At 35.2% G+C, this 144,179-nt stretch overlaps 2 protein-coding genes across 6 annotated transcripts in view; one reads left to right on the top strand and one right to left on the bottom strand.

The window, feature by feature from the left end:
• The window catches only part of LOC138715126 (uncharacterized), a 175,434-nt gene extending 109,356 nt beyond the window's left edge, over positions 1 to 66,078 (top strand). For all 3 annotated transcript variants that reach the window (XM_069847664.1, XM_069847666.1, XM_069847665.1), the window contains one exon: positions 59,777 to 66,078. In XM_069847664.1, the coding sequence (XP_069703765.1) occupies positions 59,777 to 59,969 (193 nt within the window). In that variant the 3' untranslated portion in view covers positions 59,970 to 66,078. The remainder of the gene's footprint in view (positions 1 to 59,776) is intronic.
• A 6,011-nt stretch (positions 66,079 to 72,089) lies between these two features.
• On the bottom strand, positions 72,090 to 142,279 carry rogdi (rogdi atypical leucine zipper). Of its 3 annotated transcripts, none has more exons than XM_069847661.1 (7): positions 142,208 to 142,279; positions 97,678 to 97,749; positions 96,255 to 96,386; positions 86,886 to 87,043; positions 84,792 to 84,912; positions 84,468 to 84,677; positions 72,090 to 73,262 (listed from the first exon to the last, which is right to left on the bottom strand). In XM_069847661.1, the coding sequence occupies exons 1-7, from the start codon at positions 142,262 to 142,264 to the stop codon at positions 73,194 to 73,196; spliced, it is 819 nt and encodes a 272-aa protein (XP_069703762.1). In that variant the 5' UTR covers positions 142,265 to 142,279; the 3' UTR covers positions 72,090 to 73,193. The 3 variants fall into 3 exon arrangements, with proteins under 3 accessions (XP_069703762.1, XP_069703761.1, XP_069703763.1); XM_069847660.1 differs by lacking the exon at positions 142,208 to 142,279 and adding an exon at positions 106,878 to 107,066; XM_069847662.1 differs by lacking the exon at positions 142,208 to 142,279 and adding an exon at positions 97,991 to 98,134.
• Between the last annotated feature and the right edge of the window lie 1,900 nt (positions 142,280 to 144,179).

Here is a 144,179-nt window from a genome sequence, read left to right as displayed (position 1 = left end):
AAAGAACAAAAATGGCGAACGATACTACCTACCTAGACTTTATAGAGCCTTGACTTCCTAAGACGTAAGCAAAGAGGAGGAGTCACACCGGGAATAACAGCGTCGCGACTATAGTTTATATCCTTATCCGTTGCATTACCTGTGTTCGGCGTTCTATATACCCAATGTGTCTTCAACTGAAGTCTTTAGGTAGCTGAAATACAGAGCCTATAATTATATTATCATTTTTTACGAACCGTAGTTGTATCACTGTGTTTACAAACGAGGTTCCCTCCGTGTATGAACTCCAGAAGAGTCGCAGCTCAGGCGATGGCAGTTATTGTATAGCATGCGTGTACAATTTAGCCTTACAAATTCTCTTATCTAGATAAGATCGTGTGATAACGCTGATGAGGAAATTGTACCTTCCTGACCAATTGGCTAAATTTGTCGTGAGCCGTGAGAAAGGACGAACGTTGCGTGACTGCCGACTGTTGTACCTCGCCTTGCAAAGTAATACGTGGAAGCAGCAACCCACAGGAATGCACTGCGGTCAGATCTGACTATGAGAGAGAAGCATTGTTAGACAGAAATGAATGAACACTTGAGTGGGAGTGTAGAAGAGATCATAGCCCGTCAGTTTCTGCGTATCATGAATGGACAGCAAGAAAGAAGCTGCTGGACATTGGAACCTGCCCATTTTTTCTGCTCCAGTCAGTCTGGTATATACTTAGTCACTGGAAAAGAACCAGTTTTATCAGCCTCCAGCTAAATCGAGTCGTTTCAGAAGATGGGCTTGTCTCAGGAAAGGAGGGTGTGTGATTAACAGCGATTTGCTATTGGTCAGAAATAGTGTGGCGTGATTTCAAGTGCTACGTCACATTGCACACGGCGACGTCGGTATCATAAAGCCAAAATTGAGGTCATTCCGTCTGCAGTTACGAGAAAACAGTGTTTACTTAGCTTTGCGTGCAGAAGCACGATTAAGTGACAATAAAATTCTTACGCGGTATTCATCTTTGAAGGATTGAAGACTTTGGAGTACTAGTTCGTTCTTTCTCTTGAGACGATGTTGAATCAACATCAGAACTCCAGCAATTATAAATGAAGAGTACACGAGAAAAATAATCATAGTCAAAATGATCATAAGGGCGATGCCATCATCTAATTCAGTGTATTACCACAGTCTAGTATATACAGTCACGAAGTTTGAGTTGTGAGGATGCTAGAAACAATAGAATTTGCTGGTACTATTTCGCATTGTCTGTAATGAGGCGATATTAGCGATCCTAGTGCTTAGCAACTATCTATGGATGCATATTTACTACGTATTGAGCTTCGTGAATATATACGTGGTATTACTGCAAACTTCAGTGTTTTTCTTATCAAAACTGGTAAAGGAGAATTATCACCATGGATATAGCCATCCTTTCCTACTTTGTCTTTAGGAACAGCAATAAATTTTGCAGTAATATACTGGATTAGAAGATAACATCATCCTTAAGAGTATTGTGACTGATTGCTTTTTCCCTGTACTCTTCAAATGTAAATACTGTAATATAACATTCCGATATTTACCATCATAATTATTCTTCTTATTATCATAAAGCTATAAATTAAACAATGAATGAAAAAGATATACTTAATATAAAAAAAAACAGAAAAAAAGAAAGAAAAACATATACTTAATATAAAAAAAACAGAAAAAAAAAGAAAGTAATATATTTCAAAGTAATCAAATTATTTCAAGCAAATATCTTTACAGATCTTCATAAGATAAAAAGAAATGAGAAATGTCTCAATTCTAGTGGAGAATATGTAGAAAAATAGCGCAACCATTGCTGTATTATTTTTATTTTAATAGGTTATTTTACGATGCTTTATCAATATCTTAGGTTATTTAGCGTCTGAATGAGATGAAGGTGATAATCCGGTGAAATGAGTCCGGGGTCCAGCACCTAAAGTTACCCAGCATTTGCTCATATTGAGTTGAGGGAAAACCTCGGAAAAACCTCAACCAGGTAACTTGCCCCGACCGGGAATCGAACCCGGACCACCTGATTTCGCGGCCAGACGCGCTAACCGTTACTCCACAGGTGTGGACCCATTGCTGTATCTGTTCCAATAAATCTTTCCATGAAATTGTGTTTTCTTTCTGTAAATAGCTCTAGGGAAAATTACTTTCTGGACGGCCTCGTAATTGCGGTCGAGTGGCCAAAATTTGTATAACTTTTTTATCTGTCCCCATGAGAATGTTTGTTGTTAGAGGCTGATTAAACCTCAGAGTTAAGGCTGGTTCACAATAAAACGGGAACGGAAACGACAAGAACGAGAACGAAAATGTTAAAATAAATGTATTTAAATGCGAGCATTCACAATAGTTAATTGTGAATATTCACATTTAAATACATTTATTTTAACAATATTTCCGTTCTCTTTCTCGTTGTCGTTTCCGTTCCCGGTTTATTGTGGACCAGCCTTTACAGTGTGGTCAGAAGGATTAGATTAATGAACATCATTTACCATATCAGGAATCGAATCTGCGACTTTCCGGCTTGCAGCATAGATTCTTAACCGCGTGCTTGGAGGGAACATACTCACTGAGAATTTAATCGATTTTTAAAATCCGCCACCCTCAGCCGAGTATGAACCTACGTACTTATTGTAAGAGCAAGTCCACGGAAGACGACACTAGCCCACAGCTGTGGAGTAACGGTTAACACGTCTGACCGTGAAACGAGTGGGCCCGGATTCAAATCCCGGTTGGGACAAGTTACCTGGTTGTGGTTTTTTTCGAGGTTTTCCCTCAACCCATTAAGGACAAATGCTGGGTAACTTTCGGCGCTGGACCCTGAACTCATTTCGCTGGCATTATCACCTTCATCTCACTCAGACGCTATATAACCACAGCAGTTGAAAAAGTGTCGTAAAATAACCAATTAAAGACACGATTGGTAGGAAGAAGAAGTAGGCCACTAATCTTGAAGCTTTTAAAAAATAAATTTATAAAATTATTCATGATATTTAATATTAACAAAAGTGTGTATTGTTTACCCCTTATTTCTTTCGACTATATTCATGTTTTTATTAAATATCACTGGCTTTTGTCTGATTTGTCAATTTATATTAAATGTGTTTTTCTCTCTCGTTTTCTCTTTCTTCTTTTTTTCTGCTCTTATGTGTTATTTATTGGTTTGAATTAGGCTGTTACTTACTGTATTTAGTAAACTGTCCTTGTAAATTTTGTTATATTATTGGCTAAGACCACACCGTACACGAGCCTGACTCTTACGGTAGTGACTAGAAACATTTTTGTTTTATAATTTTAATTTGTACTCACCAGCTAGCTAGCTAGTTAAATAAATCTTCTAGATTGTCCCCCTCCACAGCAACTCCAGGAACTCTAAATTATACTGAGGCAATTTTAAATAAATAATAAACGACAGTATGTGAAAATGTTTGAACTCTCGTATGGCAATAATTTTAAATAATTTTCGTTACTCGTTAATTTATAAAGTGTTATTTATTATTGAATTTTGCGGAAACACAGTTCTTGCAAAACGATATTATAGAGATTTTCAGTATTTTCAATCTTCCGTGTTTCCCCATTCGACTATATCTCGATATTGGAAAGTTCGAGCCCGTGCAGTGGGAGCCTGGCGGGAGGGCATCATATTATGACGCATGTATGGATTCTCCACCACCAAGTCTAGAGCATTTATATCTCTTGCAATGAGCAATGGTGTGTGTCGGAAGTCTCGGAACATCAACGTTGTCGTTCGTCCCAGTTCATGCGTTCCGACTGAGGATTGAGAAGGGGCTCTCACAGAGAAGGCGTATTTTTTGTTACAAATAGTCGAATAAGTTATCATCACAGCTGTCAGTGCAGTCTCTGTTGCGGGCTGCATTTTCTCTTATTTCAAAGAAATTTTCATCATATTTAATGTTTCTGGACAACATAAAATTCTTATACTTGTTAGATAAAATATGTACACCGATATACTGTAGGCCTACTCACTGACGCACACGGGAGGCCAAGAATAAAACCATCATGCTTTCTTGATCTTGACACTAAAAAGATCTGATGTAGTCAACACTGCCTTCCGGCAGAGTTTTACCTTCGGAAAGATATGGCACTCAATTATATAGAAGGTTGAGTGGACCTCGCAGCCTTTCTGGAAGTTACAGTAAGAACTAAAAAGATAAATCTCTTCACCTGGGTTTGAACCCGGGTTAGTCTAGTATGTAGTCTACCGAATTTCTCCAACTTTATTGATTTAAGTGAAAGTTCCTTTAACGAACATGTCTTATTAATGCAGAATTAAAAATTACCCGTTAATGTTCTTATGGGAAAACAACTCTTTAATAGTGAGCATTCCAAATAACGAATGCGGACATCTAAATGCCAGTGCTAAGAGTTTCAAAATTTCTCAATGTTCAAACACTCCATTCTCTATATTTCACAATTTCCTCATCCTGCTTAATAATTGCTATAATGTATAACATTATTCAAAAGTCACAAAATGTCTGGAAGTCTCGTAATATTGTTAGAAAGTAGCTTTATAGAAAAAATAAAATTACAGTTTTGTTCATAAAAGAATGGGCTTTCTTTTCACAGAAATGTCTGTTTTAGTTATTTCACTATTGTTGCTATGGCAACTGAAATAAACACGAATTAAAAACTATTCTTGAGTCAGTTAATATGTTTTTAATTCGTATCAGAACGGAATGGTTTTGCCTCTATAAATACGAATTTTCCTTATTCAGGGTTGCTGTAACTTTAATAAAGAATGTTCCAGCGCACTGAGATGATTCAGAGCTGTAAATGAATTGAGGCATGGGACCTGCAATTTGTCGTCATTTTGGAGGTTTGTAAAAAAATTAGAGAAACCAGTTTCGTGGTAGAAAAAAACGTTATGAAAAACCAAAGTTCGTGGAAAACGATGTGAGTGCTGCGAGGTTTTATAAAGAGTCCAGGAAATTAGTCAAAATTCAGAGCACTGAACATGGAGTGTGAATCAAGTTTCGAGAGTTGCGCCTAGAAATTGATTTATGTATCTGAATAAACCCCATTATTTAATTAACAAAACTTCATTATGTTTCTATAAACTTACTTCTTAACAAAGTTAGAGGACTTTCAAATCTTTCGTGACTTGAATAATACTATACAATTATTTATAATTTATGGAGTAGAAATATATATCTAAAACCATTAATTCAAATAACATCGAAGAGATAAATAATATCTCTATATTTTAAGAATGAAGCAAATATATATATATATATATATATATATATATATGTTACTTTTTTATTTCGACCATTCAGTCATGTTGGAAAACGGCAGCATTAGACAGAAGCTATTGTGGAAAAAAAATTGGGAAGGCCATACCCCGAAAACTGGCCAAAGCGTTATATGAAGAAGGAAAACCATATTCAAGATAAAATTTGCCAGTCCGTTCTCTGATATTATGTAACAAGCTATGTAATTCTTATTTAGGCCTACAAAAATACTTCTCGGAATAAATAGAACCATTCATGCCATAAGACCCACGTTCGTGGGACTATGGACTTCTAAGGAATAAATGGATGGATGTGTGAATGTAGGGGCGTACGCAGGGGAATTGTTACCGGGTTTGAATCCCCTTAACTTTTTGAAAAATCACAAATTTAGATTTGAGTATTTTTTTATCCATAATCGTTTTCCCTGCTCTAATTTTTCACTGTCAGAGTAACAAAATCTACATCGACATAAGGCATAGGCCTAGTTCTCCTACCCCTCCTTCAATACAATCCTGTCCTTCGTCCTGCGGCACGTTGGAATTATAACAATGATATCTTTATTATAGAGTGACCTACCTTCTAGTACCGACCTTGTAATAAAATGAAGTTTACACAATATTAAATTTAACTTGTGAAACATATTGAAAATATTGTTTTGACAGTTCTGCAGTGCACATTTTAAATATTGTGAATTGTCGATTTTAAACTCATTATAAGAGCGGTATTCATCCATTCGTTAGAGTTCTGACTTTATTGTGAAACATTCGTTTAACGTTTTGTGCATTTGACAGTTTATATTTTTAATATAATTTTTAATATAAACTTCACATTTTTATTCTGGATTATTTAATAAGTCTTCGACCGCAAAGCTTAATTTTACAGTTTTTTTTAGCAAAAAGTCGCGTAGTGATTCTCGCGAGGATAGTGAAAATTTCACATTGACAAATATGTTTCTTCGCAGCCGCAGCGTGACGATATTGTCGCGAACATTCTTTCCGGAACTAGTTTCACATTCCCATGTGAAAATTTAGCTAATAATAATAATAATAATAATAATAATAATAATAATAATAATAATAATAATAATAATAATAATACGCCAAATTTAAAATACCGATAATATAAATTGTGAACAGTTTTAATAATGACCCCCTTGACAAAATTCTGTGTACGCTACTGGGTGAATGAATAAGTCAATGAATAGATGGATACATACAACGGTGAATGGATGGATGGATGGATGGATGCATGGATGGATAGGTGAATGAGTGAATGGATGCATGGATAAATGAATGAATGAATGAATGAATGAATGAATGAATGAATGGATGGATGAATGAGTGAATGAATGAATGGGTGCATGGATAGGTGAATGAATGAATTAAATAGTGTAAATATGAATTTTTATCAAGTAAGACATGATCACATGAATAGAACACATTACATTTCCCCCATTTTTTCAATAACATATATTTCTCCATATCCCATAATTCTTATTTACGAAAAATATCCGCTATTTGGATTTTTCACTAGAAAAGGATTGGAATGTGTTTTATTCTTAACAACCACCGCAAATTCCTCACATGTCCTATCAGTAGAATAAGACAATTACGCTCAACATGAAGGTGTCACTTAAATATCCTTTCCTTGTTGTTAAGTGATCCTATATTTCAAAAGCATTCACTCCACTCATTAAGCAACATCGCGCTCGGAATGTTAAACAAAGGTCCCGTTTGTACCACGTGTGGCCGTCAATAAGGTGGGCTCCCTCCATCATTAGCATGCTTTGGTCTTGTAATTTAATCACTGAACTGGGCTGTTTAACTCCAATTAACGCCTCTCGGCAGAGATATGATCTTTACATCTCATCACATGCGCATACGTTTACGCTCTTCACTTATTCAAATCGAGGGGCCAGTGGGTCCAGTCGTCGTCTTCAACTTGTTTACGGAATGTCTTATCTAAAAATAACTAATGGCGTGAAACCTGCCTTTAAATTAGGCAATATTTGGAAACAGTAGACATATATATGTAAGCAAGTTTACATCTCATTACACCAGGCATGAATACGCTAACATCAGCGCCGACTCTAGGGATTTCCTAGGGTTATTTGCGCCATGAAACGTTCGTGAGTAGCCCGATTCCCTCCCATATGCAGAACACATCACAAATGCTAACCACACCTACAGAGACATCAACACAGACATGGAAATTCTACACATCCAACCAAAAAGCCAGAAACTAAACACATTAGAACAATGCGAAATATACAGACACACAAAAACACAACCAAATGAAATTCTCAACTCAATTTCAGAACACACACACTCTTTGACTCCACATTACACTAAACCAGCGGTGGCGAAAATGTAATCGTGCGCCGAGCCACTGTGTAACCTGCAACGCGCATAGTACCTATGGAGGAAGACGGACACCCGAAGGGGAAGTGAAGCAACTGTCTGACTTATTAACGGATTTTTCATTTTCCTTACGTCAAGCACTTAAATATAATTTTATACAGTACAAGGCTACAAACTATGTTTAGTTCGTGTAACGAAGAAAGAAATGAACAATAAATGAACAATATCACAACCTAAAATTAACTGTCTTCAGAATGTCTCTGCGAAAAAGTTTCAAAATCAGGAATTATGTCACTTACTGCCAGTCGTAGTTGATCACGAAGGTATTTGTCTGTCAGTCGTGACCTAAATTTGGTTTTTACTATTTTAATTGTTGAAAATAATTTTTCACAAACGTAAGTTGTAGCGAACATGGCTTCAACAGAGCAAGCGAAAGAACGAAGCTTCGGATATTTATTTTTTGGTAAAGATTTGAAAGTTCAACATTTGTCAAGTCCTTACATCTAGCTTTCATTTGACATCACATAGTAAATCAGTGAGTTCAAATTGAAGAGCTAACCGCATTATTCGTACATCAGCTGAAAAAGGGTCGACGTACAGAGATGATGATGATGATGATGATGATGACGATGATGATGATGATAACAACAACAATAACACTTAACCTTTTAATGTTTCATCAGTAACATGTAGTTAGTATAATGCCGTTTTATGTTATACAACCGTTTTCCTCATAATACTTCTGAACAAATCATACATTTAATATTCTCATCATATTGACAGCAAAAAAATGCGTCCTCCCATCCTACTTGGAACTTTCGTACATGGTTTCGAGAGAGACATATATGCCACTCGCAGGTCAGAGACAAATACAAATGGAACAGAGTTTGACTCCAGTGAGTGAGAGGGTGGGGGTTGGCGGAGGTTAGAAGCAAGCACAGCTATCACTGCGAGCCACAATGTCTCGCGAGTCACGTTATCGCCACGGCTGCACTAAACAAATACACTCCCACAGGAAACAAAACAAAAGATGCCAAGACCAGCAACAACCAGTTCTGAAGAAGGCCAACAACAGGCCGAAACATGTTAACCAAGTACGGTAAAATTTATCACGAGCAAGACATATAATACATATTCCGACAATGTTATGATTTTACACTAACGCACACAGAACTGCTTGCGAGTAATGGACTGATTCTTAAAATTAACTTCTACCAGTGTACTGTGTACCGCGTCTATTAAGAATTTTAGAGTCTCATATGCATTTTATTGACATATTTTCCGTTTGTAATGAATCTAATTCAGTGAATTGAAACAGGCTTATAGTTTTATGGTTATACAACCCGTAACATGTGTAAGGTCGACTTAACTGCACTGATCCATTAAGTTCTATTGCAGCGTGGTTTTTAGTCGTAATTTTACGACACCCAAATACAGACCATTAACAAACACATCACGTGTGATGGATGTGCAGAAGCCGAGTTTCTTCACAAGGATCCCTGCCGCTAAATTAGATACAAGGTGTCCAACTTCTCCTTCCCTCCCCCACCCCGCGGCCCCGAGCGCTTCTAACTAGCTTCAGCAAACACTGCCGTAAGTCTCCGGGAAATTATTGATGTAATAATAAGCTAAAGCCAGTACACATAGGTATTGTAATAAGAACGACACCCTCAGCGGAGAGTCAGTTCTCTTGCCTCCATTATTAATGCCCCAGAGTCGGAACATCGAGACAATGGAATCCTTCCTGGCTAATTGAGCCTCCCTCTGCCCCTCCCCCCACAACCCCATAGTCAACAATTAGATTTACGATTCGTTCTCCACAGAGACGGGCCAGTCTGGGGTGGAACAGAGAAATGTAAGGCCGCAGATGATTGTAAGGGGATATAATAAACGATACAGCTAGGGCTCACTCCGAGCTTTCAAAAGCTTTTGAATTGATACTTGTCATTCTTCAATATCACCACCTACACAGAGGGAACGGGGCGGTTTCGCTTCGGCTCAATGTCCAACTATTCTAATTGATTTCAGTCACTACTTTTGTGTAAGAAACTGAACTTATAGGATGTCGAACAGTATTTAATTAAGTAGAACGTTCTATTTTACATAAGTAATTCAGAGATTTCAAGAAGGCATATGACTCGGTTAAGAGAGAAGCTTTATATAATATTCTTATTGAATTTGGTATTCCCAAAAAACTAGTTCGAGTAATTAAAATGTGTCTTAGTGAAACTTACAGCAGAGTTCATATAGGCCAGTTTCTATCTGATGCTTTTCCAATTCACTGCGGGCTAAAGCAAGGAGATGCACTATCACCTTTACTTTTTAACTTCGTTCTAGAATATGCCATTAGGAAAGTCCAGGATAACAGACAGGGTTTGGAATTGAACGGGTTACATCAGCTTCTTGTCTATGCGGATGACGTGAATATGTTAGGAGAAAATCCACAAACGATTAGGGAAAACACGGAAATTTTACTTGAAGCAAGTAAAGCGATAGGTTTGGAAGTAAATCCCGAAAAGACAAAGTATATGATTATGTCTCGTGACCAGAATATTGTATGAAATGGAAATATAAAAATTGGAGATTTATCTTCGAAGAGGTGAAAAAATTCAAATATCTTGGAGCACCAGTAACAAATATAAATGACACTCGGGAGGAAATTAAATGCAGAATAAATATGGGAAATGCCTGTTATTATTCGGTTGAGAAGCTTTTGTCATCTAGCCTGCTGTCAAAAAAATCTGAAAGTTAGAATTTATAAAACAGTTACATGACCGGTTGTTCTGTATGGTTGTGAAACTTGTCTCTCACTTTGAGAGAGGAACAGAGATTAAGGGTGTTTGAGAATAAGGTTCTTAGGAAAATATTTACTGCTAAAAGGGATGAAGGTACAGGAAAATGGAGGACGTTACACAAGGCAGAACTGCACGCATTTTATTCTTCATCTGACATAATTAGGAACATTGAATCCAGATGTTTGAGATGGGCAGGGCATGTAACACGCATGGGCGAATCAGAAATGCATATAGAGTGTTAGTTGGGAGGCCGGAGGGAATAAGACTTTTGGGGAGGCCGAGACGTAGATGGGACGATAATATTAAAATGGATTTGAGGGAGGTGGGATATGATGGTAGGGACTGGATTAATCTTGCTCAGGATAGGGACAGATGGCGTGCATATGTGAGGGCGGCAATGAACCTCCGGGTTCCTTAAAAGCCATAAGTAAGTAAGTAAGTAAGTAAGTAAGTAAGTAAGTAAGTAAGTAAGTAAGTAAGTAAGAACGTTCTATTTACATCACGCAACAATATGCAGGGCTTTTCAAAAGTAACACATACTTTCAATTAAAATTGATTATATTTAGAAAGGAATGTTTTTATGTAATCAAAATATCTTTGCGACTGTTGTGTGAGTTATGACATGATTGAGAATATTTTAAATTACACTATATAGTCTTTTTTAATTATATTTAATAGGTAATATCACAAAAATCCTCATCTTGTCAATAATTCGAGAGGGCGCAACGCGAGTGAATTATTCAAAGAGATGAAAAGTCCTGTGATTTAAATAAGACTATTTCGCGAATAATAATAATAATAAATAAATAAATAATAAAAAGAAAATAATTATATTTTACTATAAAATGCGTTATTTAAGTTGCAGACTTAATGTATTTCATCGGCCAACATGGCCTTGGCCTCCTGCAATTTGAAATTCATGGGTAAATATTTGCTAATATTTTTAAAATTATGTTTGGTGAACCAGCAAAATTGAACATATATCCTATTTGAAGTTACATTTTATTTTGAACTGGGTATTTTCATTTAATGAATTATCGACAAAATAAGAAGACTATTTCGTAAATATATTAATAAAATTTATGACAAAAAGAATATTGTTTCAAGTTTCTCAATGTATTACGGTTATTATTACAGAATAAATATTTAAATTATCTCATTATTGCTATTATTACAATTATTATTATTGAATTGGTGAGAGCGAGATGGTATTTCGTGAGATGAGACCGAGGATTCGCAATGGATGCCTAATTTATTTATTTACACGATTCTAGTCATTTTTGCTGTAATGTGTATTGTTAAGTAAAACCGATTTTACCTCGATGACGTCATAACTTGCACAACAATAGTCGTAAATATTTTGTTTCCGTAAAATAGTCCTTTGTAAATACGAGGTTTCTCTTGTCTGAATTTTTTTTGTCAAAAATCTTCCCATTGAGTTTCAATTACAATTATGCGTTACTTCTGAAAACCCTGTATAGGGACTTTCCATCACTGTGAGACAGACTTCTAAGATGTATGGGGCGAGATAAGATCCAGAACCCATATCCAATAACGTCTCTCTTAAGAGTTATATAAGATATTATATTTTGTCATTACAGTGCCGTGTAGATAGGCAACCTCTCTTGCCTGTATGTATAACAGACATTATGCAAACACTGCAAAGAATCTTCTGGAAAAAAAAATTGTTTGTACAGAGACTGTGACAGTCAACATTTCGACACTATAGTACATCATCTTCCTATAAATGTTAGTGCGTACATTCCATGTTTCTAAAATAAACCATTAGTGTATGGCAAAACTGTACAAGATCCTATCTTAAAATAATTAAATTAATAAATAAACTGACAAGTAAACTAAATATCAGCTCTCTTGTGTTTCAATTTACTATGCATCCCAAAATAGTACATGAAGGTCAGAAGGAATGCTTAATTACTGCAATTTGTAATGGCAGCTACATGACATAACTTTCAAGTGCGGTGTTACCGGACGTTAGTTCTGGATTGGTTCTATTGAGCCCCTTTACCAATATCTGAGAAATATTGATACGATAATGAAAAATACTGTACAAGTATATGAAGGGATTAATATAGAAATGTTCGATATTTTAGCAAAATAATAAATGTCTGCCACTGTGGCATTATGAATAACGTATGCGCTTTCCACCTAAACGGTTCGTGATTCGATTCCTGGTATTGGGGGGGGGTGGAGATTTATCTTTCGTATGTTTACGGGATTGGGTGGTTGTCTCTTGTCGTTCGCTGATATTTCTACTGTGGCCCAGTGCCATGCCAAGCCAAGGAGACCCACACTCTGATGTCTAGCATTGGTCAAAGGATATATTTTTCCCTATAGCTTAGAATAGAAAAAGGAGCCCTCAGATTTCCACTTTTTTCGCTCTCTATCCAACAATCTTCAAGAGAATTCCTTTGGTAACGAAGATGATTTACAAACTTAGTTTGACGACTTCTTTAACTCAGATCAGCAAATTTCTTCAGACGCGGAATCGAAAAACTACCCCAGCGTTGACAGAAAGTAATATATAATATAGAAGAATATATTACTGATTAATTTATTTCTTCTATTCATCTCAAATGAAAACTTTTGCCATAGCGAAAAAACGGTACGAACTTTCGCTTCAACCCAATATATAATATCCAAAAATAATGAAAGAATGTTGTAACATTCATAACCCTGCAAAAACGAATGTTTTGATGAACATGTACCCGACTGTCCAGCACATAAGTGGTCTAATATCTCTTAGTGATGAAAAACAAGTGGTTCTGCTTTTTATTGTGAGAGGCGAAACTGCAACTTTCATTAATTGATAACTGCAAACAAAATGACTTGATTTCACCTGCGCAGATCATGTTTATCAAGGAGTAAGGTCTGAATCATCTGTGGAAGAAAGTAACTTCAGAGAGTCATAATTGAACAAGAACTTGTTTTCCAGTATCAGAATATTTGCTCTTCTTCATGCATATATTCCCTTTTTTATTGGTTTTTGAAAAGTTTTATGGGCAATTTTCATTCATTAGCTCAAATGTTTTCAAACTTTCTGAATTCAGTCTCCCTGGATTTCTACATAAATTCCCTCTGCCTTAAAAAATTTCACAACGAAACGTAATTTTTCACATTTATATGCGCGTATTTTTAAGGGAATTCTTTATAATAATTTACCAAAAAATGTTTAAAAATGTATATATCTTTAAAACAAGTAAACTAGTAAACACTAAGGGAAAAATTAATTTAAATTATGAATACATGAATTAGAAGCTACTAGCGCGTAGTTGGGTATCATGGAGAATGATTATAATTCAGCAAAAAATACTTAATATGGTATTCTTCAACGAAGGCCGCAACGCCCTGAGGAGGGGCGCCACCAATGCGAGCATTAACTACCCGGTACTCACCTGGACAATAAAACTGTATTAAGATGAATTATCATAATCTTACTGATAGGTCCTTCAAATTTAAAACACCTTTATACAGGGTAAACCGTAAGTAATGACATTAATTTCAGGAGGGTTATTCTTTGACATATTTAAAAAAAAGTTTCAGAGTGGTCCTCTCAAAATCAATACATTTAAGGAAAGGTTGAGAAGATTAGACTGGAAATGTAATTGTAGGTGCAGTGTAATTATCTAAGTTGTGTCATGTAATTAATTAAGTTGATATGTAATTAATTAAGATGATATGTAATTTAGTTATGTAAATAAATTAAGGTGATATGTAATTAATTAAGATGATATGTAAATAAGTTGATTTGTAACTAATTAAGGTGATATGTAATTACTTAAATTGGTAATAGTTGGGTGAAATAGAAGTACTTATAAGTTAGGTTTACTTTTGCTCACTGTTAGGCGTTATTATAGAATAGTTTTTATTGCATCTATTTATTTATAGTTAGAAATAAATTTAGGTTTATTTTCTTTTTTTTTCTTTTATTGCTGTAATTATTGTATAATTGTAATGGTATTATTGTATATTATATAGCCTATCATTGCCACCGGATGCATACCAATTGTAGTGTTAATACATACATACATACATACATACATACATACATACATACATACATACATACATACATACATACATACATACATACATACATACGTACGTACATACATACTTTTGCTCGTTTTTACTTACTTTTCGAGATAAAAATTGTTTTATATGAAACATTTTATAGTATATTTTGGGAAAGTCGTTAATTTAATTCCCAATATAGCCTACTAAATCAATTTAAGACAGCAGTGTATTGCGACAATAAATGATTGAAAAAATTTAGTTTTATCCTTTAAATATGCAGAAATTTGATCTGAACAAATGTAACTTTTCCTTCCACAAAGAAATTTTACATTGTAACATTTACCCACTCTTTACATACTGGCTTCGCCATTGACGCTACCATATTCTTTTGAAATCTAACGATCTACTTTGTTGTTTGCTTGAGATAGCTGGGCAACTCACTTGGTACAGCAACAGGCTACGATTTGGATTGTCGTGGGTTCTAGCGGGATTTTTCTCGTTGTGAGTCTTCCAGAAGGTCCCGGGTGCCCCTCAGCCTTCTGGAAAACTGAGTAACATGTTTTTGCGGGAGTTAAAAGACGGTCGGAGCGTACTACTAGCCATGTCACCTCATTCTAGCGCCGAGATAATGAAAGCATGAAGCTCTATATACATGCTCCCGTATGCCTTCATTATGTCTAGCGTATAAAGCGTAAAATTTTACCAACCCCTAGTTTTCCTTTGCTTGTAGTCTGATCTTAGCTTACATTTATTGTGTTGCTCTTACATAATAATTTTTATAAACATTACAATGCCCTTTAAACGTATATAGACTCATGTTTTATTTTTGTTAGGACTTTAATATAATACCTTATATATCTATATTATTATTCCCTCTATTTGGTCCTAGGTATTCACTTAAGAGCCAACCTTTTATATTCACGTCATTAATAACTAAGAATTCTTGCCTCTCTTACTTACACGGCACACGCTCACGAGGAGACTTGATGTCTGGACAGCATCAACACACGTCGTGAGCCCTGCATTCCTCGGGTTGTTTCATGATCAGGACAGAGATTAATATTCTTTCTTCATTTGTTTCGAAGGACTTTGAATATCAATAGTTAATAGTCAGTAGAGAGATCTTTCTGATTAACTGTCCAGTGTCATTTTATCTTCAAAGACTGACAAATTTTTCAGTCATGTCAAATACTGAATGCACTAATTCATTCTTCACTGCAATACAACTGATGGTCCCCTAAAGAACTTCAATCTTATCTTAGGAATGTTAATTATTGTAATGAATTTGTTATTCTAGTTAAGTTAGTCTCGTGGTTAGCCTATACAGATCAGTGCTTAATGGTGTTTAAACAGATGCATCACGCAATAAACAAGATAAATTTAACTTCTCCCCTTTTCCGGAGTTTCGCTCGGGCGCGGGTTCGATTCCCGCTTGGGCTGATTACCTGGTTGAGTTTTTTTTTCCGTTCCGCAACCGTAAGGCGAATGCCGAATAATCCCTAGTGAATTCTCGCCTCATCTCGTCAAATACCATCTCACTATCATCAATTCCATCAACGCTAAATAACCTAGTAGTTGATACAGCTTCGTTAAATAATCAACAAAAAACTTATTTTGTCATAATGATTAACTTTCTGAAATTTTTAATATGAATATTTATCTATCCAGTGGGATACATCTTCTTTCGTCGGTATATCAAGAAGTGAGAAGTGGCCAACACACTTAAAGGGGTTAGGTACAGCTCATAGCAGTACAATTTTTGGAAATATTCTACAATTGTTTTCACCATGACTGTATCTTGTACAATAATGAAAATTGGTATGTGTAAAATACTGACCTTCTGCTATATTAAAAAAGTGTTTTTACGATTAAAAAAAATATTTATATATATATATATACATATAAATATATATATATTTTTTTTATTCAAAATGTTGGCAGTTCACTGTGCAGTGATGAACCTTTTCCCTCGTAACTCATAAACTTTTTAACTTTTTCACGTTCTCTCTCTTTTATTTTATTGCTGAAACTCATTTTACAATATCATGCTCTTTCAACTACATTTCTTAATAAATAATATTTTTTTCTATTTTGTGTTAGAAGAAAATACTGATATTTAACCATTTTTAATTAGTTTATTTTTTATCAGACAATCTATCAAACGTAGAGAAGTGATCTTGCATCATGTTGCAGATATGACATGCATAAATACATACAAAAAATTTCATCACATAATGTTGGATAGTTTTTTAGTTATATGGGAAACGCTTCATCACCGCACAGTGAACTGAATTTTGAAAAAAAAAAATAATAATAATTTTTTAATCGTAAAAATATTTTTTCATGTAGCAGGAGAACAATGTTTTACATAGCCTATACTAATTTTCATTATTGTGCAAGATACAGTAATGGAGGAAAAAAATGTTGAATATTTCCAAAATTTTACTGCTGTAAGCTGTACCTAACCCCTTAAACTCGACTACAATTAGAATCATCTGCGGTGCTGGGATTTTCGTATTCTGCGACAACTCTAGTTGCACGGAACCTATAAATTCCACTCGAATTAGAAAATCAATCCTCCACCAGAGCTTAAAAAACGCCGTGTTACCTTGTGTCGCGAAATTAGACGTTTTAATAACACAATGGCCTGCGAGGTCGTGACGGCGGCAACCTATCATTAGCATCCCCGCGTCCAGCCCAGCCGGAGGGAGGGTTCCTTCAGTTAATAGTAGTCTCGTAAACTGCCAGTTCGTCACTGCCACTGGGATAGTCGGCACCTGATTTCAAAAGGTTTCAACGTGATGGTAACCTGGCATTATGAACCAATTACCGACCTCTTGTCGGTCTTGGTAGGGAACAAGCAATTCTCCCCAATCGGCCTTATGCGACAATAACTCATCAAATCTTTCTTTCAGACCTCTACATCCGCAATGTTGCTCTTTTCTCCGAAATGTCCCCCACTATAATAGCTTGACAACTCACAAATGGAGCTTTGTTAAGATGGGAAAGTCGTGTTGTTGAAACGGGGACACAAAATTCTGACACATGAGATCCCATGCATTTATGCAAAAGGTAACGTGAATGAATTTACTGTCTTACAGAGAAGATATCATCACTATTATCAATTAAGGATTATTTTCCGGTCGCAAATGCTAGTGTTTCAATCACAGCTGAGGATGTATTATTATTATTATTATTATTATTATTATTATTATTATTATTATCATCATCATCATCATCATAATCATCGTTATTATTACTATTAGTATTCATTCATTCATTTAGTGTCCTGCCCAAGGGCAGCTCTTTCACTGCAAACCTATCTTTCTCCAGTCTTTCCTATTTTCTGCCTTCCTCTTTGTTTCCTCATATGATCCATATTATCTTAATGTCGTCTATCATCTGATATCTTCTTCTTCTACCCCGAAATCTTCTCCCGTTCACCATTCCTTCCAGTGCATCCTTCAGCAGGCAGTTTCTTCTCAGTCAGTGACCCAACCAATTCCTTTTTCTCTTCCTGATCAGTTTCAGCATCATTCTTTCTTCACCCACTCTTTCCAACACAGCATCATTTCGTATTGTCTGTCCACTTCACACGTTCCATTCTTCTCCATATCCACATTTCGAATGCTTCTCTTCACTTCGTCGTAATGTCCATGTTTCTGTCCCATACAGTGCCACACTCCATACAAAGCACTTCACTAGACTCTTCCTTAGTTCTTTTTCCAGAGGTTCGCAGAAGATGCACCTTTCTCTATTAAAAGCTTCCTTGGCCATTGCTTCCTGGCAGCAACTCATGTTACTGCTTATAGTAGTCTACACCCCAAGTACTTGAAGCTGTCCACTTGTTCTACTGTCTCATTTAGAATTCGCAAGTTTATCTTCTGTATTTTTGATGAAATAATAATATATATATATATAATATATATATATATATATATTCTGTATTTTTTCTTCCTATGACCATGCTCTTTGTTTTATTATTATTATTATTATTATTATTATTATTATTATTATTATTATTATTATTATTTAGCAATCCCCCATTGTTATCTGCTCTTCGGACCCTTAGAAGGCCGCGGTCCCCCGCTTGAGACTCACGCTATATTTTGTTGAAAATAATCACGTTTTCCCTGTCATTATATGACTATTTCTTCTTGATACAGAACATAATTTTATCAGTATGAAAAGAAAGGAGAAGCGTGTAATTTCCGAAGATCATAGATTTTTTCACCGAAATATACTGTGAGATATAACCATAGGGAATCCCTACTTCTGTCACCAACGCCTGAGTCATCAAGTGACACTCGTCAGTCAGTGAGCAATGCTAAAGAATACTCCAAAATAGTTCACGTCATGGCTTCAGATACGCTCCAGCTCAGCGTCAGTGGCCTGAATAAATACAACAGTTACTACTATACTCCCGCATTTTTCCAGAAGTGAATCACGGTTGCTACTTGGTGAATGCGTGGACGCAGCAAGGTATATTTAGAGCCAGACGTGTTTGTTGAGTTGGTGAAACAGCAATGCTTTACGGGCTATTATCTCTGCTTGGATTCCAAACATATAATTTAGACCAGCACAGAGATGTATTCTAGAAATAGCGAGCGAGACTCGTACACTGAGGCTACGCTCGGGCGCGGGTTCGACTACCACTTAAGAGGAGATGATGGTGAAATTTCTAATTTCTTTGTTACTTGTTTAATCTTCCAATTTTTTTTGTACGTCACAGTTAAGTAAGTGAAAGTTTAATTCCACTGCCAGAAGTGTTTGAAAATTAAACGGGGGCCAAATTTAACAAAAAACATCTTCGCATAGGTATTTAATAAAATTTATATAAGTTAGTCAGTTTTTAAGATATTCACAGAATTCTTTCAGTATTTTAACTCACAAAAAACGAATGTACAAATAATTGTTTAGATTCGATTTTTAATATTTCATCTGGGTACAATAATTCAAGCTTATGAACATGATTAATTACTATTTTATGTTCAATGATTTGCACACTTACCTACATAAAATATCAAAATTAAAATCTAGACAAAAGTTGACTTATATTCTGCTAAAGATGTGTTCAAAATTTCATGAAGTTCCATTTAGTGGTCCCAGAGTTATATAAATTTTTGTAAGTACCGTGTCAGGAAATCAAACTTGCGGAAAATCAACAAACGACAGAGTGTCATTTAAAATCCCAGTGTGCAGGCCATTTAAAAATGGCCACTAATGGCCTCCAATCATGCACGATGGCCAGTAAAATAATATATATAGTGTTCTACACATATCAAAGAAAAGTTTCAGGTAATGTGTTATTATTTAATTCAACTTTTTTTTTGTCAAATTTCACCATCCTCTCCTCTTAAACTTTGTGACTTTTAAACTTTACTTTTTCTGAGGTTTTTCCAACTGTAGGGCGAAAGTAAAAATAATCATATGGTGAATATTAAGTAATTTATGATGATTCTCTTGACTCATCTCGCCAAAATAGCCTATCATATTTCTACTACCAGTATTAATAGATCGTAATACTACTTAGAATATAAGATGACTCAAATAGTAAGTTACACTGTAGAATCGAAGGGAAATGACTTGGGTGACATTCGTGAATCCGATGTTGACAAGAGAGCCATTCTATGTCAGTCATGACAGTGCCAGGTCCCATCTCCAGTCGAGAACCTGATAAATTCCAAGACCTGGAGCCCAAAGCTCTTCATTCTATATATATACACAACAGATGAAATGAGGGAAGATGTAAAGTGATAGTGGAATGAAAGAGGAATACTTGAGTAACTTGGATACTCCGAACAAAAGCCTGTGCAACGTCTGCTTTGTTCACAAATTTCATCATGACCAGCAGGGGTTTGAACCAGAACCTTCTGGACAGAGCGCTAAACAACATAAGCGGTGCAAATTATTATCGCTCAGATTTTTTTTATAAACGGGGCAATGAATCAAAGTGAAATTTTAATGGCAAGCAGAGTAATTATCTCATGCCTCCATGTTAATTATTATATCAGTGCACTCCATTTAAACTGGATACCCAGCTTTGAAGTCGTCAGCCCTGTGAAATTGCAGTAAACTTATTTCTCCTGTATATAAATGTTATATTTTATTGAAATATTTACAGTAGAACGAGCCTGGCATGATTTCCAAGCAAGTGGAATAGTAGAAGAGAAGATTGGAGAGGAGGGAGGAAGAGGTCCGTAGTCCATTTCTTTTAGGTCTCGTCCCGACATTTGTCTTATTACCCAAGAGAAACCACGGAAAACCTTGAACAGGATGAGTTGTCATGCTCACGACAAGTCAATTGGCTTCATTGGAAACAAGGTGTAATTAGGAGTGGGTTTTACTTTATTCATAATTCATAATAAATCGTGTACATTATAGTTCATGAAACATATAACACCATTATCGCTCAGAGATCCACATTTGTTTTCGCACACACATGCATTTACATTTATAAGTAGGGACCGGATTTTTATGTAATATCAAGGTGTGAAATATGTACATATTTATGTAAGAAAAATAAGCTGAACATGTACCAAAATATGTAAAATCATGAAAATATTTAATATCAATATCTGGCAGGTATAGGATAGGTAAGACTCTCCAATTGTGATTTCATGGAGCACCCGACTTTTTTTACCGCACATTTGACACATTACTATTTTTCCATTTGTAGTGAAAGCTTCGTCCATCGCAATCCATGATTTTATTTTTGTCGTTAGGGTTGAAGATACAGAGGCTATTTTAGTTAGTTAAAAGCTGTATATAAACTCACTTGCACTTTATACTGTAAGTGCTAGAACTAGAGAACTGAGTGAAATAAATGACACAACAGTACTGCAAGCACTGTTTCGCTTTACTGGATTAGGAGAAAATAAGAGGAGATGTGGTATACATGCATTTTAGCTGCTTCCTGTAAGAAACAAAGTACCTACTAAAACCTCAAACTATAGGCATTTACAAACTGTTGTTTGAAAAGTGACATTCCTATCTCATTCAGAAGGGTAGGATTATTCCAGCTGAGAACAATACTTTCTAATTGCTCGGAAAACCCTATTTCTGTATAGATCTACTAAATTAAAGTAAAGAGGTCAAGCAATAACCTGAAAAGATATTTATTTTAATCTTTCAACATCTTTCCAGTTTGTTCCTTTACTCCAGCTTCTTTTCAAAAGTCGGCTACTTTATTGCGGCTCATGTCAGACTTGACATGGGTTTTCCCTGGAAGGATTAGGAAGAGGGTGGGTAAGGTTGCAAATTGCATGGGAAAGACTTGTTAAGACATGTGCAGAACAATTATAGTTCGAGGTAAATCATGTCGTCCTCGTCCCACTCCATCGCATGAAGGCAACGCTACTTTCTGAGTGATTTTTACAATACAAGATAGTTGAATGAGAAAGGTTGCCTTTTGTTCACTCATATTTACAGTGGGCGGTATGGGGTAGTGCCTCTATTACTTCCTGGAACTAAAGACGTCATGTTTCGTCACTAAATATAGCCTTTGTTAGTTAGGTAAAAAGGCTTTCTAAATCTGTGTATTTCAAGTTGTAAACTTCCCCAGCAGAAGTTTTTTTTTTTTTTTTTTTTTTTTTTCCTTTTAGAGAAGTAAAAATGAATAAAAACCCCTAAATATGTAGATTTATGTAATACCAAGCCATAATATGTAATGTGGGGTAAATATGTGAAAATATGTAGTATCAAATTTTAATATATTAATGGTAATTACAAGATTCGTAGAGATTTGTTATTTATATACGATTAGGCTGAAAGGAATATAATATATAATTACATAAAAATCCGGTCCCTATTTATTATTATATCAGTGCACTCCATTTAAACCGAGTACCCAGCTTTGAAGTCGTCAGCCCTGTGAAATTTCAGTAAATTTATTTCCTCTTTATACAAATTTTAGATTTTATTGAAATATTTACAGTAATTTATTAATGGAGTAGAAAGAGCTTGGCATAATTGCCAAGCAAGTGGGAATAGTAGAAGAGAAGAGTGGAGACGAAGAAGGAAGAGATCCTTGGCCCATTTCTTTTAGGTCTCATCCCGACATTTGTCTTATTACCCAAGGGAAACCACGGAAAATCTTAAGCAGGATGAGTTGTCATACTCACAAGTCAATTGGCTTCATTGGAAACAAGGTGTAATTAGGAAGTAGGCCTCACTTTATTCATAATTTATAATAAATCGTGTATATTACAGTTCATAAAACATACAACAGCATTATCGCTCAGAGATCCACATTTGTTTTCGCACACACATGCATTTACATTTATAAGCATCAACATGTAAACATCTGCTGACTTGGTTTAAAATTCCGTCAAGTCCCTCACCGTGTTGAGTGAGGCCGATTGTGGGTCAGTAGAGCTTGGACACTTCCCTCTGCCGAGTACAAAGAATCGGGTTGTTATCCCTTTATAATGAAGATAGGAAAGCGCTGGCCTAACGCGTACAACACGAAAAAAATTATCAGTTCTAAAGAAGCCGCCCCGTCTCGTCTCATGTACACGCCAGGTGAGTTACGGCCGTTCGACTGCAGACTATTGTGGGGTTGAGAAAATATTTTCTCTGGGGAAGTAGATTCACTTCCCGAAGTCAGAGGAGGAACTGTAAACCCGGGCGGAGTGATGAATGCATTTAAGAATGAAGGCAATATTTCAGAGGTGCATTCCTCGTGTTCTTTTCACCGCCAACAGTGTATCCCTTCTCGACCTGCAGTTTACCTGCGTTTCAAGAATGTACACATTACCTGGACCCCATAACGAATTCTCGAACGTCGCGCTCGTAAAATTTCACGGAAAGGAAATAAAATAAACCTCTCCTCTTGGCTGCCGTTTTTAAAAGAGTAGCAGGAGCAGGACAAAGACGTGGGGACGTGTCCCTAGGTGTGGACGGTGTAGCAGGGTGTAAGTGTTGAAAACAACTGGTTATTAATGTCCCTGAAGTTTTAGTTTAATTTATTAACACAACTAAATTCATGACCCTTTCAGAATGAAAACTGTATCAGATGATACAAGAAGTTAGTCTGTTAATTATTCAGGCTGCACTATTCCACTTCATGGACCCAAAGATGCGGAATTAAAAGTAAATACATGTCCAAAATTTTACAGGAACGTCTTCAGTGGCTTAAGGGTATATGTACGTGAACGACCACAAATATTATCAGAAAATGCAGGCTCTAAATTTCTAAAATTTTCATAATTGGACAAAAATTGCAAGGTACTACAACAAGACTTATTAGAACTTAAATATCTGATAAAAGTATAAAAAAAAGGTTACTAATAATATTTTTCAAACCAGTTTTATCAAAGTATGAAAAAAAAATCTGCAGTTACATCATTTGGTAACCATAACATTGTTATGGTCTCTCTGACATTTTAAATATTTTTCCTGCATATAATAAACACTTATTTCTGAAAAGTAGACTACTCTCGGACAAGTAGAGTTGTTTATTTTAATACAATTAATTTTTATTTGTCCTACATAAAATATATTAAAATTTACATAATGTTTTGTGACCTAATTTTTCTATTTTTAAAGATATGGGCAATATTGTAGTCTACCTTTTGCATAAATGCATGTTAAATCAGTGTACAAAATTTCAGAATTCTATCTCTAATGGTTGTGGAGTTATGAAATAATATGTGTAAAATTTTCAAATTTAGGAAAATGTAATTTAAAGTAAAAAGTGAATTTTAAAAAATATTAGTAACATTTTTTTAAACTTTTATCAGATATTTAAGTCCTAATAAGTCTTGTTGTGGTACCTTGTAATTTTTGTCCAATTGTGAGTTAATTTCCTTATAAAATTTTAGAAATTTAGAGCGTGCATTTTCTGATAATATTTGTAGTCGTTAATGTTCACCCTGCTAGTCGTTGGATTTGAGGTTCTCAGGTTCAAAACCAGCCAATATATATGAAGTTTAAAGGAAAACAAAATTCTTGGCATGGCGCACGGCTTCCTTCGGGAGGGAAATAATGAAGATCCCATGTCGTAGAATTACAATGTATTATTCTTACAGCTAGACAAATAAAGTCAAATTAATACAGTGTTCACATTTAAATATACATTGTTGTTTAATCAACTGTCCGAAGACAGGTCTCGACCTCATAAGTGACACCAACAAGATATCACTCATAAGGCAACTAGGCCAGGAGATAATGACATAGGGTGGCCAGTTCCTTTCCCTCTCCATTGCATACGTCAGTGACTAGATACATATTACATTAATCAGACTTCAGATGCAGACAAACAATTGTTCTTCCTCTGACATACCATCAAGTGAGATGTACTGCCTGATAATAGATGTACATATCAGCCGGAACCTCAATCAGAGGTTAAGTATATATTAATCATTGAAATTATAAAATTTCATATACAACAGTTGTCTGAAACATACAGTTAAAATACAGTCAAATCTTCAATAATTTCTGTACGTATTGCGAGGCAAATGCCTCCTCATCTTCAGTAGCAATAAATTTATAAACTGTAATAGAATTATCTAATATTACTATATTTAAAATAAATTTATGGAAATATTAAGTGACAAAATATATATTTGATTGGTATAAAATAATGAATTAATTAAAATGTGATTCAAATCACAATATTATCGCTGATTAGCAGGAAATTTTTTATTTATGACAAACGATTGGATTGCAAATTTAACTTTGGCTAGTCAACAAGATTGTATCTTCTTCTTTTCATAGTCTTAGACTTTTTATTCAATAATATGAATTTTATAAATTTTACAATTTTGTTTAATATGCTGTATTTCCGTCTTATTTACAATTAATTTATTTTTTATTAATTACAACATAAACATAAGCAATTTTCTACCAATTAGTGATAAAATCGTGAGTTAAATTAAATTTTAATTACGCTTATCGATTATTATATACCAATAAAATATCATTGTCATGTAAAATTTGTATAAGTTAATTTCAAATTTAGTAATAATAAGATAATTCTATTACAGTGTATAATTGCTACTGAAGATGAGGCGGAAATTGCCTCGAAATATGTATAGCAACTTAAGTTTTTAACTGTATTTTAACTGAATGTGTTCAGGCAATTGTTGTAGACCTATATGAAATTCTATAATTTTAATGATTAATGTAGAATTTCTGAAGTCTGATTAGTGTAATATATAGCTAATCGGCGAGGTATGCAATGGAGGGGGAAAGAAACTGGCCACCTTACCCCAATATCTCCTGGCCTAGTTGCCTCATGAGTGGTACCAGGACACTGAATGACCTATGCATTTGAAAGCGTCGTTTAATGAAATACTACCACCACTACCATTACTACTACCACCACCACCACTATAAATAGGACCATACTGAAGATCTCCTATCCCATAAAGATCTGGAAATCTCAGCGTATTTGATAGATTATCTTTATGACAGCTAACAATATAGTATATGTGAAATTAATACAGTACATGATAACCAAAAAAAAAATAATAATAATAATAATAATAATAATAATAATAATAATAATAATAATAATAATAATAATAATAATAATAATAAAGACGTAGTCGCGCAATCGGTAGAATTTAAAAATACCCTGTCAACTTTTTTTAAGTTTTCCCAACTGAAAGACGATTATCAGATAACCCCATGGCGAGCCCCGCGGCCTCATCTTTTCAAAGTACCATCTTGCTTTCACCAATTGCATTGACGCTAGGTAACCGTTCATTTGATGCAGCATCGTTAAATAACCGATATGAAAGCACAAATTGTTATCAAATTATCTAACTTCAGTTGTCTTTCGAAATTACCGGATATAATTATCCGTTTTCTCAAGAAAAAGCATTGAAACATATTGCACCTCCCTTACTATATAAACAAATGAAAATTTGAGCTCTTGTAATGCACCCTCTCGACGTCGTCGTGTCGGGTCGGATCGGATCGGGCGTTTCATCTCCGACTCCGCAAGTCGCGGAGAGAACAACAGCTCTGCTCCTCGCACAATCAGCCGCCCTATTCATCATTTCCTTACGCGACTGTCGACCGGGGAGGATGAGGGATTTGACTCCTCCACAACGGCAGCAGCCCCGCACCTACAATGGGATCGCTCGAGTGTGAAGATACTTCTCAATCAGATAATAATTGCTCGTGTCTCTGTGTCGGCTAGGTTTTATACAAGCTGTATGTTCAGTACTTCTGTCTTCTTCCACCTCCTCCTCGCTCTTGTTCTCCCAACCACAATCCAACCTCCATCCTCACATCCCCTCACACACTTAGATGGCCGTTCGCAGTCAGAAATGGGTTCGCTGTGTCAATCCGATGGAAGAGAATGCACGCCTAGGGATGGATTTTGTTTTTGTTACACCGTCTGATTTATTCCCTCTGCAACAGTACTTAGTTCATTATAGCTCAAAAGTTTTGTCTCGAATGTATTATGCACACTAAAAGCATTAACTTACAGTAATTCATTCAGTCGCTATTCCTGAGATACTTTACATGTTAATAAACCATAAAACTTGATTGAATTTGCAGCAACAGTATGAGGTTTTCCAAAAGTAAAAGGCAACTCTAATTGCTCATATTCTCTACGCAATCTTAAATTTTTACCTAATGACTGGACATCAGAAACAGGGTATTATATTCCAAAATATCAAGGAAGGTTCATCCTCTAGTCTTGACACTGAATTGCTAGCCATTGATGCTGCTCTTCAGTGTGTTACTCAAATTTCTGAGAAATCTATTTGCATACTTACCGACTCCAAGGGGGCTATATATAATATAATAAAATACGCATATAGAATTATTCCAATTCAGAAACAACTAAGTAAACTAAGAAAACTTCAAAAGGAAATAACATTTCAATGGATTCCTAGTCATTGTGGTATACCTGGAAACGAGAAAGTCGATAATATTGCAAAACAGGCAACATACATTCACTTCTCCTTCTCTTCGAAATCTTGAACACATCTATTCCTGCGTACCTGTCGTCTCGCTTCACTTACCTTTCTTCCCACCACAATCTGAACACACGCTCTCGCCATGAAACAATACTAACAATACCATCCCATCGCACCTCCTCATACTCATCCTCTTTCACAATAGCCCTGCCAAGACTCTGGAATTCGCTACCTGCTAGCATCAGGGACTGTCGAAATAAAACTCAATTCAAACGCAAACTTACTAGGCACCTGGTCAGTAATTGAGACTCGTTCAGACATGGTTTCTTGTAAATAGTTCTCTTAATCAATCACAAAATATTTCAATATCCGGTAATTTCATCACTATAGAATTTTGTTAGTCTAAGTTTAATTTGTAATTCATTAAATACAAAAATATTCTTTGTTCTTAACTTCTATGATAAAATGTCTAGCTTTCATTAATCAGATAATCTTGTCGTACTTTAATTTTTATTGTAATTGTAATTGTAAATTTAATATTAATTGTAATTTTACTTTTCATATTATAGTTGTAATCCCCTGGTAGAGGAGCAGAGAAGGCCTGACGGCCTTATCTCTACCAGGTTAAATAAATAAATACTAAATACTAAATATATGCAACCAAGACCTCTTCAAGTGATATCTCTATCCAGTACTTTTGCTTCAGTAAAGTCTCATTTTATAAACCTATGGATCAACAATTGGCTCTCTTCTGACAAAGGAACAATTTTACAGTCCGTATAAAAGAAACCAAATGGCATGGAAATGTACAAAAACTTGCCCAGACATGTTCAAATATTTTTAACAAGAGCCAGAACAGGTCACATTGTCACACAATTGTACCTACACCGATTTCACCTTTCTGATACTCCTGCTTGTCTGTGATGTAATAATCATGATGAAGATCTGGAACACATTCTTCTATACTGTACATCCACAAACCACAAAAGAAGTAAATTAAAATCATCAGTACCAGTTGCAGAAGGCACAGCTCTGTTGTATATATTGACTACATCCCAACTCTGGTTACTAGCAACAGGCATCTATAATGAACACCGATCAAAATATCCCTCATTTCTCATGAAAAACAAGAACTGAAAAGACTACAGTGGACTATAGTGGACTTTATGTTGTCAGCAAACAGCTCCATACATTAAAAAGATTGATTGATTTATTGATTAAATTTTTTACACAAGAAATGGGGTTTTTTGCATCATCATCCATTGCCATAACCTCATTGCAGATGTATGTGTTCATAATTTTATTCTCGAGTCCTTGTTCTGGAATATCTGCCCTAGTGTCTGCGATGGAGTCCTTCAACTCATCAATTGTCGTAGGTTTGTTAAAAATACTCGTATAAGTAAAACAGACTCTCTTCTGTCAGTTATTTCTCAGCGGTGAACCTAGATGAATAGTGGACTCCTTTTTATAACAGTCCAGACTAACAGAGGGTAGATGTGTCTTGTGTTAAAATTGTGAATATTTTGATTAGTAATAAATGTGTCTTGATGATTGGATCGTGTGTTCCCACGAAATCTTTGCCATTTTCAAATTAACTTTTACTGTAATATGGGTAGACACTAGATACACACTCACTCTACTGTACTATAGGGCCTCTTATTGCTTTTTCCATACAAAAAAACACCAACATGTTAACCGGAGGTGGTTCTTTCTCACACTGTCCCTGTCAATCTTCTGTCGGCAGTCATGAGGCTTGGGTGTTGTTATTCATTGTGAAAACGCTTACTGCTTGCTTCCTACAGCGATACCTAGAAACTGAATTAAAAGGAAAGGGTATTTTAAGACAACAGGCCTACATGCGGTCAGAAGGCACTGTCTGTTGAAGACATACTGTCTTATCATCACTGTGACTTGACATTTTATAGGGCTCATGCTCAAAGCTTTCCTCCTACAGTAACACGAAAATAGACGCTCATTATCTTAACAGAAACAGACTTATGTTCATTGACTAAAGCAGTGGTTCCCAACCTGTGGTTCGCGGACTCCCCGAAATTGGTTTGAAAAAGGTCCTTGGAACCAAGGTCTATTTTCAAACGGTATTTTAATTAACAAGCAAACATTCTGATGGGGGCAGATAAAAAAGTTATTTTTTTTCTGCCACCAAGTGAATATTGTCAAAACAAATGCTTATACAAATTTTGGCCACTCGACTGCAATTACAGTGCCGTCCAGAAAGTGATTTTCCCTGGGGTTGTTTACAGAAAAAACACAATTGCATGGAAAGATTTACTGAAACAGATACAGCAATTCTTGCGCTATTTTTCAACATATCTCCCACTGGAATTGACACATTTGTCATACCATGGGATCAATCTTTGTATCCTTGTGTCGTAGAAGTCAACCGTCTGAGATCGGAACCAGTGTTTGACAGCCGTCTGCACCTCTCTGTCGATCCCATGATACGACAAATTCCGTTGGGGAATATGTTGAAAAATAGTCCTACAATTGCTTGCTGTGTCCATTCCAATAAAGTTTTCCAATGAAATTGTGTTTTCTTTCTGTTAACGGCCCCTGGCGAACTTATTTTTAAGGTCCTCGTAATTGCGATCGAGAGGCCAAAATTTGTATAAACACTTCTTTTGACATTATTAACTTGGTCAAAGAAGAAAATTTAACTTTTTTATCTGCCCCGATCAGAATGTTTGCTTGTAAGCTTACTGCAGCTCACTGGTTGAGTGATCAGCTCTTTAGCCTGTCACCAGGCGGTCCGGTTTGAGTCGAGGTCAGGCCTGGAATTTTTCATTAAAAAATTCATTGTGATGCTTGTTTGCAAACAAGGTCGCAGTTGGGGTTTTTCTCGAGGTTCTCCCGTTTTCCCACATTAGACATCTACATAATTCAGTCAACATTTCGTCACCATTCCATAGTATTCCCCGAACGCCGGTTGGCGACGCACGGAGGGGGCTGGCCTAGAGACGAGAGGGGTTGCCTGCTTGAAACCTGGGTTCGCAGCGAACCTTAGTGAAGTCAACTGGTGTGGGTTTGGGAATGCGCCTATCTTGAGGGTTAGCGCAATAGATCGTGAAAGGCCGCAGTGCTGGGTCATAGTGCCTCATCCCGAAATTCCATTCCATTCCTCAATCAATGACAGTTTGTTGGTACTAATGCTCTGCAATGTTTGAACATGAGAGAGGCAACCAAGACATTACAAATTTCGTCTTATTTCATATGAAAAACTAATCGCAAGATCTGTGCTAGAATCCTTAAGCGGTTAAAACATGAAGGGGTGGAAGTAGAGGACAGCGAATATTTTTATCAAACACGACAGGCCTCTTCCTGCACAGCGAACATAGGCGAATATCGAACTTCACCATACTCGACAAATCTGAACCGGACATAGCTCCTGTAATGCACGACGCTAGTTGGTACATCCCACGTTTTTTTTAACGTTTTATTAAAGAAAAATAAAACAAATAAGGGCTATACTACACGAACGTTAAAAACGTTGCGTTGACAACGTTCTTTTATAGGAACTTGGTTTTTTGGTGATATGATAGCTTGTATAATTGCATGACTATACTACACAAGCGTTAAAAATGCTGCGTTTGGTTGCGTTGCTTCGACGTTGGGAAATTTCAACGCAGAGGTCTGCGTTGGCAACGCCATCTTTTGCAAACGTATTCATACTACATGTGCGTCACCAACGCAACGTCAACAACAGAGTGGATATTATGAAGCAAATGCAGTTTTTACTACCTACTCTTGGTGAGAATGAAAGCATTTCGAATATACCTCCACCTAAACAAGAAGACATACCGGATGGTATTATTTCTCAGGCTACTTCGGGTCATGAGAGTAATGTTTTATTTTAGTAGGTTATTTTACGACGCTTTATCAACAGCTTAGGTTATTTAGCGTCTGAATGAGATGAAGGTGATAATGCCGGTGAAATGAGTCCGGGGTCCAACACCGAAAGTTACCCAGCATTTGCTCATATGGGGTTGAGGGAAAACCCCGGAAAAATCCTCAACCAGGTAACTTGCCCCGACCGGGAATGGAACCCGGGCCACCTGGTTGAGAGAATAATGTAAACGATAACCAAACAAAATAGGGACAATCTCTTCGCTCGACAGGGACAGGAAGAAAAAAAAATCGGAAAATATTCTAGTAACTGCAACAAGGGATATTACAAATATATTATTAGAGAGAGTGGCCATACAAAGACAAGACAGAGAGAATGACAAGGATGGAAACAAAGCTTTCCTATTATCATTTGTCAAAATCATGGACAATTTACCTCCAGAGCTTGCAATTGAAGCCCGTTTCAAAGTTTCTGAAGTGTTCGGAAACCTGCTTTTTGAGCAACGGGCAACATAAAAAATGTCCCAATTGTCAGATATGTCGCCGTTGAGTGTTACTGCCGATGGTTCAAATGATTCTGAATTCATTGTTAATTTCAGTCAGTACTGATTTCTGCAGCTTGTAATGTTATTAATTTTCAACATATTACGCATAAAATAAAAATATAATCATTTTCTACAGCTTCTAATGTTCTTAATTTTCAACATATTATGCATAAAATAAAAATATAGTCATTACAAATTAAGGCAAATTTTATTACTTACCTCAATGTTACAACCAGCTTTTCGACAGAATGAACTGATTTCCTCATTACAGTCTCAGATTTCCTAATTTTATGAGAAATTAAATTCAAAAGATCATCAAAACTTTTTATTGACATTCTGTAATAGAGGAAAAACCTGTCGGAATACTGTCGGTGATTTTCAAATGCAGTACTGTATAAAACTTTCCTGTCGAAAGTCTCTTAATGTTTGCGGGATAAATTCACCATGTCCTTTTCCTCTTTTTTTGAGACAGGCGTATAAATTGAACACATCCATTGCAGTTCTGAAACCAAACACAGCGTCCCTAATGCAACATGTAGTTTATACATTTTTCATGCGTTACCAACGCCTGTCAAAGCAACTACGCAACGTGTAGTTTATACATTTTTCACACGTTACCAACGCCTGTCAACGCAACGTTTTTAGCGTTCGTGTAGTATAGCCCTAACGACTAACACGCACTATAAGCTGTAAGCTACTCGAAGAGACGAGCTGCAACTAAACATCTGATCGCAAGCACGTCCACACCAGCATGTTTGTGAGTTCAATGGAGCGTTTTCTGTATACATAAAAAACATGGGCATTGAAGATGTTTGCACACAGCTTTAAACAATTTTAATACAGTTTTATACATTTGGATACGTTTGAGGAGATTTTTATGTAGCTAAAGATGGACTAGGTCTAAGAGGCGTCATACCTTTACAAAATTAGCGCTGGTTCGAGTCTTTATGAGGAAATAAATTCTCTCATGAAGTCTCGACCAGTATAAGGGGCCAGTGCTCACCCAGAATCGTGAAGAATTTTAGAACCTACAGCGAATAAGTTTCGTAAGCCAGTTATAACGTCTGGAAAGAAATTATCTACAGCAATCTCAGACCTCGAGTGACATTCATTAGGACTATTTCGTGAATAAAATAAAAATATAAATAATATATCCCAAAATTCGTTCACAAAATGTTAATAATTGCATATTTATGAATACTTAACCTATTCAGACATTGTGAAGTCGAACTAGATGAATAACGATTACTGCAACAAAGAAATTGAATGTTATTCAGTAATGCCAATTGAGAAAAGCGAAATGCAGGTTTAAAAATGATAACTACATGTACTGCGCTTTTCTCTTGTTATTATAAGAAATACGTTTTCATTACCTGCTGAAATCATAATTTAATTTAAACATTTTATAGTATAATTACAAATAACCTGATTAACACACTAATTAAATGAACAATTGTTATGAAGGAGTGTCATTTTCTTTAGATACAATGGACATGGAATTATAAGATGAAAATGTAGATGTGGAAGTACGATTTCGCAATAATAAAGTGCGAATGGTTTTATGCTCATCGATTTACGTGGAAACAGTTGTGACACTGACTAAACAAAAGAACGATCATGGGATAAATTGATAGTGATAAATCGAGCTGCAGAAATTATCGCGATGTATGACTGTGATTGGTTGGAATTCAAAATTTCATTACACTTCTTTGGCCGAAAATGGAATGACGTCATATAAAAAAATTATAATGCTAACAACACGTTACTTCCGTACCGGTTGGATGATCTTTCATCTCGGGTAGTAGTAGGCCTTGGTCATCCAGGGGCTGTTACGCAATGGATTTATTTTTTTTATATTGTTTTATGTATGTCTCACATCAAGAGTTTCACCATGTTAGTTTAGTACATTCGGACGAACAAAAAGTCCAGATACGGACTTGAACGATGCCCTTTCAGAAGTTGCAGGCGTCATTAGTAGTGACTGTATACAGACCTCAAATATTTGGTGTAAGAAAGAAACGATTAATTTAAAAGAAGCTTGATCTATTTATTGTCTTCCGAGCCGTAAAGAGAGGTTTCACATACAGAACATCAAGGTGTTTAGAGTGTGTTTTTCTCCATAAGCGTGAAAGCAAAGTAAAAGAAAATAAAACAAAACTCGAAATAATAGCCTAGAAGTAGAGTAGCCAGTCCGTCCACTGCTGTACTGTGTGTCAAGTTAAGTTGCGTGTAAATGAGCCCGAAGCGGTCTGCTCTCAGCAAAAACATCAAAACAAGATCGTTCAAAATTAGAGTGCAGCTGTTCTGAGTTCACGAGTATATTATTTTGATGATTTTTGTAGTGCAAATTGTCGTTTCATTTATCAAAGCATAGGTTTGAGATTTGGATCGAGTAAATATTTCTTCTTGTACTATAACATATTAAATTAAATTCAATGTCAATGCTATGAGAATTGCGTGATGTTCTGCTGCCAACTTTTATTTATGTTTTCCTTCTAAGGCGCTATCGTGATGACAAAAGCATATTTGAGTGTGTACAGTATATTATATCCTATTCGTAATAAGAATTTTTTCAGAAAAGTATAAAGAAATTAAATAATATTCTAAGTTTCATAAATTTGTTTTTAAGTGTTTCTTGCTTCGAAAAATATATTAAACCGTGCAGCTATTGTTTAGAAGATTGTATACTTCTTAAATTGGTTATTTAACGACGCCGTATCAGATGTTCGGTTTCGGTACCTAACGTCGGTGAATTAGTGACAGTGATATGGTATTGGGAGAGATGAGTCTCAGAGGGTTTTCCATGGGAATACCTGACATTTGCTTTACATTTGGAGAAAACCTCGAAAGACATCAAACCGGGCAATCAGCCCAAACGGGAGTGGAACTAATTTCAAAGTGAATCACGAACACAGCTCACTATTTCTAACCAGGCCAGCTGTTGGAAGGTTATATGATTCGGTATGAAGGCCAATACTCTTAAATAGTTTTGTCTCTTCTTTTTAATTCCATTTTATTGAAGCTTTGCATTGGACGCAACCTGTCCCGATTTCATTTATGCTTTGTGACCTCGCAGTTGATACAGTGGCGTTAAAACAGAATAAAATTATAAAGAAGATTATTACACAACACTTTCCTGTATTTTGGGATGCTCTCTTATAAAAATAAATAGAAATTCATCCAGCCATAATTTTATAGATTTGTCACTTAGTATTTTGAAACAATGTTTGCCCTAGTGTTATCGTGGGCAGAAAGCACAGAATATTGGAATTCGAAATGTTTTATCTCCAAATTTCATTTCTTGAAGCAATGTAGTGGTGCAGCAGATCGGCTTATAATCAACAGAACTTTTATTTTACAGAAAGGAATAATAAGAACCATTTTCAAAATTAAACCGCGCGACTCCTGTAAACCTTTGTTCAAAGAACATAGAATTTTGACAGTTCCCTCCATAATTCAATCAGTCATTTTAGAAAGGGGTTTATTCCACTTTTTATAAACTCGTTTAAAAAGCGCTATTGTTTTAACCACAATTGAATACACCTTTCTGTTAAGAAATGACATTATTCCATGGAGTTTTAAATTTAAATTATGGTTTATTTAACGACGCTCGCAACTGCAGAGGTTATATCAGCGCCGACGGTGTGCCGGAATTTTGTCCCGCAGGAGTTCTTTTATATGCCAGTAAATCTACTGACATGAGCCTGTCGCATTTAAACACACTTAAATGCCATCGACCTCGGCCGGGATCGATTATTCCATGGATTCATTAAGATGTACAGAAGCTACACAATTTTCACAGTACATTTGAAAAGGCTCCATTCCTGAAATAAGTCCATTTTTATGGAGATCTGATAGCTGTTGTGATTTCGGAATAAAATTCTTTCTAAAATGACTGATTCAATTATTCTCAGGTGTGCCCAGTATATAACTACAAAAATTTATTCAAGTGAAATTCTGACTATCATTCATATGATACTTGAAATAAAAATGCCATTATTCTCTCCAAGTACATTATGCAACTTTTTAACCATCTCTTCTTCACTTGTGTTCCATTATTTTTAATTCGCCACCAGAAATCAAAATTTTCTTTTCGGAATTTATTAAAACATTACCTAGTTAATAACTGCTTTTATAAGGTGCACAAGTACTACAGTATGACTAAATATTGCTATTCCTGGCCCAATACATTTTTGTTATTGGTATTGAGTTGACATACGTTTCCTTCATACTCGCACTGATTTATTAATTCATAATTTTATATGTAATGTCTAGTACCAAACTCCATTCCTCATTAACAATATGTACAATCCTTCATTGAGTTAACTATTATATTGCAACGAACTTTCATTTTTCTTAATATTATTATTCAACTTTTACTTCACGTACGTCAGTTAGGAAAAAACTTTTATAGAGGATGAGTAAAAAGTATGTAACAATGCTTGTAACTTTCTTATTTTTAATTTTATGAAGAAACTACTTATACAAAAGTTGTAAGGTATCAAAGAAGGAATATTTTGAACATGTACTTATTTCCCCATTTTTGGATTCTTCAGGTCTCAGTACGTACAAAATCATTTTTTTGCCATTTATAAACTATTTTTTTAATTACCTCTTTTGATGACAGTGTATATGTATTGAATAAAGGGAAATTTTAACGCTTCAGTACACCAATTTGAGGAGACTTTGGATTAAACAATTGCAGACTAAAGCTTATAGAAACAAGTGAATAAAGCTAATAAAACAATTTAATAACAATATTAATATTATTTAAATTTATAATTTAAAAAAGACACTTTGTAGGATATGCACTATTGAAATTTAACTGCAATAGTAATGCAATACATGGATTTTAGAGCAAAAAAAAAAAAAACATTAAAACCAAAATTAGCATTGTTGTGTTGTATCATATGTTGATTTCAGTTTACAAAAGATTCTCAAAATGGCCCCCATTTACTACCAAACAATGCATAAATCTGTCTTTGAAATTGTTTGATGTTTAACTATTGTTGTTCAATTGTTTTTATTAGCTTTATTCACTTGTTTCTATTAGCTTTTGTCTGAAATTGTTTAATCCTAAACGTCCTCAAATTGGTGTATTGAAGCATTAAAATTTCCTTTTATTCAGTACATATACATTATAATCAAAAGAAGTAATTTTTACAAAACAATAGTTTATAAATGGAAAAAAAATATGATTTTGTATGTACAGTAAGTATTGAGACCTGAAGAAGTAAAAAATGAGGAAATAAATATAGTACATAGTGTCATTTAAAAAAACAACAGACTCATTGGCACATTCTTTATAAATGAAAAGTATAGTACTTGAGAACACGTATAGTAGTGGCAAAAAACCTTGTAGCTGATTTCAGAGCCTTCTTCACTCCAGAGCACGATAGACTGGTAACTAAGACTTACGTCGTTCGAATCCTGCCTGAGAATGAAACTTTTTTGTTCCTTATTTAAATTTATTCCCAATACTTTTCGATTCCAGCGATATTTTACTATTTAATTAACTTATTATTCCCAGAACATGAATTTTACCAGCTATCGAAAAGTATTGGGAATAAATTTGAATAAGGAACAAAAAAAGTTTCCTTCCCAGACAGGATTGGAACCACTAAAGGCTCTGAAATCAGCTGCAAGGGTCGGTCCGGTTTTTTTTTTTTTTTTTGCCACTACTGTACAATATATTCCTTCTTTGATACCCTACAACTTTTGTATAAATAGTTTCTTCATAAAATTAGTAATAAGCAATGTTCCAAACTTTTTATTCACCCCGTATGTATTTTAATATTTCATGTAATTCTTTATTTCAAAACCATTGTTAATTTAAGGATCCTATTAATGGGTAGGTTATTTCAATATTTCTGTTTTAATGTCCACACACTATACCTGTGTGATGGAAAATAAATTACCGATAGGTCCTATTAAATTAAGATTTGAAACAATTTATAATGTAATTGCAATGGCGCTTATATTGTGACTCTTGCGTAATAACCCGTGTCGAAATCTGAAAAAAGATATTACAGCCTAATAATCAATCTAAAGACATTCCTAAAGGCTCCACAGCCTTAAGGCGAGCAATACTTTCACTTGACATTGCAGGTCCTCTGCCTGCAGCCAAGATTTTCATTGAAATGAATGCAGCTGAGCGAGCCGCAAAAACATGCATTTCATTCTTGACTTCTTTAATTCGAATGACCTTCATCTCGGAAGCCTATTAAAGGAATTATAAATAGTAAGAGGTTACTTAGTCGGTCAGGTTTTTCTGTGTGTTATAAATGGTACGAAAGACATTGCCAAATAAAAAGTCCACTTTGGAATTTAACCGTGAGACTTTTCTTATGTCCCTGGAACTCAAGTGAGTATAATTTTATTTCTCTTGCAATTTTAGAATACCAGTGTTGATAATTTTATTCATAATTGACGTTCATTAATCTGCAGTTGATATTTCAGCTCATTGACGATCACTTTTGCAGTGACTGTAAACTTTGTCATATAACTCTCTGTGGAAAATTGCGCTAGTACGAGTACAAACTTGGTGGTTCTATTTTGCTTAATAATAATAATAATAATAATAATAATAATAATAATAATAATAATAATAATAATTTTCTTTAGACACACCTTTTTATTACTTATTTCTACTTACTGTATATTATACGCTCACCGGTATCTATGTAATTAAGAACGATGAATATTATTCACGTTTGTTTTCTGTATTTTTTTTTTCTCTCTCGCTGTTATTTATACTCGCTTTAACATCTTTCGTCATATCGCGAGTTAATCTTTTGGTTGAAATCCGAAGGCCTGTGTACTACTTTTGCGTGTTGTGAACTAGATGGCGAGTGTATATTTATTACTGATTTGTTATGAATATGATTTCGGTGATGAATTTGCCTTACGGTTGAGGAAAACCCCTGAAAAACGTCAACCAGGAAATTCAACCCGACCGGGAATCGAACCCGAGCCCTCTGCGTAAGAGACCAGCATGCTTACCCCTGCACCACAGAGGTGGTGACTGTATTTCTTAAAATAATGTTTATGTGTGAAATTTTTTTTTATTTACGTAAACAATGATACACAATGGGGTCAACACAAAAAAATTATAACTTTCGTACACAATTTACGCTATATTCAAATTGGTTTGGAGTGATTTATTAAATAATGTATTCAAGACTAATTTAGAAACATGTTGAACGAATATCCTTGCTCCAAAAAAATGGATGCCCCCCCCCGGACTAAAATGATAATATATTAATTATTTGGATACAATAGTAGTTAAGAAACATGTCAAAGGACTTATCCTCGTGCCAAAATGTATGCTCCCTGAATCAAAATAGTCGTATTTTATTTATTTATGGTACAACTGAAATTAAGAAACATGTTAAACGAATTATCCTTGCACCAAAAACAAATTCTCCTTGGACCAAATGATCGCATTTTAATTATGTAATTACCGCATAGCTACATCTGGTATTTTATGAGGTTATGACTGAGATACCTATTGTTAATTGTTTTTATTTACAAAAAAACCCAACTGCGATCTTGTCCGCCACAAGTCACTACGTAACTGATTAAAAAAATACAGGTCGAGATTCGAGCAGTAATTCTTGTCAACTTTTAATATCATCAAGGCCAAAGTCCTGAAGAAGTGGGCGCTATATTTTAAAGGAAGTATTGTCTTAACAAAGAGCTGTGCTAGAACAGTGCTAACCTGTCGGCTATTATCGTGGCCGAGTGTCCGAAGAAACGGACACATGCAAGAGTTATCTACGTACGTATGTGGGCACATTCTGCATTTATGGACCGGTTTAATCAAAGTTTGAATGCGGTGAGCCAGCACACCCATATTTTAATGGCGTTCTGTCTGCGAACAGCCTTTTAGAGAAAAAAGGGGAGAAAAAGTTGGTGAAGGTGTTATTATTACTGTTCGCTTCTTGCGGGACGGTCCATCCAGCCAATGGAACAATTCCCTTCTTTCCTCCCCGTTACACTTCTTACTGTCGCCCGCCCGGCGTCGTGTGTCGTCAACTGGAAGGGGAATTGATAAAGCCAAGGGACGTCTTCACATTGTGGAGGAAGAGGCAGAAAAGGAGATGAGAAACGTGATAAAAAGCATTTAAAAGTAAACGAGGCTACTGTTAATATAAAAGAAGGGAGAGGGAGGATCATGGCGTCGCAGCAATGCAAGTTTTATCTACTTTCCTCTATGCATTAATCCTCGGCGGAACTGTTTTCATGTGAAGTACACTTTCACTTGCGGGTAAAATTCATTTAGTTATGAAATACTGTTGCAAATGCTTATATTGTTCAATGGAGAATGAAGTGACAGCGGAGATGAATCTGACAGCGAGTTTATTAAGAACAAACATAATGTATACTGTGGCAATACAGAGCGTTCAGCTCAGCTCTCGGCCTGGAACACGCGTATCAGACATGCTTGCATAGATTGTGCAGTCTGCGTTATCATCGATCCGAAACCTCCGCGTATTTTAACTGATATAATTTGATTAATGATAGCATGTACACAATTATATTTTTATTTCATAATGAGTACTACTGACCTGTGTAATAGGAGTTGTTTAAAGTGATATTAACATACTTGCTTCATTCTGCATTTTCTAACATTTTCAAAGAACTGTTTGTAAATAACAGTAATTAATTCCCAAAATTTTGGATGAAAACTGTGCAGTTATTATGCATTTCTTTGATATTTCCAGCAAATCTGTGACTTTTCAAGTGATTCTCACTTTAAATTATTTGTAATAATCAAGTGAATAACACGAACTAAAATCTTTTACTTATCTCTTAAAACCCGGTTTCTCTCCTAAATTTTTAATGAACCCATTAACATTTAAAATTTTTCCAAATGCATAATACATTAAAAAAATTAATAAATAAATGTTAGAAGTAAGATTCTAGTTGATGTTGTTAAGATGTGAACAATACACAAATATCTAAAGTTTCAATAAAATACCTAAACAACGTTTTATTTTTTACTTTGTTATTTAACGACTCTGTGTAAATTATAAGGATATTTAGCATCGATGGGATTGGTGATAGCGATATGATATTCGGCTTTGATGAGATCGAGGATTCGCCATAGATTATCTGACATTTAACTTACGGTTGGGAAAACCTCGGAAAAACCCAACCAGATAATCAGCCCAAGTGGGAATCGAACCCGCGCCCGAGCGAAACTCCAGATCGGCAGGCAAGCACCTTAGCCGTCTGAAGCAAGGTGACTCAAAAACGTTTTGAGTTATCAGGGAAAACAAATGTAAAATTAAAGGTTTCGGAAAACAAGCAATAAACAGCAAACTGAAAGGGGCAGTGAAATAATTATAAAGGATAAAGGATATTTCTCGGATACTGAGATATCTAAGGAATTATTTCACCACAAGAAACAGAAGTTGTATTCTATAAAGAAAGAAATTATTTAATTAAAAATCGTCGTTGTTACCCAAAACCTCGTAAATCCAATGACTTCTGAAATCGAATTTCGAACTTAACGGTTACAAAATATCGATCTCAATGGTTTATGAACGCTTATTAGAAGAATGAACAATACATTTTCCGTAAATGACAAAATACAGAAACATGTACATTGAAATAACAGCATATATTTTATTACAAAATGTCGTTTAATTAGTATTCGGATATTATACGATTTTTTTTTTCTTTTGTAGTTATGTTTTGTGAAAGTGGGTATCTGTTTATGCTTCATTAATATTTTTGTTCTTACTGCAAAATATTGTTTTCTAGAGTTACGAAACTTTGGAATAACAGCGACAAAATGCAATTTTTTTACCCATAAAAGTGTACCTTCTCCCTTTTAAGCAGAGCAGTGCAATTCGGTTCACTGTCATCTCATCCTCTCCCATTTCACAGCAGGAAAACAGTAAAATTTTTTATAACTGTAAAATCTTTTGTCACACAAAGATTCGGGGTCCTTATAATGGTAGCCCTACTGCTGTACCGCCCATGTAAGAATTTTCGAGAGTTTTCTATTGGCCTTACTATGTCTTTGCGTATAATTCTAAGAACGGTGATAACCAATTGGGTCAATATTGATCACGTGTTATGAAAAGCAGTCAGACGTGCTGGAAGGTGATTAAAAGCCTTTTTTCTCTCCTTCTTCCCGAAAGGCTTCTGTAATAGAAAATAAGCCCCGTTATCTGTTGCCTAAATTAGGGCTTGATAAAAAAAAACTAGTGTTTGGTTCTTTAAGCCACAAGAGTAATGACATAATTTTAGGGTGGTGCACGTCATCACTAATGGATTAAGTCAGGGGAAGAATGACCCCGAAAAAAGAAGAAAAGAAAACGTAACCTTGTATTGCCTGTGAACACGTGGATTATCGAACTGCTGTGATAAAGTGAGGAACTAGGCGCTATAGTCGTTTACAGATGGATTTGATCTTTATAAACCAGTCACAAGCTCCATTTTATGTTTGCTTCTCGAAATTGCTCAGACATTAATACTGGCATCATTTATCAATGCCGAAGAAACGTCTGCTTCTTAATACGTATAATATTAATTACGTTAAACAGATGAAGATCGTAAAAAGAGAAACATGAAACGTGTTTTCTAAGGTGTTATCAGTTGATCTGAGAAACGTACCCCAGCACGCATTCAGACACACAAGAACAGCTCTGTTGTCAGATGGGTTACATTTTCAACACAGACTGTACTATTTTAAAGACGTCATCTGTGATGCGTCAATAATGCCTGAGAAGCAGGTATGCCGAAGCTTATAAACCTGCGTCGCTGGCGCTTGCTATGAACGGTCCATCTGCTGCCACACTGGACACGTCCAATCTTCTCACAGTACATCCAACAATAAGAAGATGTGAGCATTAAAATTGCCTTTTTATAGCTGCTGCAGTTGGAACTTCTAAAGGAATTGAATTCAGAGAAGATTTATTTGTCAATCATATTTCCGGACACGAGGAAATCCAGTTGAAACGCACTGGACCGATAGAATCTTTCTAGACGTCTCTGACTTTCCTTTTTATCTGAAGTAATGGGCTTTGGTTTCTTTTAACAAACTTCAGATCTGACAGAGACGGTATTTTAATCGATACGTCCTGTGAAACAAGACGATTTCAACGTTACTTTATGACATTATTCTTAAACAAGGATATCTCCAGTTATTTCCGTTCACTAGTCTATCGGATGTCATATTTCTCCTTTCTTACGAGCAGAGCTTCTGTTTGTTGGTGTTAATCAGTAAAACCGGTTGACCTTTTAAGCAGAAGCGCCATTTAGGGGTTAGGGGGCAATTCTCCCCCCGAGTATAAGATTTAAATAAATAACTGAGTAAAGAAAAAAATGTGAGAATTGTATTTTAATATTAAAATATTAGCCTTTTATAAACGCTTAAGAAATAAAAGACGAGCTAGTTAATAACTTTGCTTAAATGAAGGCAAGGTGTTATCTTCTGCCACATTAGTGGCGCTTCCACCGTATATAGTCCATACTACAGAACGTCTATATGATAAAACGTCAATAAGGTCAATATGTCCATACGGTGAAAATGTCCATGCACTAAATGTCCATACGACAGAAAGTCCATATGATAAAACATCCGTAAGGTCAAAATGTCCATGGTGTCAAACGTCCATAATGTCAAAGTTCAAAGGAAAATTCTGCTTAAAGAGAACACAATAAATTTTATTCCGTAACTCGTACAAATAAGTTAATAATCATCGGGAACCGGAGCCCCACTTTTAAGATGGTAATCAATACTTTTAAGATACATGAGAATTTCTCTATTTTCTTTGTACCTGTTGTAGTTTCTCACAATCTGGAGAATTTGTCTTTGATTCGTCAAAATAATACATTTTATGCACAGGCTCTTTAATTTGTATATGCCCCCCTCTTCCTTGCAATATTTGTGTCCAAATTTCATTTTCTTCGCGCTTAAGGCACTGTATAAATCGCCAAATGGATGGATGATGTACAGCCATCACGCGTTGAAGATGATTGTGTCAGCCTTCTACCGCGTTGTTTGTGTGTTGCATGCCTTACAGCTTGGGAGGTTCATGTTCCAAATATCTGCACGAAAGCGAGGTGGTACACATCTTCGTCTCCTCTCCGTACCTCTGAAATAATTTACCTCTAAATGTGTGACTATATCATCAATACTCTCATCCATTTGTTCATTCACCTCTGCAAAGGCTTCTTGTATATCATCGAGCGGGATGAAAGGGAGCGCCATTAATGCGGTGACATCTTTGCGAAAAGGGCTGTTAACCAGACATAAAGTCTAGGATTATAATGTCCATACGTCAAAATGTCCATGGAATAATGTCCACGTTAAAAATGTCCATGTTAAATTGTCTAGAGTCAATAGTTCTATAATGGCCACCTCACTCTGATGATGATGATGATGATGATGATATTATTATTATTATTATTATTATTATTATTATTATTATTATTATTATTGTGTAACGGATTTCTTAATCTGCAGTTATTGAACCTGTTTTGATTGCTCGTTTACCATATTCCCGCTAAGATGGTCGATAAATAATGAAAATGCCAAGAATTTGTTGTCTTCTTGAGTAGAAGTCTCACTTCTTTAAACATGCCGCCAAATCACCGTCAATAAATTAAAACACGGCAACTGCCAGTCATTCATAAATTATTCGAAGTACTAACAAGGTTACCCCACAAGAAAGCTAGAAAGCCGAATCATCACCCTTCTCTTTGATAAAAAAAATCGAGGGACAAGCACAATAGGCAATTAGCATGTAGAAGATTGAAACAAGAAAAGGAATGTGGTAGCAGGTCGATCGATGTTTGTGATCTCTCGATGTGACAGCAAGGCAATGTGAGGAGCGACAAATTTCGTCGTGTTCCAGCATCTCGACTTCGTTAGTTGTAACGTACTGGGCCGCGATACGAATGCGGAGTGATTTATACGGGCGTCTGCATCGGTGTAGCTTGGACTGAAGAAAATGCATTTAAACTCGCAGGCAAGGAGTATGCTAGCTAGTTGTGCAAGACCAATCACTTTCCCGTGTTTATGAATGAGCAGGAAAATCTTATAACACAATTTGCAATCGTGATGCTTGGCTTGGCTTTATCCACAACAAAATCTTATGGGACACTGGGACTGAGTTTAGAAATTTATAAAGTTTTTGATTATAACTTCTTTCAAATTTGGTCGGTTTGTTGTGTCTACATATTTAAATAACAGTACCAAATTTCACCAAGTTTCATTCATTAGTTCCTTAGATATTAATTTTAACGTATTTAATGATATTAAATTATGCGTAAACATCCTTGACGACTTAAGAATTGTTTTGCTTTCAAAAATCTTCTGTGAAGAACTTACATTTCACGATAAATAAAACTGCGCACGGATTTTTAAATTTGAGAATTGGTTCATAAGATAAAAATTTTATTAATTGATTAACTAGCGGACTTACTCGTGTTAATTATGTAAGTTTGTGCGGCTTACAGCTGTTTCGGTGCTTCATCACACCATCATCAGAGCCTACTAGATCTCGGCGTCATCTCGAACTTCTCTGCCTGTTATGTGGGTGCGTTTGATTGACTCCACTTTTCAACACCTTTCAACAATCAAACGCACCCACATAACAGGCAGAGAAGTTCGAGATGACGCCGAGATCTAGTAGGCTCTGAGGATGGTGTGATGAAGCACCGAAACAGCTGTAAGCCGCACAAACTTACATAATTAACACGAGTAAGTCCGCTAGTTAATCAATTAATTATATTCAAGTGTTAAAAGTAGTGTACGCAAGATTCAAAATGGGTAAACATTTTCTTACAAATCATAATTTTTGCTTGATAATTTTCTTTAATTTTTAGAAGTTAAAAATTCATATCATGAAAAGTTTTCAGTGAAGAGCTGATTCCATGCAAAGCTATGTGTATTGCAATATGCTTAATAATTACTACGTTTTCATGGAGTATTCAATTCGATCTGAATACGAACCATACTGAATACGATCCCTGTTTTCATGCAATTTTCGATACGTATTGAAAACGATCTGAGTACGGAAGCTGTATTTTCGAAAGTAGTTATGTTGGTTAACATGTCATCGACATATTAGCACAGTCTAGTATACAGTATACAGTCACGAAGCTTGAGTTGTGAGGTTGCTAGGAACAATAGACTGTGCAGGTACTATTTCGCATTGTCTGTAATGAGGCGATAGTAGCGATCCTAGTGATTAATAACTATCTATGGATGCATATTTATTACATATTGAGCTTCTTGACTGTATATACTAGACTGTGATATTAGCGTTTTGGTCACTCTGTAGGCATTAGCTATAAACAATGTTGCGTTTTCCAAACGAGGCGAATAAAAACGTAATATTTTGGCGGTTAATGAATAATGGTAATATTGACTTTTAGGAAAACACGAAATAATGCTTTATAACACTCCTTTTCAACATCCTATTTCCCTCGTTGTTGGTAAAATAGCTGATACATCAAACAAATGACGATCGATCACGCGTTTAGCGTATTGAGATCGAATTGAATACGATACCCGTTTCATGGAACTCAATTCGAACTGAATACGATCCGATCCCATTTTTTAGGTGTATCGACCTTGAGACTCAGATCGAATTTAATCCCCGTTTTCATGAAGATTTCAATATGGTATGCGTATTCAGATCGATCTGAATACTCCATGAAAACGTAGTAATTATTGCAAAGTTTCATGCAAATCGGTGCAAATGGAAGCCGTTAGGAACTTTATTATTGACGACCAAAAACGTAGTTTGGATAAAACGCAATTTTTAGTGGGTGTGGCATTTTAAAAATGGTCGCCAGACCTTTAAAAGTAATAGGACAGAATGTTAAACAAATGTAGGCTACGAGGTCATTATTTATTTAAAAATATATATAGTCCATATTTTTACCACTTTCGCGAAAAATTCAATCCTAGTGTCCCTTAACTAATGTATTGATATTCGAATCCCAAACTCGTTGGTAGAATGTTCTCAGATAATTGAGTAACATGAAACCTTTATTATGGATTTATTAATTTATCCTACAGAATAATCTCTGTAATATTGACAATTAATATTTAAGGAGAAAAATTCGCTCCGGGGCCGGGATAATGGCAGTTGACACTAGACATATAGGCTACGTCAAAACATATGCCTAACTTGAAGTCAGGCCACAAAGGGAAACACTGAAGGAGGAAGATTCGATCCGGTGCTGTGGATTGAATTCGGCGTAGCTCAGTGGTCAGAGCGCTTGGTACGTAGAACCAAGGACCCGGGTTCGATCCCCGGCGCCGGAGCGAATTTTTTTCCTTAAATATTAAATGAAACCTTTAACTTGGAGGAATGAGAACTTTTCTCACATTAATACATCACATTGATTGTGAATAATTCAAAAGGAATGAATTGTTAGCGCGTGCAGAGGTAACGAACTTTTTTACGACTAAGGTATGGAGAAAAGGAAGCTAACTGAATAGCTTATAATAAATATTAATAATGTAAGGTTCACTTTCAGGGCGGCGTTGTTCCAGTCTTTCATTCATATCTCCGCATAGTTTATTACCACTTTATACAATAGCTTATATAACAATATATTACGCAAAGTGATTCGTTCAACAAGTTTATTATTTTACCTCAAGGAAGTCAACACAATTTTTCCCAGACGACATGTAAGGATATATAGGGTCAAAGTAATATAACTCTGCAGATTTTAACAGCTTATTCCTTGGCCAATTAAGGAATAAGCGCCTGTACTGAGGCAATGAATCAGGAACGCAATGCCAGGCAACAATCTCACTTCACTCCCATATGGTTACTAAAATCTTCAAAATTTGATGAGTTATACAAGGTGTTAAAAACATTGAATATTTTGTGAGGCGATAATATTCATCAAAATAAGAAAAAAGTCTAATAAACATGGGTCCTAAAATTAATATCTTCCGAGATATGAATACTTGTTCATCAACATTATAGGAAATTCTCAATGTGATTTCCATTCATTGTAGCGCATCGTTTTGTATTACGTCTTAGAAAATCACAACTTGTTACTTTTTCTTTTGCTGCATTTCCGACAAGATACTGTATACTTAATGAGAAACAAGGAAAGAGCTCACATGAAAAGATATGCTATTCTTACAGTACCAATTTCAAAGCCCTTGTTTCGTACAAAATTTAATTTTAGGACCTATGTTCGTTGGATTTTTTTCCTGTTTTAATGACTATTACTATCTCTCAGAACAATGAATGCTTTTTTAATGGAACTCATATTCAGCAACTCCTATGATGTTGATGAACAGTACTCATATCTCGAACGTTATTAATTTTAGGACTCATGTTTGTTAGACTTTTTCTTTTGATGAATACTACTAGGTACCTCTCAAAATACTGAATATTTAGCACACTGTACAATACAGCATATACTGGGTGAACAGTACAGAACAGAACAGGTTTCATGGCTCGCGCGGCCTTGAGTCCCCCACCTTCGCGCGCGTAGCCGGCCGGCTGTGAAACCTGTTCTGCTCTATACTGTTCACCCAGTATATGATATATGGAGACATGTGTATTTAATGTTCGGAACAAAATTTCAGCGACCTATACCGCCACAAAAAATCCTTCTTAAAAATTACATGGGTTAATTTTCTACTTTTTGGAGTAGGCTATAAAAACAGCAGAAACTTCCACATTGGTACTGTCCGGCCTGAATAGAAATGTACAAGATCTGATATGTTTTTATTTCCTTCAAAGTGAAATGTACCTATGTACATTAACTGCTCTTTCTCAAGCCCCTCTTCCCGCATCTCAAATTTACGCAGGTATGTGTATCGTAAGATATATTTGTTTTATGTAACAATGAAAGTCTACCTCACCAGTGTGTTGTACTGTGAAACATCTACTCTCTGCAACAGGTACGTATTTTTGTGTAGTAATTGTATATGTATTTCTACATTTTATTTCATTATGATGTAGGATAATTCGTATGTGACAATATAATATTATCCTTATGTGAGTTTTAACTAATTTAGCTACAGGCCTGTCAATCTTTCACTCTGTGAACAAAGTCATCGGTGTAAAATTAATGAAATATGTATTTAAATAAGTATGAAAATATGCAGAATATGCCACATACAGTTTTTAACCAATATAGAATATAAATTAAGAGTATAAAATTTCCACTTGACAATTTTCGCTCCCACTTGTCTCCCTTCATTCTCTCTAACATTTGATTTAACTTTAATAAGGCATTGAGTGAATTAAATTTCGTACACAATGAAGTTTGTTAAATTTACTTCCTCCTTATGCGTAGTATACAAAATATATTTAGGTAAAGCTTTGTGACGCTGAAAAAATCGATTCAGATATGTTTACGAATATATGCATTTTCAGCGTCCTTAATAACGAAAAGTGATTCTGGTATGTTGTTTGAATGTTCTACTTTTTTACCATAAAATACTCGTTGAATAATTTAGTTTAGGCGTATGTTCAGTATGTAAGATTCAGTTTATCCAGGAAGTATAAACATGTATGTTTAATATAATTTTATGTAGGCCTATCATATATTATATTATTATATCATAATCATCGCAGTTCACAAAGTGCAGTCGTAGAGAACGGTTGTGTAGTAAGCAGCATATACAAGTAGGTTAGCGTGTGAAGAAGGTATGGGCGACGACCTAAATTCTTACAGGGCGCGAATCGGGTGCTTCAATGCAGGGCAGTGTTGCAGATGTTCAAAAGGTGAAAATGCAATAGTGTCTGATAGCATCAACATATTTGTGGCCGCAGCTGTTTTATCAGTTCTACTGATTATTGGAAATGTGGAGTTAAACCCTGGTCCTGGAGATACAGAAGGAAGAGTCTACAGTGATGAAGTGTTTCAAAGAGAATGGATAAACTATATGAAAGAAACGAGAGAAGACAGACTAAAGGCAAGTTTTCTACTAAACAAAGTAGCAAGTGATATAGATACATTAGTAAACAGATACACTGAAGTGGAAAAGAAGTTAAAGGAGGTTATCCAAGAGCAGGTGGTGTTAAAATCGATAGTTAAAAAATGGGAAAATGACAGTAGAATTAATAACATTGTAATTTATGGTGTTGAAGAGCGCAATCATGAAAAAGGAATTGATACTGGTTTCGTAGTGTTAGAATTATTAACTAAGTATTTCAGTCTAAACTTGGACATAAGTGCGATTAATAACGCGTATAGAGTCGGTAACGGAAAAAAAAAGACCAATTATTGTGAAATTGAACAGTTACTTTATCAAAGAGCACATCATTGCCAATACGCGTCAACTCAAAGGCACAAATATATTCATAGAAAATGACTTTGCAAAAGAAATTAGAGAGAAAAGAAAGAAACTAATTCCAATATTAAAAGAAGCTCGAGGTAAAGGATTGAGGGCAACTTTAGTAAAAGATAAAATGAAGATAAACGGAAACATAGTTAACGTAGAGGCCTTAAATAATCAATTCACTGAGGATTTATTAAGTTGCTGCAACAACAGAAATAACGAAATAGAGACTTGTGGAAATATAGCATCATCGACACCACACGTAAACAGAAGTGCATCACGAAACAGGCAGTCTAGAAGCGTAGAGAGGACTGATAAGAAAAGTAACTCATCAAGCGGGCAGAAGGAATCAGACATAACAAATAGAAGAATTGATGAGCTTACGGCAGTGAATGATATTAGAGCATACCTAAATAAACTAGACAGCACTATTTTCACAGATCCCTTTAGAAGAAAGAAGAGTGAAGAAGGAAAACCTTGTATGGAAGAAGAAGCTGGAACCAGTGAAGATGCTGTTTGGGGAGCTGGGGCACAGACTAAGAGAACGACCAGTGAGGGTAGTCCGAGGCGCGCAAGTGAAAATACATCAAGGAGAAGCGATTGTGGATCAACCGGCAAAGTCAGCGCAAGTGAAGACCAATTAATAAGAATGCCACATGCCGTTGGTAGTCCGGGGTGCTCGAGAGGAAGTGCTACATTATGGAGGAGCTGTGCGATACCGACCGATGAAGTAGAAGCAGGTGACGAACAGTTAATAAGAGGTAAAATGACAAATAGAAACTCTAACAGAAATAAAGTAGATTCAATCAAAACTATAGATACTGAACGAAACTACCTACTAAGAGATAGGCATCAGCAAAGATTAAATTTTCCTAAAATCAGAAAAACTTATTATTAATTAAATAAGGTAAGAAGACAGGTTTTGAAAATAAGATAGAATTACGTCAAGGTTTTTTTTTTAAATAAAAAAAATTGAAAATAGAGAACTAAGGTAGTTATTAAGGTATTCCGATAGTTATATTAATTAGTAAAAGTTCAGAAGAAAATTTGACTTTATAAATTGGTTAACTAATATATTTTAATTTCAATAAGAATGCAATTATAATAAATTTATTAGATCATAATAGAAATCATAATAGAAATGAATCGATAATGAGTACATGCGACATAATGATGAAACTAAATTGAGGTTGATTATGTAAGCAATTTGTCAAGCTTGTTTTTAAGCAGGCATGCGGTAGTCTTCGTAGAAGTTACGCAAACGTTTCTGCTGACATGAAAATATTGTAAGAAAGAAAGATTAACCTACATATGGAATGTACCGATTCAGCTATTTCAGGTTCATGACTTACAGTATGTCGACATCTGATCATCTAATTGGAATAATAAATTATTATGTAAAATAAGACCTAAATATTACAATTATATTTTTGAAAAGGAGCAAATAATTAAGGTTTAAAGTCTTAAGGGTTATCACGATTGGTTTAAACATGCACTAAAACAAGACGTAAGTGCAAGTTTGAACCAATAAATTATTGAGATTTGCGATAGATTAATTAGTTTAGGAAATTGTATATTTATTATGTAGAACTACATTTGTATATAGATCTTTTGTTAAATTATTAAGTTTTGTACTTTTGTGAACAATATCAATAAAGCTATCTATTATATCATAATCATATCATATATCTCGTATCGTATTGTATCATATTCATTCATTTCATTCATACTTTTCTGCCCAAGGCCAGGTCTTTCACTGCAAAACCAGCATTCCCCATTCTCTAGTCTCATTTCTATGTTTAAATATTTTAGAACTCTAGTTATCAAAATTTAAACTTTATACGCATTTATCCTGCGATTCTTTCAGTAGTTTAAGCATTTTTCTTTATTCTTTCTGGGTCAGTGGACGGATAATTCTTGTGATCACAAAATAAATGAGACATGGACAATGGAGGTACTTCTCTGGTGGGTGATCAGCTCGACGCAGGGACCACATCCCAAAGACAACACGAACACGTAAATAGATAAAAGACAGAACGTTCGTCCTGTAGACTAGACGAGGTAGATGTAAAGTAAATTTCAATCCGAGTGGGGAAATCCCCGAAAAAACTACACTCAAATTGGCCGAACTCGAGATTTGGGCCCGGGCCTCCCGAATGCGAGTCCGGGACAATACCTCGACCACCCCGTTCGATAGTTTAAAAATTAATGGAGCACACATTTTCAGCTTTTTATAACTCTTGCAAAAAAATTAGGAATGAAGTGCTAAGATCGTAATAGCATCATTGTAAGAGGCTAACATGTTGTTATTTACCCGATCCGACAAGTTTCCGGTAAATTTATTTTGTAGACTGCATTCATTCTTCCGTCTGTGCCACAGGCACACTTAATCATCACATTGTGCTACCTTGAGGTGAAGAAGGGAGGTGAAATCTTTGTAAAACATCAAGCCCACCGAATTGTATGGATAAAAATAGTTGCGGTTTCCAAAAAAGAAATTTCTTTCTGCGCTTGTTAACAAAGGTCGCGTTCTGTATGACACAAAAGTAACTGGCACCACAAAGCTACGACTTAAACTAAAATGAACTTCCAATTGTTAAAGATGTCCGTTTGAAACCCCGAGATGCATGAACTGCTTTCCTATAGTTTGCAGCTTATCCTGGGCAGCATGCAGCGGGATTGCCATCAGTGATGAATAGGTCTTGTCCGGCAAGTGTAACTGAAAGGGAAAAAGTGGGCAGTAAATAAGAACTGCGGGATGAGGGAGAAGAAAGAATCGTTAACATCGCGTTACTGGTCCGTCCCGACCACCACAAGAAAGTGAACCAATCCCAACGAAAACGCTTGCTATCTGATGTGGGGGGGGGGGGAGAAGAAATAAAATCGAAAAGACTACCGCATCTTTTCATACGAGGTATAACATCTAGTGAAGACCTTTAGCTATTTTCCCCGACTTGGACGTAGTCCAGGAGTAAAGGGAAGTGTTTAAGTTCATAAAGCCGCAGAATTTTGGAGGGATTGCACTGATTGGGGGAGCATTGGATTGGTGATTGACTTCAGTTTCTACATGCGTTGGAGATATCCAAAAAGAACTCGAGATACAAATCCAATCAGGAAAGGGCGATCACAAAGGAATATTAGACTGAAAGGAAAAATTACTACACAGTAAGATTTTATGGCTACCGTGTACAAGAATACATTCTACGAGACCAAATGCAAGAACGTAGATCTGGTTTCCATATATGGGGCGAAGTCCGCTGCTTCGTAATGGAGCGTTTTTTCTGAGATGCTAGTCATCATGATTATAAAAGCTTTATTCTGTCTGAATCTTTCAATGCAACTTACGTGATTGTATCTTACAATGCGAGTTACATCAATAATATGAATAATATCAAAGAACAAGTACCTACTTTATCCTATAATGTAGGTATATAGTTTAACTTGTAAGATATTCGTGTGTTCAGTGTTCCTGTTTTACTTTTACATTATCCGAAATATAGAAATTATTTATCTTCCGAAGTGATATAGTATTAAAAGTTGTGTAATCAAGATGTAGAATTATTTATCGTTATATGAACTACAGAGAAACTAAGCCTATTGTAACACCAAACAAAAAATAAATTTTAATTTTGCGAAAGTATATACCTTTTCAGAATCCTTAATCACGAAAAGTGATTTTGGCATATCGTCTATTGACTCGAGTGCAGGTATTCCTCCAGAACGATAGTAGAGTTCACATTAAGATTACTTTCTAAAAAGCCAAGGCCGTCTTTTCAATGTTGCCAACAATTACAAGATATCACCGAGGTAAAATCACAATGCTATATACGGAAATAATATTTATTTATTATTGATTTATTCACTTATTTATTATTACTGATTTATGAGCACCAAATTGAAATTACTTTAATGCTCTCTACCATAGACATTTCACATCGGTGACCATGGTTTTCTTGTCTCAAGCTATTCGTCCAAGATCTCTTTACTCTCAGTGAAACATCGCGTTAATAGATTAAGTCAATGTTTAGCTTTTGCAGATGATATTGTAGTATTGGGCAGAACATCCGAACACCTAACAGAGACTATAAGAGATATGACAACTGCTGCGACAAAAATCGTTCTTAATATAAATCTCAACAAAACAAAATATATGGTTAATAGGAAAGGTAGTCCACAAGTGAAAGAAGTAGAACTAGAAGGTCAAAAATATGAAAGGGTTGAGAGTTTTAAATATCTGGGCACTCTAATAACAGAACAAAATGAGATCGAGTTAGAGATTAAAGCAAGAATTAATCAAGGAAATAAATGCTATAAAAGAAAAGATATTTGTCACAGATGTTAAAAGAAAGATTACCGTATACCGTATAAAACAATTATAAAACCTATTGTAACATATGGATCAGAGTCATGGACTTTAACAGACAAGTCAAAAAAGCAACTAATGACTTGGGAAAGGAAAATACTTCGAAGAATTTACGGTCCAATATATGAAAATGGCATATGGAGAATTCGTACAAACTCTGAAATTGTGAACAAATATAATACACCAGACATTGTGGCAACAATAAGATCAAGAAGATTGAGATGGATGGGACATGTACAAAGAATGAGCCAGGATAGAGTGGTGAAGAAGATTTTAGAAGGAAAGATGGGAGGCAGTAGAAAGAGAGGAAGACCCAGGCTTAGATGGAGTGATGATGTGGAAAATGATTTGAGAAGCTGGGAGTAAGAAGGTGGAGAAACAAGGCTTTGGATCGAGACATATGGGCATCTATCACAAAGGAAGCCGAAGCTAAACAAAAAGGGCCGTAGAGCTATAGGATGATGATGATGATGATGATGATGATGATGATGATGAAACATCGCGTTATTTTCATTAACACCCTGTATATCAGTGCCTCATAAATCAAGTAGTAAGAGTGCAGTAAGAGTGACCCGTTATGTCAAGCTAGATCTGTCGTTAACAACTGAACTAGTTTTTGTAATTTGTTTGCAAATGCTTGTACGACCATTGAGATGTATTCCAAGGACATCTGAGCATTCAGTTCGGCGCCTGTGTAAGACATCCAGCAACAATAATGTTTCCTTGTTAATACTGTATCAGATGTAGCTAACTTCCTTCTTCAAACATGATATGGATATCATGCTAGACGTAGACGAACTGAACTATGAATGATCGTGAATTCCCTACTTATGAAATTGCTTTTATCATGTCATCTACTGTAGTTCTGTAGATGGTAAATAGCCTTCGCGGTCAATAGAACACTAGAAATTTTCTTGCTGGCCTTCTCGGTTTGTGCTAATCTAAATCATCACTCGCATTTTCTGCTAACTGACTGCTCGCTGCAAATTGCTTTCAACGGTGAAGTTCTAAGAATTGGGAAATGTTGGTAAACAACAGTGCACTACGAATTTAATTCATGTGATTGTGGAATGCGATATGGTGTACTTTGGAAGTCCAAAGATTTGGACTAACATGTACAATATATTAAAATTGCACAATTTACCACAGTTTACATTAAATGATACGCCGTCTTCGGTAATCGAGTGGTTATTACGCATGTTGTTAAATAACAAAGCTTACGACAAGAATGAGAAGAAAATCCTGAACGTGACTTCCTCCGGAAGAAAAGTGCGGTTGGGAGGTGCATGTCATGGTTTTGCGTCACGTAAAATAATTCTGTCCCTCAATGTAAAGACTCCATATCCCACTTGTGCATTCCATCTGAACAAAATTAAATTTTGGCGACAGATTGAACTTCAGACACATTGTGTTCCAAGCTTTAGTCATTTAGATATTAGAATTTTAACGGTTCCAAAACGTTAAATCTTTCGTCATTCTCACGTGTAGTCCTACTTTTCAAAATGCATGTTCCTATTATTTCAGTAATGAAGAAAATATAAACAATCGCATTTTATTTATAGATTGTTATACATTTTAATCATAAAAATATCTACCTCGGGACTAGGAGAGATGGCGGTGCACAACTTCTAATCACTAGATTGTGCACCAATATGCCTGGGTTAAATCCCAAATCTCTCCGCAGTGCATATGAAGAGAAGGCATATGTCACTGTTGATAGTGATTAGTCTGTTGGATAGGGACGTTAAACCTGACGGTCCCCTTGGTGCTATTCGACGGGAGTAGGCTACGTGCTGCCACCGGGTTTCCCCTTCTACCTTTCTCACCATCACCATTTTCACCCATTTCCAACACTACACTTACACATACACTCACCCTAGTACAAGACATAACTCTTCACAGATACACATCACGTACAACGTGGCCCGCCGAAGTGGTGTACAAATTGAAAATGGGTCACAGTGTTGCCATCTTTCCGCAATATATGCGGAACCTGAATCACGCAAGTGAAGTGGGTAGGCATACACACATTTTAATCATATTATCTACAGTCAGACAAGCAATTTTTTTTTCTATAGATTTATCTTTCTTAGAACAAAATAATTTGTCTTCCGGAGACTTTGTCTTTATTTGCTCCTCGTATATTAGAATTCCGTGAGAGAATAAAGAAGCCTTTGTCCTTTTTTCTTTGCTTATGAGTTTTTTACGGGCAGCGTACGTCCTTACAGTATATTTTAAAGTGAAAAGCTTTTTTATAATACTTACGAAATACAATTCAAGAAATAAATATAGATTTTAATACAGTTCTGGTATGTTCTAAAAATATAACTATTAAGCTTTTATAAAACGTCTGTAGAGTCAACACTTACTTTATGCACTTTTCACTTATAGAAGTCCAAGAGTTCTCAAAATTTACAAATAAGCCAAAATTATGGCCATTAATACATAAGAATACAATAAGAGTCTTCAACAAGTTCCTTCATTTAAATACGAATACTTAGGATATCATGTTAGTTTGTTGTTTAGTCAATTGTCCGAAGACAGGTTTGAACCTTATAAGTAACACCAATAAGGCATCACTCATGAAGCAACTAGGCCAGGAGGTAATGGGGTAGGGTGGCCAGTTCCTTTTCCCCTCCAATACATACATCGCCGATTAGCTATATATTCCACTAATCAGACTTCAGATGCATACAAACAATTGTTCTTCCTCTGATACATATCGTCAAGTGAGATGTATTGCCTAATAATAATAGATATACGTATCAGCCAGAACCTCAGTCAGAGGTATCATGTTAGTTATGAAAATGAAATTGTCTTATCGGCCAAAATTCTAAACTACGACAGTTGAATTTTCTTCTCTACAGAGAACACATTTTGATGATTTATACAGTCCAATTCTGAAGGGATGCGCTGCCGAACAGTCATGTCCAGTTACTAGTCTGAAAGTAGCTACTGCTGCTCTTCTTGGAGAATTAGGAATCAATTTTTTATTTTTACTAAGATTTATTTTCAATAAGTCCTTATCATTACTTTAATATTATTCGTTTATAATTTCCCTTTATTAATAATTTTTCTGAATTATACGAAATCTCAGAATGAAATCTTTGCTGGATTGTGGTTTCTTTTTTGCCAAGAAATCTGCATTTTCATTTCCCTCCAATCTACAATGAGAAGTATTCATTATAAAGCAATAATTTCTGTCTGCTTTTGTGGAAACTTACTGTAATTTTGGTATAGATTTCTCTCTCCTTCTTGTCTTCTTAAGTTATTGAAACAATGCCGTAATAGATGCATAATAAAATTATTTCGTTGAGTTTCTTTCAAATAATTGTTCAAGAAAGCGAAAAACTGACATATCGTTTGTAACAAGACAGAGAAGTGAACTATTACGAAACGCACAAAACGTAGAAATAGAAAGTATGAGTAATTTTGATGTCACCCATTTTTTAACTTCAAGAATTTGATCGGTTCTCTAATAGCTAAGTTGAACACGTGTTCTTGGAACTCTCCCTTGATAACGACCACTGCAACATTTCGTACACTGTAACTCGTTCTGTGGGTTGGATCTTGGATCTCACTGCGTTACATCATTTCACAACCTGTATAAATAGCACTTATAAGGACCACATGCTGTCCTTTACAGTGCAGGTTTGTGACAGCGTAATGCAAACTTCTCCTTTATATGTAGATTGACCTGCTACTAAAACCAGTTTGCACTACCCTTGACACTTCAAAGAACTTCAACCCGAGAGTAATAAAACGCCTATTAATAAAACTGCAGTTGTTGCATGGCAAATGTACATTGAAGCAGCCTTCTAGGTCAAGTGGAAATTTTTCATTAACGAGAGAAACAATTCTGAATTCAAATGATCGAATCATATAGTGTAAGACATAAATTCACAATTTGTAACTATGTTTTATCATCGTTAAAATTCCATCTCTTTCTTCCGAATCTGAAACCTTTTCGATACCAGATCAAAACAACGGGTCAGTTAAAAAGAGAAACGATTCAAATTTTAAATAATTGATTAAATAGCGATTTTACTCGTGTTAATTATGTAAGCATGTGTGGCTTACATAATTAACTCGAGTAAGATCGCCATTTAATCAATTATTTATATTCAAGTGTTAAAAGTAGTGTACGAAAGATTCAACATGGATTATCACATTTTAAGTTTTGAGAAACGCGCATTTTAAAGTTTCATGTTGATGTGAGAAATTCAAGGATCATTGAAATTACTCCAAATTCTGTTAATGATATTTTATATATACAATAAATTTTAAATTAGAGTGATGTTAATTGAATTTTTCACAGCAACTTTCAGCTTCAAAATGTAGTTTTCTCAAAACTTTAAATTTTGAATTTTTTTCTCCTTTGAACCGGCCCATCAAAAATATTTAAAAATATATGTTAACTTTGGGTATACATATGTGAAACTTTTAAGCATTTACTCTTTGTCAGCAAGCTATGAGGGGGAAAAAATCTGTTATTATAAAGTATATTTTTGTGGCTTATTGTTTTTAATGGCACATAGGCACAATGTTCACTTGATAATGTCCATAAATTATATGTCCACTGCTTGAATGCCCACGAAATGAAAAGTCCACGAGAAAGAAGTTAAATAATAGAATGTCCATAATTCCTCAAATCCACAAATGAAATTTGTAATTGAAGACCTCCTTGGAATAAGAGTGTAACCAACAAATTTATATAATACACGCTTCAGGAGAAAAGAAAATAATTTCAGGGGCATATTTCATTACGCCTGTATTTACTAGCAGAACCATTTGATTAATCAAGGATACAAGTTTATCGAGCCATTGCATGCAATCATCTATTTTTATAAATAAATACTTCAAAATTACTTTTCCCACCTAAGTAAATAAAATTTGTTAATGACGATAGTATTTTATTATTCCTTGCTGCCTTCCTTTAATTAACTAAATTTATAATTTTAATCTAGTTGATAGTATAACATAGTCAATTCCCTCAACACAATCATGGTTAAACTTGTCATGAAAATTACACACGACAAAGTTCTTACCCCCAAACAAACTACGTTGTTGCACCATGGCATGAAAGTTATGTACCAAAGAAGATATGGGCTTAAAATGAGTGGGCTTTAAAAATGTGGGCATTAAACGCAACAACCGAAGAAATGTGGACATAAATATGATTGGATGTTGTGTCTGTGGACGATTGAGGCATGCATAGGTCTATAATTCTAGTATACTTTCAAGTGTATTTCCATGAATATCTGATTAAATTGCAAAGATCTGATGTTACATCTGTAAACAGTTAGGGTATTTTTATTTTTGTAATTTTGTGATGTAGCTACTAAGTAGACCTAGTGCTTAATTTTTATATCTTGTGTGTTGCAGGTTTAGAACGTGCTTGAAGATGGCAGACACTGGGCCAGCCAATATCGTTGGAAAACTGTTCTTCAACATTGTGCAGACAAAATGCTTCGTACTGAAGCCAGAAAAATTGTGTGTGAAGCATTCCTGGTGGGGAAAGTGTCTCAAGTACGAGTACAGAAAACAAGCATATCTCAGAGACAATATCCCTTACTGAAAACAGACGATGCAGTCTTGTACCATCGTTACAGTGAGGCAAGGACCCAATATGGAGATGAATCTCATATTGTGACTGGTGTGCTTCGGACCGATAGTGCTACCAAAGGTTATCATAATCATCTTCATGTAATTTTTTTTTTACTTCATCAATCATTACCTTCATGTCACATCACATTGCTGAACTATCGTAATTTAAATGTAACTGCCAAGACTGAAGTTCAGTCAGTTCCTCTAAGTTATTAGTTAAGATTTAAAGCTTTACTGTGGATGGAGATAGTGTGAATCTCTTGTGCTATGCCAGTTACTTTATATTCAGTGAAAATGGCTCTCAAAAGTTGTTACAAATGCTAGAATCTTATTCCTTACTAGGGGTTGCCATACGTCCAGAAGAATCGAGTCTGTCCCGATTTTTAATTTCAAAAAGTGTCCCGCCCAAAATAAAAAGAAAATAAACGTCAAAAACCTGAATTAATAAAATCTAGATCTTTATAAGGAAACTACAAATATATTTTCACTTCATTTCACGAAATGAGCAGTGTGTTTGTAATACATTAAAGTTCTTCTGTGATCTTTTGATTGTATTGTTTTTAAAGCAGAACAAAATATAGTGATATAGGCTAAATGAAAAATATATCCCACACATCTTAAAATACTACAATATAAGCCACTAAGTTCTATTACATCACAAAATTATGAATAACTTAAAAAGCCTAAAGTATAAAATACTCGACATTTCTATATTATAAAAAATATTCTACAAGAGCTTCTGTTTAAAGAAGCTATAAAATACAACATAAGTAAAAAATGTGACTAGTTAGTAATGCATTTCCTTTTTCATGTATAGTATATTCAGAGATCAGCCCATTTAAAATTTTCCCCAATTCTGCTGAACAAATGTATGGCAGTCTTAAATGATATAGTAAAAAACCAAGGAATCTGGCACTGTTCAATTAAAACGTTTTAAAAAGATTATCTTCTAATACAACAGAATGAAAATCCCTTAAAATTTACAATCCCATTTTCTACAGGTTTGTTTACCTGTAACAATTATTAAAATGTTATTATTCAATTATTCCAAAGTCATTGTCTAAAATTTTCAGGCTCGATGTTGTTAACTGTTTGCTAGACATACACATTATAAATTTGTACTTCATACTCTTACGAAATTTTAAAACGATTTTGTGAAAATTATGGTGCAATATACTGTATGCAGGCGCTGATCTCAATTTTAATTAAAAGTGGAGAGTACTATGTTTGTGTCACAAATGATTCTGGAACACTGTGGTGGTTTTGGGATACTGTAATAGTTTTATTCAGGAGGTTCAAATCTTAATCCCTACGACTGACAATTGACTTCCATGATTTTCCCTATCGACCCACGAAAATTTCAGAACACTCTTTTAAAAATAAATGTGATTAATGTCTTTTCTATTTCATTTCACTTTGATTCAGATAATTAGTACCGTATTGTATAATCGATAGTTATAGAACTAACTAATAGTGATTTCAGCTGTCACAGTAGAATATCTTTCTTAAGGTATTTTTAGTGAGAAAAACAATGTATGTGACATACTTAAGTTATATGTATCTGAAGATGAAATCCATAAGATGTTCCAACAATCTGAAAGCAGACTCTTCAACTACAAAGTTTACTACTTATTGAAAAATAGTCTTGCAATCCATAACCTAAAAACCTCATATCAAGAAGGGAATAATAAATGTATAATACTGTTACCTCATGTTAATTGAGATGTAAATATAAAGTGTAAAGAAAGAGTCATACTTCGTAATTTAATCCAAACTTCAGTCCCATTCACATTTAGAATTACGATAGTTTCTGAAAACTGTGGCCTATCAGAGATGAATAAGGATTCGGGATGGTCACAGTATCTCCTAAACTCGTTGTGTAAGTCAATTTATTTGCACTGCTTGGCAGCAATGTCAGTACACGAATTTAATATTTTCGTTTCACTTTTAAAATAGACAGCAATAACCAGAAAATAAACAAAAAATGTATTATGTCAGCACAATATAAAATACTTTGTGGGAACAATGACATTACTTCATCACACACTAAGTACCCACATCTAAAGACTGCATTTTCTAATCATCTATACATCTATTAATTAAAAGACTGTCTTCAATTTATCGATTGAATATAAATCCAATAATATCTCAATTAAATATTTAAATACTACTTCATTCAATCCTCACAAAGATAAGTGCCAAATATGAACAATGTCGTACGATCTATTTCGTACATACGATTCCATGTCAATGTAAAAAGACAAAAACTATGAGATTAGTAGGGTTATGAATGGATGTTGATTGTTAATGTAATAATTTAATATCTAAAACAGGGATGTGCAAAATATAGCCTGCAGGACAGTTATGGTGCTCAAGAGGCTTTCAATTGATTCAAATATTAAAAAAATAATATGGACTTCCATACTGAAGTATTGTGATCTCAAAGCTTGTCTGCAGTAGAGTTTTGAACCTCTTTGAAGCCCCTTACACTGCAATATTTGCCCAACCCTGTTGTAAACTGATCACACAGTTCTTCCAAGATGTATTTAAAATTATTGTTCTATCAGCTGCAGTTAAAAATCATTCCACTGGAGAAATGTAAACTAAACATGTTCTGCGGTCTTCAATTATAATGTATTTCTTTAACTTGCTAGGAAAGAAGATGCCATTTCTATTTTTTATATTTAATAGTTTTCCAGATTACAATCGAACATATGTAATCTGGAACAAAATTAGATAAAATTTAGTATATTGCCTATTTAATTTGAGGAAAATAGTACCACTTATTTAAAATGTAACAGTTGAATTAAAAATGCAAAATTATAAGTATTTTGTATTTATACTACATAATAGCAAAGGCAATGAAATTAAATATTATAACGTGAATAAAATCATGCACACACATACTATATTTTTAACTTTGAAAATACACAAACACCATCAATATGCAAAGCAAAATATAATTATTTTGTTTCACAACATTAAAACGTTGCTTCATCATACATAAAATCCTGAGAATTAGATGGCATCTTTCTATACAATTAATTTTTCAAATAAAATAAAAATATCATTAAAATAATACGGCATCAAATTAAATGACTTGATAAGCAAGAAGACGGACCCTATTTAACCTATATTCATCTAATTTAATTGCTTATTGGTCTATACCTCTTCAAAATGAAAATTAAATGACATTATCTTTGAAGACACAGCATGTTTTCCTGTTGTTGCCACATGTTGTTCACATTTAACATTAGCTGGTTCAGTTTTGTCTTTATCATTGATTTGTGTGTCTTTCAAGCATTTGTTATCAGAAGTAATATAAGTAATTTCCATACTGTAGGAATGGGAACTGTCCAACTGAAGAGTTATTAAGATCGAGTGTATGCATAAATATCTCGCTATCAAAAATGAATGCACAATTAACATATCATGACTACTCTTAGCTAATATTACACCCAAAGTAAGTACGGTACATTGATCATCAAAGAAGGTAATTCAGCGAGAAACCTGTGAATATGCCGAACACAACTTTATATGATAATGAACTTTTAAGGGCATATATCTTTTTTTGTATGTACATAGTGATGCTTAATTACAAGTTTTTGGTTGGACAGTTCTGATGGAAATAAATCCTAAAGATGCATACATTATCAGCAACAATTTATGACATCAAAATCTTTCATGTTATTAGTAGTAACTGCCATTTACATTTAGCTTTAAGATATTCCATTTGGCAGTTGCTCATAACATTGTATTAATGTATTAAGAATGATCCCGATAGTTTGTCAGTGTTGCTTAAAAGTATTAGCAGTACTTAAGTATGTATTGTTACGTTTTAGTGTGTTTCTGTTGTATATAATTTTCTTCTGAAGTGCTTCGTATGTTCATAAGTTTAAATTAATTTCAGAAATTTAAAAACAATGAAAAACAGCATAAGTTGTTGTACTTTACAAATGCAATTACGCAATACATAGATACTACAAGCTATGTGCTATTGAGGAGCATTTAGATATATAATATAAGACGCATATGATAATTTAAATACCGGTAACAAATATTTCTGCCTTTCCATCATTTGTACTCGGTGCATGCTTGGGCAGAGTTCATGAACAACCTACTTTGTCATTCTAATTAATACAGAGAAGCTTTTTACAAATGTCACTAGATGCCACCTCTCAGACAATTCCTCTCTTCTATACTGATGATTTGACTGCTGACAACTGTAACCCACTTTAGCGGTTAAAAGACGAAGTGTACCACTTTTTATTTACAGTAAACGTTAAAAAATGACATGTACATGACTAGTATAGCACATTCCCTGAAATCTAATGGAGTTCTTCACATACAATGTTAAGAACTCTTTCTTTCATATTTTCTTTAAATTAAAATCTAGAATACGAGAATTAGCCTTATAAGAAAATTGTCTTATCCCAGAATATAAGATTCCTTGAGTGACAATGTGTGTTTATATACATTAAAATAATAATTCCGAAAATAAAAAATCCAAAATAAAAATTATAAAAAGCAAAAAAATATAAATGTAGAAAAGGAAAATTTTAATAAACAGAAAATATAAAATAAATAAAAATAAACTTTAAGTTCTCTCAACAGATTAGCATCACATGTAGCTATTCAAATCAAGAACACAAACAAAAATTCAAACTCTCGCTGTCCATAGCCTTCTATGTGTAGCAGTACTCACTGTATAAGCGCAACATTCACACAATTTGAAAATTAAGTCATTATCAGTTAAGCTTAGACTGGTAGAGAAAAATCAGTGAATTAGAAACCATCAATCGCTTTCGACAAATTATGATCATTAAATGATTGGCAATGTGTGAAATGGTATTAACTTCCACAATTACTTTTTCCCTTATAAATTTAAAAAAAAAAAAAAGTGGGGGTCAATGTTAGAGTAACATATCTTTCCCAGTTTATTACCTATTCAAGAAATACAGAATTTGTTATGACATTTTCTGCAATACTTTTCTCACAAAAATCGTTATATGAATGTCTCGCATAAAACCTCTTTTACAAAATTGTAGCCTATCTCATTCTCACAATATGAATAGACACTAACTGCATTCGTTCAGCCTTCAAAATATTACTTACGTTTGCATGAAATGTATTGAATCCAACAGAAAGAAGTTTCGCCTGGAACAAATATTCGCAATTTCAGTAGCATTTGTACAGAACTTCTCTGTTCTTCCAAGTATGTCGCATCATAGATTCTTAATTATTTATTTGTTATAAATATAACCTGGCATCAAATATGGTTTGTGAATGAACTTAAAATTTAACTTTGAAAGACTACAACCTGAAAACTGCCCTCTTATTTCATCAAATGTATCGGTCTGAATATTAGAAGTAAATCACTTTATGATGTAAGTTCTCTTAGGCCCTATAATTAGAATAAACATAGGTCTACACAAAAATGTTGATATTTTACATGGATTTATTATTGCCATTAATTTAATTTAAAGTGTGAATGATAATATGTAATATTGTTTAGTTCTGAGGAAGTATTATGTATTTAATGATTAAATAGGTGTTAAAATACCTTTCTCCTGCATTCATCGTATTCAAACGTTTATGTGATTCATCGCTATTTCATTGTTTGCTCATGTATGATTGATATGTAACAATCTCGATCACAAAGAATTATTCATTTGTACAGTAGACTTAAGTACCCGCAGAATTAATCATATTTGAGCATTCTCTTCATTTGTACTATGTAAATATATCACTGATTCATATTTATACTCCAGAACGGCAGCACATGTGGTTATCTATGCCGTCAGACCTGTTACTGGAGAATTCTTTCACATGTTATGTAAGAGATGTGTGTACATACGCAGTTCATCTGCACCCACGAGTGTGTGTATTGCATTTTAGGGACTTGGTGAGTGAGAGTTGGCGATCATCTTGATCATCTCATGAGATTATTATTCATCATCATTTATCATACTATTGTTGCGGAAATGTACTTGTAAATCACATTTTTAATGGAAAAATCCTTAAGCAATATTTATAATTGCACAATTTTGATAGCAATAATAAAGTTGTTGTTGAGTTAACATGTGTAATTATTCTTAAACTGTCAACTGTTCACTTCCTTTCCTCTTTAGTTTTAATGTTGTAAAATTCAGAAATTCCTCAAGACATGATTTGACTACCTTCCTACAGTTCGCACAAGATGGACATTCAAACGCCTTCCTCTCCAATTTCTACATTAATTCAGTTTATTTCCATGAAAAATTAATCCCCCCCCCCCAGATAATGAAGTTACAATATTTGATAGAAGAACTTTTTTTTTTAAAATTCACGTTGATAACGTAAGGATTGAATAATTAATTAATTTTATTACAATTATCATCAATAACAAAATTTATCCAACATATAATGAATGCTAATATTTTTTAAGGTCACCAGTATATTATTTTTGGTATATTTAAAAGTGCAATTTTGTACCGACTTTGCCTAAATTGTGAGTTGTTTTGCTGCTAAATATTAGTGGGCGCATGTGAGCTGAACTCATACGTAATTAACTTCACCCTTCAGAAGAAATAAAAAACTGAAGCTCTCACAAATAATGGATCATATAGAAGCAGATGGTAAAAACTTCTACTGGGTGTTCAGTTCAAAGTGTGTCATGGCTCGCTGTATGTCGTCATATGGCTAGCCAATGAGCCTAGAGAATTCAATCTTCCTTCACTTCCGCAGAGGTGTATTACCTATGTGCCAGAGAAGTTGCCTAGCAAGTACAGCGTTCATTCTGAAGAGAACTTACCAATACGTACGGTAACGCCGGTAGTGACAGGAATGTGAACTGTTTGCAAACACGTACTGAGGTGAGTTTTTTTCTTACTGTCGGGATATGGGGAGAGGGTTAAGACGATTACTTACATACAATATTTGTTGACATTAACTTGGACTGTCAACATGGACACAGAGCATTTGGTTTGTGTTGTGGAATGTTGCGGTACTCAACCGATGATAACAAATACCCTGCGTACGACTTGCCCACGCAAAACACAGTTCGAAAGAGGTTATGGTAGCACACAGACCGTACAAACCGCCATCTGTTGCTACGACGTTCAAGTTATACCATACACGTTCTCAAGTTCAGATTGAACGCCTTGATTAATAGGCAACTTCTCTGACATAAAAGCTGAAACTCGCTTCAAATCGCTGACTCACAACAGTGACGTCATGACACACTTTGAAATGAACACCCAGTATTCCCTAGAACAAAACGAAGCAATAGCAAAATTTAGAATATACACAGGCCATGACTGTTTGGTGCTCTATCTGCATCATTTTGGCATGACAAATTTCAGTAAATAAGAGCAAAGACCCAAACTGTCATGAACACAGAACATGTTTTGGTTTGTGAAAATTTAAACATGGGGAGAAGAAAAGATTAAAAAAACACCACAAGTATTTGTAGTGGGAAGAAAGAAGAATTAAGTGAAAATCAAGATCCTAGCATCAGAAACATAATGAACACTATAAATATTTATTGTTCACCCAACTAATAGAGAGACATGGTGCAAGGTAGAATACAAGTTCCCTTTCTCCCGTTCATCCTTCCCCCACTCAAGTGACAGTAGCATCAATCAGCTTCTTTAATTCCTACATACCACTAGAGCTTATACACAAAGTTAGGTTAGGTAGTAAGATCCATTAATGCTCTTGGTTCACCTAAAAAATGAAGATACCCAGTGAAGGTTTTCAGCTATTTGAGAGGGCGGAGTGGATGTTTAAATAGATTATAGAAAGAGATAGAGAAGGAACTTAAGTAATGGGAGATGGTGCAAAGCCAATAAATTAGTTACAAAATGGAAACTATAATGCGGATTTGTATCAAGCCACTGATATGATATGTATGTGATTCACATGAACCAAGGTAAGTCTTCTGCAAATTTTACCATTTTAAAATTAATTTGTTTGTGAATTGTAGGCAAAACATTGTGTTTATTTCTATAAGAATCACTCTGTGCTTGAAAAGTGACGACACTGACACAAGACTCAAGAATGGTTGGACAGACTGTAGGCATTTCTTTTTTTTATAATTACATGAAATATCATTAATAACATTACCAAATTGACATAACTTTTCATTACTTCGAAAGCCTAACACTTTCTCTCATGTGAAATGATTACTGTCTCATTACATGATGTAGAGAGAGAGAGTACAGTATGGGCATTGGCCATATTTATAAAAAAAAATCCATCGTGATAGTTTTCACTAATTCGAACATGAAACATCTAAATCAGAATGTATAGCATTGCCTGATGACCATTACATAATACATACATACAGTGTTCTGCCCAAAGGTAGATCCTTCACTGCAAACCCAGAATTCTCCAATCTTTCTTCTTTTCTGCTTTCCTCTAAGTCTCCGCATATGACCCATACATCTTAATGTCGTCTATCATCTGATATCTTCTTCTGCACTGAATTCTTCTCCCATTCCTTCCAGTGCATCCTTCAGTACGCATCCTTCAGTAGACAGTTTCTTCTCAGGCAGTTACCCAATCAATTCCTTTTTCTCTCCCTGATCAGTTTCAGTATCATTCTTCCTATAATATTGTTGTAAAATTACTGATACCAGCAGGAATATATTTTATGAATTGCGATTTATGATGCATAGTTAAATACAGTGTTAATAAATCGAAATAAAAGCTTTGAAACTAAACATTCTTATTTCGTGATATACAATCTTATCGAGTACTTGAAATGCAAATGTAATTTGAGTATTTGAAATGCAAATGTATTTTGAGTATTTGAAATGCAAATGTATTTAGAGTATTTAAAGTGCAAATATATTTTGAGTATTTGAAATCCAAATGTATTTTGAGTATTTGAAATGCAAATGTATTTTGAGTATTTGAAATGCAAATGTATTTTGGCGAATTTTTTAAAAGTATTTTTCATTTGTATTTAAAATACCAGGATATCAGTATTTTTCCCACCTCTGAATGTGAACATAACAGTCTGACGGAAATATAAACCCACAAAAAAAGAGAGAGAGAGAGAGAGAGAGAGAGAGAGAGAGAAATGTATAGTGCACAGGCCTAAGGAATAACCAACCAATAATGTTATTGTCGTTTAATTATATCAATTATTGTGGAAAAAAGTTAATTGTACGTTTTTATCAATAAGTTTTCTTTATATTCTGTGTCATGGATTTTGGCACAAACTTTAAACTTAAATGCCTGAAGACATTAATTTTTTTTTTTTTTACTTTATAAATTTTATACTTATATGAATTTATTGTAAAAAAAAAAAAGCCACATTTAATGGAATGATTTGGAGTTTTATTGTCCACATTATGCTTATAATTAAATTTTCACTGTTAATAAGGTCTTGTAGTCATAAATATGTACCAAACCTATATGCACATAGAATTATTCCAATTCAGAAACAAGCTAAAAAAATTTCAAAAGGAAATAACATTTCAATGGATACCTAGTCATTGTGGTATACCTGGAAACGAGAAAGTCGATAATATTGCAAAACAGGCAACATATTTGCAACCAAGATCTCTTCAAGTGCTTTGCTTCAGTAAAGTCTCATTTTATAAACCTATGGATCAACAATTGGCTCTCTTCTGAAAAAAGAAAAATTTTACAGTCCGTACAAAAGAAACCAAATGACCTGGAAATGTACAAAAACTTGCCCAGACATGTTCAAACGTTTTTAACAAGAGCCAGAACAGGTCACATTGTCACACAATTGTACCTACACCGATTTCACTTTTCTGATACTCCTACTTGTCTGTGGTGTAATAATTATGTTGAAGATCTGGAACACATTCTTCTATACTTTTTTTTTTATTGGGTTATTTTACGATGCTTTATTAACATCTAGGTTATTTAGCGTCTGAATGATATGAAGGTGATAATGCCGGTGAAATGAATCCAGGGTCCAGCACCGAAAGTTACCCAGCATTTGCTCGTATTGGGTTGAGGGAAAACCCCGGAAAAAACCTCAACCAAGTAACTTGCCCCAACCAGGATTCGAACCCGGGCCACCTGGTTTCGCAGCCAGACGTGCTGACCGTTACTCCACAGGTGTGGACTTCTTCTATACTGTTCATCCATAAACCACAAAAGAAGTAAATTAAAATTATCAGTACCAGTTGCAGATGACACAGCCCTGCAGTATATATTGACTACACCCCAACTCTGGCTACTAGCAACAGGCATCTATAATGAACACCGATCAAAATACCCCTCATTTCTCATGAAAAACAACAACTGAAAAGACTATAGTGAACTTTATATTGTCAGCAAACAGCTGGATACATTAAGAAGATTGATTGATGTAGATAGAACTCCTGAGAGTACTCTTGACGATAGCAGAAATAGAAACAATGAGAAAATTCAATAATTGTTACTCAAATATCGTAGATGAACTCTATCAGTCGAAATTTACAGTTTGATAGTCTACTCTTTGCTGATGATTTAGCCCTAGATGCATGCAATGAAGATGAGCTTCAGTATTCAGTGCATAATCTAAATATGATCAGCGCAAAATATAACACGGAAATCAATATTGAGAAAACAAAAGTCATGGCATTTCGTGAGAAATACCCAGTTGCAAGCAAAATTTGCTTAAACAACAAATTAGTAGAAGGTATATTGGCTATAATTCAACATTTTTTGTTGAAACAGATATAACTTCTAAAATTTGCAAATACAATAAAACAATAGGAATAATGAACAAAATTATGAAGCTTTCCCTAGTACAGTGACACACAAGAATATGTTTGTACAGAACCTTAGACCTGTACTCAGTACTGTAGTTGGAAACAAATTTTAAGGGGTACTGTTGAAATCACCATGGTCAGACTAGACTCTGCACTTCTTTTCCAAAGTTACTTCTTCGTCATGCATCCGCCTCTTCAGACCTCCTTCCAGATCGCAGCCACAATTGCATATAAGGCAAGAAATTAAACACTGACATTGGTGGCCCAACACTCTTTAGGAACAAAAGCCTAGGAACTCTTTTACTGGAAGAATATTCCTTTTCATAGTGCAGATATCATTCATTACACAGTAATGCTCATTCACATTCTTTAGTTGAAATTTGAATAGAATCTATAATATGTAACTGGACTCAAGATTCATGAACGCACGAAAAGTAACAATATTTCCCTCCTCTAACAAACTGCTAGTATTACGTCTGAGCGAGTTTCAAAATTAACCAATCAGTGCTGAGAATTATTGAGGTGCCACATCATAAAATTAGTTATGCGAAGACATCTAAGCAAGTTTTGAAATTAGCAAATCAGTGAAGCAGATTTCTTAAGGCACCATACCATAAAGTTAGTGTTAATTACTTATAGAAATACCATGGCGTTATGCAAGCTTGAAACTAACAAATTACAACTACTGAAGTGCTAGACCATGCCTTTTGATAAAACAACGAATGGACAAGCATTTAAGTAAAGGATATGAGATGCCAGCCACTACGTTTTATGCCAGATATCAAAATCAAAATGTTTTACAAATAGCGAACATCCTCCATTTCAAAGTATATTAAAGACTATTTAAACATAGTTAATATATTTTCGAGTTTATATTTTTTTCTGGTACTGTAACAGCGAGTTTTTTATTTTAGACAGTACGGCATACGGTCTGTACTGGCCTAACTACAGCACTGCCTGTACTATGTTATGGAAGTGAAGCATGGACAATGAGAAGTACGGATATCAGCAGAATAACGGCCTGTGAAATGAAATTTATGAGAGCAACACTAGGATATAGTCGCTTGGGTCACAAAAAAAATGAGGATATCATGCAAGACTCACAGTTTATAAACAAGTACCAGCTGCAGTGGAAAAACCATGTCCAACGAATGAATCGGAATAGACTTCAAAAAGCCATGGTTCAATACTGTCCCCAAGGGAAGAGATCTTTAGGCCATCAAAAAAAAAAAGGACCAAGAATGACTCACTGAGACCATAACGGGTCTCGGACTTTATACTTATTTGGATGATGATGATGATGATGATGACGATGATGAACACCAATAAGGGCACACACACAGCCAAAACCAAGAAGGAAAAAGAGCATATTAAACAAATTCTTCTTTATTCTTAAACAAATTCAATATGACAATTAATTTTCAATATTGGCTGAATAATCAAATACAATTCTCACAATTATAACTTACACGACTTCAATGAGATTGATACAACAAAATTTCGGGAAATATATTAACATTTTTAATGTACAAATACATTACAACAAGTAATATCTTGACTTATTTTTACAGGGAAACAAAATATCAATGGCCTCTTTAACTCAGTCGCTGCAAAAGACCCTTTGTTATGTAGTATTCAACACTTTAACACACTACTGCCACCATATTGCAAAAATTGAAATCTTCACTTACAATTTTAAACCGCTAACCGTGGTAATATATCAATTCTATCCCTGCCATAACACATTAATTATCACCTACCAGACAAAGATTATTGTAATTGGTACCCAAGATTGGTTACTGAATGTTGAGCTAATGGATCAAATGCTCCTTGATACGATAAACGCTAATTATTGTATTAACATGAACATCCTGTCTTGCCTTGGGCATTGTAGAAGGCATTCAAGAGAACAACTTTAAAGAGTTAAGTACATCTACGAACTACTATCTCATGTTCAGCTTTCTTCATATTCGAAGACTAGTCACCAACAAATGTGCATTCACAGATTATTAGTCCTAATAACAAGGAATTACGGATTTATTATTATCTTTTATTAAGGATAGCCACTTCCAAGTAACAGCCTTATCCTGCATGATACCCAATGAACTCTAACATCTCTACTCTCTGGAAAGGAATGTTGTACTTGAGCCATCGAACACTTACACCTCTACAAACAAATGCATTGCTCTAAAACGAATTCTCCTTAAAAAGTAAAAGGCTGGGAAGAGAGAATAGTATGGATGGTTGCTATGTATTTTGAACGTCTTCAAATTAAGATAAACTGCCGATAACAATAACATGTTAAGTTGTTACGAAGCAGCTAGATGCTGGAAACAATTATCACAGGCCTACTGGCATCCCAGTTTAATCTTCAGTGCACTTCTTCCAAGTGCTTGTGCTCGGCTATCCAATACCCAACAATGTCACTCGACTTATGCTCTCACTTCACAGTACAAGCAACCATCCTGCACATCTCACCAAGACAGGGCAGACTGCGATCGTGAGCCGACAGTGAAATCTTTGTACTGGGAAAATACACAGATCTACAACACACAAAAGTTACACAAAGATGAGTATGCTAATTTCCACCATCAGTTCCCTATCTGATAAATAATTAGACCGAGGATTTGTATGCACTAAAGCTGTCAAAATATGCATGCAACTATGCACTAGAATCTTAGAAATATGCACTAAAAATTAAAAAAATAAGCTGATTATGGAATCAATTGATATTAGAGAAGAAAAATTCGCTCCGGCGCCAGGGATCGAACCCGGGTCCTTGGTTCTACGTACCAAGCGCTCTCACCATTGAGCTATGCCGGAGTTCAATCCACAGGCACAGTGCTTGGTACATAGAACCAAGGACCTGGGTTGATCCCCAGTGCTGGGGCGAATTTTTCCCTCTAATATCAATTGTTACCGTAACAGATATGTTCTGTAGGATCAAAAATTAATCTTTACGTTGATTATGGAATGCTTCAGTGCACTTTTAATGAGAGATTCAGATAACTTCTAATTGTATTTTTACTTTTAAAAAATTCTGGTGACAAATAATTTCACTTATGTTAATGCAACTGCTTTTGCTGTAGTTTAAATTGCAATAAACTAATAAGGAACATTATCCACTGGAGAATGTCTCAACCATAACTAAATCGAAACTGAATAGTAGTTGCAGCTTAACAGCCACTGCTGCCGTCACCACCACCACCACCACCACCACCACCACCACCTCCACTGCTATTACTAGTAATAATAATAATGATAATAATAATAATAATAATAATAATAATAATAATAATAATAATAATAATAACAATAATCAGCGCTTTTTTTCAGCCGGAACGGTCCAGAACGCGTTCCGGTAAACTTTTTGCCATTACAAATTCCAACAAGATATATTTTATAAGCGAAATTGAAAATTAAAATTGCCGCCACTGCCGAGTCCAAGAGTTTACATTTTCTCATTATTATCGTTGGTGCAAAAGTAATTCATGCAATCTAGTGCTGCCATCTTCTGTTACTGATCCTGAAACTATAGCTCGAAATCGCAAAATTTCCGTTATGCTTAAAATCGATGAGCTCCGTTTGGAACATATTGTAATATAAGGTATGTAGGCCTAATACTTTTAAACCTACATTTTTGTTGTATAATGTCATCGAGTGATAGAGTTCCGGTAAACTTTTTTCCAGAAAAAAAAGCAATAATAATAATAATAATAATAATAATAATAATAATATATTGTTTTTACTTTTATTATTATTATTATTATTATTATTATTATTATTATTATTATTATTATTATTATTATTATTATTAGTTTGAAAGGCCGAAGATTCATGTCTGTTCGCACCAAAGCAACTTTCAGTTTAGTCGCTGCAAATTTGATAAGTGACTATGTCTAGAAAAAAGGGATGCCAATTCAGAACTTGTAATTTTACAGAACGAAAAAACGCATTTGCGTGAAAATATCGATTTCTCTGTCTTAGCACCAACATTTGCAAGGAATTTTTAACTATATGATGACACGGCCATCGATGTGGTAGCAGTCTGCAATCCAACGAAATTGTGTTTTTACGTTAAATACTATTTGGCATAAAAAGCCGTATTCCCAGAGGAGACCTGTTTCAATATATTAACTTGTAAACATTATACAATTTTTACTTACAACAATAAACTTTCTTTCTAAAATAATGTTGTTGTTGTTTTCCAAAGAGTTTGACAAAGTCATTTGACCTCTTGCACTCCAATATTTTCCAAAGATATTGTCATGGTCAGCTACTGAAGCACAGATTTTGAGGTGTTCCGAATCCATTTCTTGATTAGAGTTATTTTTCTAAAATGTTCGAAACTTAAAAAAACGAAAAAACGCGACTGGGTGAAAATATCGATTTTTCATTTCTCATTTCACATTTTTCTAAAATGTTGTTGTTGTTGTTTTCTAATGCCAGGCGTTTGACAATAAAGTCATTTCACTTCTTGCACTCCAATAGTTTTCAAAGATATTATCATGGTCAGCAACTGAAGCACAGATTTTGAGGTGTTCCGAATCCATTTCTTGGTTTGAGTTGCACAATGGGCAGTTAGGGGACTGATATATTCCAATTCTATGCAGGTGTTTGGCCAAACAATCATGGCCTGTTGCCAATCTAAATGCAGTTACAGACTATTTTCGTGGTAAATCGGGAATTAACTGTGGATTATGATGCAGAGAGTTCCATTTTTTCGCTTGAGATTGTGCTATCAAATTTTGTTTGTTGAAGTCTAAGCATGTAGATTTAATAAATCTTTTCACAGAGTAATATGCAGATTTAGTAACAGGTCTGTAAGTAGCAGTGCTGCCCTTCTTTGCTAAAGCATCCACATTCTCGTTTCCCAGGATTCCAAAATGGGATGGTAACATTTAAATATGGTGCTCACTTAAATCAGCTACAACTTGCCATTTTTCTAAAATGTTCGAAACTTAATTCTGAAGTAGAATCAAACAAAAACAGAAAATTTATTTCTCTGAAGTAAGGTTCCATTTCCTAGGCAGGGTCACATATATAATCATTTGCATCATTTTATGCAACTGCAAACAAGTGTCAAATGCAGTCACCAAAATACACAACACACTCAGTTACTATCAACACAGCTGATCAAATGAAATCACAGTTGAGTTGACATTGAAAGAGTGGGAATGTATGCATCTTGTTACTAATAGCAACTGTAGCTGCAATGAAGTACAGTTGAGTTGTGGTTAAAAGTTGTTCCAGTAGGAAATCTCCCTGTTTTTTCCAGGTTTTCTTTTGTGAATAATTTTTTTTTTTCAGTTATTACAAGCCTGTATGCTGAAAATGAACGTTCAAGAACACAGGATGTAACTGAGATAAACTTAAAAAGAGGAGGGACTCTCTTAAAATTCCCGGTACTTGGTCCAGAATTCATCAGCTAGTTCAATATAGATGCCACTCTTTGAAGATGAATTAAGACTACTATTTTTTTGGAAAATTGTGATGGATATTTAAGAGAATTTCTCTATGTTCCTTTCAGGCTCTCCTCTGTATCCTCAACTACTGCCAAGGACTCAAGAAGAAGTAGACGGCCTTAGGCAGGAATTAATAGTGTGCTACTAGAAATTCCAGGCTCTCCTGAGACCAGGCGAACCAGCCTCTATAACAGGCCTGCACAAGGTTTGCGCTCTCTGAGCCGGCTCACAGCTCATGAACGGAATGCAGATATTAGCTGCGCTCTGTATAAGGGTGGACTGGAAGAAGGGGTGATCTCGTACAAAATAAACACAAAAGAAAGTACTATTACGAGTGCTTATGAAATGAATTCCCGTTCAGTGTTTGCAAAACTATCTTGGACTATTATTAATTAATAAAGAAATATTTATTTTACAGAAATAACAGAAATTTATAGCTACTTAAATGTACAATATCATTTTGTTATATTTTTATTTATCAGTACATCAAAACGAGGTTTTATGCTGTTGGCAGCTGAAAGGAACAGTAGCCTACTGATCGTAATGAAACATCAGTTACAGATGTTCGATGTCTGCCTTTATTAAAGTTGATTATAGAAAACAGTTGCGCACAAATATAAATGTTGAGCCAAACATAGCAATCATTTTCACAGCCAGCCTGTGTAGTCGTGGATATTATTGCTAATGTTTACCCTTGTAAAACTCAACCAGACTAGTAGCATTATTCAAACGATCTTTAGCCCTTAGGTCACATTGAAGATCAATAAGTTCGAGCTGCAAATCGTTAAATGTTATGTTCCATTATTTAGATTCCTCCATACTGTACTGTAGCAGTAGGTAAGCAACGTGAAACAGTTACTGAGAATAGATTTACACACTGCACTCCACTAGATAACTGAGTGGTGGTTTCCCTCTCCTCTACCTATAGCAAGTCTATGTCATTCTGACGTATCTTCCTCTCCATTTCAGCGAGCGGTAAACAGGCTCTCCCGCTCCGAAGGAGCGCGCACGCTCGTTGAGCGCTGTTTGTGCAGATGCTCTATAAGTATTTGCTGAAACTTATGGGCTGGCTATCTTTAGTCGTTCATTTTTTAAATGTTTGGTGTCTTATTCTTGGAGGATGGTCATACATTTAGGAATGTTCGACCATTCCCATGAGTCACGAATCCCTTGAACATGGTTGTGACAATCACCCTTCACATTTCAAGTTTCATCGTAAAAAGGTATGGAAAACGTACATAAATGACAAAATAGGCAATTGTATGCAATATTAAATTAAAATATCCATTTTTCACCAAAACTCTTGAAATATGAAAAATAAAATTGGTCTTATTCCATTATTGTTCATTCAAAATGCAAAGATATATCAGTATTTCTCAAATATGATGTAGCAATAAAAATAGGCCTATGTATTTTCATGCAAATCCTCGGTCAAATGATAATAAATAAATAAGATAGAGAATTGTATGTGTTCACACAGACGAGGTCTGTCTATATTACAACACAATCTTGATCTATTATTTCTAATACATAGTTTCAGAATGCCATTACTTTATTGTACTCTTCTCTTTCAAACAGCAGCATAACAATAACAAAAAGATAAGACTTCATATTTGATGCCACCCACCCTTCAGATCATATATGCAAAGAAGTTAAAAACAAACTGAAGTATATTCTTCTTTACACTATGGAAGATAACCTACAGTACAAGAAGCTCTTTTCAAATTAAATTTCATCGTAAATGAATATGAAATCAAAAACAAAGATGAAAATAAATAATCTACAGCGAGCCAATTTAATTACGTTGGGCGCATAATTTCATACAAGCATATTGACAATATGGATCAGCTAATATGAATAACAAAAATAGCGCTACTGAAAGGGTAAGAAATGATACCCTTTTAAGATTTCATAAGTAATGGTCACACCAACAGTAGACTATGGATTAGAAACAAGAGAGAGAAAGACTTGAAATGACAGTTAAGACCTATAGCGAGCTATAACCTTCTTGACTAGAAACGAAACGAAAGTATTCCAAAAGAAAGTGAAACTTAAAATATCAATCAAATAACAGACCTGTACACTAATAGGTGGCACGACTATGTGAAGGTAAGCTATCATCTATGGAAATCATTCTTGTAGTTATAAAAGCAACTTGACTTAGTAACAAAAACTTGATGCATTACTTAAAAAATATTGAATATTCATGCCAAAGTAATTATCCTCAAGCAGAAAAAATAGTTACCGTATTTACATGAATATAAAATGAGTTTCCCCTTCTCCCTCAAATTTTTGCATATGAAAAATAGGGGAGGGGGTCGTCTTAAATTTGCATATTAAGAAAAATATAGAAGTTGCGCCGATTTTTTATGTTGTACAATAAAGTGAATAATGGCAATGGCATAACAGTTTCTCCCACAGTCAGTTTATTCAGAATGGTATCGAGATGCGTGGTATATAAAAAGAAAACTCTTCCAAATATTTAACATACTTCAGCTTCAACCCCTAGCAGTTTGTGTACAAAGATTTTTGTGAACAGAAAATTTAGACTGTTAGACCATTCAGGGACACAAATTTCATTTTATCAACAGGATATATCTATTTTACAGAAGTAAGTAAACTTAAAATTTTATATATTCTAGAACCACAGTTAATAATTGATTCATTGTATATGAAAAAAATAAATCCTACAGATGCCATCCGATAACCAGAGGTCATTTTAATTTCAAGATCATCTTATATTCAGGTAAATATGGTATACTACAAACATTCAGAATTGTTTGAGCTGTACTGAACATATTACTTTAATAGCTTGGAATGAAGAATTCAAAATGGCCCCTCAAGTCCAAAATATCGTATGAAGAAACTCACAGAAATAATAATAATAATAATAATAATAATAATAATAATAATAATAATAATAATAAAAGTAACAACAATATTATTATATTTTCGACATTTGAAATATATTCCTGAAAAAGCTCGTAAAAGATTCTCCCTTCTGAAAAGACTACCAGGAAAGAAATGGGGTTGCTCTAGAAATACTTTGAACACTACGTACAAAATGTTTATACAGCCAGTGCTGACGTACTGTGGAGAAATTTTAATTACTTCACCTTTCATAAACGAAATAGAACGTGTTCAAAACCAAGCTCTCAGGCTCATCACTGGTGGAATCAAAACAACTCCAATAGATTCTATGAGATTCCTCACTAAAATTAACAGCATCAAAATGATAATAGAAGAAAAAGCACTGATTCAATATGAAAAACTTATCAGATCACCAGGAAACAATTGGCATTCATACAGTCCTCTCCGTAGATTAAAAACTAAAAAAAGTTTCATATCCATGGTTCAAGAATGAAAACAGAAAATCAACGTCCCGAATTTAAAAGAAAACTTGCAAATTAAATCAAACCCTTTAACACTATTAAATATAGAGTATAATCTAAATTTAACACAAGAAATACTGAAATCAGAAGTAAACACTGAAATAATGAAACAATTGTCTTTAGAGTCAATTAATATTAGGTACCCTTCACAAAATTGGCTTCAGTTATACACCGATGGATCCTTGATCTCCAGGGAACAAGGTGCAGGTGTTACGTGCTGTCTCTTCTCACTTTATAGATCTCTTGGATATGGAATAACAAGTTTTGATGGAGAAATCACTGCAATAAGTGAAAGTCTCAGCAATCTTCTCTGCCACATCAATAAATTTAAAAATGCAGTTATATTGTCAGACTCCAAAGCAGCTATTCTATCAATAGTCTCTAGACACATACCTTCATCTCAAATAGCAGAAATAAATAAAATGCTCTCTCAACTAATAACACTCAATAAAAGAATTGTATTCCAATGGATACCATCCCATTGTGGAATCCTGGGAAACGAGAATGCGGATGCTTTAGCAAAGAAGGGCAGCACTGCTACTTACAGACTTGTTACTAAATCTACATATTCCTCTGTGAAAAGATTTATTAAATCTACATACTTAGACTTCAACAAACAAAATTTGATAACACAATCTCAAGGGAAAAAATGGAACTCTCTGCATCATAATCCAAGTTGATTCCTGATTTACCATGCAAATCGTCTGTAGCTGCATTTAGATTGGCAACAGGTCATGACTGTTTGGCCAAACACCTGCATAGAATTGGAATATATCAGTCTCCTAACTGTCCATTGTGCAACTCAAATCAAGAAATGGATTCAGAACATCTCAAAATCTGTGCTTCAGTGGCTAACCATGACAATATCTTTGAAAAATATTGGAGTGCAAGAGGTCAAATGACTTTATTGTCAAATGCCTGGCATTAGAAAACAACAACAATATTATTATTATGAGTATTATTATTATTATTATTATTATTATTATTATTATTTTGAAAAGCTGTACAACCATAGTCAGACCTTGGCCTACCACAGAAGTTCTTGTAAACTAGCAACAGACATACACACAAGCAGACCTCCCTGGATGTAGGGTCAGCATGACACATGACCACCAACAAAACAGGAAAAATAATCACACGACCAGGGACACACATCTAATCCCATGGTATGAAGATAAATATCTTCACTGACCATACCAGGAATCGAATCTAGGCTGTCTGCTCAGGAAGTGCATAAAGCTGATCCACTACAGCGAACAACAACCATAATATATATTTAATTCATTAATTTCTATCCAAACTGAATCCATAACTTCTGATCTGTCAACACTAATTTTTTTCTTACAGTTTATAATGTAACATCCACTTTTTATTAAGATCATCATCTATTCTTCATCTCCATATTTAAATCCTTGCTATTTATGCTTATATAGAAAACTGAAAGGTGGAGTGCATGTGACCAATTTTCACATGATAAATACAGAATAAGAGAGAGAAAGAACCATTCACATGACTGATGTGTTCCATCTCATACAATGGACTGTTTCTGTGATAGACTGGGACATTGTTTGGCTGTGAATGTTTTTCATTTTGAGCATCTGTTGTAAAGTTTGGTTGGTGATAGTGTTTTGTTCAGATTTATGGCTATTTAACATAATTTTAGATACCGGTACTTATTTGTTTCATGTTTCAAGTCCATGAAACAAGTTTAATAAATAGTTACAAGACATGAAATGGGTGAATGGTAAAATTTCTATACATTCACACGTAAAATTTAATGGAGATTCTGAATATGTAAATTTTAATATAGAGTGCCATTTAAAAAAATTTAAGTTTACTGTCACACCCTGCATGCTTGAATAACTGATTTTTTTCGAAAGCTAGTATCATATTGTACAGTTTATCTCTAACAGCTTTTGTTTAAACTTTTTTTTTTGTAAAATTAAAATTTATGAAGTTATTAGCAATATTCCATACTTATTATTCACTCTGTATATAAATATATTGTTGTAACACGTCATCTTGATGTTAGTAACAATACCTAAGTTGGAATATCACAGTTCGAAATGTTAGTAAGTTTAACTATCTTGATACACTATTGATTTCAAATAATAATATAAAAGTTGAAATTGACGTCAGAATCTTTCTGGATTTTTGACAAACACATAGTTATTTCTCCCTTATAAACCTTTTAAAACTAAATTATTTCCTCGCAAATTTAAATTAGACATTTATAAATAATTAATACTGCCATTCTTATGCTACAGATATGAGGTGTGGTAACTTAAAAAAAGAAAGAAGAATGAAAATAATTTGAAAAATTTATAACAGAAAATTTTATGGAGAATATATTTTGGCCCAGTACAAAGTACAAGGCTCAGTAAATGAGTTCAAAATCTTACAGAGTACGAAAATTTATATATTACACAAAAAACCAAACACTTTGTCAAAAATTAACAGCAGAAAGGTAAAATGGATAAGTCACAAAGTGAGAGCTCTCTAGAATCGCAAAAATAAGCAGATCACAAAAGAATTTTCAAGTGGAAAGCGACCTTTTGGGCGACCACAGCCCAAATACACCGGAATTTACAGACACTAGGTCACAATGCTTGGCAAAACCATCTGTGAAAACAAGAGTCTGATGGAATAATATTGTTTGTTCGGCAGCAAAGAGCCTATTGTGGTTTAAGAAGCTGGTTCTCAATCAATAAATTAGTATTAAATAGTAGCAAAACTAACATAATTCAATTTAAATCCTGTCCAAATAACCTCGCAAATTTCAAGCGCAATAATTAACAATAGGTCCCTAATAGAAACAACAACCAAATTTCTTGGCTTAAGAATCGATAATATGTTAAATTGGAAAAATCATTAAACAAATTACTCCCAAACTAAATTCAGCATGTTTTGCTATTAGATCTATGCAAAAGATAATAATATCAATATCTTAAAAACAATATACTTTGCATACTTCCACTCGGTAATGAGTTTGGACTAATGTTCTGGGGAAATTCCACAGATAGTAACAGTATATTCCCACTACAAGAAAGAGTAATTAGAATAATAGTAGGTGCCAAATCTAGAGAATCGTGTAGGACCATTTAAAAGAAAACTACAAATAATGTCCATGGCTTGTCAGTATATTTTTTCATTAATAATCTTCCTCGTATTTAATCGTGAAAACTTTGTAACTAATTCAACAATTCATAGCATAAATACACGTCAAAAAATTACTTTCATACTCCATTGGCAAGTCTATCGTGCTATCAAAAAGGAGTGCATTATATGGCAGTAAACATTTTTAATAGCCTCCCTATGGATATAAAAAAATGAAACTCAAAATATAAGATTATTTAGGATCAAATTAAAGAAGTGCCGGTACATAATTTCTCATGCCTTCTATTCTGTAGGTGAATTCATGACATTCAACAACACATCATGAAATTGATACTAAAACTTTGTGTTGTACTAGTACACTATATTGTAAAACTCTTCTGTATATATTTCAACTAGACTGTGACTATAAATTAAGACTTTATAGTAGTATTAAGTTTTTTCACTTGTTCTATATTCTAGCTGTGAAGCAATGTATGAATACCATGGAATGTTAATAAATACAATACAATTACAAGTAAACAAGGTAATAAGACATTTTATTAGAACTACAAGAGTTCATCATGTCACTAAAAATAATTTCTGTAAAATAAAACAATTTCACTTATACAGGGACATCATTTTATTTTTACTAACATTTTTAATATTAACCTGGCTATACCTTTAGAGAACCGGAAACACCGTTCGCTACCTTCTTCCACGACTGGAGTTCGATGATACCGGCGTAAAATACAAACAAATCACTTTACTAAGTATAGGAGGGAAGAAAAGTATTTCATCCATTTACATAAACTAGAAAATATCGCGATTTTGAGTTCGATAATTTTCATTAGGTTTTTGTTTAATCAAAGTGCAGTACTGTATTAAGAATAAGTGTTTTTACTCACGAACTGAGTATTCATTATGCAGTGTATATTATACTGTCTACAGCCCATTAGCGTACAATATAGAGAATGAAGTTCAATTGAAAAATAATCGTAATATGGATATTTAAACACATTTTTGAAAATGGTGGTCGTTCATTTCGATACACGCTTCAGTTCTTTTGTGCATATTATCGCACTATAGACTATTGCATCTAATTCCAATTGCCAGTTTCGTCCTTCGTACTAGTAACTCATGTTGAAATAATTCTGTACCTACTCTATAAAAGAGTACCTTATGTACTGTAAATTCAATCTTCACTTCTGCCCGACCCGAAAATATAAAATTACTCAGACATGCTATCTACTGTCCATCCAAGTGGTTATGCCGCAGGATCGTAGAAAGGAGAGAAATCACGTGAAAGTTAATTACTTAACAAGGCCCTTTCATTTAAGTTATTTTAAACAGTTGTATAATATTACGTAAATGTCCAATTCCTAACAGAAATTAATGTTTTCAGAAAAGAGCTAAGACAGCCCTGCTTTTACAGAGGGGCGTGCAGAAGCAGGTGGGGGAAATCGGGATGCGACGCAGGCAAACGGACAGTACCTGTGCGAAATTTGATTTAATATTGAAAGTTCTTTCGTCACTGGAAAACGCGAACATATTTCTGGAACGTACTATACTCAATAACTCAGTGCTGTTTACTATATGCAGCCTTGATTCTGTCTGGAGAACAGTTGGAACTTCATTAGTAGAAGGGGTGGGAGTGAAGTACATTAAAAAACTCAGGTACAATAAAAATTGAAGTAAAAATAAAATGATGTCCCTGTACAAGGAGCAATAATACTTCCATACATAAGTTATAGAACCAGATTACTATTAACATAGATGTGCGGTATAGAATTCATACCTTGTCTTTAAGCTGTTGACAGAGCTGCAAAGCCACAGTGAAAAGAACTAGCACTTCATTGAGCCAGGGAATAGAGCATTCTGCTTGGTGTGAGTCGAACTTCATGGTGCCATGAACATTACTTAACTGGTAAACTGCGAAGATCAGCTTATGGCTTTGAATGTAGAAACTAATTGCCAAGTCTTCTGGCAGGCAAGGAGCTAAAGATTTCTGAAACAAAGTTAAATAAAAATTTAACATATCTGTATCCACAATTCAATCTATTATAAAACGTAATATTACATCGTGTATGATAAAGTGTTGTTATATTTCAATAAAACATACCATGTTACGACTTTTCATTAAGTCATCTATCGTTCGTTTTCTAGGTACAATTAGGCTGGTTCTTCCTCGTTGTAAGCATCCCAAAATACTGCCCAAGACGTGCAATACTTCTTCTGAAGACCTGGAGACACATTTATCAGTACATCATTCACGTAGCATCAAAGTAAAATTTATTTTTGAAATAAGGAGCATTAGCAAATTGTATGTTTGGGAATTCAGCTATTATCATGTTATAAAGCCTTGGACCAAAGTTGCTACTGTAATTATATGCTACAGTTGTGGTAACTTTAGGTACTCTCAAGCATATGTTGTCTGATCTTTTGGTTTTATATTTATGTGAATATAAATTAAATATATTTCGGTTTTTATGTACAGTACGAAATTCAATAATACATAATAATAATAATAATAATAATAATAATAATAATAATAATAATAATAATAATAATAATAATATTTATTAATACTATACACTTGAGCTACATTAGGCATTGCAGCCCGAAAGAGCAGAAGCTCGTGCTCGGGCGCAGTTCAGATCAGTTATACAAAATATATCACAAAATTACGAGAGTTCATTGAGCACAATCACATTAATAAATGGTAAAATACATACAGCATGTAATAACAGGGTCTATATACAAATAGAAAATACAGAAGTACATGAATATTAGAGTAACAATTTTAACTCAATTAGCTTAAACAATTAAATAATTAATCTGATTTGTTTCTTAAATCTATGTGTGTTAAGTGTACTTAGCTCAGGGTAAGCTCTAATTAATGTATTATATATTTTGGGTCCAAAATTTCTGCTGTGTTTTAATCCAGCAGTTGTGTGGCATTTGGGAGTATTTAGAAAGAAACTGTAGTTTTGTCTCGTCTGGTATTCATGAGGATCATATTTAAATTTATTGTGGTTTTTATGGAAGTAAATCAGCAATTTTTGTTTATAAATTTGTTCTAGATTTGATACGCCAAATTCCTGAAAAATTAATTTTGTTGGGTAATCATATCATCCAGTCTGCTGTCCAAAAATCTGAACGTTAGAATTTATAAAACAGTTATATTACCGGTTCTTCTGTGTGGTTGTGAAACTTGGACTCTCACTCTCAGAGAGGAACATAGGTTCAGGGTGTTTGAGAATAAGGTGCTAAGGAAAATATTTGGGGCTAAGCGGGATGAAGTTACAGGAGAATGGAGAAAGTTACACAACACAGAACTGCACGCATTGTATTCTTCACCTGACATAATTAGGAACATTAAATCCAGACGTTTGAGATGGGCAGGGCATGTAGCACGTATGGGCGAATCCAGAAATGCATATAGAGTGTTAGTTGGGAGACCGGAGGGAAAAAGACCTTTAGGGAGGCCGAGACGTAGATGGGAGGATAATATTAAAATGGATTTGAGGGAGGTGGGGTATGATGATAGAGACTGGATTAATCTTGCACAGGATAGGGACCGCTGGCGGGCTTATGTGAGGGCGGCAATGAACCTTCGGGTTTCTTAAAAGCCATTTGTAAGTAAGTAAGTAAGTAAGTAATCAAAAGGTTTATATAGACAAATTTTGATAATTCTTTTTTGGAGCAGATTTAAAGGACGGAGAGTCGATTTTGCCATTCCTCCCCAACCTAAAATACCATACATGATGTTATGTTTTCACTAGAACACAGTATTTGTAGAAAATCAGTCAAGTCACTAGGCTCTGCAGTAATGGGGGCTACTTTAAAATATCTTTGTAACTAGATCAAAGATAATTTTTTTTTAAAACAGCACGTTAATTTCTATAAAAAATGAGCGTATTTTGCTCGGGAGGTATGATAATTATTTTTGATTTCCGAATTTTATTCTAGTTACAGTGTAAAATATAAATGGAAATTGAGTAACATTTCATGTCACTGTTTATTGCTTTGTTTCTTTTTTTTAATAGAACATCCTACTAGTTATTTTGTCCTCATAACAAATAGACATACAACTTAATGGAAAAGTTTCATAATACTCTAAATAATATAATAGCATTCAAAATGAATTATAGTAACAACTTTAAATTTAATTTTGATCTCCGTGGTTACACTGACAAAATAATGTCTGACTCACTTGAACTGGTAGTCTTTGTCAACATTTTCGATATGCTGAATAGCTTGTTGCAAATGATTTCCCGCATCTTGCACTTGTTGCAGTTTCCAGGGGTTATCATTTTGAATTGTAGTGCGATGCATCACATTCTGTTGGCGCTGAACCTTGAAGTTAATATCCTGGAACAAAGTTGATTCTGTAAGAAATGTGTATTTTTTTTACACAATGAACAGTTCGTAACTATGCTAGAAAAGGGTGAAGAGACAAGGTGTAAGAATTCTGAAGACAGAACATGCCAAGAGGCAGAATAAGATGAACTATGCTAGAAACATTGATGAACAATCCTCTGCAAAGATTAATGGATAGGACATCTGCTGTATTAACAATCGTTTCAAGAGTTTCAGTTTTGAATATTTACAAAGCTCTTATAAAAGAATACATTCAAAATCAATGAAAAATAAACTATTTCCATTAGAACTTTTTATAAACATTTTAACATTTTTGTTAGATTGCCATTCACTTATATTTTTTTTACATAATTTAAAGAATTGAAGTACTGGTACTTATTCTATTATATAGGTACCGGTACTAAACTAGCCTACTGTTGTTTTTTCTTCAGAAGAGTGATTTTATAAACGACAGTAAAGATTGGTGTTATTTAATGTGTTTTTAATACTTGCAAACTATCAATATCATAGCATTTCTCAAAACTTTATTTATTTTTACTATAAACTCTTTGTTAGCATTTTAATAATTTCTCAGTTTCTGAGTTTAAAAATAATTTACAGTACTGTAATAGTTCATTATTGCATGTCAGGGGTGGGCATGTTAGGGGTAGCAGAAGATGTAAATGGAGCAAAGGATTAGCGATACAAGTCAACTTAATATGCAGATGCAGTAACAATCCAAGTTACCTGCGAAAAAGTGATAGATTTGCGAATTAGAAACTTTCATCTTTTTTGTCTTTTCTGTTCCGCTAAATAGCATCATTCGTCATATTTTATTTTTCGGAAAGGAATGCATTTAAGGATAATATGTTTGAGGAAAGAGAAATTTAATAAATGTAATCAATTCATTAAGATCTAAAATCATGTCATTAATATTTTAATTAATTGTAAAAAGAAGAATAAAACATTGCAAACAAATTGAAATGGTAAAATTAAAGGAAGTGGTGTCTTATCTGCTTTGATAATACAAGATATTAATATAGGATATATATATATATATATATATATTTTTTTTTTCAAAATAAGGAACATCTAACCAACACCTTCGGCTAACTCCAAGAATCCAGAATACATAATGAACATATGAAAGTGTACAATACACAATTTGTTGTGATAATGAATTTTCACAACGATTGTTCCCCCATGCATTCCATTTGAAATAAAAAAAAAACCTTCCTATAAGTTTATATATCCAGAAAGGCTCTAGTTTTCGAGATATGATTTTTTCAAATTCTTCAATCCAGAGCTATAACAGCTAATGCAAACAGTGCTATATGCTAGACATATCGGGCAATAAATCTCATCTAGCTGCACACCGTACTGTCAAAATCTCCTTAAATAATATGTTATGAAAATAACATCAGAAAGAAAATTTATATATATATATATATATATATATATATATATATATATATATATATATATATATATAATATTCATGATTGACTATAGAATGATCTAGGAAGAAATGATAAGGAAATGTAAGCATACCTGAAATTACTCACAGTACTGATCACAGTAGTGGAAATCAGTGGCGGACGGTGGGTTCAAAACTTGGGGAGGCCAGCACGTGATGAAGGGTTACAAATAAAAACTATTTGTTGTTGTTTTCTAATGCCAGGCATTTGACAATAAAGTCATTTCACCTCTTGCACTACAATATTTTTAAAGATATTATCATGACCAGCCACTGAAGCACAGATTTTGAGGTGTTCCAAATCCATTTCTTGGTTTGAGTTGCACAATGGACAGTTAGGGGACTGATATATTCCAATTCTATGCAGGTGTTTGGCCAAACAATCATGGCCTGTTGCCAATCTAAATGCAGCTACAGACGATTTTCGTGGTAAATCGGGAATTAACTGTGGATTTTGATGCAGAGAGTTCCATTTTTTCCCTTGGGATTGTGTTATCAAATTTTGTTTGTTGAAGTCTAAGTATGTAGATTTAATAAATCTTTTCACAGAGTAATACGTAGATTTAGTTACAGGTCTGTAAGTAGCAGTGCTGCCCTTCTTTGCTAAAGCATCCGCATTCTCGTTTCCCAGGATTCCACAATGGAATGGTATCCATTGGAATACAATAAAAACTATTTAAAAATACATATATCGGTACTCACATTACTTGAACAGCAAATTCACTCGACGATACTCCTTCCTTGCAAAGCGATCGATCAGGTCATCATTCCATGTGGGTCGACTCTGAAGTTTGTGGAGGATCCCCTTTTCAATAGCTATACATGCCAATGCTGAGAGCCGTTCTTAAGTCATGGAGTTTCTCAAAAAAGTTTTTATGCGATTCAAACACGAAAAACTCCTTTCCACGGAAGCACTTGTGGAAGGAATTGTGGCTATAAGACAGAAAAGTTTAAAGGCATTGGGAAGAATTTCACTTGTTTCACTTTCAATCATCTTCTTTATCAGTTCGCTCAAACTCTTGGCATGGAATATCTCCTTGTGCAGTGGAGAAAGCACAGTTTGAAGCTCAACACGCAATTTCACACTGTCAAAATAAGTTTCATAATTCTGAAATAATGAATCTAGTGCTTCAGTAGAGAAATGCTGACTATAAATTGAAAATCGAGTAGTGTCACCTAATTCAAGAAACTTCAATTTCTCATAATTTTGAAATCTTGATTCCAACTGTGTTAAAATATTGTCCAAAATTTCAAAGTACAGTTGCTTATACTTGTAAGGAGCACATTCTTCCATTAATTTATTTCTTCTGAAAGAAGTCAATGAATCTGACCTGGTAGCAGTTCCAGCAGCCTCCATGAATACACTGGATTGCTGATCACTCCTTAAATTTCTTATGTACAAGACACAATCTGAAATTGCATTGATACACATCCGAATATCATTTTTCTTCTGAAGAATATTAAATAATAACTCAGTTTTATTAAATATTTCTTGGAAAGTCAAGAGAAGAAAAACAAAATTGAAATCACGTAGGTTGTTTATAAATCCTTGTGCTTCCCTTGCTGAATTACCGTTTGAATCCAGGAAATCTGTTATTTCATTGAAAGCTTCGATTAATTTTACCCTTTTTGTGTGCACTACAGAAATGAGTTTGGTATTAGAATTCCACCTGACATCACTGCTTGTAGGCATACGTTGTTCCACAATTCTGTCGAGAATAGCAGTACGCTTTGAGGACCGATTAAAAAAGGCAGGTATTCCATGAAGTGTCGAGAAAAAAATGTTCACAGACTTAATTTTAGAACAACTCTGTTGTAAAACTAAATTCAATCTGTGTGCAAAACAGTGAGTAAATAAAGCTTGTGGAGCAAGCTCATTAACTTTAGCTTTCAAGCCATTCAACTCACCCGCCATAACACTTGCGCCATCATAGGTTTGAGCCACTAACTTACTTTGAACATCGTATTTCTGAAGAACATTACACAGTACATTACACAAGCCTTCAGCATTTCTGCTTTCACTAACATCATGGAAACCAAGGAAAAACTCTTGAATATCACCTTCTGTGTCAACTAGCCTAACAGTGATAGAACACTGAGATGTTTCAGTGATGTCAGTCGTCTCGTCAACAATACAGGCAAAGAAAGGGGCCTCATTAATTCTTTTTCCAATGAAATCTTGTATTTCTTCTTCAATGCACTCAATGAGTTCATTCTGAATTGTTTTCGATGCCCCTCTAAAGTATCCCATATTCTCCCAATGTTTTTTTAATGCCACATCCCTACTTAGAACTAGAAGAAATATAGTTTTAAAATTTCCAGGATTTAGAGAGCATTCCTTTTCATCATGGCCTCTGAACGCGATTTCTTGTGCAGCCAGAGTACACGTGACATCAATTAAAATTTTGTAAATTTCCCTGTTGAGTTTTACTTCTTCATGGTATTTAATTTTTAACAGTCTATTCTGTTCGCTCAACATTTCCGATATATTAAGGGTTTGTTTACAGAGTCCTTCAAATGCCACGTAACAATTCAAGTGGTCTCTACTTGAGCTATGCCTAACTACAGCCCTAGACAAGTTTTTCATGTCACTGTAGCCTTCATATGACCAGACGCCTTTGTTATTACTTAAAAGTATACATGGCCAACAAAACAGATTCTCCTTCGTACTGCTACCACATAGCCACTTGTGTTGATCGTACCACGAGGATTTAAATGTTCTGGTCTTACCTTTATCATTTTGAAGAAATGAAAATTTCGGAGTAGGTCTACCTTGCTGTAGTATAATTCTTCTGTCGATTTCATTTCGTCGTGAAAAGGGAACCTCCAACAGTGAAACCACAATATCACTCACATCCATTGCTATAAGCTCACTGCATCAAACTGAAGCGAGGAGCCTAAGCCAAAACCAACTCCTTTCATGGCGTCTTTTTGGTATGAAGCGCGTGAACAAGACAGCTTCTGTCATGGTTTCCAGGAGCTGAGTTCTGCTTTGCCTACCTACTCCCAACTATTAGAACGCAAGGTCGCTAGATGTCATTGTAGTACAGTAACTTCCGTGCTTGTGCTCTGTGTATTCCACCCCATAGTGCTACCTGCAGCGCTTCCTGTTGCTAGCAGCACAAATTACATGTTCCTCCCTAAGACTAGAAACGCGGTCAGTTTGAATATTGCCATCTCAGCTCATGAGAGCGGAGATAACACATTTTGTGTTGTCTCTGACAAAATATTTAGGGAGGCCAGGCCTCCCTTGCCTCCCCTGAAAATCCGCCGCTGGGAAATTGCTGTAAAGTACTCAAAAAACAGTTGAACTTTGCACCACGAACATTTCAGAAAATTAAGTTTCTCACAATGAGGTTTAGAGCAGTTCTGTACATTAACATGAAAACAGAATTCTACAGTAGTATTTATGAGGTTTGTTGTCAAGATACCCGGCTTCATGCCAGCCATAAGTTATTTAAATATATTCATATTCTAGGAGATGAAAACTGATTACGTGTTAAGAACTGCGATTTTATCACACTATCTCTGTGATGCAATATAATATTCGTGCCATGTAACAAAACACTATCAGAGAACTTCCGAATTAATTTTTCCAAGCTCTAAAGCCATCTAAACGTCAAGAGGCTGAACAATCGAAGGTTGTGTGCTTTGGAACTGTTAACACTTCCACCATTTTACCTTCTGGAGGTATTCTCTCTATAGCCTGTCTACCTTGGTAACTGGGCCACGAGTCTACACTGACTATGATCACTGACGGATGGAAACAACTTGAAGAGGCGAGTTTTCATAAGCTTCCCTGATTTGAGGGCAATGCATAAACATTTGGGGCCTTAAATATTTTCTTCTTCACGATGGCAACGGAGATGAGACTTATATATCTGTCAAACTATTATTTTGACAAAATCATATTTCGAAGGCTAGGCCTTCTCCAGATGTAAAATTTATAAGGAGATTTCTTATTTCAAATGGAACGTGTTGAAGGAAAATCGTTGTGAAAATCCATTATCACTTGGTGAGCCTTCCTTGTTAGTAGTTTATTGTTATAATTAATAGTAATAGCAATCGTAATTGTAATATTATTCAATAGTAATCATCATAGCAATAATAATAATAATAATAATAATAATAATAATAATCATAAACTAACAAATTTACCTTTCAATGATAACAAATTAATGTTTTTTAGTAAAATTACTTTGATCATTACATATACCTTTATGGAGGACAGTATTCTACTGCATATTATGCAATACATACTCTGAATTATTTTAGTGTTATACAAGTTGTTAACACAGAAAACAGTTAATGAATTTTAAAAAATCAGTTGAAAAAAACATCTACAGAATCTGAAAAAAAAGCAAAATAGGGATCGATGTTATCTGGGCTAAAGGGACATGATCTGTTGGAGCTGTTGCTACCATATGTTTGGTCTGCTCCAACAGACCACGGCCCTTTAGCCCGGATAACATCGATCCTCATGACGCCAGCCATGAAAACCTACATTCCAAAAAAAAAAAAAGCAAAATACCGACAACATAGTCCTTATAAGTTACTGTTTTATTTTATCTTTTGAGATTGCTCAGGCTCTCGTAAGGCATGCACGGCCATGCCTAAAACAATTCATTGACAGGGAAGTCGTTGAAACTTCTGTGGTGAAAGTAGCTGGAAAAATGTTTGGAATACTTACACGATTTTACAAGAATTAAACAGTCCAAGCATAGCATTGTCAGAAGTTTCATTTTTTTCAGATTGAGTCTATTTCAAAAACTTGGAAAGTGATTTGGTTCTCAATTTTTCAGCTCGAATTAATATCAGTGCAAAATAATACATTTTTTAAATTAAAATTAAAACTTCACGGAATTTACGAAAGATTAAACATTTTCAATCATATTTTCTCAAAAGTAACTAAAGTGCACTTACACCCATTTGCTTCTAACATCCTCAATTGTTTTGATTTTTACGGTACAGAAGAAATGATACGAAGAGACCGGCACTGTAAATCACATCTCTTGGCATTAGAAGGAAGTTTCGAAGCACTTTCGGTTCGCAAACCAGTAAATGCCCATCCATGCTCTAGACATTACACATTGCCATCTGAGAGTGTTGGCAAAGGAACAACTATAGTGAGCCAGAGTAATGTGTACTTAAACCGTTTTACCACAAGTTTGGTCCACAGTAAAATACTAACTCTTACTTCATTTGAATTGTAGGTAATTTTACAGAAGAACTAGACCAGGAGGAATAATTTTTTTCTTTTATAATTGCTTATTACGAATAATATACAATACTAAGCACATGATTTTACTTTCCAGCACCCAGTACTTTCCACAAAATAACCTAGAACTATTAACACTATTAACCTATTGTACGTAGTAATGAATGGATGAATCATTGCCATAATGGCATGTGCTAATGAGATATGTAATTTAACTAGGTAATTAAGTTTGCTCAAGAGGTCCAGGTGCAAATTTCTGGACAGTGGATGTTTGGAGGCCTGGATAGGGTGACCAGATTCACATCGATAAAAAAGAGGGCACAAAGCTTCAAAAACGAGGACACCGTTCGAAAATATATATATATATACTTAGATTTAGGCTTAGGCCTATATTATACTTTAATCTACGTCAATAGCTATTTTATTACAAAATAGCCTATTTACAGTACAGATTTAGGCTTATATTATACTTAAAAGTATGTTAATATCTATTTTATTACAAATTAATTATGACAAAACTTAATAATAGCTACAAATGAAAGTCAAGGGAACTATAATTATTAAAGAGGACAGAAAATATCTTTTTAGATTTACATTCGCACCTCGATCTTTCGATTTACTATACTTGTTTTTTTGAAAGATGGGACACGACAGTTAAGCGGCGAGCTTGGAACTACAGTGCTATGTTGCCAATATGGACTACCATGCTGCCAGCTGATGGAAGCTAGCAATTGAAGTTAAGATGGCTGACATTAAAATATTCATTGACAATTGACGCAAAAGTAAGACAACAATACAAAATCGACAGAGAATCAAACACGAAATGTACCAATGCTAACACTGTGTGTACAATAAATGTCGCCAAGAGAGCTATTAAGCATTTGCCACGTGAGAACGTAAGTTTGCCAACTCAACCGTTGTTACCATAGCAACAGGCCTACCATGCTATGTGGCATTCAGTTGTTTTTCCAATCGCAACGCTCCTGTCATGTCCCATCTTTCAAAAAAATAAGTATAGCTACCTGTGAGCAATGACCATAACAAGGGAGAGCAAAGAGAGTTATGATCATTGGCAAAGGGTATATTCTCTTGATGCTGCTGACATCTACAGGCAAGTTACTTGAAAAAAGCGTCAAATCAGATAATTTCACAATATCAGGCATACAAGTTACGAAAAGGAGGACATTTCTTGATTTTTTTTAAATCTGCCCGGACCCCAGACAAAGGCCTAAAAAGGAGGACATGTCCAGACAAAAGAGGACGTCTGGTCACCCTAGGCCTGGACCACACTAACAAGAAAGCATTTTTAGTGCCAGTGGAGATAGGGATTATTGATGAAGGCGGTAGTATATCAACATAATAAACATTCGTGTTTAACATTTAAATGGTGACATCTAATGTGGACAATATGGCGGGAATAAATTTATTTTTTACTATGTACAACAAGTGAAGAGCTCTAGGTTATTTTCTGGAAAGTAAAACCACGTACTTAGTACTCTATACTATTCATAGTACAGAATTGTTAAAGAAAGAATGATGTCTCCTTTGGTCTAGTTCTTCTGCAGAATTACCATATTTAATTTGTTTTCTTTCGTACAACCATGGCTCACTATAGGACAGCCTTATCAGCAAAAAATATATGTGTGAAATAAAAGAGACATCCTATTTCTTCATGAAATTCCCTTTCTCTTTAGAGTTTATGACACTATATGTGACCCGTTGTGCGAAAAGGGACCTAAAGTCGTGAAAGGAAATTTTACAGGAGAACAAAATAACGAATTTGCGGTGTAAAAACTGCATTTCTATGTTTTGACATCTTGCGCTACCTGTACACTTTTTTTTTACATACTAAACTAGGATGTAGTTTTACACAGTGCTTCTTAAATACCTAAATCTTTCTTACAGTTGCTAAGAAAACAAATGAAAACTTTAATTGCATTTTTCTCGAAAAGTACATAATATAATATCAATATTCAATAAGTGATATATTAAAAACTATAACACCTAGAACCATGAATTTTGTTTTAAATGTTCAGTATTTCATCCTCTTTTTGAAACCACAAAGAACAAAAATGTGAAAAATCCGACTTTAGGTTCCATTTCCTGCAACTAGTCACTTATATTGATTCATTTATTTCATTCATTCATAGTTTTCTGTCCAAAGGCAGGTCTTTCACTGCAAACTCAGCATTCTCCAATCTTTCCTATTTTCACTCATCATGCCATGTTTGCACTTTTTCTTGGGAAAGATAATGCAGTAGCTTCCCGTTGCTTTCTGCACACTATTCTCTCTTTCGCATCTTAGAAGATCCCAGGGAGGCCCAGGATGGAATTGAAGAGGTGGATTTAACTAATTAGGCCATCTGGGCTTCACCGAAATTCACCGCAAGGGTTAAATATCAGTCCTAACACTATTGATAATGGCATAATAAGTGTTCTAAAATAAATCATTAATAACAGCAAAGTTATGCACAATAACAATGACAAACAATGGATTATTCCCCCAAACTGGAATGACATAAACATACCGCATGTGTAATACTGTCTCCTGTTAGAGTAACAATACACTTGAGTTCTGGTGGTGCTGTCAACACAAACTTGTCCTGTTTTAGTGGGCCATCATTCCCACACAAGGGCACAGGAAACCGGCGGACACATTCCTGCAGAAACAAAGAAATCGAAAATTAGCAACTAACACACAATGTGCTGAGATTTTACATCTCTGAAGTTTTGGGAGTCCACTGTCAGGGAAATACAGAAAGACTTGAAGAGTAACCTACTTTTTTGCCTGGCTACACAAACAATTGGGCTCTCTTGCATTTGTTTCTATACAGCTTTGGCCAGTTTTCTACTAATATGGTTAGTAATTTAGAAGCAAGTCACATTAATTTCACTTTTGGAAAAAAAATGTGAACTATACTGATTGCTGCCTCAAGAAGATCATGCGATGCCATCACAGTTAAGGTGGAACACTGCAAAGCCAGAAGGTCGCGGGTTCGATTTCCGATGTGGTTATGTATTTTCCCCATTGATATAATCACTATGGCCCTGAAGTTGAATTTCCTTGGGATGTGAAGGAGGACACATAGGACTGACATCCCTACTGTCATTAATGCTGAATGCCACACACTGAACTGATTTGGCCTGTTAACGGGACTGACTCACGGTAGGTACCTCACTGTCTCAAGGATAATGTTGCAATATATCACTTTTCTGAAAATTTTTTGGACACTGTTGCAACATATTACATTCCAGGTCCTTATGAAGAAACATGTATTATATTATGTTACATAGGCTATTACTACAATGAAATTAAAGTGACATGTTTTTTATTTTATCACTGAGTGTAATTTCAACATACGGATTTACTGCAATGGAGTTAGATTTTTCCCTTTCTTTCACTAAAGACTTTATTCAGAAACTGTATTTCGGAAGTACTTACAATTGTCTAAGAATGTCACTATTCCACCCAAAACCCTCTGTCCCACGCTATCCCGTAATGTCTTTGTTGGGGGAGTCCTTGCTGTTCACCTTCCTTTGGTACTGGTAACGCTATTGTAAAGATTTACCTATTTATGTAGGCCTATTACAATTATCTTATTCATGCTTAAAATTCTCTTGCATTAAGTCAAGTGTGTTCGAAGAGACTATCATTCATGTAAAAGAAAAACACAAAAAGTGTATTTTCAGGGTGAGACATACATAATAGTGTGGTGAGTTTCCCAGTTAAAATACTGGGGGCACCAATAAAAAGTTCAAGTTAATTAATTTCATAGGTCTACCTTAAATGTTTGCAGAAGTACTTGCTTAAATGACATGCGAGGAATTCAAGAAAATTAAGTTTAAAAAAACAGGTATACCGTACAAAATGGTCAATCTCAATATTAAAAGCACATGTAGGCTAACTAAAATCAGTTTAAATTTATTTTAATAATCTGTAACTTTACATACCAGTAAAATAGTGTGAAGCTGATTCAAAACTGCATGAACCTCTTCATGCAAGACCCATTCAAATTCCGTTTGCTGTAAAAAGAGAAAAATATAACAACATTATTACAGGTAAGAACGTCACTCAGAATGACAAACACAAACATAACCTAAACTGTAGTGTTACAATTCATCTAGACTCAATTAATTCGTTCTGAACTGCAGTGTTACTTGCAAGAAATGTCACTGTACATCATATTCGTGCATACAGAAATAACCCAAACACAATTTCAACATAGAGCAATTGTGAATTATTCATACACTCAAATAAACTTACCAAATTAGCAGCTTCCTCTTTCTCCGTGTCCGCCATTTTAACAAGTTACACACGAGAAAGTTTGATTGATTCGACTCCTTGGGCAAACCATGTTCAACACACTTCAGGGTATAATGGGCTATGTCGACTGCAATGCGTATTAAACTCTGCAGTCATTTACATTTAATTATGCTCTTTATAAGAGCGCAGTTATTAAAAAATACTTCAACCATCATAATAGTACAGTATAATATACAACGCTACGTGTGGGATAAGTGCATTATAACAAAATAAAGGAAAAGTTTGAAAAAACGAGACCCAGTGGAGATTTTTTCTACTTAAGTTCTTGAACAAGTAGCGTGCTATACTATTCTTTGCATTCTCTCCTACATTTTAAATATTTTCTCCATCCTTGATATTGTTCTGTCCTCTGTGTTAGCCTTCAATAACACCCCTTAAAAATTAAATTTGTTTACGCTGAGTGAGTTGAACCATCGTTTACATTTACAATATCCTTGGAAAAGAGTCGCTTTCCTTTTGGTGAAATATTTACAAATGACGTACCGGTAAATAAAATAGTGGTCTGAAAAAATCTGTTTACGTTATAATTATCTTTTTATACAGCAGATGTTTCTCGACTTTTCTATCAAAATATTTTTGTGACATAGACCCCACAAAATGATGACTACTCATTTTTACCCTCAAACAGAATACAGATACCGGTATAAAAATATAACTTATTTGTCTCAGAGCACCCTGTTAGCCATGGATATTTCTTATACCACGAAAATTAAACATTTCTATTTTGTCTTTCTCCATCCGGTACTTTAATATGCAAATGTAGTGTCGATCTCCTAGCTTTGTAAGCATATTTTGTTTCATACGTCCAACTAAAACGGTTTCCCTTTCAATTCTACAAATAAATAATAATGACCTCAATGTTCTCTCAGTGTGAGCCATTTTACACTAAATTAATACGTAACACACACATACACGCATGCACTTTTGATTAAACTAACGCTCAACAACACAGCCCATTTATAGAACACCAATATAGCGCGACGTATTATTGTGACGTTAAGGCTAGCCTAATTTAGCACGGAGATTACCTCCTCCCCGGTCCCGTCAAGCTTACGAGTCAAGGTCGTAGCCACTTCTTTAGAGGCTTATGGCCACAAGCCTCGCCTCGTACTGAACTTTCGGATCCTGGAATGGCTGCCAAGAGTGAACTTAATATGTGGAAGATCGGAGTTAAACCAAGTCATACATCGTTATTACGATCTTATAGCCCTAATATTACTAGGTATAACAACTCAAATTTTTTGGGTAGGCTAAGCCTCAAAAGCCTCTTAAGAGCTTCGCCACTCGTACTGTACCTACACTAATCTCCTCTAAAACAGAAACTGAGTAGTCTGTGGTTCAAAACAACTACAATATTTGGATAATAAGTTAAGGTTATCAGATTTTTTTCACATTTCCGGGGGCAGATATCGAAATATAAAAATACTTTTAATTATCTGTTAGTTTTCCGTTCACTTATATTGTTTTTACGGAATTTAAAGAACTAAAATACTGCAACAGGCTAAACTACTTTTTTTTTTTCAGAAGAGTGTATTTTTTAAGCAGGTCTTCTCTAGGTCCCAGTTATTCAGCAAAATCCTGACAGGAGATGTTGAAATTGGTTAAGATAGCAAACATGCCATTAACAATTTCTAAGCTCATTATGGATTATCACGTTCATTGAAGAAATTCTCTCCACTGAAGCATTACTTCCAGGACACAGAGATAATTCAATCAACTTCTGGACTTGTTCACAGGAAATAGTTTTCTCACAAAAAAATCCACTCCACTTTAAGCAATGAATAGGATTTTCTTCATTCCACTTTGCCATTTTCTCTGATGTCACATATTTCTTCAAGCAAGAAATTTCATCAAATAAATATTGTCTTCATCCAGGTCAAGTTCGTCTACGAGTACATTTACTTTGAAGAAAAATAATGGACTGTCTTTTCAAATTTTTCTCTTTCTAGAGGAGGTCTCAGCATACATGTGGAAGATAATACATCTTGTGGATGAATAACCGAGGCAGTGGGATAGAAGAGAATTCATGAGAAACACTAAGAATTTTGTTGTGAAATAAGAGCCACTTCTTCTAAAGATGCCCAAAAATTGCTTAATTGAGGTGGGATAAAAGTATGTTCTTTCCTGGAGCTCAGTTTTTTTTATTTGAATATTCGACTGCAGTTACGTCATCACTTTCAGTTTTGATTATGGCGTCCTTACTGATCGACAGAGAAAAGAATGATCTCGTGGAATAAGAGACCTGTAATCGCAGCTTCCTGCTAAGCGGGAAGGATCAACGTACCTACTGTTGAATAGCTAAATAACGCGTACAGTTAACACACTATTCATAACATTGCATGGTGTATTGCAACTCAAGAACGCATGTGGTACTTTTAACGGTTTTTACTTATATGATAGAACAGCCATTTTCAACTGGTGTGCCGTGGCACATGCCGCGAATGATCCTCTGGTGTACCGCGAGAAAATGAATATAGTAGAAGTTGTCGTATAAATTGGAAGAATAAAAGTGAAAAAGTGAGTCCACTAGAGACAACGTTCAGCCTGTGCGCACAACTCAATATTCGGTAAACACATTCCCTCCTAAAACCCTCAAAATTCCCTCCTTGTTCGGAACCACTGGTGTAGATTATATAGGCCTAAATGTGTCGCAGGATTTTAAATTACATCTTTAGTGTGCCACAAGTTGAAAAAGATTGAAAAACGCTGCATAGCGGCGCCCATGTACAGTGCAACGATATGGAGGTATTGAGAAAGCACGAAAGACTAAACAGCTTTCCCTTTTTATCTTAGAGAGGGGATTCATTAGTTTGCCTATCAGTAAATAACAGGTAAAAATAAATTCATGAAAAAAGTGACAGGAAACTCAAATGATTCCTGTAATTACGTGAAACGTTCATGCTCTCGGCTGGATGTTATGATATTTATATTTTTAAGGCGTTGGTTATTATTTGTGACGTCAGATGTTCAAATTTTCGTAAATTTTGACACTCGAACATAAATGTCTCACGCTGATTCGTTGGTAAGAAAGTGACAACTGAATAATGTGATGTGACGTCAGATGTTGAAATTTTCGTAACATTTTATTCATTTGACACTTGAACATAAATGTCTCACGCTGATCCGTTGCTAAAAAAAAGTGACAACAGAATAATGTGATGTTACGTCAGATGTTGACATTTTCGTAACATTTTATTCATTTGACACTTGAGCATAAATGTCTCACGCTGATCCGTTAGTAAGAAAGTGACAACAGAATAATGTGATGTGACGTCAGATGTTGAAATTTTTGTAACATTTTATTCATTTGACACTTGAGCATAAATGTCTCATGCTGATCCGTTGCTAAGAAAGTGACAACAGAATAATGTGATGTGACGTCAGATGTTGAGATTTTCGTAACATTTTATTCATTTTACACTTGAACATAAATGTCTCGCGCTGATCCGTTGCTAAAAAAAGTGACAACAGAATAGTGTGATGTGACGTCAGATGTTGAAAATTTCATAATATTTTATTCATTTGACACTTGAACATAAATGTCTCACGCTGATCCGTTGCTAAGAAAGTGACAACAGAATAATGTGATGTTGAAATTTTCGTAACACTTTATTCATTTGGCACTCAAGCATAAATGTTTCAAAGTTAAAAAATGTTACTGCCGATTTTTAGTAAATCGCAAAGTTATGTTTTTTTTTAAATAAAGAATAATTTTATATTGGAATTTATTACATTTCATGTGCAATATTTTCAATTATACTGATTCGTAGATAGTGAATATAATAAAAATCTGCCCAATAGACTGTATGAAAAAATATATATACAGGACGGCATGTCGAGAACCAATATTCCGTTATTAGAGATTTTGAAAGCATGTAAAATTCTCGACGGAAACTTTTCTTCTGCTAAATCATAACAATATTATTTATCCTTCGTATAATGAGAAAACATTATTAGAAAAGTTAACGGGTTCTTAATTCCATGAATTTAGTTTTGCAAGTACATGAGGAATGTGGGATGGGGCCAGATGGAGCCAGAAGGCTATTAAAAACATAAGCGTCACTGTATTAACTACTGTTAAAACATCCACTCACGATAATTACAAAGACAGCGATGTCAGAGTAATGTGCCAAATCCGAGTCAGATTCTGAATCAATTATCTTCAACGTCATTTACGTTGTTTCCGAAACTTCTGCTCTTACTAATGTTATCTTCATTTTATTCGTTGCCAAAGAAACTAATGGTCAGAGCTTGTGGAGTAACGGTTAGCATGTCTGACAGTGAAACGGGCGGTCCCGAGTTCAAATCATGGTTGGGACAAGTTACATGGTTGAGGTTTTTCGGGGGTTTTCCCTCAACCTTTAACTTTCAGCGATGGACCTTGCACACATTTCGTTGACATTATCACCTTCATCATACTCGGATGTTAGATAATCATCGCAGTTGATAAAGCTTCGTAAAATGAATGGATAAAAACTAATTACAGCGTCTATGTACAATACTTCGTAATAGATCGACTATTGATTAGATTTTCTGTATTCGATAGATATTAGAGAAAAAACTGGAAGTATAAGGGTACAGTACATCAATTATTCATAGATTTCAAAAAGGCATATGATTCGGTTATGGGAGAAATTTTATACAATATTCTTATTGAATTTGGTATTCCCAAGAAACTAGTTCGATCAATTAAAATTTGTCTCAGCAGAGTCCATCTAGACCAAGTTCCGTCTGATGCTTTTCCAATTTACTGCGGGCTAAAGCAAGGAAATTCACTATCACCTTTACTTTTTAACTTTGCTATAGAATATGCCACTAGGAAAGTCCAGGATAACAGACAAGGTTTGGAATTGAATGGGTTACATCAGCTTCTTGTCTATGCGGATGATGTTACTATGTTAGGAGAAAATCCGTAAACTATTAGGGAAAACAAGGGAGTTTTACTTGAAGTAAGTAAAGAGATAGGTTTGGAAGTAAATTCCGAAAAGACAAAGTATATGATTAAGTCTCGGGACCAGAACACAGTACGAAACTGAAATATAAAAATTGGAAATTTATCGTTTGAAAAGGTGGAAAAATTCAAATATCTTGGAGCAACATTAACAAATATAAATGACACTCAGGAAGAAATTAAACGCAGAATAATTATGAAAAAATGCCTGTTATTATCTCACATCCGAAATGCGTAAGTCCATTTTAATTTTTTTTTCAACCTCCACTGGACAAGTACACTTAGGTCCCTGTGACATGGGGTCAGCATCGTATCGGATCTTTACACGTGACAACACAGAACATCACATTAATAACGGAAAAATGTATCCAAATAGGGTAAACGATTTTATCCAAGGAACCAATAATTTATAAACGCGAAGTAGATGTACGGATGATTGAATAAGTGACGTAATGCAGGCATTTGGGATTAAACATGCAGAGTAAGAGGAAACTTTAAAAAGAAGTTGGAGATCAAAATGTGCCAGGATCAAAAGTGTCTGGATACCTTCGTAACATGACATGTGAAAATAAATATCAGCGGAAAACAAAAGTTAAAATATACAAAACATTAGCAAGACCAATATTGACATTTGGAGTTCAAAGAATAACAATGGAGCAGAAATTGCGGGCAGCGCAAATGAATACCCTGAGAACGATTTTATTGTACCCCGTAGGAGGCACGAGTTTATAATGAGTCAGAACTCACAACATGCAAGAAGACTGTAAAGTACAGAACGTAATCAAACTTGTAAAAACATAGAAGGCAGGAATGAAATAACAACGTTAACATCGCTGGAACTACTAGAATAATTACAATTTTAACTTATAGAGTGTCAAGCGGAAATAATGAGCGTCATTAAATTATAATATATACTTTCCCATTATACAAAGACGAGTTTGTAAGTTAAAAATCGAAGTAGCGACCTATATTTTTGAAGGAGGCGCCTAAAGTTATCACTGTTGCATGATAGTATTATCGACGTGTCGAGGTAATCGATGTGAGCACAAGCGGCATAAGCAAAACAAAGAAGCAGCAGTTACGAAATGGCGGCACTTCTGTGTATAATTTCGAGCAGTGTTCCGTTGAGCGAATTTTCTGGCAAAAAGGTTTGGGAGCAAAGGATATTCATAAAGAAATATAACCCGTGTGCAGTGAGCATTGCCTGTCACGTCAAGCTTAGTGATGGATGTGATTTGAAGACCTGTGATTTTGTTGCTGGTTCCGATTATGACTCTAAACGACATTTCATACAATTTGAGAGAATGCTAAGGTATTTCTTTCACCTTCTACTGTCCCTGAGTCTGTCTGTAACAGACCGGTAGCTGTTACCTCTTATACCTGCACCCCCCAAGTTGTACACACAAGAAAATAAAATATTAAATAAAGTACATAAATGGATATAAAATACAGTGACACAGATGTTTGACAACTACATGTTTCAGTATATTTTAGTGTCGTTCTTTCAATATTTTCGACCAATAATTAATTAAATTAAGGAATGTCAGTTTGTATTATGAAGTCAGGGGGGAGTGACACAGTGCAGATTGTCCCGTTGTGTATGCTGTAGAGTAGCAACTAGCGGTGAAGAAAACATTTATCTTCTGCTGTCAGTAGGTTTATAATGTGCCAGTTGATATAAACAACAATAAAATGAAATACAAACGCTTAGTATAGATTTTCGAAATATAGATTACCGGTAAATCTTTTCAACGATAGGGATTTTCACTAAGTTCAAAGTCAATTAGTCGAACGTTAGTAAGATAGCCAGTAGCATCTTCCCCTTCACTGATGGTAAAGAGTGTGAGTAGAGGGGAAAGCCTATCAACCAAACTGAAATGGGGATTAGTTCCAAAATCACAGCGTCACAGCTCCGAGAAATCGCCGTCTCTGACCGATACGTGATTCATAGCAATAGCGACTGATGTACTGTATGTGTATGACAGCTCCAGAGTCCAGACAATAAAATTGCAAGTCGGAATATTAACTTCCAGGACAACATAATATGTGGGATCTGATTAGAGTAATTATCGTCCCACTCTAGAGGTTAACGAGGGCAACTCTGATACTGAAGCTACGTACATACACTCACTATATTCTTCTACGAGGATAGAGAATACGAAAAAAAGATTTTTATGTCGTATGAGTATAACAGGTAAGAGACAGAAACGGCAATGGAAAGTATGTATAGTGAAAATAGAGTCTGAAATAAATAGTGATAAGTAAAAAAATAGACAGGGAAGGACACAGCATTGAATAAAGGAAGATAAGTGCATGTGTAGTCCACTAAGTTTAAAATTGATGTAAGTAGTGTAAGAACGGGAATGCTGGCGCGAATACAGGAATGTGAAAGGCCAGCAGGACCCAACGGCTGAGTGGCAATATATCACATCACGTCACATTACATCATATCATATCATATCATATCATATCATATCATATCATATCATATCATATCGTCGACCTGGTTGACGAGTTAGTATAGCGGCCGCTGGCCTTCTATGCCCAAGGTTGCGGGTTCTATCCCGGGTCAGGTCGATGGCATTTAAGTGTGCTAAAATGCGACAGGCTCATGTCAGTAGATTTACTGGCATGTAAAAGAACTCCTGCGGGACAAAATTCCGGCACATCCGGCGACGCTGATATAACCTCTGCAGTTGCGAGCGTCGTTAAATAAAACATAACATTTAACATCATATAATATCATATCATATCATATCATATCATATCATATCATATCATATCATATCATATCATATCATATCATATATCATACCATACCATATCATATATTTTCTTTCTTTCGTTTGTGTTGTTTGTTTTGTTTTTTCTTATTATGTATTTTGTATATGTATCAATGTAAGCCATGTATAATTGGAAGCTTGCTTTTGTTGGTGGTGCATTTAAATAAAATAAAATATATCATATCATATCATATCATATCATATCATATCATATCATATCATATCATATCATATCATATCACATCATATCATATCATATCATATCATATCATATCATATCATATCATATCGTCGACCTGGTTGGCGAGTTAGTATAGCGGCCGCTGGCCTTCTATGCCCAAGGTTGCGGGTTCTATCCCGGGTCAGGTCGATGGCATTTAAGTATGCTAAAATGCGACAGGCTCATGTCAGTAGATTTACTGGCATGTAAAAGAACTCCTGCGGGACAAAATTCCGGCACATCCGGCGACGTTGATATAACCTCTGCAATTGCGAGCGTCGTTAAATAAAACATAACATTTAACATCATATCATATCATATCATATCATATCATATGATATCATATCATATCATATCATATCATATCATATCATATCATATCATATCATATCATATCATATCATATCATATCATATCACATCATATCATATATCATACCATACCATACCATACCATATCATATATTTTCTTTCTTTCTTTTGTGTTGTTTGTTTTGTTTTTTCTTATTATGTATGTTGTATATGTATCAATGTAAGCCATGTATAATTGGAAGCTTGCTTCTGTTGGTGGTGCATTTAAATAAAATAAAATATGTCATGTCATGTCATGTCATGTCATGTCATGTCATGTCATGTCATGTCATATCATATCATATCATATATCATATACCATACATCACATAATATAATATCATATATGATTTAAGATTTTGGGTTTATCAGCTATTCGTTTCGGGATGAGACCTGACTCTGTCAAAGTTGAGACAAGAAGATCTGCCTGTCAGTATCAGATTCACCCAGGTCATCTGTTGGACTGGAATAATAATCAATAATGAAATATAGAACGCACAATCGGCCAATGTACATACAGTACGTGTCTAAGTGCATGAATCCATCTTGGGTCCGGCTCTTGAAAAGGAAGCCAGCCAGCCAGCCAGCCTGTGCTGTCCATGATATAGTTATGCCTCTGTGATTCGGTGTCGAGACATTTGCCAACTGGGACAAGTTGCACCAGGTGAGGTTGAGAATAAGGCAGCAGGGACTGCATGCGGAGCACAACAAAAAGGTTTCCAAATGTACTGCGCAAATATTGTCTATGACCGGATTTCTGTTAAGCGCGGACCTTCTCGTGGTAGAAGAACAATCGTAAAGGAAACTTATCTTGCTGAGGAATATATGAACTTACGAGTACATTGCTACGTTCACCAAGTGAATTAAGCTATTTGAAAACATCTCCTCTTAATCGAAATGTACAGTACAGTCTTAGAAAAAAGTTTTGTCGCACAGATACTTTGTAAGTCCCAGAAAGAAGGCAGTGCGCTTGATAAAATATTCAACGAAACAAAACTAATTTTATTACATCAACTATTCGTTCTCTTGTGAAACAGGTCTCTCGCCCCCTCATCATGCGCACTGCCTACTTTCTGGGACTTATGAGTATAAAGTATATGTGCGACAAAACTTTTTTCTAAGACTGTACATTTCCTGACCACATTGTTAGAGTAACCTGCATTTTTTAAATCTTCTATCTTAAGTTTACATTTACAAATGTTATATCTATATTGTCTTAATTTTATGTTCAGCTATATTGAAGAATGTTAATGTTTTCAGTATGTGAAATAAAAGAAAACTATACAGTGCGTAACAGGATCTCATTGACTAACTTCGAGGAATGATAGGTCACACGTACAGAAAAATTTTTTGTTAAGGAACACATGCTCGTATAATATATAAGATTCCATACAAAACTGGATGATATCAACATTTATCAAATAGAAAGTATTAGAATTATTTTTGTATGATAAAACGGGGTAAAGGCGTACTACAGAATAACAAACCTACGTATGTACTGCAGTGTGACAAGGATGATAATATGAACTGAAGGCGCACTACACAGAAGAAACCTGCGTACGTACTGCAGCATGACGGATGACAATATGAACTGAAGGCGCACTACACAGAAGAAACCTCCGTACGTACTGCAGCATGACGGATGACAATATGAACTGAAGGCGCACTACACAGAAAAAACCTGCGTACGTACTGCAGTATGACGGATGACAATATGAACTGAAGGTGCACTACATAGAAGAAACCTGCGTACGTACTGCAGTATGACGGATGACAATATGAACTGAAGGCGCACTACACAGAAGAAACCTGCGTACGTACTGCAGTATGACGGATGACAATGCGAACTGAAGGCGCACTACAAAGAACAACAAACGTATACGTAATACGTACTGCAGTGCGACAGGGACGTTTATGCAACAATATCATCATAATATTGTAGGTCACAATAATGCCATGACTTAGGTGACACAGAATTGTCCATTTTTTTCATGCGAACCTCGCCAAGTTTCTTTTTCTTTTGACTGCCTTCGTGGCCTGATGGTCAGCATGCTGGCTTCGAGATCTGAAGGTCCCGGGTTCGATACCCAAGCTCGGCTCTCAAGGAAAGTTCCCTGGGTGTCTGGAGTGTGGAAACATATAAATACGTATATGATTGCGAGTATGCTAATCTTTTAAACATACAGTTTATCAGTACTAACGCTGGGCACAGATCTGAACACAAGTTCAAACGTTACATTGTTTAGAGTCCATGGATATCCACGACTCTGACATTTTTGACAAAGTATCGACATCTGTGAGCTCAACTAGAAAGCACTAAGAGATGTTAAAATATAGTTAACAATGGGTTAGTTGAACAGAAATCAGTAAACTCTTATAAGTGATAATTTGGCTAACGTAAAAGAAGACTGATTTTTCTGCTGTGAACTTAAATGCTCCACCTCTTGTTTCATAGGTATCAGGTACAAAATACATTTTAAGTGTTCACTGAAGAAAAAATATAGGTGTTTACTGAATAAAAAGGTAATAACTGATCAGTAGCTTATTCAGTAAACTCTAAAGACTCTGGGTTATTACTTAATTCTTATTCAATTGTACCAAGCAATCACTGAAATTTCTGCAAGGAAAAGAGTTCACTTATTTTTATTCAACTGACCTTGAATAAAAAAAACTTTCTATTTATGTTGGATTGAGAAAAGTTCAAAATAAATTTACAAGGAAAATTTTAAAGAGACAAGCCGAAACCTTCTCCCAGCATGCGCACATCATCAGATTTCCAGAGAATAGAGATGTGGGAAAAAATAGCGTAGCATAACGGTTATTTTGGAACAGTTCCTTGTTTGGAACTGTTCCAAAAAGTAACAGCACCTTGGAATACTACGTTCCAAAATAACAGTGTTGTTCTGAGCTAGTAGGAAATACATGCGGTTATAAAATACTCGTTTCACTTTGGAACTACATTATGACAACGCCTGTTCCACAGAACGGAACATGTTTGACACTATTGGAAGCAGTGACGCCAACTTTTGGAAAACAGTGGGTGGGCTCAAACATTTGAGGCATAAGTTAAATAAATCTCATAACACGACAAATTATTGGGTGGGCTCGGATCCCACGAGCCCATATAAGTTGACGCAACTATTTGAAAGCACAATTGGGAATCCTTTCGTCGTACTGAAATAAATGTTGGAAACTAAAGTAAAAGATAAAAATAGTAAAGATACGAAGAGAGTCTTTAAAAAATGAACACATTATCTTGGGACTGATGTTATTGAGTATAGGATTCTATCAAATAACATAATGCCTGTATTATAGTACCGGTAACTACATTGTGAATTTTCTCAAGGGAGATGAAAATATTTAGGTTGTTTTATTTCTAAATATTTTACACTTTTAGTTTCATTACCTATTCTTGAAATTAAACTAAAGTCTGTTGAAACATGACTGTATTGTTGAAGTTCTTTTATTTAAAAAAAAATACAACGGTAAATTTTCATATTTCATTACAATGAGATTGTTACTCTTCATGACGAGCATTATCTTTAATGAGGCAATAGTAACGATCCTGCCCATACTAACTGTATGTTTGCAAAATAAAAATTTGAATGAGAGATCATCGAATAATAATTGAGTAGCTATCAGCTGTGAGTAGACAGTGCTCACACACTCAGCTGACGAACGCGTTGAGTGCACGTCATCTGGTATACCATGTGACATAGTAAACATTCATGAAGATGACAACTCAGCTTCTCTCTCCAAGTATGCATAATTGTTATTAATGAAACATTTCGAATGAGTTTTTACACCAAGTAAGTAAGAACATCTAATTTTTTTTTTTTTTTTTAATATTTGTCTATCTCGCTTGGGGGAGGGTTATTTCGATATGAGTCTATTCATTTTTTATTCTCTTGTTAGAACAATCTCTGAAAAGAAAAGAGCTTGGCGGACAAATATAAGATGATATAGAAATTTAGTGACATATTCTTTCAAAGAAACGTGAATCAAGAAGATAACTCATTACTAACTTGCCTTTTTCTTCTCAGTTGTCAGCGTAGCGTTTATTAATAACGGTTGATAAATTACTGATATTTGTAATTCTGAAAGGCCATTAGTATCAGTACTATTGAAGCAGGACACTGTGCAGAACACCGAATTTAACTCACTTTCTCCTATTTTAAATCTATCGTATTACGTCACGAGTCGAGATTTGTTAATGTTGCCCACATTATTTATGTGACTCCAATGATAGATTTCAGTAATGAGCCTGAACAGAACACCCATGTCGCATCAAGGAAAACATCGAATGGAAGAAAACCGAAGAATATCTACTGCTAAAATTTCCTGTCGAAGAGTGACTAATATACTAAGACAATAGCTAATTCTTTATTTAACAACATTTTATCATTGAAGTGATGAAATGATCATGATATGTGGTGGAATGAAAACTGTAGGAAAATAAGTATAATTATTTGTTCAAAATGTTATCATCATAGACTTCGCCGTATCACAGGAACTGTCAAGAACTCCTTGCCTGAAACTTAGAGACGCGTAGCAGGCCTGCATATCTTATGATTCGGTGTATGTCGCCGTAAAGTGTCACAAAATGAACCGTGAATTAAAAAATGAAGTTAAGCATAATCGCTGGGAAATACTACTGAAACATGCTTACTGGTCATACAGTAGCACGCCTAATACCATTATTAATAAATTTCATTTTTTTCTCTCATTCCTTCTCTCTTTCTTTCTCTCCTTATCCTTCTTCCCCTCCTTATCTTTCTTCTCCTTATTCTTTTTGTTCCTCTCTTTCTTTCTCTCCCTGTCTTTCTATCTTTCAGTCTGTCTCCTCTTTTTATCTTTCCTTTCTTTCTGTCTCATGTTATTTCGTTCTCTCTTTCTTTTTCTCCCTCTCTCTCTTCCTCTCTCTTCTTCCCTATGTCCCTTCTCTCATCCTCTTTCCCCTTCCCATCTCTCATCTCTCATCCTCTCTCTCCTTTCCTATATCTCTTCCCTTTCTCTCTCTCCTTCCCTTCCTCTCTTCTCTCTTCCTTTCTCTCCATCCCTATATCTCTTCTATCTTCCTCTCTCTATTTCCCTTTTTCTCTTCTCTCTTCCTCTCTCTCCTTCCCTTCTTCTCTTCTCTCTTCCTCTCTCTCCTTCCCTATGTCTCTTCTCTCATCTCCTCTCTCCTTTCCTATCTCTCGTCTCTCATCCTCTCTCTCCTTCCCTATCTCTCTTCTCTCTCGCCTTCCCTATCTCTCTTCTCTCTTCCTCTCTTTCCTTCCCTATCTCTCTTCTCTCTTCCTTCCTCTCCTTCCCTATCTCTCTTCTCTCATCCTCTCTCCTTCCCTATCTCTCTTCTCTCATCCTCTCTCCTTCCCTATCTCTCTTCTCTCATCCTCTTCTCTCCTTCCCTATCTCTCTTCTCTCATCCTCTCTCTCCTTCCCTATCTCTCTTCTCTCTTCCTCTCGCTCTTTCCTTATCTCTCCTCTCTCTCTCCTTCCCTATCTCTCTTCTTTCATCCTCTTCTCTCCTTCTCTATCTTTCTTCTCTAATCCTCTCTCTCATTCCCTATCTCTCTTCTCTCATCCTCTCTCCTTCCCTATCTCTCTTCTCTCATCCTCTCTCCTTCCCTATCTCTCTTCTCTCCTTCCCTATCTCTCTTCTCTCATCCTCTTCTCTCCTTCCCTATCTCTCTTCTCTCATCCTCTCTCTCCTTCCCTATCTCTCTTCTCTCATCCTCTTCTCTCCTTCCCTATCTCTCTTCTCTCATCCTCTCTCTCCTTCCCTATCTCTCTTCTCTCATCCTCTCTCCTTCCCTATCTCTCTTCTCTCATCCTCTCTCCTTCCCTTCTTCTCTTCTCTCTTCCTCTCTCTCCTTCCCTATGTCTCTTCTCTCATCTTCTCTCTCCTTCCCTATCTCTCGTCTCTCATCCTCTCTCTCCTTCCCTATCTCTCTTCTCTCTTCCTCTCTTTCCTTCCCTATCTCTCTTCTCTCTTCCTTCCTCTCCTTCCCTATCTCTCTTCTCTCATCCTCTCTCCTTCCCTCTCTCTCTTCTCTCATCCTCTCTCCTTCCCTATCTCTCTTCTCTCATCCTCTTCTCTCCTTCCCTATCTCTCTTCTCTCATCCTCTTCTCTCCTTCCCTATCTCTCTTCTCTCATCCTCTCTCTCATTCCCTATCTCTCTTCTCTCTTCCTCTCGCTCCTTCCTTATCTCTCTTCTCTCTCTCCTTCCCTATCTCTCTTCTCTCATCCTCTCTCTCCTTCCCTATCTCTCTTCTCTCATCCTCTCTCTCCTTCCCTATCTCTCTTCTCTCATCCTCTCTCTCCTTCCCTATCTCTCTTCTCTCATCCTCTCTCTCCTTCCCTAGCTCTCTTCTCTCTTCCTCTCGCTCCTTCCCTATCTCTCTTCCTTCCTCTCCTTCCCTATCTCTCCTCTCCTTCTCTAATTCTTTTCTCTTACTCTCTCCTCTTTCCCTCTCTTTCTTTCTTTCCTTCTCTTTTCTTTCGCTCTTTGTTTATTTATTTATCAGAAAGTGAGACCGGAATGGAATGGAATGAAATTTACGGGAGGGAGCACTGCGACCTGTTACGATCAACTGTGCTAACCCTCAAGCTAGACGCATTCCCAAACTCACACCGACTGACTAATTAGGTTCGCTGCGTACCCAGGTTTCGAGCAGGCAACCTGCCTCGTTCCTAGGCCAGCCCTCTCCGTGCGTCGCCAGCCGGCGATCGGGGAATGCTATGGAATGGTGACGGAATGATGTAGACGCCTGATATGGAGGAAACGGGAGAACCCCGAGAAAAACTCAAACTTCGACCTTGTCCACCACAAGTATCATTATGGATTTTTCAATGAAAGAACCTGTGTTAGCTCCACATATGCTATATGCACAGTGAACAGTAAATCATGTCATTAATTTCAGGGGTTCATCTTTGAGATATTTCAAACAAAGTTAAATACAATTTTTCTCGGATTTGCTTACTTTTCGAATAAAAATATTTAAAGCAAACACCCAGTAGCGTATTTTATGAACGAATTTTAATTTTATCACTTACATTTGCAAAATTTGATCCGAACAACACAAATTTTTGTTCCTCAGAACAATTTCAAATTTTACGGAACAGTGACAACGCTGTGAAATGTTATTGCCTGGAGTCAGCAGGTACGTACTACAACTCGAGTGTACGTTAAAGCGCTGGAGGAGAGAAAGATAAATGTAAACATAAACTACTGTGTTTAAGGACAGCTTGGAAAATGACTTTCTCTTACGTAAGTTTAACGGTTAACTACTTTAAAAATCGAACTGGGAAACAAGTATTTTCAATTGGTTGAAGAAAAATACTGTTTGCAGCTTCTCCCTAAACGTTTGAAATATAAAAGTTAAACAGTACACTATCTATTTATTTTTTTCTTACGACGCGTGAAAATCAATCTACATGGCAATGACCTACCATTCCTCTATTCAAAACACGTTAGGTGAAGGAGTTGTTCGACGGAATGTAACAGACTAATGTGCATTCGGTCACTGGTTACGTTGCAACACAGTCTAGTGTCTAGTATATAGTCACGAAGCTCAATACGTAGGAAATATGCATCCATAGATAGTTGCTAACCACTAGGATCGCTACTATCGCCTCATTACAGACAATGCGAAATAGTATCGGCATAGTCTATTGTTCCTAGTACCCTGAAAACTCAAGCTTCGTGACTGTATATATTAGACTGTGGTTGCACGGTGACACAATTCACGTGTTTAAAATGACACATTTTTCTGGAAAACTGTCCAAAACACAACAAAATGGTACATGACTTTTTTGTCGCTCTTTACTAAAGAAATCATCCAGCGGAATTATAAACATGACTAAAAGTTTACCCGGTATATTTTCCAAAAAGTTCTCATTTAAATTCTTTCTATTCGTTGCTTTGTCTTCGAGGTATTTTGTCTTGTTTCTATTGCATAGACTATGTTAATATGGGCCTTAAGATACTTTTATACGAGGGTCGTTCAAAATGTACCAGAATATAATTAATTAAAATTATTGCAGTTTGGTGGCAATGTAAGTGAATGTTTCTTCTTCTGCGTCAAGCATCGTACGGTACTCGAGTTTGCGAAATGTGGGGCAACTCGGTTTTACCCAATTTAAATTGTTTAGGAATTTCAACTTGGCACTAGACGTGAAATCGTACCACGTCGCCGCCTAGGACAATAAATAGATAACAATAAGCAACCATAATGTTATATAAGCAATTCGAATACAGTAACTTACATATTCGCTTTTATCACACATGCAATGCAATAGTGTCACACACTGTGGCCGTCAGTCTCATACAAAATGTAGTACGCTGAATTTTGAATAAATCATAAAATAATTGATTTTTGTATCCCCACTACAGCAAAGAGTCAAGACTTGAAGGGCAGTGCGATGTTGTGTTTTACAAAGAGGAAGGTGAATGTAATTAAATGTTCCCGTTTTGAAGACGGGACGAAACAATACGACTGAATTTCGTAAACAGATTTCTTGCCAACAGACACTGTGGAGGACTGTTGTTTATGCATTTATTCTTAGCAGTAAATATCGGTGGAATTTATACAAGTCCGTTGTTGGGTCTAGCTAATAGCTACTCTTTAAACTATTTACAAACATTCATCTATTAGCTTGTCTGAGTTAGAGTACGGATAGTAGATAACGATGACGATAGGCAAACGAGAGGAGAAATTAAACTATAAGGTGCCGAGTTCGTACATCCTTGCAAGAGTCTGGAGGCTTTGGGAGCTCCTAGGCTTTAGTTTGTGTGTCTAATTTCGGCAAACGCTGTCCCACTTAAGGAATGACATATTTTGAAGTGAAAGAGCCGAAAAGAAAATGTAACCTGCAGCAGTGTTTCTGAGATTTTTGATGCTGAGGCCCCCTTTTTCTTCACTTTATTCTAGTGTAGGGGCTGTTCCATATGAAAAAAAAAAAAAAAAAAAAAAAGGCGCTTCTGTCATTGAAAGGCCTTCACTGGACAAACTTAATGGTAGGTTAAAATATCTCCAACTAGTATTACTTTTCATTTTATAAAGCGTCAAATTTATCGTACTTTCGTAAAATTCTTAGTTTTTGGAAGAACGTTGCTCCGAGACATTTAGTGGTAGAATTTTCAACGGCATCTCTTTTTAAAGCAGATTCAGAGAGTAATGTAATGACCAGGCTTCGAGACTTTGGACCCGATACAATAAGTTTACTGTGCATGCACTATAGGCTGTTGACTCGCTGCAGGTAGATGGAGATGTGTTGAGGTAACGACGTTGCTATTTAGAGTAGAGTAAAGTAGCAGAAACACACATATGTACATTCTGAAAGTAAATATACATTACACAATGATAATGTCAAAAGAATGTGAAAAGCATTTATTCTCCTGTCTTTTATAAGCATTTGTGTTTAATTATACACAGTGTTAATGGTGTAAATAAGCATGTGGCAATTTTAATTTTTTTCATTTATCCTATTGTTCATCTTTAGGAAGTGCTGTTACAGTACCGAATTGCAATATACCTACTACAAGATACATTCTCAGTGTCTCAAACGTAAATATTTTTCGGTTATCTGCCAAAGTTTGTACTGTAGAAAGCTGCGCTCTACGTCGCATATGACGTGATAGGAGCAAAACGAAAAAAAAACCTAACATCATTGCAGTCTCTAAGAGACAGTCCTTTATTCTCGGTTGACTCTATGTCCACTAATTTGCTGTCTATGTTACACAATGTTCCATATCCATTATTTTTACATAAAATTGATTTCCACTTCTGTTTTACACGTTCAGTAACCGGTGTACTTGATGTCTCATTAATTCCCTGCATCATTTTCTAAATTAATTTGAGGGCTTCCGGCATCTCTTGCTCTGACTTTTCTAACCATGTAATAGTTTCAGACACAGTTTGTATGACAACCAAATTATTCGTCAGAACCTTCAAGTCCAGAGCGTTTTCCTTTGCGTATTTGTTGGCATTCATTCTACAGTACCCCCACCCACTGTACGCTTTACCACTATACTCAGTACGTCGTTATGCGGATTTCCCACTGAACTGCTCTGTTGGGTCCGAAGTCTCGAAGCCTGATAATGACTATGGAGGGACTTTTTCAAATTCTCATTCACGTGACTAGGCAGATTTATTTATATTACTTTATTTCTTGATGAAATAGCAAAAAAATAAAAATATGACAATATGTGTGGCTTAATATAGAATAAAACACAGTTTACAGGTCCAAAATTTTCTTTGGGTAAGGGTGGAAAATAAAATGAAGAAAAGAATTCTCATTGTGAATTTCTTCTCCGCGCGGCTCCATCCCAAGCAAGCTGAGCGTGCGCGTAGTTGGCCAACGCTAGCAGCTCGTAAGTTGCGTCATGCGAGTAGTTCACGCATTTGAAAACAACTCGAAATGAAAGATGTATTTCTCTTAGTACTAAAATAATTTTATATAATCACTACACTAACCCGTTAACTGTTTACTGATGGTTACGATTGTCATAATTCTTGCTTTTAAGACAATATGTAATCACTATCTTAACTTAAATAGCAGTTATTTAATTTGCTGCAACACATAAAGGAAAACTCTCAAACATTGGAATTGAAAAACCACCTTGTAATAATGCACACAGAAGATTGGCTGGTGGGTCACGTATTCAAATCATTCCTTGTGTTGTGACAACACACGAGCTGTTTCAAGGCCAGCTGATAAGAATTCTGGCTCCTCTCACATCTCCGCATGACGCTGCAGGGAGCGCGTATTTTTATAGCGAGATTTGAAATATTTATTTTAAGGCTTTTCATTTAAAATTTCTTTTAAAAAAAATTATGGTTTTTGTCTCAACAATAACTAATATTATAGTACTTTATATCTACTTTTTTGGCGGTAACATGTTACAAATCACAAAAAATAATATACGGTATTCATAATTTCACAAACTAAATATATGGTATACCCCATTAATACACTTAAATGTGCAGTACAAAATTAACTATAGCTTAAGTTTTTATTTCGAAGTCAGACGTAGTAGTACGCGTTGAAAGTAAGAATAAAATACAAAATACGCAAAATTTTAAGGAATTTCATCTGAAAAACTACTGAGCTAAAGAAAGTCAACATTTGTACATTTACTAGTTCCAACATAGTAAACCTCTGTACGAATTTTTTAGGCAATTCTGACGAGTCATGGTATTTCGTTGTCCGATTTTATATGGAATAGCCCGTAGAGCAGAACTGTGTTTCTCAACTGGGGGACGGGGCACAGTCGTCCGAATCAGTGTTGCCAACACGATGGTTTTCCCACTAAATCTAGTTTTTTTCTCTCTCTATTGAACTGTGGGCAGTGGGAAATCTAGTTTTTTCACTCTCAGGTCAGTGGGAATTTGTTTTTCTTTAAACAATTAAACTCGACTTCCTCCTTTGTTAGGATTCCTCTCGTCTGTAGTGAAGGGGAAACCCCGAATCATACATAACGCGTATGTTACATACATAACACATGTTTTAACAGTGGTTTTTGGTGTGAAATTTTTCAGTACAAAGTTGCTTCAGATATGAACCCATTCAAAGAATTAGTCGAATTCGCACTTTCTAGGCTCTGTCTTCCCTGGTTAAATGCAGAAGTAGAAAGACTATTTAGCCAGATGAATATAATTAAAACCAATTTAGAAATAGAATAGGAACAAAGGTACCACTGTCAATTTTGACAGTTAAGCTGCACGTGTAAGGCTTGGAAAATGTTGCCATGAGTTTGACTTGCCTGAACACATTGTTACAAAAAAATCGGAAAAAAAAATGGAAATATACAAACTAGAAACTGCAGGTACTTCAATTTCCTCAACTATACGGCTGAAATTGAAGAAAAGGAAGAAGAAGAAGAAGACGATAATGATTATGTATAGTCTCTTTTTTTTTGTAGTTTTGGTAAGTGTTTAATAATCATTTATAGCCTATTATTACTATTTTTAAATATGTAATATAGCCCTATATCTAAAAATATAGTGGGTTTTATGCAATATTTAGTGGGGTTTTAAGCGTTTAGTGTATTTCTGCAAACTGGAGTTGGCAACGCTGCTCCAAATTGCTTAAAACCTGGACAAAAGTAATAACTCCTCTTCTAGTGGTCATATTAACCTGAAATTTGGTACACATGTTACTAATAACATGTACCTAACGTGTGCACAATGTTAATGAGAAATGAGGGGTGAGACGATTATGCATTCAAATATAAGGGCCAAATTGAGATTCATTACACTACTGTTATTTTATTGCGAAACTCGATAAATGCAATAATTACAGCAGTTTTATGTACATGATTTTATTAGAAACCCCTAATATAAGGTTTGAAAGTTACATATATGTAATCTAGAAGTTTATGATATTATTAAAATTATATATAATTTGTATATATTCCAAATTCAATTAAGGATTGCATTTTTCTGGACGAGTACATTCTTTCATTTAAAAACGTAAATAATTCGTTCATATTTTCGTAGTTTTGTAGGGGTATCCAAAATGTTACATGTCATTTAATACTAGTGGTAATATGTATAACTTGTATGAACCTAAACATTTATAAATTCCATTACATTTCTGTGCTAAATTATATTGAAATATCTACATTTTTATACATTTTGTTGTGAAGTTTAGGGCTAAGCAGACATAAAGTATGCATCTTTCTATTTGCCAAGGTGTTGGGTATCTGCATCTACGAAGTGTTCCTTGGATGCTAGTGATAGTCCACGCGCGACCACTGAAAATGTTAATATTAGGCTCTTACATAGAATGGATTGTGTTCAACAAAGTGTATCAATCAATAAACCATTAATAGAGATAGTTTTAGATGTGAGGTGAAACAATAATAATTACTGGAAAGAGTTTTGGGTTGGTCTTATTTTGTTAGTGGAGAAATAAAAAAAATGCACATACTGATGCTTGGCCTTACTACAAATTGAAAACCTTAAAGTTCATTGTATTGGTATTCCGATAAGTCTACTATAATACTTGATTAAATAAAATACATTATTTCCGTCTAAATGACTTATCAAAGTTTTTACAAAAACATGTAATAATTTGTGATTGTATTCAGTATCATATATTGCGAATGTTTTCGCCACTTAGCATCTTCAAGCTTGAATTAAAATATCTAATGTAGTACATATTGAACATGTGTAACAATAATTAGCAAATACAAGTGAATGATTAACAATTGAATTGAACAAGAATTTAACCTTATAACTATGTATTTTACCATTTTAATAATTAAGGGTGGCAATAATTAATGCAACTATTATTTTAATATGTTTTATTTAATTTCTTGTGTAATTTAATTGTTAATCATTCACTTGTATTTGCTAATTATTGTCCCACATGTTCAATATGTACCACATTAGATATTGTAATTCAAGTTAGAAGATGCCAAGTGACGAAAACGTTCGCAATTATATATTATTATTATACAGAGTGATCCGTTTTGGTATGGATAAAATAAAAACACCGTAAAACATTATCACTAAACTTCACTTGTTGAAACTTTGTACATATAACACTGAAAGATGGGAGATTCCTCAGAGCTCAACATGACTTCCATTGCGCACCCTGTACAACTCATAACGGTGATGCAATTCAGCCATGTCCGTTGTAACATAATAGAGGTGATTTGTTGAAAAGCTTGAGTAATTTTTACTCTCAGATCATCAATGTTCCTATGTTCCTATGAATAGGTAATGTCTTTAACAAAACACCACACGAAGAAGTCAGGAGGGGTTAGATCTGGGGAGTTTGGGGGCTAAGCCAAGTGAAGCTGCTTCTCGTACTGGGTTTCGCCTGCGACCTCCTGCATGTTCTTTTAACACAGAACCTGTTACAAATGTTCGATATCACATCATTATGGAATCGTATTTAGGTACATTACGCACACCGTACTCACGTCGAAATTCCCTTTGAACTCTTTTAACACTCTCAAATTTAGCATACCAAAGAACACATTGTGCCCGCTGTTGATTTGTAGTAGTCATTTTAATCATCTACGATTTTTATTTGTCCTTTCAAATTATACATTGTTGATTGTCATATAATTACGGAAACTCCCATCTTTTAATCATAATATAACCAGCATTAAATTTGTTCTACTATCATAATAGCTTTATAATAATAAATTAATATTATCCATAGGCTACCCAAACGGATCAGACTGTATGTCATAATATTTGTTTTAGTAAAATCTTTGATATTCATTTAGACGGAAATATATATTTTATTGAATCAAGTATAAATTGAAAAGTTTCATCAAAACCTCTAACTTAATTTGAGCTAAATATTTTGATCAATTAATATAGTATCCTATTATTATTCATAATTATCATTAAATTTACTCCCACATAACTTTGCTCTAGAATATGCCATTAGGAAAGTTCAGGATAACAGAGAGGGTTTGGAATTGAACGGGTTACATCAGCTTCTTGTCTGTGAGGATGACGTGAATATGTTAGGAGAATATCCAAAACTATTATGGAAAACACGGAAATTTTACTTCAAGCGATACGTTTGGAAGTAAACCCCGAAAAGACGAAGTATATGTTTATGTCTCGTGACCAGAATATTCTACGAAATGGAAATATAAAAATTAGAGATTTATCCTTCGAAGAGGTGGAAAAATTCAAATATCTTGGAGCAACAATAACAAATATAAATGACATTCAAGAGGAAATTAAACGCAGAATAAATGTGGGAAATGGGTGTTGTTATTCGGTTGAGAAGCTTTTGTCATCCAGTCTGCTGTCAAAAAATCTGAAAGTTAGAATTTATGAAAGAGTTATATTACCGGTTGTCCTGTATGGTTGTGAAACTTGGACTCTCATGTCGAGAGAGGAATAGAGATTAAGAGTGTCTGAGAATAAGGTTCTTAGGAAAATATTTGGGGATAAAAGGGATGAAGTTATAGGAGAATGGAGAAAGTTACACAACGCAGAACTGCACGCATTGTATTCTTCACCTGATATAATTAGGAACATTTAATCCAGGCGTTTGAAATGGGCAGGGCATGTAGCACGAATGGGGGAATCCAGAAACGCATATAGAGTGTTAGTTGGGAGGCCGGAGGGAAAAAGACCTTTGGGGAGGCCAAGACGTAGATGGGAGGATAATATTAAAATGGATTTGAGGGAGGTGGGATATGATGATAGAAAGTGGATTAATCTTGCACAGGAAAGGGACCGATGGCGGGCTTATGTGAGGGCGGCAATGAACCTGCGGGTTCCTTAAACCCCATTTGTAAGTTGTAAGTATGCATAGACATGCTGGTAATTTTAGAATACAATCAAATTCTATTTAGAATACTTTGAAATGTGCCAATTTCCAGTTAAATATAACAATTCTTTCATATTCCGTAGGCATAAAGTGAGCAAGAACAACCCAGAAATTTTAATTTTGTGTTGAACTTGAGAACTTCCCACGTGATACAACTTCTGGCAACGTACTATCGAAGTCAGGAATTCGGCTAGAGCATGCAATTTCGGTTCCTCTTGGCAGATCACTTTGTCCGGACTGACCCCTCATTAATGCGTTTCACACCTCGAAAACAGGCAAAATCTTGGCTGTCGCCACCACAATGAATGATTCCGACCGGTGCCCACGGTGTTTGTTTTGCTGCGTGAGGCGAGTATTTGGCCAGTGTTTTGTCTTTTTGTATCTATTTTTACCTGCACGTATAAGACTAAGCATCAGCGATGAAGATCACGACTGTCCTAGGACTCTGACCAAAAGAAAGGAATCAAACTAATATAAAACTACTTTCACTTGATCACAATGACATGTAATACAAGGAGCTACAGCTCGGAGCCGCCATGACGCTGGGAATAATTATGTGGCCGGGAGGAAAAAGGTTTTAAGTAAAAATTTTATATTTTTCAGGAGAGCGGTAGAAAGATTGAAATTGGTGTCAATTATAGAGTTCTTTTAATTAAGAGGTTTTTCCTGGATATTATCCTTTTATACTTCTTCTAAAATAGGTAATGTTGCTCATTTAACAATTTTCTTGACTATTTCCAAAAATAGCCACACCTAAGCCCTTTTAAGACCAGAACCCAAACCGAGTAGAAGGGACTATTTAAACATAAGACCGTTTTCATGTCAAAATAAATGAGAAATGTAAATTATTAGGAATGCAAAATGGGTCTTAAACAATTATAGGACTGTTTGGCCTGGTGCTTAAAATTTTAAAATGAAAGGGCATTAGTATGTGATAAAATGGCTAAAATACAAGTTAGGCCTTTTTAATAGGGAAACATGGAAAGAAAACATGTGTTGATTTGTAAGGAATAAAGTATTAAATATTCTTAAATCCTTTATTCTGTGTGCTCGATTCAAAAAGTACTTAGGACATTTGGTAACGCTCTATAAATCCAGGTCCACACCTGTGGAGTAACGGTCAGCACGTCTGGCCGCGAAACCAGGTGGCCCGGGTTCGAATCCCGGTCGGGGCAAGTTACCTGGTTGAGGTTTTTTCCGGGGTTTTCCCTCAACCCAATACGAGCAAATGCTGGGTAACTTTCGGTGCTGGACCCCGGACTCATTTCACCGCCATTGTCACCTTCATTTCATTCAGACGCTAAATAACCTAGATGTTGATAAAGCGTCGTAAAATAACCCAATAAAATAAAAATAAAAATATAAATCCAGTCAGGAGTCTTATTTGACTTTAGCCGTTTTACCAGATTGTCGAGAATTGTTTCCACTTTCAGAATATATAAAAATCTCATTTTCACAAAAAATTGACTTAAGACCTTTTTCCTCCCGGCCACAGAATTATGTAAATAGAACGGTTGTAATACGAACAAAAAACTGACAATTTTAATTATTTCAGCGTTACAAATAACTACTACACAATATTCATACAGGGTTGGCCGCTGGGTATGGGGTAATTTTTACATGGTTCTGTAAGACCATAGTAATGCGAACAAAGTAAACTTTTTGGGAAAAACCAACTTCAAACTGTGTAATTTAGTTATCTTGTTCACTTTTTTTAAGTAACTTGGGTTAAATGTCTCCCATTACAATCAAATTTATCCTCCTGGGTTCTGAGAGTATGTTTTATAAATTTATCTTCTCACCATTCGTGAGCTGCCACAAGGGACAAAGAGTACTTAACCATAGAAATTTTTACAAGTTCATTGAACCATTGATTTTGTTTTAACACTGAAACTCCTACAAGTACATAACTGCAAATAATATATGTATATATTTTTTTTGAGAGGTAAGTGTTACAAAAAAGTAAAGAATGCTACTGAACTTAGTTTGATTTCGAATATAGGTGATTCTTCAGGAGAGCAATTGATCCTTTCAATACAGCTATGGTTACAATCGGAATAATAGATGTAGGTATTCCAAGCCTCTTAAACACATCTTTCATGAAGAGAGTAGCGGTATATACCTCTTGCTCCAGCCAGAAGTCCGATTACTTCAAGCTCTTTTAGCTGGTATTTTTTGAGGTAATAGGGAATGGTAGGATTGTAGATATTCTTTTTTTCATTATCCACTTCTGCTGGCTGTTCCTCATCCGTTTCGAAACGCACAGTGGGATCAATTATGTATCCAGATCGTGTAGATTCCTTGAAAGCTATTATATCTATGCGCCGTGTACTGCCAGTGACGGAGAGACCATGTACTTCTTCAAAGGTGTTGTAATCGGCATCTTTAAGGGCAGTGACTATAATTGATCGTACTTGGTGGTGTCTAGCGTTTCCCAGAGCTTCGCCGTGCGGACAGGATCCCAGGACGTGTGCAAGGGTTTCAACCTCGTTGTGGCAATGCCTACAACGGTTGTCCTGAGATCTTCCCGGCACAGCACTTACTGCAGCAACATTTCCAACCATTTTAATGTCATCGCGTCATTCGCTGTTGGAGAGTCCTTCGTGTTTACAAATCCATTTGTTGGCACCAGGATATTGTTTAAATAAAACTACGCCTTTCCCTTTCTGTGGATGACGACACCAAATATCAAATTCTCTGTTCCTCAGAAGATTACGAATCTTTGTAGCATTGAAGAAATGTTCATTCTTATGAAATAAGGCATCTTCTGGAACAATGTTCAACGATTGGGCATATTTCATATATGATTTTGATATAAGATGTATGTGCAGAGACCCGATGTATAGTATAATACAGGCCTGCAGAACTCGTAAGTAGCGGATATATGACGTCAGCCTCACTCCACTTCTATTGGGGATGATCAACTCTATTTATTTTTATTTATTTATATATTTATTTATCTGAAGTGCGTTACAATGTTGAATGACAGCATTGACACCCGGTCATATAGCTATCACTCACTTATCAATGTAAAATTTATTTATCGTCCTATTACTAGTAAAACCAGTTAAGACCAGTAATGCAAGTTTTGTAAAAACAAGAATTAAAACTTTATTAATGCACAAAAAATCATAATAAATTCTTCAAATAAAGTAACTGGCATGCAACATTTCGGACTTATTTCATTTTAGTAGAATACAGAGCACGGAAAGAGAAGTCGGGGACTGTACTTAACTTATTTTACTCAAAAAGTGGACTTAATCGGCTTTACTAGTAATAGGACGATATATACATAAGTAGGCTTTCTTACATTATATGCACACATACATTTTAAAATTTATTTTACATGTCTTTTAATTTATTTATTTCCCTCATTCATTTTTCTCTTACTTTCTAAATGTATGTTCCTAAGGATTTTGTTATCTGTTCATTTGTAATTCTTGATAGCGTATTGTATACCTGCCGCCGCGAGGATGAATGTTGATGCAGCCGAGCGTAACTAGAACGCCATGATCGCACTGGTAGAAAAGGTGGGTGGGGTAAGAAAGGGTAGTAAGGCAGTCGCTCTGAGGAGCTACAGTTCTGCAGGTCTGGTACAATACAATGGGTAGACATCGAATTACGAATTTGTTATTATAATCTTATTTTCAAGAACATTATACACATCTAGTGCAAATGAATATAACAATTCACTGTTAACTTTCTTAACATCTCTTAGGACTTTCTGCTTGAGCTCACAGACGGCATTAATTGCCAACAATGTGACGTTAAACATGTGTCCAGGTTTGTGCCCAGTGACAGTCTGATATAGGTCTATTGAATTTTATTTGAAGACAGGTCAGTTAATAACCTCGCAATCATACACATTTCCAGACTATCTAGACATCCGGGAAGTTTTCTTCAAGGAAATTTCCCCGGGAATCGAACCCAAGACACCCAGATCTTTAAGCAAACATGCTGACCACCAGAACACAGGGAGAGTCAGAAAATGAATATGAAACATTCCTTTTGACACGATTATGATGGTAAATTAGTTATTTCCCACAAAAGAGCTTTGAAGTTTGATACAACATTCATTTTTATTCATAATTCGTTGTCCACCCACTGTATACCTGCATTTGTGCCCTAACTAACCTGCAGAATTTTTCCAATGCCCATCTTTTCAAGCGGTTTTTTTTTTTTTTTTTTTTTTTTTTTTTTTTTTTTTTTTTTTTTTTTTTTTTTAAATAAAACAACAAATGTCTCAGGGCTCAGGAGGTTTTCAACACGTGTTTAGCGATCGGTTTGCCTGTGGATGTCTCGCCTACAGTCCATCTTGTCTACGTAGCTATTTTGCCTACCGGTGTCCTTGCCTAAAAATTAAGTTTACCTCGGGACTCTTTCTAACACTGTCTTGCCTACACTCCGTTTTGCTTAACAGTCGACTACACCTAGTAAATGATAAGAAGAAACTGAAACAACTGTAAAATTTATTTATTCGTGTCAGTAATTTATAATGGCGCCAACTTTTGGAAAACATTGGGTGGGTTCAAACACGAGTTATAAGTTAAAATAAATAAATCTCATAAACAATAATAATAATAATAATAATAATAATAATAAAAGTTTAATTAGACCGCAAAACTCTTGCAATTATAAAGAAACACTGACAAATACAAAGTCTAAAGTTAATTTTATGGGGGAAATTTCAGAACCTTTCGAAGTAAAAACAGGAGTAAGACAAGAAGACGGACTCTTTCCATTACATTACAAGAGTGGCGTAAACAGAAAACAATCCTCAAAATTAATCAGCCAATCACATTAGGCAGAGGAAAATTAAAGATAGATTGCCTAGCATTTGCAGACGACATAGCAATTTTACCTCATGACGTCATAACAGCTGAATAACAGATTGAATTAAAGAAAAAAGAAAAAAAAAACGCCAAAAATTAAATTGGGGAGAAAATCGGTCTCCAGATATCCTTCGAAAAAACCAGTATAGCCTAATTTACCTGGGAGCACCAAAGTATACGGAAACCAAATATAGTAAAATTAAACGAATCCCACAATGTAAACACCTCGGCAAAATGATTAGGAAAATGGAATTGAAACGAAAGCGAACGAAATTAGATGTCAAAAAAATGAAGACAGCATTTCGGTTCACTGAAAATATTTATAATAAAAAGTGTATATCCAAACATAAAGCATTAAGACATTATAAACACATCATTAAACCAGAATGTCTCTTGAAACGTTAATTTTGAATAGAAAAGCAGATGTCGAAAACATTGTGAGAAAAGAATGCAAAATCTTAAGGAAAATTTTAGGCCTACAAGACATAGGTGAACAATACTGAAAAGTAAACAAGAATAAGAAACACAGATATTCATAGTGACATTAGAAAAATAAAGGTTAAAATTTTACGGACCTATCAAAAGAATGAACCCCGACAGACTTACAAAACAAATAGTTGAATTTTATGAAAATAAGAGTAAAGCACAACAGACACTATAAAATGGATTGCCAAAATAAAAAATGACTTAAAATAGCAGGAATCACACAAGAAGACATCTTCAACAGAGAGATCTTCGGAATCAAAGTTCATAAAATGGCAAGTTGACAAAGAGGAAAAACCGACGAAAAAGACTGGAACAATGTGGACTGAAGAGAGAAAAGAAGCCCACAGCCAAAGAATGAGATAACTATGGACAAAGAAACGCTTCTAAGTACTTTGCGTAGTGCTGAATGGGCTTATTCGTAACTAAAATAATAATAATAATAATAATAATAATAATAATAATAATAATAATAATAATAATAATAAGACAAATTATTGGGTGGGCTCGGGTCCTACGGGCCCATATAAGTTAACGCCACTGGAATTTACATTTATTAGATTCTTCAATAATTTCTTAATCGTCGTCTTCTTACTCTTGCTTCTCCGAGTGTAGCTTCGGATTCCAGCTGATAGCCCCTAAGTAGCATGCAATGTAGTCGTTTTCTTTGTATTTCTTTATATTTCAGGACAATGTTATACATTTTTTTACTGGTTATTAATGTACTTTTTGTTTTTCGGTCTCCTGACGTTACGATGACCGCCGAGTAACTGGGTGGTGGTTATTTCGTTTTCACGTTAATCTTTCCAAGAACTTCCATATGCTGACGTAATGACACGATCATCTTCTGTAATCTGGAGTGTCCGAGGTACTGCAGGTCGGATTTTGTTTTGATGTCTATTGATGTCTTTAAGATCTTCTTGTTCGGCAACACCATTAGGACTGCCTCGTCCATTACATCACTCATTTCATCTCTGTACCCAGCAGTTGGGAACTCTTTCGGAAGATTTCCGCTCTTTTTTGATACCACGACGAATCTCTAGAACTCGAAACTCAGTTTCGTCATGCTCTTCTTTCTTTCTTTCTTTCTCTTTCTTTCTTTCTTTCTTTCTTTCTTTCTTTCTTTCTTTCTTTCTTTCTTTCTTCATTCATTCATTCATTTTATTTATTTTTTATTTATTTATTATTTATTTATTTATTCACGTATTTATTTTATTTATTTATTTATTTATTTATTCACGCATTTATTTTATTATTTATTTATTTATTTATTTAGCCTGATAGAGTTAAGGCCATCAGGCCTTCTCTTCCCCTCTACCAGAGGATTACAACTACAATATTAAGAATAAAATTACAATTATAATTACAATTAATATTAAATTTACAAATACAATAAAAATCAAAGTACTAAAAGATTAACTGATTAATAAAGGCTAGACAGGTCCTCTTTATGACAAGATTTATAAGCCCGTAAAAGCGATTGCTAGCCAAATGTAATTCTTAGCCAGTACTTTACCACCCTGACTTTCATGTGAATTGCTTCGTTTTGAAGTTCAAACTAGACCTACGAATACACGCGCTGGCCACATGTAAACGTTCTAGTTTCGATTTATAAGTGCAAATGGAGTGGTTGGCGCTGCTTATAGCATTATCTTTAATTACTTTTTAAGCAGTCTCTGTAATTCGGCACTCTAACTGATCTAACACCCCTCTGTGCAAGGATTTGCCGTCGTAAGAAAATTTTCCAAAATTTGCATTTGAATAGTTGACATAAAATTTTAAATTTCATAATCATAATCATCATCATCATCATCGTCGTCGTCGTCGTCTGGTTTAGGCCAGAAAGCCTGTTCCGATCTCAAAGCAGGTCGAACTGGTTTCTCCATCTCTTAGATCAGGCCTGCACAAGGTTTGCGCTCTCCGAGCCGGCTCACAGCTCATGAGCGGAAAGTAGATATTAGCTGCGCTCTGTATAAGGGTGGACTGGAAGAAGGGATGATCTCGTACAAAATATACACAATAGGAAGTACTATTACGAGTGTTTATGTAATGAATTTCCGTTCAGTATTTGCAAAACCATCTTGGACTATTATTAATTAATAAAGAAATATTTATTTTATAGAAATAATAGAAATTCTATAGCTACTTAAATGTACAATATTGTTTTGATATATTTTTGTTTATCAGTACATCAAAACCAGGTTTTATGCTGTTGGCAGCTGAAAGGAACAGTAGCCTACTGATTTTAATGAGACATCAGTTACAAATGTTCGATGTCTGTATTTATTAAAGTTGAGTATAGAAAACAGTTGCTCACAAATATAAATGTTGAGAAAAACATAGCAATAATTTTCACAGCCAGCCTGTATAGTCGTGAATATTATTGCTAATGTTTAGTCTTGTAAAACTCAACCAGGCTAGTAGTATTATTCAAACGATCTTTAGCCCTTAGGTCACATTGAAGATCAATAAGTTCGAGCTGTAAATCGTTAAATGTTAAATGTTATGTTCCGTCTTTTAGATTCCTCCATACTGTACTGTAGCAGTAGGTAAGCAACGTGAAACAGTTACTGAGAATAGGCTTACACACTGCACTCCACTAGATAACTGAGTGGTCGTTTCCCTCTCCTCTACCTAAAGCAAGTCTATGTGATTCTGACGTATCTTCCTCTCCGTTTCGGCGAGCGGTAAACATGGCTCTCCCGCTCCGAAGGAGCGCGCGCGCTCGTTGAGCGCTGTTTGTGCAGGTATGTCTTGGATGATCGTCCCTGTGTTCTCTTGCCTGTAGATTTGTAGAAAAAATATCTCTTGAGGGAATAGGTAAAAGATCCTAGACTAAGTTGTTGATGCAGGTCTTTAAAACATTCCAGTAAAGGAATTATGCAGATATTTAATTAATTATATATTTTGCTATGTAAATGCTTTACGGTTGTAAAAAAATATGCAAATTTGATATTATTTTTACAGGTAATTATTAGTTATTTCAATATTCTGAACAGTGTTTTATAAAGTGTGATGTATGTATACTAAGCATGAAAAGTATTGTTCATTTAGCTTTTATACTAGCTGAGTTATAAAAAAGAAATAAATTTCACTAAATATTTGCAGGACAATGGTGTACCTTCCCCCTTAAGTTAAGAGCGGGATGATTATCTATGTTTCCCAACCACAGTATTGCTATCCTTAACCGTTGTTTTGGAAGAAGTACAAATTTCTGTTGCAGGTTGACATTTATTTCCTACATCTTATACCAGTGACTCACTTGTACTAAATTCACTCCAAGGTTTCCATTATATTCATAAAATGTGAAGGTTACGTTAACTTGTGTATTTTTTTTTTAATTCTTGCTACGTCTTTCATTATACACTTTCACTGTTGCTAGAGATTAAATAAGTATTTCAGTTCACAAACTGTCAATAAAATAACAATCATAATTAAATATTGAAGATTTAGTAATTTGTGAGGTAGTTATACTTTCAAATTCGTATGTCTGTATAACCTGTAGGTCTAGGTAAAATTCTGATTAATTCAAGTACATTCACTTTATAAATATCTTCATGAAACAAAACACAATATTTGGCTTGTTGACAAGACTTGTAATTTTGAAATACAGTATTCACTAGTACCGGTAGTTACAAAGTGTTTACACGGACAAGAAACGTCCGCTTTCCTACAACATGTATAAAACCTTATTTGTGGCTTGTAGGCAAGTAACTTTATTAAGCAGGCTCCTGGAAAAAGGCGTACTTCAGTTTTATCATCCGAAAAACGTAAGTTATTTTTCTTGTTCGAAGCTGCCATGCTAAAATCCAGAGTCAAACTGAGGACGGTACGGTTACCGTACCGTATGTCATTGATCCACTGTTTGTTCTATGTACTCGCATTTATTTCGCACTTTTGGCCGCCGTCTTGAAATCGTTGAACTTGGAAGATGTAAAAATAGGATGTCTAGAAGTATTCGAGGTGACAAATTGCATGTGAAAGACTTCGTCCAATCGACTTCCCATTCTAAAGTTATTGCTCGAAAACGAACAGTATCCTCTATATTCTAGTGGTATTTAACTTGCTTTTATCTTTTTGTTTCCATATTTCCCGATAATGGTATATCTATAATGTGATAACTTGAGCTATACATAAACATAATTTTCCTTACTGTGTGTACCTAAAAATTTTGTATTCATTGTATGCTTTGTACTTCACCAATTTATTATTATTATTATTATTATTATTATTATTATTATTATTATTATTATTATTATTATTATTATTATTATTTTCTTATATTTTTATACTTTGTATGTCTCATTTATTTTGATCTACTGTTTACATTTTATTATAAGTTTTCCTTTCTTTCTTATATTATATCTGATTTCTACTGACTTGTTGTTCACATTATATTATGATTGTCTTCTTAGGTTTTGTGTGTAAAATTATAGTGTACTGCACTTTGTAAATTTGTAGTGTTTTTTTTTTGTAACGCAGTTTTATTCTTGGTTGAGTGTTAGAGAAGGCCGTATGGCCTAATTCTGCCAGGTTAAATAAACCATTATATTATTATTATTATTATTATTATTATTATTATTATTATTATTATTATTATTATTACACTCATGCACACAGATCTGAATTTTCATTAACAACTTCTTAAAAAAAAAACAAACAGCATAGTAGTTTAATGCGTAAACTTTAGTTATTAAAGTTTTTTTCCACGACAATAGGGTATTTTCAAGAAATTTGTTGGTATTTATCATATATACATACATAATGTTCTCTCCAAGGGCAGGTCCTACACTGCAAACCCAACTTTCTCCAATCTTTCCTATTTTCTGCCTTTCTGTTAGTCTTCGAATATAATCCATATATCTTAATGTCGTCTATCATCTGATATCTTCTTCTGCCCCCAACTCTTCTCCCGTTTACCATTCCTTTCAGTGCATCCTTCAGTAGGCAGTTTCTTCTCAGCCAGTGATCCAACCAATTCTTTTTTCTCTTTCTGATCAATTTCAACAACATTCTTTCTTCGCCCACTCTTTCCAAAACAACTTCATTTTTTATTTTGTCTGTCCATTTTGCATGCTCCATTCTTCTCCATATCCACATTTAAAATGCTTCTAGTCGTTTCTCTTCACTTCGTCGTAATGTTCATGTTCCTGCTCCATAAAATGCCATACTCCACACAAAACACTTCACTAGCCTCTTCCTTAGTTTTCTTTTTTCCATAGGTCCGCAGAAGACGTTCCTTTTTCTATTAAGAGCTTCCTTAGCTATTGCTATCCTCCTTTTGACTTCCTGGCAGCAACTCGTGTTACTGCTTACAGTACACACCAAGTATTTGGAGCTGTCCACTTGTTCTACTGCCTCATTTAGTATTCGCAAGTTTACCTTCTTTATTTTTCTTCCGACAATCATGGCATTTTCCATTTTAATTTTATAGTGCTTTGCTATTGAATAGTAAGTCTTGAAATTTTAAGAAAAAGTTTCTGTTAATTATGAGCTAATTATTAATGGAGTGGTAGGTAAAAAAAAGTACACATTTGCGACATATTTTGAGTTGAACCGATGGTCGCTAGAACCATTGTGCCGTTAACGAGGAAAACGCCATAGAGGAAAGCACGGCAAGAAAATGGTTTTCTTGTTTGAAAGAATGCCATATTGACATGAATGAATCTCCACGGATAGTCCGACTTTTATGCCCGTTTAAACGGTTTACGGTAACAAGAAGTGTATATTATAAAATGCAGATGCCCACATATTGCTCTGTATCTCATGAACTTTCAAAGTTATCCATTTGGAATTTTTAGACAGAGTAGGAAAACTTTGATGAATATGTCCTGAAAATTTTAATATTCTAGTGAATATATAAATATAGGAGTAAAATATTTTAAAGAATCTTTCGAAAAAAAACTGTAAACACTGAGTATGAGTGTTATTTTCTCATGAACTAAGGGAAGGATAACAATGAATGTCTTGTGGCACAATTTAAAGATAAATATTTTATAAGCTGTTGTTTAGTCAACTGTCCGAAGATAGGTTTGAACCTCATAAGTGATACTAATAAGACACCACTCATGAGGCAACAAGGCCAGGAGATAATGGAGTAGGGTGGCCAGTTCCTTTCTCCCTCCGTTGCATACATCGCTGACTAGTAACATGTTACACCAATCAGATTTCAGATGTTACAAACAAAATTGTTCTTCCTCTGACATATATCATCAAGTGAGATGTACTGCCTGATAATAAATGTAGACCTACATATCTAGAACCACAATCGGAGATAATTTTATAAGTATCAAATAATTATTTATCTCATCAGACATAATTTAATTTTGGTAACTAGAATAATTTTTCAGTGTTAGTCTGGGAGCTATAAATGAGATATTACTTTTTTTTTAATTTGAAAATTAATGTAACGGTAATTAATATAATTTTTCAATAAAAAATCACATCCCATTCCCAGATTAACGTAGGAAAATGATTCTAGTTACCAAAGTGAAATGTCTATAGGTTGTATAAAAATTCATTCAAACCCTTCTACTAATTTAAAGAAAAATTGGTACTTATATTTCAGTTTTCAGTTTTTCTTTTTGCAGGAATTCTTTTTTTTCCCCTGGGCATAAAGGGGAAGAGAAAAGGAAAGGAGATACCCACGTCCATGTCATTTCCGCTTGCATCGTTTCAGAAACAAACACATAGTAAGGCACTGTGCATCAATAGTGGATTTAGCCGATCAGCGAGAGCCGAAAGCTTTGACGTCTGCCTTATACAGGGACATCATTTTATTTTTACTAACATTTTTAATATTAACCTGTCTATACCTTTAGAGAACCGGAAACACCGCTTGCTCCCCCCTCCAAAACTGGAGTTCGATGATATTGGCGTAAAACACAAATCACTCTACTAGGTATAGGAAGGAAGAAAAGTAGTTCATCCATTTACGTAAACTAGGAAATATCGCGATTTTGAGTTTGATAATTTTCATTAGGTTTTTCTTTAATCAAAGTACAGTACTGTATTAAGAATAAGTGTTTTTACTCACGAAGTGAGTTATCCATGCGAACGTATTCATTATGCAGTGTATATTATACTGTCTACAGCACATTAGCGTACAATATAGAGAAAGAAGTTAAATTGAAAAATAATCATAATATGAATATTTAAACACAATTTTGAAAATGGTGGCCGTTCATTTCGATACAGGCTTCAGTTCTTTTGTGCATATTATCGCACTATAGACTATTGCATCTAATTCCAATTGCCAGTTTCGTCCTTCGTACTAGTAACTCATGTTGAAATAATTCTGTACCTACTCTACGTACTGTAAATTCAATCTTCACTTCTGCCCGACCCGAAAATATAAAATTACTCAGACATGCTATCTACTGTCCGTTCAAGTGGTTATGCTGCAGGATTGTAGAAAGGGAGGAAATCACGTGACAGTTAATTACTTAACGAGGCCCTTTTATTTAACTTAAATTAAACAGCTGTATAATATTACGTAAACTTCCAATTCCTAAGAGAAATTAATGTTTTCAGAAAAGAGCTAAGACAGCCCAGCTATTACAGAGGGGCGAGCAGAAGCAGGTGGGGGAAATCGGGATGCGACGTAGGCAAACGGACAGTACCTGTGCGAAAATATGATTCAATATTGAAAGCTTTTTCGTCACTGGAAAACGCGAACATATTTCTGGAACGTACTATACTCAGCAACTCAGTACTGCTTACTATCTGCGGTCTTGGTTCTGTGTGGAGTTGGAACTTCCTTAGTAGAAGGGGTGGGAGTGAAGTACATTAAAAAACTCAGGTACTATAAAAATTGAAGTAAAAATAAAATGATGTCCCTGTACAATCCATTACTCTGCAATGCTTGCCTTCCTGGCTACTCGTATCGGTAAAACATAAGTGTCTCTGCCGGGGAATGTGGAGTTAATGGGTAGTCTGCAGTGGCTCAATGGAGTTATTTACGCCCAAGGCTGCACTAGAATGTTAAAATTTACAGGTTATGTCCATCAAAGTTTCCTTAATCTGTTTAAAAATTTAAAATGCGTAGGTTTAAAAGTTGGTGAGATACAAAGCAAAATGTGAGCTGCTGTGTCTTATTTTATTTTATTTCATTTAATTTTTTAGTAAATTTACACTTCCTGGTTACTTTAATTCACGATTATCCACGTCAATCAACTTAGGATTTGGTCAGTATGATGAATTGTACCAATCAACGCATCGTACTACATTTGCATTCTATGGGCAAAGTTAACATTTGGGTGTATGTGCACCGTACCTTCTGAAGGAAACAAAAAATCAGCATGTCAGCATTTGTGCTTCTTTGCTTGCTCGTCATCGTTTAGCTCGTCAATTACATCGATTGTTTCTGTTTCAGATTGTTAATTGTGATGAAAAATGGTGCCTCTACATCAACGCAAAGAACAGAAAGAAATGGCTGAGCCCTAAGCAAAAAACAATTCTCTGCGCAAAAGGTGATGCCCATCCATGTATGCCAGACCTAATGCTGTGCATCTGGTGAGACAAAGAAGGCTTCATCTACTATAAATTTATTGTAACCATTGCTGTTGGGATTTATTGCCAGCAACTCAGTCGCCTTAAGGCCGAAAATTAAGAAAAACGACCAGGAAGATAATGCCCGCCCGCACACTGCTAACATTACAAAAGTGATTATCTAAAAACTCCTTTGGAAGGTTATTCCACATTCACTGTATTCTCCCGATCTTGTTCCATCAGATTTTTATCTTTTCTGCTCTCTACCCAACAATATCCGGGAAATCTCCTTTAATAAAGAAGCAGCTCTTGAAAATTGACTCGATGATTAAACTGCCAGAACTTGGAAATCAGTCATAAATAGTGCAGGAGAATATAGGCCTATTATTAATTAGTTTATGTATTTTGATTATGTGAAATAAATGATTTTGGATTTAATAGAAGCGCTTCGAATTTGTGCATCAACCAAATAATAATATGAAGAATTCTTGAAACATGATTGTCATCAGCACAGTTCGTAGTTCGGAAAGGAATTTCCAAACTACTAAGCTATTAATGGATGAATATAATTAGACACTAGATTTGTGTATGTGTGGTTATTCTACTGCCACCAGTTGTTGCGCATTCGTAAATCAATACTGTGGACATTAACGTACTTTTGGCTTTAATGTTTACTTGCGCTGAAACATTGCCAGACTTCATTTTAACGAACCGCTATACTACGTTCTACAAGCTCTATTATTGCCTGCTTCATTTAATTCCTACAATGAAGATCGTGATTTTCACAATTAAAAATATAGAAATTATTTATATTGCAATATTATTTCTATAATAACGCTGAAAACGAATTTTATAGTCGAGTGGTTATCATTTTCTGTGAGTTTTCCCTCAGAAGAGGTTTTCAGCTTCCACAGATCTCGGTTGTCCCTATCACCAGGCTTGTTTCTTTCATCCATGACTTTGTTGACACACGACTCCCACTCCTGGACTGGTCTACCTCTTCTCCTGTTCTTTGCTGGGCACTATTTCATGATTTTCTTAGGCCATCTGTATTCTGGTAAACATTGGACATTTTCGTACTACTGTAGTGTTCTGTTTCTAGTGTTTACAGAATGGATCGTGTAATCCTCATTTCCGTCCAAATGTCACTAGGCTTTACGTATCTTGTCTCTTCTGGTTAACTGGAAGCATCTCATGTAATTCATCTTAACGAAGCTAATTGAAGGGCTTCTTTCAAAAAAGGGGTTGCTCCACTTTTTGACCAAATTAATGTTTTGCTTCTTTGATACGTTAAAAAAATATGCAAGAAGAATTGATTCCGAGCATTTGGTAGTAAGTTACAATGTAATTGGAGCTGAGCTCCCAATCGTTTCGTTGCAAAAAGGAGGCAGATTCTGGAGCTACATACAGAGTGAACTGTAAGCAATGTCATCAATTTCAGAGGGGAGTATTCTTTGGGATATTTCAAATACAAAAGTTTAATATAAATTTGCTCGTTTTTCTTTTCGAGATAAAAATTGTTTTATTTGAGACATTTCATAGCATATTTTGGGAAAGCCATTGATTTAACTCCCAATATGCTCAGTTAATTTAAGAGAGCAGTGTATTATGATAAAAAATGACAAAGAATTTTAGTTTTGTCCTTTAAATGTGCAGAACTTTGACCGGAACAAATGTAACATTTTAAAAATTCCTTTGCAGGACGAAAAGTTACATTTGTTCGGATCAAATTTCTACATATTTAAAGGTCAAAACTAAAATTATTTCAATATTTTATTATCAGGCTTAGAGACTTTAGATCCGATATAAGAAAACAGTGCGATTTTAAGTTGGAAATCAGGACGGTAGTGGGTGGGGGCAGTGAGGGTAGCGACCTACCTGTCGTCCCATGTGCTTTATTTACTCATTGTCAGTCATACTCATAAGACAGGGAGAGGAGGTACTGTTCTGGTAATAAAAACAGTTCCGTACACCTAGTTCACGTTGCCAGAAAAGAGGACAGGAGATAGTAGTCTAGTTTTGATCTGTGCATGTGGTTATCTATCTGATTAGTCGAAGACTATAATTAACAGTAAGTATGCCAAACGTGAAAGGCAATAAGACGCATTTATTTGTGCAGGAGTTCGGAAATGATTATTTTGAAGTTCGTTACATGTAAATTGTGTCATGTCAGACTAAGGGGAGACAAGAAACGATACACTGAGACCCATTGTAACTCCTGAAAATACATTTCACGTATAAATATTTTGTCTCTTTAAGAGGGAAGAAATTCCACCTGTGTCAGATTCACTTACAAATAAAGAATCCGAGTTATTCCTAGATCTATGTGAAATGATGATGGCTGTAATCATCCCATTTAATAAAGTAAACAATCTCAATTTCAAGGCTTTCATAGAAAAATATATCAAGAGTGTATTCCCTACTAACTCGACTTTGCGGCAGACTTACAAGAAAAAGTGCTACGATAGAACATTAAGTAACATTAGACAACAAACAGCAAATAGTAAAATCTGGGTGTCGATAGACGAAGCTACTGATTCATCTGGCAGGTGTATAGTAAATGTCATGGTTGGAACCCTCGTGACTGACAGTCCAGGAAAAAAAGTTCTACTAACCAGTGAGATTATAGAAAATGTCAATTATTCGTCTATTGTCTCCATATTTAATAAGACAATGAATCTTTTATATCCTGCCGGAGTAAATAAAGAGAATATTCTTCCCTTTGTAACAAACGGTGCTACATACATACTAAAAGCAGCGACAGAATTTAAAGAGAGTTACTCCAAATTAATCCACTTAACATGCCACAGGGCTGCTGAAGAGATAGGGGCAGCCTTTAGTGATGTAGATTGTTTCATCGCTAACTGCAAAGTAATATTTTTTAAATCTCCTTCACGAGTGCTAACATTCAAGGAAATTGCACCCACTGTTCCTCTACCTCCACAGCCTGTAAAATCCCTGGATTTGACGGCCTTGAAGAGTATTTTGGATTTCATGGAACATAGTTTCCCTATTTTGCCGTCGACCTGGTTGGTAAGTTGGTATAGCGCTGTCCTTCTATGCCCAAGGTTGCGGGTTCTATCCCGGGCCAGGTCGATGGCATTTAAGTGTGCTTAAATGCGACAGGTTCACGTCAGTAGATTTACTGGCATGTAAAAGAACTCCTGCGGGACAAAATTCCGGCACATCCGGCGACGCTGATATAACCTCTGCAGTTGCGAGCGTCGTTAAATAAAACATAACATTAACATTAACCTATTGTGCCTAAAACAATTAAATTTCTTGAAGCGTCGAACGAAGAAAAGCTTGAAGTACTAAAATTAATTGAAGATATGACGAAAGTAATTCATCAAGCATCCTCTACACCAGCTAGTAATCGTGTTAAACAGAATTAAACTCAGTTTTGTGTAAAAACAGTGGATATGCGATATTCTGTGACATAAAAGACATGCTAGCAGGGAAGAAGTCTATGGACACTGCTGGGGTAGCGAAGACAGATTTCAATAACTTAGTGTTTTTCATTTTGCACAAATTACATCATGTGATGTAGAGCAGAATTTCTCCAAATATAAACTTTGTCTTGCAGACTACCGAAGAAAATTTAGTTTTGAGACTTTGAGAATGTGTGTTGTAATACATTGTAACAGTTCAAATTGTATTCTAGAAGAGAAAGCTGGAAAATAAACAAGTTGAACAGAACATAAATTCTCATTACATTATATTGTAAATATATTGTATATATTGTAAATATATTGGATAATTTATATTACATATATTGTAGGGATACCATGTATTGTACATCATAAGTTGTGTATATTGTGTATGATTATTATGTATATCGTGTAAGTATTGCACATGTGCTTATGAAAGAAGCCGAAAGGAAATATATATTAATTTATTTTGACTTTTTGCATTATAGATTTTTATTTTAATCTAAGTAAAGATTAACTTTTTGGTATTACAGAGTTTTTCTCCTCTAACAATCATTTTATTTTAATGTTTGATAAATTAGTTGTCATTCTTTGGAACGTCACTGTACAGCACAAGCAGACTGGACTGGACTTGGTTTCATGTACACATGTCTCTCCTTCTGCCGACTCCCATCCACCTCAAACATAGTAACAAAGCTGCCTATAGTGTGGACTTAATAAACTTATTCTATCGGGTCCAAAATCTCGATGTCTGTTTATTACCATAATATATTTTTCTCTTAAATTGAATGGCTTTCCCAAAATACCGGAAGAAATGTTTCATATAAAACAATTTTTATCTCGAAAAGAAAGCAAAAACGAGCAAAATTGTTTGTTTGAAATATCCCAAAGAATAACCCCGTGAAATTAATGACATTACTTACGGTTCAGTCTGTGTGTGTGTGTGTGTATATATATATATATATATATATACACATACACACCCCATATATATATATATATAGAGAGAGAGAGAGAGAGAGAGAGAGAGAGCCCGATCGCAAACTCGTGGCACCAACATGCGCGAGCTTTTTTCTGAGACTTCGGAGCGGGGGGTTCTATGTGTGCGGGCGACTGCTTACTCATAGAGCGTACTGTTCAAACACCCACCCCCCAGCAAGACTCATGTAAGTTGATGCCAATTCGTCTTTCGCGCAGGTGCCACGAGTTTGCGATCGGGCTCTACTGTACATACACACACAGCAGCCTGTATACAGAGTGATTAAAAAATACGGGGCATAATTTCAGGTATGTACTTCCCACATGTAGACAATCAAAATAGTTCATTACAACATGTGTCCGGAAATACTTCATTTCCGAGTTATGGCCTTCACAACATTGAAATTCACCGAAACGTTTTTCTTTTCGCAGGTCGTTGCCGTCAAAGGAGACATTAAGAGGGCACTCTGACAGTTCATTCCGAAGCGAAGGTTACATTCAGTGTTGTGTAGGCGTTAGACTGTGCGACATGTATTCAAATCAAGAGCTGGCAGAGATACACTTCATGTACGGTAAGGCGGACGGCAATGCTGCGCTGGCTCGTCGTTTGTACCAGGAGAGGTACCCACAGCGACAATGTCCAGATCGGAAGACATTTGTACGTCTCCATTACCGTCTGTGCGAGTATGGAAAATTTAACTCTCCTGGTTTGGGAAGGGGACGACCAAGATCTACAACTCCAGAAGTACAGGAGGAGATTCTGGAGGCTGTGAACATGACTCCTTCTATCAGCACACGAAGGGTAGCGTTGCAAGTCAATGTTCCTCATACGACTGTCTGGAGACTGTTGAAAGAGTATCAATTGTATCCTTATCATTTGCAACGTGTACAGGCCCTGTCACCAGCAGATTACCCTGCACGAGTTAGGTTCTGTCAGTGGTTCTTGCAGCAGTGTGGTGTAAATCCGAACTTTCCTGCCTTAGTATTATTTACAGATGAAGCACAGTTCACACGAGATGGCATAACAAATTTCCACAATCAGCATGTATGGGCGTATGAAAACCTACGTGCAACTGTTCCATCTCATCACCAGGTGTGGTTCTCCCTCAACATGTGGGCCGGTATCATTGGTGATCGATTAGTTGGACCCCATGTACTTGTAAACAGATTTACGGGGCAGGCGTACACAAACTTCCTGGAAAACATCATACCTCATGTTTTAGAAGACACTTCACTGATCAATCGTCAACATATTCACTTCTTGCATGATGGCGCTCCTGCACACTTCAGTCGTATGGCTCGCCGGTACTTGGATCGAAGGTTTCCTGATCGATGGATAGGTAGAGGTGGCCCAATTGCTTGGCCTCCACGCTCACCTGATCTGAACCCTCTCGATTTCTACTTTTGGGGCCATTTAAAATCATTGGTTTATTCGTCTCCGGTGCCTGATTTGGAATCCCTTCGGAATCGAATTGTGGCATGTTCTGAGGACATACGCAATACTCCTGGAGTTTGGGATCGTGTTCGCAGGTCAATGAGACATCGATGTGAGGTCTGTATTCAAGCAGGAGGTGGACATTTTGAACATATTCTGAAATGACAACGACCTCCGGAAAGAAAAACGTTCCGGTGAATTTCAATGTTGTGAAGGCCATAACTCGGAAATGAAGCATTTCCGGACACATGTTGTAATGAACTATTTTGATTGTCTACATGTGGAAAATACATACCTGAAATTATGCCACGTATTTTTAAACACCCTGTATATCTGCTACACTTTGTAGTGTAGTTAAAGATATTCGCACAGTAAATGTGTGTTCAGTGCAAAATGTGGCAATTATATCCGATTTTATTGTAAAAGGAAGGGGGTAGCTCTACTATTTGTTTATACTTCACACCTCTAAATTCCTGATTGTAATAAATGAGTGATAAAATGAAAATCCTAGGTACCTAGAACATACTCTGAAAAAGGAAACTCAGTTAAAATTTGAATTTTTTCAGAACGTTTTTTGTTGTTTTTCACAACTTCGTGAAATTGAAGCTATCTCGTTTCTTCAGGGAACCCTTCGATTTTGTTTCTGTTTTTTCTTCAGCTTTCTGTTTCATATAACGTGGTATTTTCTGTAGTCTAAAACTATATCATATTCAAGAGAAAAATTGTAACTCTTTTTCTGTAAACTCTGAAGTCATTTCGTACAAAGTTCCTAAATTTGATTACTTTCGTTACTCCATCAGCCGATAGATGAGAGTTTTCAAAAGAAATGCGTATAAAATGAGAAGATGATGTCACACACTGATAAGATGATATAGTGGACTCACCTCACCGGCCCTGTGAAGAATGTGGTCTTGGGGCCTTTGGGCCCAAGGTTCGAACATAACCGAGGACGACAAAATCCGTAAGCCGTATACTTGCCTCTCGTGGCAACATCGCTTGTTATTTGCATCGTAATTTTGTTCTTTTGGTAGCGAGACAAGAACGCGAAGCAGCCTGAACCACCAATTAGTGCACAACAACTGAGGCAGTAACAACGGGTCGAGTGCATTTTTACCAACGAACAGTCCACACGGAGCGACTTAATCACTGCGAGGCACCATTGATCGCATACAAAAATCGACTGAAACAGTATTGTCAGACTTTTTGAACCTACATTCTCTACGAACTGTGTAAGAAGTCCCGTCCTGCATAAAAAAATCCCGCCCTTCTACCATTTCTAAAATCCATAAAATGAAGATCTTAGATTGATTTGAAATGTCAAATCAATACGTCTTTGAGAAACAACGCAACAGAAACTAAACATACATTCATATTTAATTTTGTCTCTTATGTTAGAGTGGAAAGAAAATAGACTTTAAAAAATAGCATTCATCTATAAAGCTTAAATTTCCAAGCTTTTCGTTGTGAATGAAAAATCTGCACAAACATTACTGGCTTACGACCACCTTAAATATTATTTTGAATTCCGCCTCTCACAGTAAACATATTGAATATTTAATTCACAAACATTTTACTTTCTCTTACCGTGTGTGTGTTTTTTATTTTCAATTTATAAAATGACATTGACAATTCCTTAGGTTGAATTGTAATGCAAATTCAAGTGTAATGTGACCCTTAGGCCTAATTGAAGACATGAGTAAGATGTACTGTACTTGCACCTAAGCGTGAAAACGATATCCATTCTTGTACACGCACAGAAAGAACATTTTCATAGATGATTCAATATTGCAATGCAAAATCGCTCTGCAGGGTGTTGAAAAAAATACATGGCAAAATTGCAGGGTTGAGTTCCTCAAATGTAGAGCAGAAGGAAAAGTTATATAAACAAAGATCCGGAAATTCATGTTTCTGACTGATCACACTTTGTTTGAATTTCCTGTAATGTTGAACCCTCTTGATTACCTTACAATAAAAGTTCGAAATGTCAGCCTGCCATATTGCAGGCTTCTGCTCGTTGTCTCATTGAGTTACGAACACACTAAAAAATGGCTGGCGTTACACGTATTGTATAAGAAACCTCCATAATTCTCCCAGGAAGTATTGCTTAATCCTCCAAGCAGTGCGTACATTAACTTAAAGTACCCCACACAAAGAAATCCAACGGGTTTAGATAAGGTGAGCGTGGAGGCCAAGCAATTGGTTCACCCTTACCTATCCAGAAATCGAATAATACGTACAGACCGATTATTATTTAGTCTTGACAGCTCAGCGACGCGAAATAGGGGAAGTAATAGGAGTAGTGGGGAGAGTTCCGGAGTAGAGATAAGAGCGAGCCGTCAGTAAAGAAATGCAGTACAGCTTACCTGTACTGGAAACAAACCGCTCTACTGAATGCGTGACATCCGATCGCTCTGAAGGTAAGGGACTGACTAACCTGAACACCCCTGGGCGTAACTTAATCGACTCTCCAGACCCAGGCCACATTGTCAGCGACTGCCAGGACTAAATAATCGTCAGCCATTTTTGAGCGTATTAGTAACTCATGAGGCGGCGAGCAGAGGCCTGCAATATGCAGAGGGTGGGCATTTCGAACATTTCTTGTAAGGTAATCAAGAGAGTGCATCATTACAGGCAATTGAAACAAAGTGTGATATCTCATAAATTACGAATCTCTTGACCCATGTTTATACAAACCTTTTTTCTGCTCTACTTATCAGGAATCCAACTCTGCAATTTTGCCGTGTATTTTTGAAACATCTTGTATATAAACGATCAAAGGAGGAAAAAGTTATTAATATGAAAAGTATACATAATTTCAAAAAGTCTACAAGTGAAAATGTATAATACACTAATATC

This window comes from Periplaneta americana, chromosome 15 (assembly GCF_040183065.1).
Source record: "Periplaneta americana isolate PAMFEO1 chromosome 15, P.americana_PAMFEO1_priV1, whole genome shotgun sequence".
In the NCBI taxonomy this organism is placed as follows: Eukaryota; Metazoa; Arthropoda; class Insecta; order Blattodea; family Blattidae; genus Periplaneta; species Periplaneta americana.
The sequence above is the reverse complement of the archived record's forward strand: the minus strand, read 5'-3'. Positions and strand labels throughout refer to the sequence as shown.

What these genes read in the sequence shown, in the direction of transcription:
- rogdi (XM_069847660.1), bottom strand. Translation starts at nt 107,051, where the DNA reads ATGCAGTCCCTGCTGCCTTATTCTCAACCTCACCTGGTGCAACTTGTC. An exon ending in GACAAAGACTACCAGTTCAA is followed by an intron (nt 84,913 to 86,885) that starts GTGAGTCAGACA and finishes ATGTGTCTCCAG; the next exon opens with GTCTTCAGAAGAAGTATTGC. An exon ending in TAATGAAAAGTCGTAACATG is followed by an intron (nt 84,678 to 84,791) that starts GTATGTTTTATT and finishes ACTTTGTTTCAG; the next exon opens with AAATCTTTAGCTCCTTGCCT.